The 106,947-nt window shown below is 42.1% G+C and overlaps 2 protein-coding genes across 6 annotated transcripts; both read left to right on the top strand.

Annotated features, from left to right (window-relative positions):
- Window positions 1-4,322: 4,322 nt before the first annotated feature.
- Dse (dermatan sulfate epimerase) lies at window positions 4,323-70,345 on the top strand. 3 transcript variants are annotated; one of them, XM_027402126.2, is made up of 6 exons: window positions 4,323-4,407; window positions 32,246-32,714; window positions 54,238-54,491; window positions 56,969-57,208; window positions 65,643-65,850; window positions 67,784-70,345. In XM_027402126.2, the coding sequence occupies exons 2-6, from the start codon at window positions 32,299-32,301 to the stop codon at window positions 69,543-69,545; spliced, it is 2,880 nt and encodes a 959-aa protein (XP_027257927.1). In that variant the 5' UTR covers window positions 4,323-4,407; window positions 32,246-32,298; the 3' UTR covers window positions 69,546-70,345. The 3 variants fall into 3 exon arrangements, with proteins under 3 accessions (XP_027257927.1, XP_027257928.1, XP_027257930.1); XM_027402127.2 differs by lacking the exon at window positions 4,323-4,407 and adding an exon at window positions 5,307-5,458; XM_027402129.2 differs by lacking the exon at window positions 4,323-4,407 and having other exon boundaries at window positions 32,581-32,710.
- Window positions 70,346-83,704: 13,359 nt separating this feature from the next.
- Window positions 83,705-87,965, top strand: LOC100774768 (calcium homeostasis modulator protein 6-like). Of its 3 annotated transcripts, none has more exons than XM_027402125.2 (3): window positions 83,705-83,880; window positions 85,712-86,287; window positions 86,856-87,965. In XM_027402125.2, the coding sequence occupies exons 2-3, from the start codon at window positions 85,763-85,765 to the stop codon at window positions 87,276-87,278; spliced, it is 948 nt and encodes a 315-aa protein (XP_027257926.1). In that variant the 5' UTR covers window positions 83,705-83,880; window positions 85,712-85,762; the 3' UTR covers window positions 87,279-87,965. The 3 variants fall into 3 exon arrangements, with proteins under 3 accessions (XP_027257926.1, XP_027257925.1, XP_027257924.1); XM_027402124.2 differs by having other exon boundaries at window positions 85,652-86,287; XM_027402123.2 differs by having other exon boundaries at window positions 85,518-86,287.
- The last annotated feature ends 18,982 nt before the right edge of the window (window positions 87,966-106,947 follow it).

Below are 106,947 nucleotides of genomic sequence, written 5' to 3'. Positions count from 1 at the left end.
TCAATCAGCATTCATTTTCTAAATTCCTTACTGATGTCTGTAATTCTTTATAGTTCCCAGAAACCGTGTTCAAGAAAAATATGAAATAGTTCTTTTGGTCCCTATAAACCCAAGGGAAAGGATCCAGCTAATTTCTCACATTTGCTCAACAAATATCAATTGCGATTTTCATCAGAAACCACAGATGGTTTTTTTTCAGCAGAAAACCATCCATTGGAAGTGTTATTTGGGAATGAATGGAGAATTTCTCTTCTCTCAATCCAACATGAAGCCATAGACAGGGTTTTACCTATATGAGAAGTTTAGAGATGCCGAATAGCTGGCTTGGTGGGAAGAAGCTGAATTTGAAGTCAGCAAATTGAATCACTGGTGTTTTAAGCTATTTATAGTTTCAGAAGGTTCACTTCCATTTTCTGAATCTCTGTTTCTTCATTTTGTTTTCTTTGTTCTTGTTTCTGGTCCAACAGACCTCAGCACTGCAGGCTATTACAGATAACATGGGAACTATTTTCCTACTGTGATAAATACAAAGCTCAGTAAACTTGATTGGGCTGAATTAGCAGCTTCAGAACAGGCCAAGAGAAGAGTAACAAGTCAGGGATGGCAAAGTCAGGCCCAAGTGAGAAGGGCTGGAAAAGCCATGGGGGTGTCTGGCCAAGACCAAAAGCTTAGGAACGGAGGGGGTAAGCTTACCAATATTATTCACCTGTAGTATGAATCTATTGCTCAATGTTGCTCTCACTGGTAGTAGGTTTTAATTTGTGTATGTTTACCTTCCCTTTTCCTGGAATATACTTGGTATTTGTCATCATGGTATTTAGTTTTTGCATCAGTCTCAAAACCTTCTTTAGACTAAAAGGGGAATTGTAGAAGCAGCATCTTGCCTGTGAACCTGTAATGGTGGCCACACCCCTTTGGGAGTGATTTCAGGTGCAGATGGAAGTGGAAAGAAGAAAGCATGAGGCGTGCTCTCTCTCTCTCTCTCTCTCTCTCTCTCTCTCTCTCTCTCTCTCTTTCTGGTCATGGATCTAATTGGAAGGGCAAAGAAATGCTGCGGCGGTTATTTATTTTTTTCTGTGTAAGTTGTTCCCCAATAAAACACCCATTTATCATTTATCTTGGGTCTAGTGTAATCATTATATATGCCTTCAATCACCAGGCATATATAACTCCAGGAAAACATGACTCTAACAGCCAAAATCAAGTCTGCTGTGCCAATGCCCAAAGAATGAGGTAACACACAATGCCCAAGGGATGAGATATTGATAATACAATTTTACAAATGGTGTGGTTTTTGGCCGAGAGGGAAACCTGTTGTAAGGGTTAAAGCAGTGGCTTAGACCAAGATTGGCCACTGAAACCTTCAGAGCAGATTTAAATTTCATGGAGTGAATTGAACTCAAGGTAAGAATAGAAACCATGGACTTCAACTCTGTGTAATATTGGCATTTATTAGGTTATGCCAAGAATCAAATAAGGACAACAAGAAATATTTTGTTCAAACACTAATGAGGAAGGAATGCCTTTACTTGAAATAAATGGATGCCATAAGAAAAGCAATTCTTCTGTCTTGTCTACAGGGAATGGATAGAAAACCCAGACACAATGAACAGAGTTAAGTGAAAACTGAGTGTGATGAACAACTTGTAAGAGAATAACTGTTTCTCTAAGACTTAACTTCTCTTGCTAAAGCATTTACACTTCAGCAAGTAGTTTATAGTAAAGACTTCTGACTTGAATCAGAAGAAAGGGCAGTGAACAGGAAAAGACTGAAAATGGACAAGTGGAGGGGAAATGAACAAAAATAAATAAAAGCTTGTTTCTTTTCTTTTAGTTTCTTCAAGACAGGGTTTCTCTGTGTAGCCCTGGCTGTCCTGGGACTCATTCTGTAGACCACACTGGCCTCAACCTCAGAAATCCACCTGCCTCTGCTTCCTGAGTGCTGGGATTAAAGGCATGCACCACCACTATGAGGCTAAAAGCTTGTTTCTAAACCCAAGACAAGAAACCTAATAGAAGCAGACAAAAATTAAAGCACTTCTTACTAAAGTCACATCTGGGCACTTAAAAAAGAAAGAGGCATGTTGTGGAATATTATTTTAACTATGTAAAGATGTGTTGGATTTGTTTCACCTTGCCTGCCTAAGACACCTGATTGGTCTATGAAAAGCTGAATGGCCAATAGAAGAGGGATTGGTGGGGCTGCCAGGCAAAGAGAATAAATAGTAGGAAAAGAAAGAACAGAAGGAAAAGGAGAAAGAACAAGGGAGAAAGAGAAGGATGTGCCTGGGGCCAGAAGCCAGGCAGCTAGCCATGAAGACAGCGGGAAAGTAAGAGATGAAAGGAAGAAAGAGAGAGAGACAGAGAGAGAGAGAGAGAGAGAGAGAGAGAGAGAGAGAGAGAGAAGGAAGGGAGGAAGGGAGGGAGGGAGAGAGGGAGGGAGGAAAAAAGAGAAAGAGGTGAAAATCCCAGAGGCAAAACATAGATGAAGAGGAACAGATTAAGTTATAAGGGCTAGCAAGAAACAAGCCTAAGCCAAGGCCAAACATTCATAACTAATATTAAGTCTCAGTGTCATGATTTGGGAGCTGGTTGGTGACCTAAAAGAAAAAGCTTGATTAATTAGAATTAACAAGAATTCAATAAGGGGCTATTTTCTTTTTTGACAGTGCTGCTATACCAGTAGAGCAGACTTCTTTCTGATGGAGACACCACTTGCTGTCATTTGCAGCTGCATCTGAGAGGACAGGGTCACTTTCTCCTAATATCTCGAATGGGATGTCTTTAGACAAGAGATGAAAATACAAGCAGGTAATGTGGGCTTTCACTGATTAAAATACTCAGCAAGAACATTCACTTCAGTGCCAGTTGGTAAGGGAAATCACTTACAAGGTGATATAGTATACAGATCTTCATTACAATTAGGCAGTGGAATTAACCATTATGTTAGTAGTTACTGAGCAAACAACAAGCTTAAAGAATAGGTCAAATTTTTAACACAGTGGAACTCAATAGAATAATATAGGAGTGTTGGACACAAACTGCAGTGAATGTAGGTTGGAGAAAGTCTGTGGTAGCAGGTAGTTTTGTGGAAAACAAAAACAAAAACAAAAACAAAACCCCCCAAACAAACTCAAACTTCAGTGAATGGTAATACAGAAGTCAGTGCTCCAAGGATATATGTCAGAACAAAGCCATTATACAACTTTCTACTCTGACTTTTAAATGAAAGTTTGGACACAGTTCTAGGGATCAGGTTTTAATGAGGACACTGGACAAGGGAAAGGTAACAGAGATGGGTATGTACTCAGACAAACTGAAGCATTATCCAGTAGAGTCAAGGATAGACAACGTGTGGCTGCAGTGTGGCTAAGAGTGCACGTTGCTCTTGCAGAAGACACAAGTTCAGCTCTTAGCATCCATGTAGGGCAGTTCACAACCACTCTACATTTAGTGCCCTCTTCTGGCCTCTGTGGTCACCTGCAGTCACATGCTGGGAGACATACCCACAGGGAGACAAACATGGACATGTACTTATAAATACAAATAAATTTAAAAAAAAAAAGTGTGGTCTATGGACTCCAGAAAGCAGAAGTGGAAAGACTTGAGAGGTACCATGGGGCTCTTTGCAAATCAATGTCATTCACATGGTCACATCAGTCAAAGGGGGTTGGTAAGCACATGGCAGTGGGTGATGTACTTCCTTTGAAGAATTTTCAGTCTAGTTTCTCCAAGGTTGAATAATCAATGGTCATTGATCTGATCCACCAAGCAGGTATGGGGTTCCATTATCAAAACATTTTTTACAGTTCTTTAATGATATTAAGATATTAGCTGGGAGAATCAGTGGCTACAAGTTAAATGAGATGTTTTCTCTAGTCATTTTCCACTTTGAGAAGACAAGTGGAAATTCACTCAGAATTATATACCACAGCTAGACACTGACACAATTTGTCCTACTAAAATAAATACCTTAGCACAGTGCCTGAAATAGAGCAAACTTTCAATAAAAGGCATTTTATTGTATGTAGGGGGTAGTATAATAACTATTCTACAGATAAGAGACAGACTCTGAAGGTGGCTTAGCTTTCCAAGGCCCCCAGTAAACCACCGAGTAAGGATTTGAATATTAATTCACAGCTAATACTGAACTAGGCTCTGTCTCCTTCCCTCAGGCCACCGCTAAAATATCAGGAAGTTTATGCAAATCGGTGATTTATCTGAGTTAGCATTTCAAACCCTAACAGTAGTGTTGTTTTCCTTTTTAAATCTGTGGTGAGGAAGCTCTTGATTGCAAAATCCTTAACCTTTCCTAGCAGTGGGGTTGTCTCTCAGCACTCAAAGCACGTCCTAGCAAAGATGGAGAAAGCCTAGGGGCTGAGTGAAACTGGGCATTCTGATGAAAGGGTAAGTGACTCACACACCTGCCATGCCATTTCATAGAATCTAGCTCTACTAGGTTAACTACCTTAACCCTGAGGGAGGAGGTCCCGCCCTGGCCTGGTTAGAAAGTTAGTTTTCATTGAAAGAATAAACAGAACTTGAATGCATCAGCCCTCCCTCTCCTCTGTCTCTCTCTCTCTTACACACACACACACACACACACACACACACACACACACACACACACACACACACACACACACACACACGAGATAAGATAGTTTCGCTTGTGAGCTGTGAACTCCAAGTGGTGTGTCCCCAACCCTTTATCTTTGCTGATTAAAATCAGTTCAGCTTGCTGAATTCGGAGCGGTAGGACTCCCCGGATTTTGTTGCTCTACTCTAGGCGACAACTGCTTCGGATTAGGTGATTTCCCCCCTTCTCTTTCAGAGTAAAACTCAATTCAGGAAAAGGGGAGGGGGAGGGAGGCAGGCAACTGGAGTGTAACTATTTTGGAGCCTGGAGAGGGGATTGGGCACCAGCGTCGGGAGTGGGATTCTTTACATTCTCAGCTTTCCTCTTCCAGCGCTTTGCAGACGCATCGGCCCCTCCCCCTGGGCCTCCAGAAGTTATCTTTTCTTTGGGTGCGATTCTAGAGTGGAACCTGAAGCTCACAGGTCACCAGAAACCAGAGCAGCAGGAGCCAAAGCGGCAGGGCAGGACAGGGTGCGTGGGGTCTCGGTCGCGGGGCTGGAAGGCTGGGGACCACGGAGGAGAGCACGGGCCGAGGTCGAGATTGGGCCGCCCGGGGGTCCTGTTCTCCCCCTCCCCGTCGTCGCCTCCCGGGCTCTGCTGACGTTGCGGCTTCCTCCGCCCCAGGCCGAGCCCTGCCGCGGCCCGCCCTTCGCCGGCGGTCCCCGCCCCGTCAGTCCTCACGGTCGCTGGAGGCTGCAGCGTCGCATCCCGGGCGCGGCGCCCTGGGCTCGGCGTGCGCGCTGAGGGCCGGACTCCAGGGGTCCGGAGTCTGGGCGCCCCGCGGGGACGCGGCGAGAAGACGCCCCGGAGGACGGAGCGGTGAGCGGGGGTGGAGTGGGGGTCGGGGCGCGGGGTGGGTGCCGTGGGCCACGCACCGAGAAGCTTTCCTCCTGTGAGGGACGGGTCCCCCTGCCAGGCAGCTAGAGCCACGTCCCCCGCCGTGCGCCGATCCCCATGAGCTGTGCATCCCGGCTGGCTCGGCGGGCTCCACGGGTCTCCCATCCGAGTGCCCAGCACGGAGCCCGGCTCCACAGCTGCACGGAGTAGTGAATAACGGGGACTGGACGGGCCCGGGACTCCGGTGCTCCGGCAGGATTGGGTGGCACAGCCTCGTGTCTCCTTCCTTCTTTACACCAATCATCTAAGGATGGTGGAGATCGTGTGCGTCCTTGATGGCTCTGCCTGTGCTGCCTCCGGACCAGCAAAGCCGGTACTGAGCCATCCCCAGCCGCAGGATTCCAGAGCCCCTGCACTCCATCAACACATCAACACCCCGGGGTGGCTGGGTAACCTCGCCCGGAGGCCGCCTGGGCCCACCCCGTGTGTGTGTGTGTGTGTGTGTGTGTGTGTGTGTGTGTGTGTGTGTGTGTGTGTGTGTGTGTGTGTGTGTGTGTGTGTGTGTGTGTGTGTGTGTGTGTGTGTGTGTGTGTGTGTGTGTTGTGTTGTGTTGTGTGTGTGTCTTGGGCTGGGGAGCACTGTAAGCGATGCCACATGGACTCAGAACTCAGAATCTGTCCCGTCTGAATCTGAGCTAAGTTGTGACCTGAGAAGTTTTTCATCGTTCCTTTGAGGCAGCAGCGTCGGCTTAGGCCAGCTGGCGTTCATATTGAAACCCAACCCCTGGCTTCCAATGTGAGAAGCCAGCCTCATTTACCTGGAATGCTTTAGGTCAGGAATTGACACGTTGGTTTCTAGAGACTTTCTAGTAGATTCTTGAAAACATTTGGTGTTTATTGTTGCTTAGTCAACGATATATTAAGGAATATATTAACTCCTCCGTAGAAATACTTTCATTATCTTTAACGTTACAGAGTTTTCACTTTTAGTAATTCTGTTTTCTTAAGTTTTTACATTTTCTTAATAAACGATAGTATTCATGAGGTGAAATTTTAAAATATTTATTATTATTATTTTAAAATGATGGGTCTGTCTGGAAGTATGTGCTTGTGAGTATGGGTGCCGACAGAGGTCAGAGCAGGACATCAGATCTGCTGGAACTGAAGTTACAGGCTGTTTGGAGCTTTCTGATATGGGTGCTGGGAACTGAACTCTGGTCCTATACAAGAGTAATGCCAGTTCTCGTACTAATGAGCCATCGCTCCACCCCTTATGAGATGAAAATATTGGGTTAGGTGTTTTGTGGAAGATTTCATACTATACTTCTAAAGAAAACTACAAAATGTAACGTGCCTGGAAAAAATAAAACATCATCACTGGAGTCACCCGAGTGTTTGCTCATGCACTATTTTCCTTTCAAGTCCCCGTAGGGACGTGGACGTGGTACCCGGTACCCCCTCCGCCCCACTCTTTTTGTTTGTTTTTAGTGTAGTAAAATCTATTTTAGTGAAAAGGGAGAAAAAGTTGGATTTAATATGTGATTTTAGTGATGCCTCGGGATGGGCTTAACCAAAAGTACCAGTGCTGGTAAGTAGGGGCCAGGCAGTGGTACTCAAGAGAAATAGCTCCAGCTTTCTTGGAGTTTCTTTGTCTGTAGAAGGGGAAAATATGACTGAGCAACCTGGAGAACTTGAGTGTTGGAAGGTTCATGTTATGCATTGGGATATGTTATCAGTTTCAGTCTCACTAATTAAGCGAACACACTGGCCTACGGAGTAAATTTTAATATTCAGACTAAAAAGAGATAGTGAAATCACCCAGTAAAAGACATTTTTCCCCCCAAACAAAGTACCTTGACAGGGAGGGAAATTGGAAGAAGGATACAGTCTATGCCTTTGCATGGTGGGGTTTTAGGTTCTGTTCCTGGTCCTGCTGGGTGGAGATGGTTCCACATTTCTCCCTCGACCTTGGGGTCTCATGGAGAGAGAGGAAACACGGTAAGAGGTCAGCTGGGTTTGCCCGGTGAAGTCAGTTTTGTCTTAGGGAGCAACACTTGTCTGTGTGTCTACTTAAGTACTTAGCAGTAGTTCACAAATAGGCTAGTGTGGTCCACTTCAATGAGATAAGTGGTGTATCTGATGCAGAAGGTTGAAGTGCTGTCCTGCAGGGACCTGGGGTTATCCCTGAGAAGAAGTTCTTCACTTCACAGAAGTTTCCTCCTGCCTCATTATAGAAAATTATTTCACTCTATGAGACAGTTTTAAGATCTGTGAAAATGCATTCTGGGATGAAACAAACCTTTTTTTTAAATTCCCCCTCATTTCTTTATATTATTTGTGATAGAATATTTTGCTATTTATTTCTTCTTGTCTTGGTTCATCTGTGTCACATGAGAGAAATCCCATAATTCTTAATATTATGATTTTAACAAGTGGAGGAAAAGAAGGGGGATAAACAAAGTGATAATCTTTGTTTTCAAGACAGTCCAAGAAATCAGAGAGTGACTGATTACAGCCTAATTCAAACATCTTTTCGGCCATTAAAATGTCTCAGTCCTAAATATAGTAAATATTTTAAGATGCTAACTTACCATTTCATTGCCCTTAGTTGTGTTTGGGGCAGGCATTTGGGGGAGAACCAGGGCCTATTATGGTGGAAACTGCATCAATGGAAGCTCCATTCCATTCCTGAGAGGGGCTGGGGGTTAGCCATTCTGAAGGAGGGAAAGGCTCCTGAAGAGTTGCTATGACCAATGATCCTACTGAAAGAATGTCTGACACAGGGCAGGACTGTTCCATTTACTATGTTTAGTGCCTTGAGACTTTCTCATATTGGAATTACATTATCTCTTCCTATTGTGATTTGTAGACTAAACTCTCTGGAGGTAGCTAAATTACTAGCAGATGTTTGGACTGCACAACCCAAATCTGTGTACCTGTAGTCAGGGGTGGACATGGGAATGAAGCTGGTGTCTAAACCCGGATATTCACTGGGGAAATTATCTTCCCATAAAATCCATATGATGAATAGTGTCAGTGGGAAGTGGAGGTCAGAATCCCGGACTCCTGAGACATTGTCCGCATCTGTTTGCTGGTAGCAAGAACTGGAAATGTATGTTTCCGAAATCCTTCTCTACTGTCCCATTCTAAATGCAAAGTCTCTTTTAAAAGTTAGACTTGTTTTTCAAAGAAAATATTTCTGCGTGTACGATAAACAAATGTAGCACACAAGCCATTTCTTGGTCTTTGGAGTTTCAGAGTTCAGTGTGATGTAGGAGGGTGATTTGCTTAGCTGATGGCAAAATCTTCCAGAAATAGAAGAAAACCAGAAAGTGTTGGGCACAGGGATAAAACTGGGCCATTACTTTAACTAACTCTCATCTACAAATTCATAAGCTGTTAGTCAGCTGGAGGATGGACAATGACCTTGATAGATCAGACAGATACCTGCGTGCTTAATGATTTTAAGTGGCCCAGTAGTCTAGCATTTTGCTCAGAGTATACCATGTCACATTTTAGCCTAGTAGAGATGGAGCGGGAGGTAGGGATGTGCCTTGTCTTCATGGTAGACCAGTGGAGATGCTGAAGGTAGGAGACTCCAACGATCATTTTATAGGTCATCTGTGACATACCTTAAACTGAAAGGGACAACATAAATTGCACACATAATGCTACTTTGTCCAATGTACCTCCAAGTTCACGTTACTGAAGGCTCACATTTCAGGTGTCTACAAATATGCTTTCTTATATTTTGTAGTCACTGTCCATGAACTGTCAGCTCCCAGAATGCTCATGTACTTCTCAGGCTTCTGCAACTGTTTACAGATAGCTCCCCTTTTGTCCTTAAGCTCTCCTCTTCCATCCCCACCCCACCTCACCCAAACCCCATCTCAGCTTGGTAAGGACCTCACTATAAGGCCTCCTCTCAAGCCTGCAGACCCCCAGGCTGCATTCTCATCAGTTCTTGTGAATCAGCTTTGGTCTCTAACTGGCCTGGATGAACTATCCGCAGTGCTGCTAATTGCCTTATGGCGACAGGCTGCAGCCTGTTGGAGGGTTGAACTCTGGATTCTTTTGCCAATGCCCACAGAAGTATAAACCTGCCGGAGAAGACAGATTCTCAGAGTCTGTTCCTTTGGGTCAGAGAAGAAAGAGGGTGATTTTAGTTTGGAAAGAGAAGAAAAGATGCTGAGGCCATCTGTTTGTTTCTTGAATGGAGTCATTTGTTCAGTTCTTAACTCAAGAATAACACTGAATTTTAATGTGTGTTAAGATTCTCCTTGGGTTCCCTTCTGTGTGTTTCGGTTCTTTTGGAATCGTTTGGAAACATGATCTTTGTAGATATGTGAAGCTGTTCTCAAAGGAGAAGAATGTCTATGTTCAGTAATATGTACAGGCTCTGAGAATGAACACGATATGCTTCGGTGTTCTGTGCTTGAATATTTGTTAGGTGAGTCATTATTGGGCTAGTGAAAATCTTGTTATAAAAAATAATTGTAATAAATATGTAACTAGCTGTTCACATTGGTGCTGGGAAGTCTGAACTCAGGTCCTTTTGCTTGTGTGGACATTGTACTGACTGAGCTCTCTCTCCAGCCCTTACACATAGGACATGTCTGCTGTGGGCTGTTTGTATCAACTTTGTCCTAAACAGGGTCAGAAGGAGTTTGTCACTGAATGTATATATCTTCATGCCAAAACAAAACTTTTTGGGGGACTTACTTGTAGAATTCATAGTTACTATCTTCCTCAATTATTGTGTAATAGCTAGTCATATTAAAATCCCCAGTATTCACACTCTTTTAGGAAAAATGGAAGACTTTTGGCATGGTAGTGATGCTGAGGCAGGAGAACTTCCTTAAGTTCCAAGCCTGAGCATATAGTGAGCTACAGGGCTACATAATAAGACCCCATCTCAAAGGTCAAAACTAAACACAAAGATAAAAGACATAAAAAAAAATGAATAGGCCCCAGTCAATTTAAACAGCTATCACTTAAATCTTTCTGCTTGAGATTGCCAGGTCATACTCACATGCCATAGGGTTGTAAAGTTTTATTTGTTGATCAAATCAGGTGTTTATTTTCATGTGCATGAACAATAGGTGTTTAATGCAGAAGATACTAAGTAATAGGCTTGTAGCACAATAGCACACATGGAAGACCCTCTAGGAAAACTCAACCAGCATTTTATAAATCCTGAAAAGAGTTTGTGAAGGAGTTGTGCTCCCCAATTTGTATGTCTATAATATTTCTTTGAAGTCACAGGGGATGGTACTGGCTTTCCGGTTGCTGTGGCTGCTAGAAGAGGAGGGTGTTTGCTGACAACTCCTGTGTTGGTAACCACAGCAATTTTCAGGTGATGTCTTTAATCCAGTATAGATTGCTCCCTTTCTGAATAACTGAGTGACTTGGCAGCACTTTCTTCCAGATTGGGGTATAGAAGGGGATGCTATGTTTCTAAAGCTACTTAGATGCAGAGGTTGCCGGTGACAAGAAACCCAAGAGCACAAGTCACTGAAGTAGATCAAAAATAGTCTGTGCCAAGCTTCACTCCAACCCAACACACACAGATAGGAGTGAACTCCAACACACACAGATAGGAGTGAACTCCCGATGCCAGGGGAGGTGCTGACCCTCGACACAGTGCTGACTGTAAGCTGTTCTTGAAGCACCGTTGTTTTTATTGTCTGAATATATCTATCAGTGCATTTCTAGAATTCCACACTTTCTTGGGAGAACCTTTCTTTTAGCAGGTCAGTGATGTCATTGCAGGAGGTACAAAAGGTCTCCTTTCTCTAGCCCCAGGGACAATCGGACAGGAGCCAGCTGGCCTTCGGAATCACCTGCTGTGTTTCTGCTTCTCTTATGGGAGGGGATGGGCCAGGCAGGGAGGAAAAAGGAATCTGAAAGGGAAAACTGAACAGCTGTTTTCCATCTTCCCCTAGGAAAGTGGGGTTTCTGCTGACCACAGCCAGGCTTTCCTGATGTTTTTGTCCTTTAGGGTGATTTCTGGAGGCCTTTGAGCCCTCTGGAAAAGTTTACAACCCGCAAAGATGTGTGCTGTGGTGCTCTGTGACTTCTCTCTCACCTGAACTTGAAAATCATAGAAAATAAAAATGATTTATTTAAGGAATGTAAAAGAAATGGTCAGTTTTACTTCTTTAAGTGACAGTTGCCGCTACAAGTTTTTTTTTTTTTTAGCTTTTTTACTAGAGCTTGGTATTAATTGGCTGGTTAAATTAATTCTGATTGTGTAGGGTTTTTTGAAGCTTCATTCAGGCAGTTATTATAGAGCCCTATGCTTTATTATCTTCATACTTAAAAGAAGTTAAAGTAAAATTTTATTAACAAACATTAACTTGGTAGACACATTGCATAATTACTGTCATAGTCAAACTGTCTAATTTATCCATCATTATCATATTGTACCTCAGCTCTCTTAATTTTTTTTTTTTTTTTTTTTGTCATTTAAAAAAGTCTTAGCACCGGGTGGTGCTTTTAATCCCAGCACTCAGGAGGCAGAGGCAGGTGGATCTCTGTGAGTTCCAGGCCAGCCCTGTCTACAAAGCTACACAGAGAAACCCTGTCTTGAAAAACAAACAAACAAAATCTTGGGATCAGGCTCCACTGTTCCACTGGACTTTTGCCTATGTCTTGTACTTTTCTCTACTCCAGTTCTAAGTGGGGGCTTTTGTTTTTCTTTTGTCTTTGGTGGTTGTTGTGTTTTAATAGGTAGGATCTTATGTAGCCCAAGCTGGCCTGGAACTTGCTGTGTAACAGAGAGTAACCTTGAACTTCTGAGCCTCTTGCTCTAGCTCCTAAGTGCTAGGGTTATAGGCACGTGCTGCCACATCAGGTTTATCCTCATCTTTGCTGTGGTAGCCTCAGATGGACAGAGGGGTGGAATCTCAGTGGTCACATGAACACGTGGGGCCTTCACCATTCTTGTGGTCACAAGAGGGATGTTGCCAGTGCCAGAAAGAGCTCTGGAAATTTCACATAGGAACGTTCTTTTACAGCCAGAAAAGGGATCAGATCCTCCAGGACTGTAGTTACAAGTCCAGATGGTTGTGAGCTGTTCTTGTGCTTTTGGGAATCGAACCCAGGTCCTCTGGAAAAGCAGCCAGTGGTCTTAACACAGAGCCATCTTTCCAGCCCCCAGAGAAAGGTTCTTACTGCAGTGTTTATGGTTAACAAACAAACAAAAACCCAATAATAATAGTTTTTAGAAACAGTGTGAACTTTTTCATTTTGTTTAAGAAGATAATTTCAAAAATAATGATTCTATGGCTTCCAGGTAGCACATGTGATTAAGATGTGATTTTTATGTGTATGTGTGTTTTTTTCCTACAAAAAGTGGAAATTAGGCAGTCAGCTGAGATGAACCCAGTTTGGGGATGCCATGGGCATCCTCATCTTAGACAGTTGCTGTAAGTGCTTACACAGTGGTAGAGCCTGTGTTTGCCACAGTTTCCCTTCCCAAGGGAAATTGATTCATTGGACTTGCCGAAGATCCTCCGTTATCTTACCTCAGAGTGTCTTCTTTTGTTTTCTCTAGTTTTGTTTCTTTTAGTCTTTCTTTGTTTACCTAGTGTCTTCCAAAACCTAAAGTGTGTTCCCGACCTGTTAATTTTAGTCAACCGTCCAGTTACTCTTTCTTGTACACTAGTTTGAAATGTCAAGATCTGCCTCCCCCACTCGAAGAAATTAGGATTATTGGAGCCACATTCTGTTGCATTTGTTCTATTTAGATTCTAAGGCTTTTCCTTATAGAATGTGTGGATTTAATGTGATTTACATAGAGTTACTATGTAGATCTTAATGAAAAGTAGCTGACTGCCTGTTCAGGGAGTTTTAAAAGTGCAGTTTCATTTCAACCTGTTAAATTTCATTTTTGAAGTTTGAGGTTGTTGACCTGTCCAATATCTCTTTGGTGGGGAAAGTGTGTATGGCAGTGACTATTTACCTTACAGAATTGCCCTGGAGTGACAAGCCCCTGGCCTGCAGTGCAGCTAGGCAGGCAATGTGCAAAGGAGGTTACGAAGCAGATCCTTCATTGTGTGCCTACACTTTTTTTCTTCTGTAATTGCTAAAGCCACTCACTGTTGGTTCAGTGACTGCAAATTTTAGAAGAGATGGGTCTGTGTTGTTTGGGAAAGAACACTTTGATGTTTAACTTTGCCCAGTGCACTTTTGAACTGGAGATTCAATGAAAGAACATTAGACCTGTGCCATAGGAACATTGGAAGGGCTTAGTCCTTAAGCAAGTATTTGCCAGGTTCTTTTGTGTTTGAAGGCATATCTGGATAGCAGGAATGGGGGTGGGGCATGCAAAACAGATATGATGTGGCTTTTGGCCATGAGGAATTTAAAATCTGCTGGGCAGAGAGTGACTCTGACGCTTAATGAGATGAAATAAACACTGAGCTGAACTCCAGGACCACAGAAAGGAAGAGAGCAGAGATGATGGGACAGAGGGAAACCAGCTGTGAAAGGATAGGCACTTGGGCCTGGAAGGGTCTTATGCAATAAAGGGAGGAGGGAGGACACCAACGCAAGTGGATAGGCTAAGGAGCAAAGGTACAGGAAAAGGAGGGAGTGGAAATGGGGTGGCTGAGTTGCAACTTGTATTATCTCTCTGTATGTCATCCTGCCTTTCCCCTTCCCTTCAGAGGCTTTTCAATGTTTTCATGCATGTGGTGTGTGTGTGTGTGTGTGTGTGTGTGTGTGTGTGTGTGTGTGTGTGTTTACAGGTAGGAGTGAGGCTCCAGACGTGGTCCTTTCCTTACCCTTTGTTTGAGACCACGTCTCTGCTTTGCTGTTTGCTACTGCACATGCCTGGACTTCTCCTGGCTCCTCCCATAGGAGCACTGGGGATGTAGATGATGCCACATGCTTGGCTTAGGCTCAGACTCAGGACATCAAACTGGTGCAGCAAGACAAGACCGTTGAGCCGTTTCCTAGACCTGCCACACATACTTTTTTGAAAGGCCTGTACTTGACTCTGTAGGAGTGACAGATGACTAAGCCTCAGTCCCAGTAGCTTGTCCCTGAGTAAGTGAGATCTGTCTCACATTCCTTTGGGATCCACAGAGGATCAAGGTACAATGTGAGGAGGAGAGATATTTATAGATGTTTAAATACTCAATATGCATTATAATTAGTCGTAAATGTATAGTAGAGACAATTAAATCTGTATTCATTCTTACCTACCCTGTTTTAAGGCCCAGTCAGATACCACATCCTCAGTGTGTCTGTTTCCTCACCCATGAAGAGTGCTAGTGTCTATCTCCTGCTTGCCTGGACTGGCACCATTCTCCACATAGCCACAGTCAGCCGAAGGTCTTAGGGTATAGGGATGCCCCCCCCCCATATCCCAAAAGGATCTTGTGCCTTCTTCTTTTTAGTGTGTCTTCTGTGACTTCTTTCTGTTTGAAGTTGGAGATGACGATAGGGTCTCAGGTAGGGTTTCTATTGATGTGACAAAACACCATAACCAAAAAGCAACTTGGGGGAGGAAAGGGTTTATTTTCTCTTGCAGCTTGTAGTCTGTCATTCAAGAAAGTCAGGGCAGGAACATGGAGGCAGGAGCTGATGCAGAGGCAGTGGAAGAGTACTGGTAACTGGCTTGTTCCTCATGGTTTGCTCAGCCTGCTTTCTTAAAGCACCCAGGACCACCAAGGCGGGTGAACTGGGGCCTCCCCATCAATTGTCAATCAAGAAAATGAACTACGGGGCTTGCCCACGGGTCAACCTGGTGGAACAATTTTCCAATTGAGGTTCCTTTTCTAAAAAAAAAAAAAAAAAAAAATCAAAACAAACAAACAAAAAAACTCTAACCTGTGTCAAGTTGACAAAGAACTAGCCAGCATGGATAGCAAGATAATTTTTTTGGTATTACACCTGCACTGGATACTCTGATACATCACTGTCCACCTTATAAGTGACAATGGGAGAGCTGAATGCTTTTGGAAAGGGGTAAAATGTTAAGTGTAGGTGGTGAGGATTTACTAAGGAGCCAGGAGGAGTCGAGTGAGCAGGTCGGTCTGCACTGTTTAGTAAGAGAAATTGCTGCTTCCTCACCTATGGTTGAGGATCGAGGCTCCATAAGCCATCGAGGAAGCTGGAAATACCCCTCAGACAATCTGAGTTACTAGTCAAGATTAATGAGAACATGTAGACAAATAGCAATTTCAAATGACGAAAGTGCTAGGGACACTCTCAGAGTCACGTAGAAAACCAAAGTGTCCTCATGGATTGAAGTGGCTGCTTCCAGCTTGCTTGAGGAATGGGGCACTGGGACATTTGTTTTTTATGGAGAGAAGGACAGGGAATAGGTGTCCCTGAATGAGTCAGATACTTCAAAAACCTGTCAACTTGAAAGGATCCGAATGGTCATTTGTCCACTTCCCTCTTCTCATGTAACCCAGGCAGTTACCTAGAGACAAGGCATGAATGTTTGAAAAGGGAGTCTTCTCCAATACAGGCAAAGAGAATTCCATCAGGTTTGATCAAAAGAAGTAGCTGGGGGAAGCTAGCTGCGAGTTGAGGCGGGGATTTAAATGGTAAGGAGAACATGAAAGTTTGGATAGAAAAGTTTACAGAAGAGATTAGGGTCAGGAGGGACAAATAATGGTGCTAACATTGTCAGCATAGGATGCTAAAGACACCACAAAGGACAGTTGACTCATCAAGATGAGGACACAGACACCAAGTCCAACATTCCTGACCCTCTACACAACCACAGACACAAATATTCAGCATTTGGCTGTTCCCAGCTCTGAGCTGCACTATTTCTCCCCCTCTTTCCCATCCTCCCTCCTCCTCTTCCTCTTCCCTTGCTTCTCCCTTTACTTCCTTCTTCTAGTCAGAACTTTTTCGTAACGACCTGCCATATGCAGTCGTAGCTCTGGGAACCTTGCTCACATTATCACACATCTTTCTTACAGCCCTGTGGCATGTTCATGTTTATCCCTGCCTTACAGACAGGGAACTGAGTTGGAATGTCTGTGAGAGCACATTTTTTATCCTATACATCTAGGTCATTCATTCATCCCTTCTTCTCCATTTCTTTGTTGCCTCAAAATGGGTTTCCCGATAGTAGCTTAGCTATAAATGTCACAGTAGCATTCTTAGCACAATCGAATGGCAAGGCACAACAAATGGTAGAGTATGAATTCTCTAGATGAAATGCCAGCCCTTCCTTAATTTAAACCTTGAAAATAGTAATACTAATAAAGCCTCTATACCAAATAATTAAAAAATGGTAATTATCACTGGAAATAGGGTTAAATGGACTGACTTTAAATTTCAAAATAGAATGATGTATATCAAAGCAATTTTGCCAAAATCATCCAGCAGAGCGCCCAGTGAGAAGGAATGGGCCGCTTTAACCTACAGAATGGGGCAGGTGCTTCAGTGTATTTTAAAAGACCCAAGAAGTCTCATGAAAACCCTCTGTAGGATGTGGGGAAACAAGGGCATTCTGGAAGTGCTCTGTGATCATGAGCACACCAGGCTTGGTGGTGGTGGTATGGACAGACTTATGGGTAAAGTTAGTCACAAGGTGGCCTGGGATGAGACTTAGCAGTGTTATTGGGAAGACATTGCATGGATGTTTCTCTTGTGAAGTCTTGTGGTGATGCTGCATAGCCCTGGAGACTCCAGCACTGTGCTATGTTTTACCCCCAAATGGTTTGTTTTGGTAGTCAAAGAAAGATTTTTATTGCTTCTTCCTCTAGAGTTCTATTTAGGTAGCTGTAGAGTTATATAAATAGTTATCTCTGAGTATTTAAAGGCTTACATCTTGACACATCAATTAAATCCATCCATTCAGTAAATCCTTGCTGAATGTTTCCTCTAATTCCAGACATGCTGGCCTCCTGTCTGTCTCTGTACCCCATGATACTCTAAGAACACCTGAAGATGCCCTGGGAGGGTTTCCAGTAGTGCAGTGCTGGATCTGAATTGTGATTGGCAAGGATTACTCCAGCGTCTATGTTGAGAACAGCCATGGGAGGGGAAAATTAAAGCCTGGGTGGCTGTTTTTGAAGCTGTTTCCGGTATGGGCTGGGCTGTTACAGCAGGGTTCAAAGTGGGTAGACTTGAATACAGAGCCAAGTTTTGCCGACAGTTTAGTTACAAAAAGAAAGTTATGAACAGAGAGGAGGGGAGTTTGGCCTGAATTCCCAACAGGATTGGTTGGAATAGGAGATGGGGGTGGGTGAGGTGCAGTGTGTGTGAGAAGGCAGTTCTGTATCTTTGGGTTAATTACAAGGATGCACCATTGTTTTAGAAACTGACTCTGTGGTATTTGGAGTTTGAGTATGATTCACAGGAGGATGTTTGCAAAGTGTCCAGGGATTTTTGAGATCAAAGAACTATAATCTGGGAGAAAAAAAAAAAACCTTGAAAAATAAAAAGTACATGTAAAGATATTTAAGAGTAAAAAAAAGGCAGGAGAAGAGGCAAATTTATTATTAATAACTATTTGAGGACTGGGGGAAAAAAGAGGATTTCTTGAGATGGCTGAGAGGATAAAGGAACTTGCCTCCATGCCTGACCATCTGGGACCCACATGAGGAAGGACAGAACTGATCCTCCCCCCCAGAGTATTCTCTGACTTCCACACTCACATTGTGGTATGTGCATGCTCCCCCAATAAGTAAATATCAATAAACAAACTTTAAGTTTTCTAATGACAAAGTACTGGGGCAAGATGCTCATAACTGTAATGTGAATGTAAATGATTCCACCAAAGTGGTAAAAAAAAACAGGATGTGATTTTCAAAATCCCTATAGCACCATTCATCTCAGGGACTCTTTAGATGAACAGTGACATTTATTATAATCATAGTTTTGTTGAACACAAACCATAGGTAGAGGTAATGGGACAGAGGGAAAGGCATACAAAGCGAATTCCTAGAGAAGCCAGGGACAAGCTTCCAGGTGTCCACTCCACTGTGGGACCATGTGCAATATTGCTGGCACCTGAGCCTTGTTGCCCAGGGTTCTTACTGGAGTCAAGCCCATCTGTGCATGTAAGTCACCTATGTGCTGATGCTAACTACTCAAACTCCGCCCCCACCCCACCCACCCTTGCAGTGCAGACCAACTGATTATAGTAGTGTCAGTTGACCACTGAACCGATACAAAACCAGTAAGAACCCTGGTTTGCAAATTCTCGTGTAAAAGAAGAGAAAACTGACCTGCAAATATGTGTGACATTGAGTGGGTTCAGAGATGAGGCCAGAAGATGGAAATATAGTCTGGCAGTTGGTGGTTAGACCTAGAACAGGTCTGGAATTCCATCAGAAATCTGTTTGACAAAGTAGAACAGTGTTTCATGCGAAACTGGGTATAGAAGACCCAAGAAAGGAATGAATTAAGAGCGATTCCCAATAACCAGAATGAGAAAGTGTGCTAAATGAGTTTGTTTTGAATGGAAGATGAACTTAGTTTTAGTTAAAATATGTTCTCATTGACAGGAAGTTGAAATGTAATTTCATTAAATGTCGTATCTCTTAAAAACCAAAATCACACACACACACACACACCCTCTCTTTGAGACAGAGACTCTCTCTATATAGCCCAGGCTGGTGTCGAACTCACAGAGGTCCTTCTGCCTCATCATCTGACTGGGACTGCTGTTTCCTCATTTAGGGTCTTGTTCTGTGTAGGCACATACATTTCAGCAATCTTTTTCTATGAGCTATGATTGATGACATAGCATTAGATTTGAAAACTTCTGTTTCCCTTAGATATATTTAGTTATTAGAATATGTAGCCCCACAGTTGTCAACCTGCAGTTGATCAGGAAGCATTGTCTTGGAATCAAATGCTTTATATTTGTCAAAATATTTGGTTGCCAGGGCCTTGAAGAAACTGAAGATTTTTAATAAACAATGCACTATGCCTATTTTGGGAGTGAAGTTCTCTGGGGTTTGTGAATACTCGTTTCCTCATGGGGTCACAGTGCACTTCCTCCAGTTGGGCTGACTCTGACATTCTCCTCGAGAAGATAACGGTGGCTGCTAGCGTTCACTGAACACTTTGTGAATCCTGCACATCCTCTTAATGCTTCAGATATATCAGCTTCACAGAAACCCTGTGGGTGAGATGCTTTTACTTTAAACAGGAATATATCTAAGGATATGGTGATGTTGGAATTCAAACCCAGACATCTGCTCTAACATGGATCCTCCACCACTCTGGCTTAGGACCTGCTTATGTTTAAAACACCATAGAACAAGCATTTTTTAAAAAAGATATTAGTCCATTTAATTTCATATCACAAGTTGGGGAGTCAAGATAGCATTTTTAGCACATTTTAAATGGAGTAGGTCTAGATAGTTTATCTGAAACAAACCATGTTGGCCCCCACGAGGGCTCTCTTAGCCAATTCCCTGCCTTTGTACATCTGTGGGAGAGAGGAAGTTTTTACTGTAGTTTCCTTGAGCATTTCATGGTTTTATTAAACTTGCATTTGAAACTGTAAGATTAAATTCAGCCCTTGGTTCATTATTGCTGTCTTTTCTGATCTTTACTTTCAGTCCACAATGATTGTGCATGGATGCAGCCATTGCTGAGAAGTCCAGAGTTGGCCCTTTGAACTCTTCTACAAAATCTTCAGTTGTCATTTACAGAACTTTGAGGAAATAGATTGTGAATTTTCTTCTGTGGCTAGGAACAATAGGATAAACAAGTTGCTTTGGATTGAGGGAGAACTCGTATTCATCTTGATTGCCAGGTAGTAATGCAAGTATTGCAACTTACAAACCCCCACAGATGCATATTTCTTTGCTTTCCATCCTAGAGGTGTTTAGGATATGGTGTACTAATTAGTTTTCAGTACCTGACAAAGACTACTTAACAAAGGGAGAGTTCATTTTGGCTCACGTTCTGAAGGTGAAGTCAGTCTGTCATGCCCTGGGGGACATGGTGACCAGAGAATAGCTCTGGCTGCAGTAGCAGGAGTGTGAGTGAGCTCATTTAATTACTAATAATTAGTTAATTAATGGGTGTGTATGTATACATGGAAGAACATAGATATGAGTGTGCTTATCTGCATGTGCACATATAGAAGCTAGAGTTTCCCTTGGGGGTCTTTCTCTCCATTTTATTTAGTCATTTGTTTGCTTGTTTATTTGTTGAGACAGTCTCTCACTTTTCCTGAAGCACCCCATTTTGGTTAGAGCATCTGGTCAGTGAGCCCTGGAATCCCCCTGTCTACATTGTGTTAGTACTGGGGTTACAGGCACATGTCACCACGGGTACTGGGGCTTCAAGCTTACTTCATGTGTGCGGAGCAAACACTTTTATCGACTGAACCATCTTCCCAGCTCCCAGATCTGGATCTTAAGGGTCCTCAGCTTTACAGTCATATGTATCAGACCTCTACAACTAAACCTTACATTCGGGTTGCTGACTACTGAATCACCTACTCCATTGGCCTCTAGTAAATGAATGGGTGATGGAGGCTTCAGATTTATAGTAGGAAATCATCTTTGGACAGAATTTAGGATTACTAGTGTCATGTAGGATAGTTGATAGAGGAAAGTGGACTTCAAGTTATATTATGAAAGTCTGTGGTATCTGCCCGGGAACCTGCGAGGAGGCAGGGATACGAATGCTTTCTGATGGCAAACACTTAAAACCCAAACTCAAGCATCTCTGCTATGTGATGATGCCGAACACCATCATTACCTCCAGTGTGGTTTTGCTGTGTGTGTTCAGGGTTATAATTACTCCTTCAGGAACATGTGCAAACTCTAGAGGGTTCCATATGCTGTCATTTCATATTGTGGACTTTTGTGTGAAAATGGCTTTGAGGGGTGGGACATTTCACTTTACCCTTAAATCAGGAAATAGTAAGTCTGCTCAGTCAAAGGAACTTTCAGCTTGACTAAGAGCTCATGTTTTTTCTTTCTCTATTTGACTCCAGGGCCTTCACACACTGGGGAGTATAATTGCAGAGATGATTATATAGTACCCAAACCATGTTTTCTTAGGATTTGACATAGTTAAGAGGAAGGGTAGATTTATTTCACTACAAAAATTTATAAGACAGTTAAAGTTTTATTTGATGTTGAGGATTTGTTTTTCGGAAATTATTTTAATTATCCATTTACTGAAGCTGAGACTTAAAAAAAGTAATGAGACCCTTAAAAGTACATGCCTCTGTCAATTCTAGAGTTTACTACATATTATCCTTCTGTGGTCTTCGATGGAGCTGAAGATAGATAGTTATGGTTTCATTAGTTATGATAAAACATAAGTCGTCATGTAGAGCCTGGGAAGAGAGGACACACAGGGCATTCTCTGGTAAACCAAGACCATGTGGAACTACTTAGATGAATAGAAATGGGTTAATAATTAAGACAGAGCTAGCCAATAAGAAGCTCAAGCCACCAGCCAACAGTTTTATAATTAATATAAGTCTGGTGTGTTTATTTGGGACTGAGAAGGGTGGTGGGACCAGCTGGGACAAGAAAAACCACTGAAACAAGTATGTATGTTCCCTTAGTTAAAATAAGTGTAAAGAAGTACATAAGGGATGATAGTAAGATGGCCCCCAGGCTCCTGGACGGAGGTTTCTCTGAGGGCCGTGTCCAAAATGGAAGGCAGAAGAATGTGCATCTCTGCTTGGCATGTGTTAGGGCTCTCGGTCTGGTCTATCATAGCTGGCCTAGACGCTCATTGGAGACGTATCGAGGTAGGGAACTTTAGTAGATGGAAGTGTGCTGGAGGCAGGGCCTCAGAGCTGAACTCCTTCCTCAGTGCTCACAGTTTCTAGGGGAAGGGGTGTTAATAGTCAAGATGGTCTGCTGATGGTCTGGCTAATGTTTGCCTCCTATAGAAATGGACAGACCAGCTCAGGACATGTTCCAATCATGAACTAATTTCTGGCACATCCATTTGTTGGGGCAAACCAGAGCAGCTGCTATGGGCAGAGAGTGGTGTATATGTATGGGTAGCAGGAGCTATGAGGGAATGGACATGTTGCTCATTTTATTTTAAGAATTGTTCTTGATGACCTGGAAGGTGTCTGTGACAGATGCTGGCAGCGTAGCCTCCTTCCAAGTGCAGTAAAGATAGGCATCTTGACTGGTCAAGGTGGCCCAGACCCTAGGCCCTTCCTGTTGTTTTTGTTCTGTCCATTTCCTGTGAAGCCAGAGCATTTCCTAATCTACTAGATAAAGTCTAGAAGGTCAGCACATTCATTTGCTTAAATACATATGTGAGGGTTGATAAAACATTTAGGTGATAGCTCATTTCCCAGAATTACCAGCTGAGATGCATGTAATATTGACTGAGGGTTGTCATTGGCTGTGGCAGTGACGGCAGATGTCGCCCCAGCATCCATTCACCCCTTTCATAATATAAATATGTTACTGGAAAATAGCTCCCCAGTCATGCGGTGTTTCCCAGCCACCGTGGCATCACTGAGCCTTTCTCCTGAAAGAATAGAGTAAAATACATTTACCATACTTACACCAAGATTTGCTTGACTTAGAAAGTAAGCAAACTCAGGTTATGGTCTAGTTATCCATTGTTCTCTTTCTGAAGGCAAAAGTGCTTTCCTTCCCACTGGGTAATGGGCTGAAGATGAAGGAACATTGTGCTACTTTAGTTAAAAAGGCTGACGAGCCTGAGGATCTTATCCCAGCCAGTTGACAACTTTGATTCTCAATTTTTGCCTGTGAAATATGAAGATATAGTTTCTCTCCTGTAGTTCGTTTGATAGGTTAACATAATCTTCAATGAGTGAAACTTTTTTATCTTTTACTAAAAATGAATACTTAGTGAGCTCTCCCTCCGTGTCAGGTTCTAGGCCAAGTATATCTATCACTTGCATTCAATCACCCCATGAAAAAGGTACTATCCTTTTTAAAGGACAGCACGGAGGCTTTGGGAATGAAAGTCAGTTGATCAAAACCAGCAGATAGCACAGCTAGGATTTGCAGTGGTGTCTACTCAAGTCCACACTCCGAACAGTTAATCACTGTGTTGTGCCCCTATGAAGGTTTTAATCCATCCTCATCTGGGGCCATTTTTCTATTCTGACTGCATTACTCTCGTTTTCCAAAGCACGAGGAGCTGAAAGGGCTTTTGGGGTTCCTTGCGCTTCATTCTGTACATAGTCCCCGTTGCACACTGCTTTGTTCTTAGTTCTTCAAGACATTCCTTCTGAGCTTTATGTAAAGTCAGCAAAAGTGAAACTTGCAGTTTAAAATGCTTTAAAAAAATCTGTTTGGTTAAAGAAAAAAAAAATCTTTGGTTTAAGATTTAAATTCTAGTTCCCCTTCTGGGATGCATCCAATTTTCGGCCAAACAATGCCTCTTTGCCACATTGTTATTGTAAAGTTAAAGATCCGATATGGGGAAGGCATTTAGATCCCAGCACCACAGTTTCTGTATTAGCAGTCATAGCAGCTGTGGTGGATTATTGGAACCAGAATTAAGCAGAATAATTTGGGGCTGTGTGGCATTGTGAAGATCTACTTAAGATAATATTAACCCGCTTGGCTTGAGTACGATGCTGAACTGGGCTGCAGCTGGTGGCTGGCATCCCAGTGCTATCTGAACTATTTTGTAGCAAGTGTGCTTCTTAAATTTCCACACTGTATCTACTGACTAACAAAAACATAGGCACTATTTAGTGAAGGAAAGCTGAATTCTGCAAGCAAGTGTACTACATGGAGAAGAGGGAAGGAGATAAAGAAATGAGACTCATACGAACCTTCAGAAACACCCTGGAGATTGAATTCCGGGGAAGCCATGTACTCACAGACTGAGTCGCCAAGTGTGTCTAGTCATTTTGCCAAATTAAAATACCTTGTTCTTGAACTGCCAGAGATTCCAGTGACCTGGCAGCTCTGTTGTCCCTGCAACAGTGAGTTAGGGTGTAGATCTCTTGAGAGATGTCTCCAAGTCCAGACTTGTTTCTCCAAGGCTCTATGCATTGGAGGACAGGGGTGGGGCAGAATTCCCGTAAGCTGGCAGCTCTGCTGTCTCGGCAACAGTGAGCTAGGGTAGGAATCTCTCGAGAGATGATCTCTAGATGTCTGCAAGTCCAGACTTGTTTCTCCAGGGCTCAGTGCACTGGAGGATTGGGGCGGGGGGTGTAGGGTTCTAAATGTATTAGCCTTTCGTAAGCCCTCTTCTCACTGAGCATTCTCAGTGTCTCCCTAACTGTTCATTAAGGTACTACTGAAAGACCCCCGCCCTTAGCTTTCTCTTTTAAGTTTTCCCGCATGCAGCTGGCGAATACATCCTCTCCTGCACCCCCTGACCCTTGATACCCACAGCTGCCGGCACTTCCCCGCCGCCGCGCAAGGCCGGCCCCGGCCCCCGCCGGACCGCTCCGTCCCAAGGTCTCCGCCCCCAAGGTCAGCCACCTGGGCGCGGAGGGAGGAATCAAGTCTGTTGTACCAGACACCAGACCTTGAGAATATGCTGATCTGGAATGGCTCTGTGCCTCATTTGAACCATCAAATAGAATCCCTGCTCCTAGCTTGCGCCTTTTTCCCTATATAAGGACGCCTTTCCCTTGGGGCGGGCGCGCTTAGCCACACAGAAGCTAAGTCGCCCCAGGTACCTGCGTCTCCAATAAAGCCTCTTGTTTTTTACATCCAGTTCGTGGCCTCGCTGGTTCCTGGGTGTGTGGGTCTCCCTCTACGAAAGTGCCTCTTCGGGGTCTTTCATTTGGGGGCTCGGTCCGGGATTGAGACCCGCCCAGGGACCACCGACCCACGTCTGGGAGGTAAGTGTTGTGCGGATCCGCTGTTTTGTCTTGTCTGGTCTGAGTCTGTCTTGTGAATTGTGCTTGCGTTTGTAGTATACAGCTGTGTACATTTGTAGGCGGATCCGAGGAGGGACTGACGGGTCCGAACTCCCGACCGCGGCTCCAGGAGACGTCCTGGTAGCGTTTGAAGCCCTCTGTGTGAGAGATTTGTATTTTGGACTTGGGAAGCCCTCAATGTGAGGGATTTGTACTTTGAAAACTGCGCTGCGAAAACCTGTTCTGTGTTCTGTGTTGTTTGGCCTTTGTTTTATAATTGATGTGCATAAACGCAAATGAATTACTCTTTGTTCCTCAGCTCGAGCGTATAAACTTATCTGGCCTGATCCGGACATCTAAACGGCCTTAAAGTTATTAAGAACTGTAAAAAGGACTTTGATAAAATTTTGATGTTAACTGAAAAAAAAAAAAAAAATGTAGGAGACTTAAATAATAAAGAGGGAAAGAAAAAAAAAGAAAACTTGTCTAAGAATGTCTAAGAGAGTCAGAGAAATGAACTAAAAGGTTATAGAAAATTAAAGCAAGCAAGTCATAGCAGAGAAGATTGTTACAGAAAGTTATGGAGGGTCAAAGCAAGTTATAAAAGGTCAGAGGAAAGTTGTTAAAAATCAGAAAAAAGGTTATTATAAGTCAGAGAAAAATGTAAACTGTGCTATGGTTTCTCATGTCTAAAATTTTAACCATATTAAGCTAATTCTGTTTTATATATACTTGTTTTAAAATGTTCATATGACTTGACTGGTCGCCATTTTGCTAAAATTAAAAAAGGAATACTTAAACCGCCATCTTGACTAAAGATGACCGCATGGAAATTAGAGGTACCATCTTAGAAACAAGTTTTTCAATTGAGATTTACAATGTTAATGCTTCTATATATTACAGAAAGACCTTAAGGGAATTTAAATTTCTTTTTAAAACCAGTTTTTTTTATGTTTGTTTTTATTAATGTTTGTACTTAAAGAGCTTCAATTTAAAATTATTTTTGAGCAAAGCCTGACAATGTAAAGTTTTTGTTTTATGAAAGATGCTGATCTATTATAAGGTATTACAGTTTATATTTTAGAAATAAATTTAGGATGTTGATAACACACACCTTTAAGCTCAGGATGTTGGTAACACACGCCTTAAGTTTAGAACATTGGTGACACATGCCTTTAATCCCACCACTCGGGAATAAGAGGCAGATAGATCTTTATGAGTTCAAGGTCTGCCAGGTCCGGCAGATCGAATTCCAGGACAGGCTCCAAAGTCACAGAAAAACCCTGCCTAAGAAAGAAGTTAAGCTACTGTTTAAGGAATATAAGGTAGCTCTATGCAGTTTTAAGTTCAGCTGTGCTGTTTCAAACATCTTACTAAGTTAAAACCAGTTACAGTCAGACTAAAAATTATTTACAGAAATAAGACCTTACCTAGCCACCTGTATACTTAATGTGTGCTTAAGGCAAGTAATTAAAACAGACAAACAGACCTCTAATGCTTCAGAGATCTTCAGAATATGGCATTTAAATTGTTATCTTTAAAGTTTATAATGTCAGACAGACTGCCAGATCCTGACAATGACCCGAAGATTACAGGCACCTCAGTTCCTGCACCTGGACCAATGAGCAGATGCTCAGATATGAAACCTGCCTGCCAGAACCTGGCCGAGACTGTGGACAAAGCTGCTGGACGCTGGAAAATTGATTGTACCCCTTTGCCTAGACAAAACAAGGTCAGTCTTTTCCATGTCCCTCTTCCACAGAGAGAAAATAAAACCTCTCACAGATAGGCCTGGCGAAGATTGTTGTTCTTTGAGACAGCTGCCTCCAACGGTAATGGAGAAACTTGGGTTTGGCTAACTGTATATGGACCTACTTCTAACTGGCTTCTGTCAATTTTTAATAGATTCGGATAAAATATACCCTTCTCAGATCTCTGAAATATTACTGGTTGTCAGCTTGACAGCATCAGACAGTCAGATCCACTATAGACTAGTCAGTATGTTAGCTGATAAAATAATGACTATCTACTGTTCAGGCACAAGCTCAAGGTTTTTAAGTTTATTTTGGTTGTCATCTAAGTACAAACTTAAAGGGCTTTTCATCAGGCCAAAGGCACCTCTGTCCAATCCATACCTAGCTCTCTGGACAGAAGAAAAATGTACATGCTTATAGCCCAAATCTGTAGTTTTTGCTAGGACTCAAAGTTATAAATGTGTTCTTGCTGTTTGAACAGATATCCAGATATCTGCTTTTTCTGCACTGTGGGCTTCTATAAATAAGTTTTAACCTCTGTTCCTAGTTTAAATATGTCTTAAACAGGTTTCTGCTTCTGACAGACATCTGAGTACCAGTTGCTGACTTCAGACTGTTCTAAGTAGACTGCGAACCCTAGACTTGCTATGGATGTGAACTAGTCTGCTGATATGGACACCCCCTATCTCTGCAACAGTGTCTGCTAACCAGAAGCCCCTGATGGATTCCCCGTTGCCTAAATTCCTTTTTGCTTTTGACTAGCATTTCAACCTTCTGGGGTCCCTAACTTCGTCCCAAAGTCAGCAGGAAGCAGTTTGGAAAAGAATTTCGCCGTCCATTCTCCCTGGTTGAAATGCTAAGTCAAAGGGAACTTCCTTGCGAGGGGATGCCAGTACCTATCACTCCCTGATGGGGACACTAGAGACTGGGTCCTCCTACTCCCCCTAGCATACCCCTAGGCCATATGGGCTCACACCTTTAAAAAAAAAAAAAAAAAACTTATAAAGACCAGAGGGACCATCCTACCATTCCCCATTCCTACCAGATCGGGGACACTGTCTGGGTCCGGCGTCACTAGACCTCAGCGCCTACCAGTTGTGAAACTGCCATGCAGCACAAGCTCACATTGTCTGAGGTCTCAGGAAAGGGGCTATGCATAGGCAGTACTGGTTTGACCCCCTGCGTCTCTACTACCGTTCTCAATGCCACTATTGACTTTTGTATATTGACAGAACTTTGGCCCAGGGTCACATATCACCAACCTGAATATATTTATAGGGTACTAGAGAAGTCAACCCGACATAAGAGGGAGCCAATATCCTTTACCGTGGCCCTATTATTAGGAGGGATAACAGTGGGGGGCCATAGCAGCCGGCATAGGGACCGGAACCATTGCCTTACAGGGAATTAATCATTTTAAGCTTCTACAACAAGCCATGCACACGGATATCCAGGTCCTAGAAGAGTCAGTCAGTGCACTCGAAAAATCCTTAACATCACTCTCTGAGGTAGTCCTGCAGAACAGACGAGGGTTAGATTTATTATTTTTAATAGTTAGAGACAGCATGGCCAAGCTTAGAGAAAGACTTAACCAGAGACCTCTGAATGAAAGATTCCATTCAGTTACAAGAGAAATGGGGGAATGAAAGACCCCCGCCCTTAGCTTTCTCTTTTAAGTTTTCCCGCATGCAGCTGGCGAATACATCCTCTCCTGCACCCCCTGACCCTTGATACCCACAGCTGCCGGCACTTCCCCGCCGCCGCGCAAGGCCGGCCCCGGCCCCCGCCGGACCGCTCCGTCCCAAGGTCTCCGCCCCCAAGGTCAGCCACCTGGGCGCGGAGGGAGGAATCAAGTCTGTTGTACCAGACACCAGACCTTGAGAATATGCTGATCTGGAATGGCTCTGTGCCTCATTTGAACCATCAAATAGAATCCCTGCTCCTAGCTTGCGCCTTTTTCCCTATATAAGGACGCCTTTCCCTTGGGGCGGGCGCGCTTAGCCACACAGAAGCTAAGTCGCCCCAGGTACCTGCGTCTCCAATAAAGCCTCTTGTTTTTTACATCCAGTTCGTGGCCTCGCTGGTTCCTGGGTGTGTGGGTCTCCCTCTACGAAAGTGCCTCTTCGGGGTCTTTCACTACAATGAAAGATGCCACAATCAACATCTTCTCTGTGCTCATCTACTTGGTTTCTGTTGTTTTTGCTTTTTTCTTTTTTCTTAGAGACTTGAATATACATCCCAAATGTGCTATGGTAGTTACAGCTTTTCCCAATGTATATATGAAATTGGTCTATAACATACCTGCTTTGGACACACTTTAAATTATTTTTTTTAAAAAATGCACCTTCCTTTTAATTTTAAAGTGTTCACACAGGGTGGCTAGGGTGGACCTGCTGATGGAAAAACACATCGACTGGAAATGGGATTTTGTCTGCTAGAATTTGCTAGACATTTACAATTGATGAACAGGAACCAGGTGTCACTGTAGTTTAAAGCAAGCTTGAGGCAGACTTCTGTTTTATTTATTTTAGAACATCACATTTAGTTTACTGAAGTTTCTAGACCTTCTGGGTATTTTCTCCTATTACTTTCCTGGAAAAGATTTTTTTTTCTGGTACGTTTTCAACTTGCCTTGGTTTCATATCAGGAAGAGCAGTATTTCTTTTTGCTCATTTTAGTGGTGAGACTTTACCAACTCCCAAGCTAGAATTTAGTTCCAAGGTGGCATCTGTGAAGGTTCAGGTACCAGACTCAGTGCTGAGCTCCCCATGTGCAAGGATGTTCCAGCTTCTGGGAGACTTGATGTGTAGATAGTGGAACCTGGCTAGTGTGTTCATTTGTGCCTGCTCAGGAATAACTGTGGGTAGGTAAAGGAAGGATCTGCTAGCTGGGAATCTGGTGGGAACCCAGCACATTGAGTGAGACATTAGGAAGGCAACCTGTAATTTGTGGCTGGTAAATGCCAGGCCCTTGCTGCTTAGGCCATCTCTGCTGATGCATTTTCTGCAGAATATCTGTGGGTTCTGCACTGGCCTGAGCAATTTTTCCAGCAGGTTTTAAAGTGTGGCAAATCCCAGCCTTTCTGCTCTTATACTCTCATGAAGGAGAAAACCTACCAGGCTTTGTCATTTTGGGGGGTGTTTGTACAGAAGCTCGAGATTGGAAAATCCTGGTCTCCACATAATCTTCTTAAGCTCTACCAGGCAGCCTGAGTCACCCCATTCCTGCTGTACCACCACCCGAAAAACCCAGCCTTTGAGAGACCTGCAACTGTGTGTGTGCCTGTGGGGCCAATTAAAAAAGAACCTGTTTTCACCGGGTGCCTGACTTCCCCACCATGCTAATTGCACCGATGACAGCATGGTCTCTTAGATTTTGAAGGTTCCTACACATGCGCTTTTAAAAAGAAATGCTAGCGGTATTGTTCTCTTGAGAGAAGCAAAAAGCAATCCCCTGGGGGTACTGAGCATTCTTTCACACCAGCCGCTTCAGTGTTGCCAGAGACCACACCCTCCCCCGTGTAACCACAGAAGACTATTTCTTTTGGCTGGGTCTCTGACCTTGAAGGATGTTGCCAGCCGCCTTGAAGCAGTGGGTGCTAGACATAATACTGGCAGGGTCCAGGGGTTATATCTCTTTTATGTATCTGATTTAGTATGACTGTAGTCACATTTTTATATTCATCAGAAATTCTGTTCTTGAGTCTAAAATGCATCACAAACTGACACCATTATGTTTTCTCATGTATGTATTTACAGTCTAAGCACATTGAAGAATAAAAACTACCAGGATAGGAGTAGCTACAAGCGATACCACGCTCTGCTCCTTGGGAGATGGAGCAACTTGAGAATGTGGATTGAATTTGGCATCAAATTTTTATTTTTCTCTCATCTGTCTGGGATGAGGCCATTTTTTCCTCGGAAAAATCGCTTGGGTTCTCCATCAGCTTTTCCCTTTAATAATTGAAAACCACTGTTCCTTATTTACATAAAACTTCTTTTTTCTCCTGGCTTGCTTTCTATAACCTTTCCCCTTATAAGAATTTTAAGAATTCCCTGACTTTTCTCTGCAGGATTTTATGCCTGCTTTATCCCAGATGTGGGACATAGACAATGCTGAGGGTAGTGTGTGTATGTGTGTCTTTCTTCCTTTGTGTTTGTGTGTGCTTCTGTTTGAAGGTTGTTCTTTGAGCTAGTGTACAAATGTGCCACTGGGGGTGGGGGAGAGCTATAAATAAAAACAACTAGATGAGATAATATGTAAGCCTGCTTTAACTTACTGAATGACGCCAAAATCCTATATGCAAAATGAAAAAGCATGCAGAGGTTGGAAGCAATAAGGGTGAAGCACATCTACTAGTCATCCAGTCTTTCCATACTGGGGTTTTCTTTTCTGAATGACGGCATGCCAACTTCCCAGACCGGGAGCCCCCAGTCTGGACTTCCTGGAGAGCTGACGTCAGCCCAGGGAGCTGTTGGCAGATTCTTCTGTCTTCTCTAGCCCACCTTCTGCTCCCACAAAGAGACAGTTAACCTTACTCACACTGTTTGTCCGAATAGGCCCCCACAGATAATGCTGATCCCAGTGCCTGGTTCAGAGTGTAAAATGGAAGGAAGGGGGACACCATTGTGGTGAAGACAGCTGGATTAAGAAATGCAGGATTCTCTCCATTTCTCAGAATGCCTTCTCAGATTTCCAGAAGACAGTCAGCTTACCACAGGCTTTTGGTTATGGTGGTTTATGTATTAATGTCTAAAATATCACAAAAATCTCTACTTTCCTGCATGATAATTTCTGAGAAAAACATCATGTTTTTTTCCCTTCCCCCTAAGTCCAAAGTTGTGTTTTTTTGTGATGAATCCTATCTGCTAGATCTTGTTTCGGTCCGTCTATAAAATCACACCTTGCAGGGGTCTAGCGGGTTTCTCCCTAATTCAACTTTCTGCTGTATGTTAAGAAATTCACAAGTGAATGGGCAGTAGTGGCACATGCCATTAGTCCCAGCACTCGATAGGCAGAGGCAGGCAGATCTCTGTGAGTTCAAGGCCAGCCTGGTCTATAGAATGAGTTGAGGAATAGGCTCCAAAGCTACAGAGAGAACCTGTCTTGAAAAAAACCAAAAGAAAAACAAGAAAAAGAAACTCACAAGCTTGCTTTTTCTGTGTTTAGTCTCTATACGAAGTGTGCTTCTACCAGGTATGACTGACCACATTCTGTTCTGTGTTCCCTGTAGGATCCTTCGAAGATGGTTTGGCTGCCTTGGAGATTTGGAGATCTGATGCCACAATGAAGACTCACACACGGGGTGCTCCCAGTGTGTTCTTCATATATTTGCTTTGCTTTGTGTCAGCCTACATTACCGACGAGAACCCAGAAGTCATGATTCCCTTCACTAATGCCAACTATGACAGCCACCCGATGTTGTACTTCTCCAGGACAGAAGTGGCAGACCTCCAGCTAAAGGCCGCCAGCTCCCATGAGCACATCGCTGCCCGGCTCACTGAGGCTGTGCATGCCATGCTGTCTAACCCCTTGGAGTACCTCCCTCCCTGGGATCACAAGGACTACAGTGCCCGCTGGAATGAGATCTATGGGAATAACCTGGGTGCCTTGGCAATGTTCTGCGTGCTGTATCCTGAGAACCTTGAAGCCCGAGACATGGCCAAAGACTACATGGAAAGGATGGCAGCGCAGCCTAGTTGGTAGATTTTTGTCTTTTCCTTCTTACTGTTTTAACCTTGTCACTTAAAGGAATGATCCAAGTGCTAGAGGTCTGGCTCAGTTGGTAGAATCATTGCCTAGCATGCATGTGTACAAATCCCTGGGGTTGGTCCTGCCACCAAATAAGCCAGAGGTGGTGTCACATGCTCTTAATCTTAAACACAAGAGATGGAGATAGAGGGGTAGGGAGTTCAAGGTCACCTTTAGCTGCATAGTGAGTGTGAGGCTAGCCTCTTGATACTTGACTCCTGTCTTGATTTTAAAGAGAGAGAGAGAGAGAGAGAGAGAGAGAGAGAGAGAGAGAGAGAGAGAGAGAGAGAGAGAAGACAGAAAGAACAAAGAGAATATCTAACAGTTTCAAAAGAACTAATATGTTTCCACTTAGAATGAGCATGTTGAGAGGCAGCTTAACTAAGGGGTGGGGGTGGGAGGGAATTGCAGAATTGAGCAAGCAGCATCATGTTAATAGGTGAGAGTTCTTTCTGCATTATTTAACATATATTTACAATTGTGGATAGAGACATTGGGGGAATGCATCAGTAAGTGATTTTTGCCCTTGTGTGATTATCATGGAATGTATTTCTATAAACCTAGGTGTCATTTATATAGAATGTAGCCTATTGCTCCTAGGGCCAGGAACAAACAGTGTAAAATGAAATCAAGCACACCACGTGTGTTAAACAGGGCATCTAGGAGGCTGCTGCCTGCACAGCACAGTATGCATATCCATGGTCAATTTTGTATAGGTGGAAGGAGTACCCTCTAAAATAACAATGAAGTGTATTGAATAAGCCTATAAATCAACAACATAGGTGCTTAGCAGATGTTATGCCCTGTAGACAGTTATTTATGCTAACCTTTATATGATTGTCAGTGCAATAGGCTTCAATACAGCAGTGCCCCTAAGAACATGTGAACAAAAAGCACCTTGTGCTAGTGTTAGGGTGGCTACTGTGTCACTAGGCACTAGGACTTTTCAACTAGGTTGGAATCCTGCATATGCGCTTTCTTGGAGCAGAACACCATTACACTATACATTACTGTTACCTACCATTTGGTGTTAGGCTTTGATTGACACCCTTTTGCCAAACTGATTGAAATGTTTTTGCCTACAAGGCATTTCAGCCAGTGAGCTGAATTTATGTGCACTTTGTGATAATAGGGAGATAAAAGTCATTGTGATGGGACTGACTGGCAATTTATAAACAAGATTCTATTTAAAGGCAGCTGAGGGCCCAGCCCTGTGGGAAAACCAGTGCTGGAGCGCACGTGTATGAAGAATTCTGATTATCTCATAGTTTACTTTTCAGGAGTTTAAGGTTCAAGAACAAACTTCCCGTCTCCTTTTGGTTAGCTTAACTTGTTTATAATTCATGTTTCTCTCTGTCTGCTTTTTAAAAGATAAGGTTTGAACTGACTAAACTTGAGACTCAGTAGGTACTTTTTCCTAAACTTTAGCTCAATACACATTCACAGCTGGTTTGCTGAAAATGCTTACAAATTGTATGAAACATGGTCCTAAAACTATGTAAGTTGCCACTTGTCATAGGCCTGGAGAGGACTGGTTTTAAGTGCTTAGGGATATCTGTAGCAGTTGAGTGGGTGAGTGTGTCTTGCATGAGATACATCTTAGTGTGTCAAAGGTGAAAAGTAGAAATTTGAAGTCCTGTGATAACTGTCTGACGTCTCTTAAGGGACAAAGTTATGGAAGAACTGGCATTGAAACATTATCAGAGCCAAATTTGTAAAATTATAGTTAAATGCATGTAGTTAGTTATTCTGAAGCTTATGATATCTTAGGCTGAAAAGGGCCTTCTGGATGTGACCAACAGGTCCCCAACATAAAGATTAGCTCTGTGTGTTATGTTTTCTGACCTAGACTCACATTTATCAAATCACATTCTAGTTCTGACACCTAGAAAGAAAATGAAATGTGTGCAAACATGTCTGATATTCGAGGAGTAAGATGACATTATCAAATGTTATAGTAACTTGATATTATACTAGGTAGAAAAAGCAATCCCTTTTTCTCCTTGCTAGTTCTTTTATAGTGGTTTTGTTTCTCACAGGTAAATGGATTTTAGTAGATGGTGGTGCCCATGAAGTGGCCCAGAGAAACAGTCACTGCAAAAAGCCTGTTTCGTCACACAAAAGACTGAGAAATTAAAAAGTGCCTTTGTGTTGGAATTTTTAAAATAACAATATTAGTAAAATTGTTCAAGACCAGTATAATGCACAACTGGGTGTGTATTTTTAATGAGTGAACACTGTCACTAAGATTAATACCTTCTCTGATAAAAGGAGGAAAATGAATAATTTCAAGTACAAATTTTAATATTCACATAGTCTCTACAAGTACACATTTACCAATTGGTAGAGGTGGGAAGAAGTTTCCTAACTAACTGTGCTGTTACCCGTGGCCAAAAGCCAGTCTGTCACTTAGCAGGACTGCTTTCTCTTGATCAGGCTAAGCTGGGGTTAGAAACTGAAAGTGAGCTGGGCATTGGTGGCTCACACCTTTAATCCCAGTACTCGGGAGGCAGAGGCAGGTGGATCTCTGTGAGTTTGAGACCAGCCTGGTCTACAGAGTGAGTGCCAGGATAGGCTCCAAAGCCACAGAGAAACCCTGTCTTGAAAAAGAAGAAGAAGAAGAAGAAGAAGAAGAAGAAGAAGAAGAAGAAGAAGAAGAAGAAGAAGAAGAAGAAGAAGAAGAAACTAAAAGTGACCTTTGATGTCTGGGTTTTAGTTTTAGATAACTGAACCTATTCTGTTCAGTCTTATAGAAAAGTTAGCTACTTATAAATAGCCACATGCAAACCTAAGTTCCTAAACATTCATTTAGGTGTGTAGTTGAACATAATCATTTTATGCAACTTGAAACATTGCTAAATATTTTTATATTTCAGTTACCTTTGCTTAACTTGCTCGGATTCATTCTATTCTTCATTATGTACAAAAAGTATACTGTGAGTGTTGTCATTGTTTTAGGATATAGTGTGAACCTATCCATTTCAGAAAAAAAAGACTCGCTGTATTTACAAATTAATAATAGATATTATAGACTTTTTTAAAAAAAACTCCCTACAGTGGCTTCTTATGGAATATAGTTGCCATTTTCCTTGAAGAACATTTCTACTCTTTTAAAAATTGAACTAATTGTTCTTTTTCACCTAATCAACTAACATTTTGAGCATCCACTGCACCAGTGATGTGGACTCAGGGTTGAAGGAATGGTCCAGCAGTTTTATAATCTGTCCCTGGGATGAGGAGTCTTACAGTGGGTGCCTCTGTTCAGAACTGAGTTTGGTGATAATGCAGTAAGAGTTCCACTTGTGACTACCTGAACAGCAGTGAGAAGGGGCCAACTCAGGAGTGTTTGCCTGCATCCTGAACTCTGTATCCCCACAGATGCTTTTCTCAGTTTGAGCCTTAGCATCCCAGTGTGTAACATCACAGCAGTGGCATATCTACCTCACAGGGTCATTACTAGGATTAAATAAGATAACCAGTACATAGTACTTTGAAAGTTCTTGTCATGTCATAAGGCTTCAATAAAGAGTAGTGGCAGTTGGTGCTAATTATTGTCTCTGCTATTTTTACCTAGGACATAGGTCCTGACTGGTTTATAATCGCTATTTATAGGTTTTTAGGAAGGATTTTTTATCAGATATTTTTATCACCTTATTCAAATTGTTCTCAGAGCTAGACCATTATAGAATAGACTCATAGAATTTGCCTTTGACAATGCTCTCGACATTCATCCTCCAGGATCCTTTATGTGTGCAAGAACCTAGTGGTAAGGCCATGAAGGAAGGCTTGGGGGAAAGTAATAATGGCATGTCTTTTGTTTGCTACTTTTGTAGTACTTTTCTCATTGTGTGATGCAATGCCTGACAAGAAGCAGTGTGAAGGAAGGGTTTACTTTGACTCAGAGTTTGAGGGTACAATTCATTGTGATGATGAAGTCAAGAAAACAGTGGCTGGTCATGGTACTTCCAAAAGTGATAGGTGCCCAGGATCAACTAGCTTTTTCCCTTGTATGTAGTCTAGGGCCTATGTCCAGAATGGTGCCACTATTTTTAAGGGTATTTCTTCCCATGTCAGTTGACCTAATCAAGGGAATCCCTCACAACAGGTCCAGAGGCTCATCTTGTAGATCCTGTTAAGTTGACAAAATGAACCATCACATTTATTGAACGGTAGTAAAAAAAGAGATTTAAAGGTTCACATCCATAGAGTAACTTGAGAATTTCAGCCATGGAGACACACACCTTTAGTCCTAACACTCGGGAGCAGATTCTGGCAGATCTCTGAGTTCGAGGCCAGCCTGGTCTACAGAATATGTTCCAGGGCTACATAGAGAAACCCTGTCTTGAAAAACAAAGCAAGACAACAACCAAGAAGAATTTTAGCCACTGTGAAAGAAAAGTTAAGTTGAAAATGTTATGTAACTGTGCTGTTTTTACCAAATATACTATGTAGTAGAAAGGGAACCGGAAAGGTTGTCGATGGTGGGGTGGTTGAGAAATGTTTATAATCTCATGGTCTGTAAACAACTAGGCACCCCGGGAAGAGGCACTTGCTTATGTGCTCTGTCTGCCTGTGGGGAGGCAACCACATCCTTTCTAGGAAGTCTTTCATGTCTTCTTGTTTTTGTTAATGCTAAGGTTGTGTTTAGCTTACTTTGTAAACTCAATTAATTAAAATACGTTATGCCAAGCCTTTGAGATCACTCAGGGGTAGATAGATGCACGTCCACCAAGCCTGATGACCTGAGCTCTGAAACCCACATGGTGGAATGAGAGAACTGATCCTCACAAGTTGTCCTTTGACTTCTACATGTATGCCATGGCATGAACATACATGCACACACACACAAATAAACAAAATATAATTTAAAAATCACAGAAGTACTGTACATAAACAAAATATTTTTATCACGATTTTAAAATTCAAGCCAGGAAAATAATAGTTTTTAAAGTGTTTCATAGAGATTTTAAATGGATTTCCATAAAGATCAATTCAAGGTCAGCACATACTATTCTATTTTTCTTAAAAATATCTTAATGTGTATGCATTTTTATTTGCTTACTTGTGCTTGCCTGTGTGTGCCTTCACCTCCACAACCCCTTGCCCGAATTAAAGAAACATAATACAACATTCAAGTCGAAAGGAGCTGAGGAGGAGGCAAGTGACAGTCGGGAAGTGGACCTGGAGAGGAGTAAGAGTCACTAAAGTGCAACACACCATGACCATGAGTCCTCACAAGGGGACCCTGAGATTGATGTCTTCGCTTTATTTAGCAACAAGATGATAGGCATCCTTAGTTTTGAAGTCTACAGTGTCCATGAGAATAAAAAGCAGACCAGCGCTTTGTAAAGGAACAATCACTCTTGACCCAGAGATCACAAAGAACCTTCTAGATTTTCCCAAAGACTCGGTACTCTCGTAAATGTTCTTCAGTGTGTGTGATGAACTGTGTTCATGCTTTTCACGCAGCTCTGGGCCGAGAACAGGAACTATGTTGTTTGGTGCATGTATAGGTTCTCTTAATGGAGGTTGCCCTGAGCAAATTTCACTAAAACCTGCAGGGAGGAAGGAGTAGGAATGGAGTAGAGGCATGGTTTAGCCAGCCATGTTTTCCCCTAGGCTAGTTAAATTCTTCAGTAGACATTTGCTTATGTTAGAAGACGAAATGACAGCATGCTTGGTCTGTCAGGCGGCATCCCTGCATATCATGTCTCATCACATTTTGGGGAGATGGATTGTTCTGAGCTTGATCTACTCAGTTATATGTATTTGGTGGTCTAGCACTAAATGCAAATCAGACAAAAGGTTCATTCAGTTATTGGAACCCACCATTGTCTAGTTACCTCAGGAAGGTGTAAGTTTACCATGTCCCACTTAATCATGCATGGAGATGAATGCATTGAAAAGAGATTTAAGATACAATTGTAACAGAGGGCATTTACCCAAGCTGAAGCCAGTAGCCGGGAAGCATCCAGTGTGCATTTCCCTGTAGCTGGCTTTGGGGGTTTTCCTCTTAAATTGTGAACCCAGAGAAAACAGGCGTGACACATTTATCTTGGAAGAGATCTGTGTCTTGTGTCCTGGCTCTGCCATTTGTAATTAGCCACATGCCCTCTGGCCAGTTTCATAGATGCTGTAAACATGTTTTTTTCCATCTGTAAAATGTGGATGATTCTTGGAATCCTTGATGGTTCCAAAGAGGAAGCAAGGCAATGCGAAGGAAGCTCTTAAGATTCTGTCCTCTTAAGACTATGCACACGGTTTTACTAAAAATTTATTATTTTTCTTATACAAAAAGAGATGTGAAGATGCAAACTGTCAATCCTGGGACCCAGTTCTCAATTTTAACTACGCTGGCGCCCTGGAGTTGTTTTTGAGAAGCATTTGTTGTGAAACCCTCTCCCTTGCCTTATAGTATTTTTCTTCCTTATCATGAGGCAGAAAATAAATCACAGAGGAAAGAAATGACTTCACTCTTGTGTTGGAGCCAGTTGGCTACAGGGGATCGGGAGAATTGGTGAGGGAAAGAACAAAAGTTGAACTTTTGGACAGAGAAGCAATTGTACTTTTTTTTTTTCTCTACTATAGATTATTAAATCCTTGCTTATGGATGGCAAACTTCTGACATCTTAGGGTGTATTTGTAAAATAATGTAAAACAGCAAAATAAAGAGATGCAAAAAAAAAAAAAAAAAGAAGAAAAGAAAGAAAACTCGCTGTCGCACGGAAATGAACCAGTCGGTTTCATTGCTCTAAGTTCCAATACCAAGATGAACTGTGGGGTCTGTCTCAGCCCTTGCCTTCGAGGTTCCAAATGCAATTCCTTGCAGCTGCTTCTCAGGCTTTTTGCTTTTCTAAACTGCAGACTAAGGCTGACAATCAAAAGGCGGAGGAAGTAACTGGGCCCCAACACATGGAACCACAGCCCTGTGAGTGAAAAGATCAGGTTTTCCTCTCTTGACCTTCCAATGAGAACGGCAGGGAGGTTTGCCCAGCAGACACCTGGAATCCATTACATTGGGCTGGTGGAAACAAGTGCTGGGCTGTCAGAAACCCAGCCTCCAGTCTGGCTTTTTCTCATTCATGCTTTTCTTCTCTCTTGCCCTTCCCCCTCATTCTTTCTATCACTCTTTCTTCCCTATTTCTTACATTCTGTGACCATTTTCTCATTTTGTGGAGGCTTAGATCTTTGAAAATAGGGGAAAATAACAGATGGCTCTGAGTTTTTGTTTTTGTTTTTTGTTTTTTAAAAGCCATTGGTCAGTTTCTTTAAAATTTACAGGATCTGAAGCAGTAGGACCCTGACCATTGGGAAATCCCTTCTTGATTGCCATTTAACAAGCAGGTTGCTGCCAACCAGACCAACATGGATTTGTGGGCAAGAGGGGACCCACAGGCTGCAGAGGAAGCCCAGTCAGGTTGACAGGTGAAGGCGAATTGAGCATCTTTGGAGTATAGCTGGACTTGTGTGACGTCACCCTCTCCATAGGATGCTCAGCTTCCTTAAGTTCTTGCTGCTCAGCTACCTTGAACTCCCAACTTTCCTCCTTCTATTTTAAATGTAGGTGGGGATAAAACTGTTTCAGTAATGCCTCTTTCCGCATACCCTTAAGATGTTTGGTGATAGCTGCAATCACACTCACTTGGAACAGAATGCAAAGTTAATTTTCTTGGTAGGATCTGTTTGTTGTCTAATGTTAAGTTCTTTACTACCTCCTACCTTCAGTGTCCTTTGTTGCCTGTTTAAATGCTTTCTGAATTGCCACAGGGAGTTGTACTTCAGGCCAGAAGAAGGCACCTTTCTTTTGTAGTGGAGTCTCACTTTGTATATACAGTGCAGGTAACATGTGTATACAATTCTGCACTGTCTTTACATATAAACATTTAAAGTGTATCTTTAAATGTTTCTAACAAAAACTTGGCAGTCCCGATGTTTGCATTTTATGTATCCCTTATTTCCTGTCTTGAGGGGAAAGTGTTAATTGGTGGGTATTGAGTGTATCTGTAATGACACTAAACAGTGATCTTTAAAACACGATTACAAATGTCACTTAAAATTAAACAATAGGTTTGCCTATTGGATGAAATAAAGACTCTGTTTTGGCATTGTGGTCTTGCTCTCAGTGCAGTCTTAGTAATGCTAAATGGATATTTGTAATAACTTGTGAGGCTGGTGATGGTGCAGGTGTGCTCTCTGGATCTCTTGATAATGGTACAGGTGTGCTCACTGGAGCTCTTGATAATGGTACAGGTATGCTCATTGGATCTCTTGATAAAGGTACAGGTGTGTCTACTGACTCTTGATAGTGGGTCTCTTGGAAAGCCAGGTGGTTCATTTTCTCTTAGATATCTTCAAAATGATCTTTAACTTTTCAAGCACTAAGGCTTTATCGATAAAGGGATCACATTTTAATTATGCTTAATGAGCTCTCTCATTCATCTTTCCTTTTTCTTTCCACATGCTGGCTTTGAACAGAAGGAAGGGGCACAGTCTCCCAAATATGCCTGTGATTTAGAAAACGTGTGTGTATGATGGCCCGTTGTGAGTGAATTGGGAAAAGAGAAGCTTGTTAGTGGCTGTAACATTAGTCAAGGAGGGAAATGATTAAGATTCCAAGAGTGGGGAAATGATGAAGCAAAGTATGAGTTCTTTTAGCATTTGGGCCATCCTTCAGAAGACCTGTCCCAGCTATCCTCCCCACTGCTGACTTCCCGATTTGTGTACTGGCCTCAAGAACCTATACATCTAACAAGTCGCCCATGTGATTCTGAGGTCCACAGAGACTTACATGGTAAAGGAAAAGCTTGTGAAGGATGGGCCTGAGTAGCTGGTGACAGACTGTACCTAGGTGAGATAGGGAAGGTAGGCAGGAGAGTCAGCTGATGGGAGAGAGATGATATTTCACTTTTTTTACATGTCTTTTTTTTATGACATTGTCTGTTCTTCTGTCCACTTGATCTGTCTCACTTGCATGTATCACCATGTAAGCAGATGACTGTTTGCCTCTGCCCCTGCCCATGGATACAAGGGCTCATGGATGCTGTAGATTAGATCTGAACTAACCATTACAGTTCACATGGTGGAGGCACTCAACCCTTGGCACAATTGGGAGTGGTGAGAACTTTAGGAAGTAGAGCCTATCTGGTTTGAGGAAATCACATGAGGCATGCCCTGGAAGGCTATCCTGGAACTCCAGCCCCTTCCTCACTGTCTGTTTGCAGCTGCCATGATATGAACCATATAGTTTCTATCATAATGTTCTTCCTCACCACAGGTCAAAACAATGGGGCTAGTGACAGACTGCAAACTGAAACTGTGAGCTAATTATTTCCTTTTCATGAGTTGATTTTGTCAGGTATTTTGTCAGACTATGGAAAGCTGACAGACAGTTTTAATGCTTGGTGAATATCTTGGTGTTTATCTTTTTTTAGGGCTTCCTCACTATGGCTTCCACTGCTTACAAATTCCTGCTCGTCTCCTGCTGTGCTCTGCCCACACGTGTTTGCCCTCTACCTCCCACTATTCTTTTTTTTTCCTCTAAAGATTTTATTTATTTATTATGTATGTAACCTTCTGCTTCCATGTATATCTGCACACCAGAAGAGGGCACCAGATCACATTACAGATGGTTGTGAGCCACCATGTGGTTGCTGGGAATTGAACTCAGAACCTCTGGAAGAACAGTCAGTGCTCTTAACCCCTGAGCCATCTCTCCATTTTCTTGAGTCTCTTGAACACAGTTTGTTGAGCAGCTTTTCTGTCTTTTGACTTGTAAGTGTTTTGTGATTTTATTGTTTCGGTGACTGACATGTTGTCTCCCCTGAGACAGCTTGCACTGGCATCTTCAAGGATGTCCTGGGCCTGAGCAATAATAAGTTGTCTGCTCCTGGGGAGCCAGACTCATCCATATCTTTCTTTCCAAGTCTATCAGACTCCCGTGTCTAGAATTAACTGCTTCCTCCACGATGTGTCTCCAGCCCTGTATCTCCTGCGGTTCTCATTGATGTTTTTGTTTTGTTTTTAAATTCGACATATTGGTTTGTGCTAGGAACTAGAGTACACATTTGGTTGTTTGATCATGAGTGCATGTCCCAAGGAAACTTCTTTCCAGGGACCTCTAGGCTCTGCCTCTCCCCTGACAGTGCCTTCCCATTCTCCATAGGATGTCTCACCTGCAGTGTCATTTTTGGTTTATATGTCAGTCTTCCTCATTCGCCAATGCTCTTGCTGAGGGCCCAGAGGACCTAACATAGTTATACCTGTCACAGACACCACAGGAACACTGCAGGAGGAGGTGACTTTACTGTGAATGACTGCCTGGGTTTGCCAAGAGCAAATCCCAGTCTCCATGCAGCTGTGAATGTAATTTGGTGACTTGCACGCTATGGCTGCTCATGTGCCTTTGACCCCACTATGTTGATGGATTTCTTCCCAGCAACAGCACTGTCACTCTGAAGACCCACCTGTCACCAGTCTTTGGTTTAGTCTGTCAGCCTGTAGTCACAGAGACAGAGTGAGTAGAACCATCAGGATTTGCACCTCTCGTCTCCCCAGGGTCTTCTTCCCAGGGTCTCGGGTTACCTGCCCTTTGCAGTGCTGTTCCCCCAGAATTCTTTCTTCCCAGAACCCTTGGACTTTGAATTCCATCATCTTATATATGTGTTCCCATTGCAAAGCTTTGGTGTGTTCACGTTAAAACCACCTTTTCCTGTCTTTGAAGAGACTGGTTAGCGGTATTCGACAGTAGGAGGTTGGTTGTATGTCATTGCAGGAAGGCTTAGGACTGCAGAACCAGACTGCCTGTATTCTAACATTGTGTCCCAGCTCTGGGACCTTGAGCATATTACTTGGATCCCTGTTCTATAAGTTGGAGATAAATATTATGTTTGTCTCATATGTAGTTTAGAGGATTTAGTGAGTTAATGAAACACTACTATTACGAGTATATTCTTCCCAAAAAACTGAAAGGTTTTCCATAGAAGACTCCAAGGCTGTGGGGTGGGAGTGGGGTTAAAAAAAAATAAAGTTCAGTTGGAAGAGTTTTGAGGTCCCTACTCAGCATCATAAAGGAGTCAGCAGTTGCTGTGGGCAGAAGCTGACCAGCCAAGCTGTGGAAAGAGATGTTCACACTGAAGCTACATAGAGAACTTCAGGGTCTGTGGATCTGTGTAGAGAGCTATGGGTCTGTGTTGAGAGCTCAGGGACTATGGGTCTGTGTGGAAAGCTCTAGGGACTATGGATGTGTGTGAGGATCACTCCAAGGTCTGAGGGTGTGCGTGGAGAGCTCTAGAGATTGTGGGTATGTGTGTTGAGAGCTCAGGGCCTGTGGGCCTGTGTGGAGAGCTCTAGGGACTATGGTGTGTGTGGAGAGATCTGTGAGAACTCTCTCTCTCTCTCTCTCTCTCTCTCTCTGTGTGTGTGTGTGTGTGTGTGTGTTTGTGTGTGTGTGTGTTTGTGTGTGTGTGTGTGTGTGTGTGTGTGTGTGTGTGTGTGTGTAGAGCTCCAGGGACTGTGGTGTGTGTGGAGAGAGCTTCTAGAACTGTGGGTATGGGTGTGGAGAGCTCCAGGGACTGTGGAGCTGCCAATGGAGCTCCAGGGAGTCATCACATCACCCATGTTAGGGTGAGCTTTCTGGTGTTGCAGCAGCAGCTTTTGAGTTATTGTTGCTCCTCATCCATGCTCCTGCTGCTAACTCACTGCTTCACCAATTTGGAAATAGGGGCAGTCACCCCTTGGGAGTGAATAGACATGTATTGGTTCTCTTCAGGAAAGTCACATAACAACTGTGTGACATGAAGCTGTATGTTACTGAGCTCCGTTACCCTGCTTTTATGTTTACCCTTTACAAATTAATGCCAACAAAGACAATTTCATTTGTAATAAATACAGCTAATTATCTCATGAAAGTTAATCATCAACATACTCAGTTTTAAGCATTTTGCTAAGTATCAAAACATAAAGAAATATAAGCATGAGTTATACATCTGTGTTGCCTAGGGTTCCTTGGTTTAATATAAGGAATGGACATTATTAATGCAGGTGACAATATCATTAGCCAAGTTCAAGCATGTAGGGAAGACCTCGGAGATATTTGGCTGAGGCCTGAAGCAAGGAGGAAGACTTTCTAACTGGTACAAGAACAAAAAATGTCAATCAAGTGCTGGAAGGAGAGACCCATGTTTGACTGTCCCTGGCAAAAGCAGCTGATGCCCAGCGGCCTGGCAATCCGAGAAAGTGGTGTGCTTTTAAGGAACTGAAAATTTACGATAGGAAGTAGAGTTGGTTGTGAGGTTTTGAGTCGGAGGCAGCTGCTGTAAGACCCACTGCACCATGTGAAGGAGCTGGGACTTTTCTTAAGAGCACTGTGAAGCCATTGGAGGATTTAGCAGAACAGTGACATGATCCGATGTGTGCATGTGACCTTTCTACTGTAAAAATAAAATCCCCAAAGAACAATGTGTGTGGCAGCTACAAGTAAAGAACTGAGGATCCCAGTCACAACCCCTCTACCAGAGAGAGAGAGAGAGAGAGAGAGAGAGAGAGAGAGAGAGAGAGAGAGAGGAAAGCTTTCTATAGTCATCTTAGCCTGCCTCCATCTAGTTCAGCAAGGTGAACGTGAAGTCTTACACATGCTTTGCTTTGCTTTGCTTTGCTTTGCTTTGCATGGGGGTGCGGTGGGGTGGAGTGAGCTGTCTCTCTATTTTCTAGTCTTGAACTGCTGGAGGGATTCCTCTGCCATAGCACTAAGTGCTGCCACTGCAGATACACGCCACCACATCCTGGATCAGTCTTTTTTCTGGGGTGTGAGTGTGTGTTGGGGGTAGGTGATGGGGACATACGTGGGCTTTGCAGACAAGCATTCTACCTCTGAGTTGTACTCAGCCCCATCTTTGCTCATTTTTACCTAAGTCTCTGTCTGCAGTTTCCTCTGCATCCCTTTATTTTCTTTCCACTTTGTTCTGATCTTGCAGACCCATGGCTGATCTTTCGTTCTGAGACACAGTTAGCTGATGTTTTCTTGTGTAGCAGTCTGTGTTTTAAGGGGAGTCTCTGCTCACGAATAGGAGTAGGTGACAGGTCAAGCTGGAAAGCGTATTCAGGTAAGATCCTGGTATAGGAAAGAAACGGCCGTTCCCATTATAAGGAGGTAACATCAATGAGGATGGATGATTGTATCTGTGACCCACAAGCAGCAAAGACTTTATTTTTTAGATTTTTTTTTTAAATTTACTTTTCAGATGTTGGAGGAATGATAGGGTTCATCACTGAGCTTGTAATGCTTGGAGCTGGTGGAGAATTCTGAGAACAGGATTTGGATATTCTGAGCTTGAAAGTGCCTGTCCAGTTCACCTCTCTCAGGCTTTGCTTCTGCTACTTCTGTTTGCCAGTCTCTCTCTCTCTCTCTCTCTCTCTCTCTCTCTCTCTCTCTCTCTCTCTCTCTCTCTGTGTGTGTGTGTGTGTGTGTGTGTGTGTGTGTGTGTGTGTGGAGGGGTGTTGTGTGGGTGGGTGCGTATATAGGTGTTTCTTTATACCTACATATAGTTGTCACGAAAAATTAAGAAATAGGAACTATGCCTTTAAATATAATGTGCATGATTTTTGAGGATGGAGAAAAATGTTTAGAAGGGAAGTTCAAAGGTCAAATTTAATGAAAGTGGTTCTACTGCAGTAAGTCACTAGTGAGGAAGACCGAGAAGTCAGGCAGGCACTGTAGTCATGTGGGTGCCCTCAGATCCTTTGCTGGAACTAAAGGCAGAAGGAAACAGCGTGCTGTCTCCACCTAGAGGGACCGTGGAGGGGGGGGGGTGGAATCTATCAGATGGAGAAGGAAGAGATCCTTCGTGAGCCGCAGGTAGTGATTTGAGCGGGGGGGGGGGGGGGGGGGTAGGAGCAGTGTAGTGAGCATTTGTTAGTTCACTCAGGACTCACTGGCAGTGCATACAGTACCATAAGAAAAATATCCAGAGAAAGTGAAAGAGGAGAATAAATAAAACCCACACTCAGTAACTATGATCATATATTAACTCCAGTCTCTTCTAAAGCATTTTGTTTTGGTTTTTGTCTTCTTGGTTTTTTTGCTTGTTTTTCATGGCTAGAGGCTGAGCCCAGAGCCTTGTATTTGTCAAATCTTTAAAAACTATGTGAAGTACTTTACCTTAGCTGACTGTTGATGTGGAGGTATACAGTATGGCTAACTCTGGTTTAACAGCCTCATTTGATGTCATTCCACCTGATCAGAGAAGATGGGAGAATGATTTCATTCAACAAAGAGGTCAACTTCTGTTTTCATATGACAAGACCTACATCTTAGGTATCTTTAGATTTAAAACTGGGGAAAGTTTCTTTTTCCTGGGTTTTGAAGATAGCTCACGAATTTGGCTCGTAATTTCTCATGATTTTTAAGTTTATTCTGTTTTATCACAACATAAAATAGCATAATCTAACACACACACACACACACACACACACATATATATATATATAATATATCAGTGTTCTACCTGTATAACACACACACACACACACACACACACACACACACACATATATATATATATATATATATATATATAATATATATCAGTGTTCTACCTGTATATATCCCTACCTAACAGAAGATGGTGCCAGATCTCATTATAAATGATTATGAGCCACCATGTGGTTGTGAGGACTTGAACTCATGACCTCTGGAAAAGCAGCCAGTGCACTTAGCCTCTGAGCCGTCTCTCCAGTCCCCAAAACATTTTTAAATGATTCACAAAGGAAAGTTCTAGCTAGCTAAAGTGATGATAGATAGATAGATAGATAGATAGATAGATAGATAGATAGATAGATAGATAGGGATAGATGTACTTTTTGAGATTGTGTCCCAGGCCATAAAACAAATTAACATTATTGGAATACAGGCTGCTATAAAATTTTCATTATTTATTTTGAATGTAAAATGCTTCTAAGCAAAAAACAATTGTTTGGAGGCAGAGGGATGTCCTCCTTGTTTTTGGCACAGGTGATAAGTTACATCTTTCTTAAGTTGACTGCTGAGCACAGGCAGTGTGTTTGCATCTGTGCCACCGCTCAGCAACCTATGCTCTCTGCTAGGGACATTTTGAACTTGAAGGTGTGTGTTTGTGTGTATAGATAAAATGCCCCTTCCATTTAAATAATTGTGGTGGTTTGAGTGAGAGTAGCCCCATGTGCTCATTTAGTTGGCTATAGAGACTTTGAGAGTTGGGCTAAATGAGTTTGTGTTCTGATATGGCTACAAGCCTATGGGGGGGACAGGGAGTGGCATGTGGTTTGAGTGAAAATGGCCCCACAGGTTCATGTGTTTGAATACTGGGTGCCTAGTTGGTGGAACTGTTTTAGGAAGGGTTAGCTGTGGCCTGACTGGAGGAGGGATGGCTTTGAGGCTTAAAAAAGCCCATACCAGGCCCAGTCTTTCTATGTCTCATGCTTGTGGATCAGGTATAAGCTCTCAGCTACTGTTCCAGTGCCATGTCTGCCTGCTGCCATGCTCCCCGCCATGATGACCATGGACTCACCCTGAGACTATAAGCAAGCCCCAGTTAAAGTTTTTCTTTCATAAATTGCTTTGGTCATGATGTCTTTTCACAGCAATAGAACACTGACTAAGACAAGTATGCTTTATAATCTTACTTTTTTCCATTTTATGCCATTCTATTTGTCAGGTTGCATTAAAACATGTTGGTCATAACTTAAATACTCACTTAAAAATCTGTAGTTTGAAAACTGTGCTTAACATTTTGACAAGCACAGGATTGCTCTTCAGAGAGACCTATTTCACTATCCCTTCCCCCTGGACATCTCCAGTGAGGGTCTATACCCTTCTCTGAGTGGTCTTTTTATTCTGTAATTCTGTATTTAGAATGCTTCTTCCAAAAATACATTGAAAAGTATTTTTTCCCCATTAAGAAGCAGTATGAGTCAGGCGGTAGTGGTGTACACCTTTAATCCTACCACTTCAGATGTGGAGGCAGGGGGATTTCTGTGAATTCTAGGCCAGCCTGGTCTACAAGCTAGTTCCAGGACAGCCTCTAAAGCTACAGAGAAACCTTGTCTTGAAAACAACAACAAAAGAAGCAGTATAAGTCTGTGATTAATAAGCACATTTTAGGTTTCCAGAACTGAATGGAATATATTTCTGCATATTTATTTTCTACTGATTCTCAGAATAAAATAAGGTACAGTCCATTCACTGTTTTCAAAAGGTGCCTGGATTTTATGAAGTTTTGTATACTACTTTAGCAAAACCATCAAAAATCATAAAGTAAGGAAAGAATTTTGATAAATCCTTCTAAAGTAGAAGAATGAGACAACTATGACATTTCTGAGATGGTGTCCCCGAGGAAGTAAGATTCTACTCCCTACATCCTTGTACCATAAGGAATACTTGACTTTGGTTAGTTTTAATTGTCAATGTGACATAATCTGGGAAGAGAATCTCAGTAAGAGATTGTCTAGATTGGTTTGGTCGGTGGGCATATCCTTGGAATTGTCTTGATTAATTGAGCTGAGAAAACCCAACCTTTGTGGGCGGCACCATTCACTAGGTTTAGGTCCTGGTATAAGTGTGGAAATGAAGCTAAGTACAAAGGAGTATGTATGCATTGATTTGTCTCTGCTGTTAACTGTGGATGCTGTGACTAGCTGCTTCAAGATCCTGCCTTGACTTTCCCACATTGCTAGACCATAACATGACATTGTATGTTTAAATATTCCCTTTTTACCCTAGGTTGCTTTTTTAAAAGATTTATTTCTTTTTTGTATGAGTGCTCTGTCTGCATGTACACCTTTACACCAGAAGAGGGCATCAGATCCTTCTATAGATGGTTGGAAGCCACCACATGGTGTCTGGAAATTGAACTCAAGACCTCTGGAAGAGCAGCCAGTGCTCTTAACCTCTGAGCCATCTCTCCATCCCCCTAAGTTGCTTTTTCTTGAGTATTTAATCACAGCAATTCAAATATAACCAATATAAAAGTTTTGCCCTAAGAAGAAAACGATGTATCAATTTGATTACAGTGTTTTGCTGTAATCAAAATCGAGCTTTGTTGCCTCATATTGCTCTGTGGCTTTTTTTTCTCCATGTTTGTGGATCACATGCTAAGGTAAACAGGATGATAACCAAATGTTAGGCAGCAGCAGGAAGAAAGAATGGAACTGGCGCTAGAGAGCTGCAAGACTGGACTCTAAGTCGTGTTTGTTGCCGCTGTAACTAAGAGTAGATAAATTGGTTAAAACAACAGAAATGTATTCTCTCACAGTTTGGGAGGTGGAACTCGGAGGACAAGGCGTGTCGCATGATTGCTTCTTCCTTCAGTAGGTTCTGAGGGGGAAAGCATCTCTTGTCGTTCTTTCTGTGTCAGGTGGTTACAGAAAATCACAAGACAATAAATACATATTCTCCCACATTCTTACACAGGTATGTTGTCTTAAAAACAATTCTTATATCTTTTCTATTGCATTATAGCTCATACTTTGTAGGTGTATTACAGTTTAATTTTGTGTTTGCATATTTGTTTTGTTTTTTGTTTTTTTACTGTTCATGGTTTACTTGGTGTTTTCATTGGCATGACATTTGGGTAGTTGGTTGTATTATCCACACATAGATCTTAGGTTTTATATAATATTTCAGTGTACACTACAGACACACAGATATTAAGCACATCTGTAAAATAATTTTTGCCTTGAAGGTATAGTGTAGTGATAGATTCTCTGGTACTTTTTGATGCTAAGTCAGCTCTTCAGCTCAAATAAATCTTAAACAAGAAAAGAAAAAAGAATGCTAATGACAGCAAATGCTGGCATAAATGTGAGGACAGGGAAACCCATATTTATCTCTTATTTATAGTTGACTAGCAAATATTATTACCTGTGTTGACCAAATCATAACTGAAATACCCAAGTTCCTTTACTTTAAGCATTTGTGTTAATAGTAGTTATAGAAATGAAATAAACAGTTGCTATGACTTGGATTATGTTCCCTCCCAAAATATTTTCATGCTGAAGATCATTCCCTAACATGGATAGTTTTGAAGATGTGGCTTTTTCAGAGGTAGTTAGGTATGGATGAGGTTATGGATGTGGGCTCCTCATAGTAGGATTCGTGCCTTTATGAGAACAGACACTTGAGCATTCTCTCTTGACCTGATGCATTTGTTCAGAAGCCCAGAAAAAGCCTTGTGAGAACACAGAGAGACAGAGAGGGGCCCAGTATTCACCCAGCAGGGAGAGAGCTTCCAGAAACACCTTATCATGCTGACTTGCTGACCTCAGACTTTGTGTTACAGAACTGTGTGAAGTGACGTTTATGCTGTTTGAGCCATTTTGTTACAGCAGCTCAAGCTAAGAGCACACCAGGAAAATCTTAGTAATATATGTCTGTGAGTCTTCAAATACTAAATACTGGTATTTTCCAGATAACTGTATTTTATCTACTATCTACATCAATTAATAGTATATGAAAAATTAAAACTGTAATAGTTTTGACATTTTAAAATCAGATCTAAAAACGTTGCACAACAACATTACTGTCAGACTTCTTTATATTCGTATTTAATCAAGTAATTTGTTAAATTTGAAGCAGTGCAAACTTCATAGGTGATCTGCCACTGTCTTCAGTGCATGATAAGTAATTCAGAAAGCATTCATGAGAGTGGGAGTGGCCTATGCATGTAAAATTGTTATAATAAAAATTTGGCCTTATTAGACTGTTAAATTTTGTAAAGATACTTATGCCATTTTTCTCCTTTCTTTTCCTTGAACCCAGGGCACACACATGCCAGGCCAGCATTCTACCATTGAGCTGAAGTGATAGTAAGAAAGATTTTTAGAAAAAAATGTAAAAGTCATAAGTACCTTGTAGAAAGGGAGGTGCTGGCTTTACATTCTTACAAACCTGGCATGTCTGCTGTCTAAGCTGATGTGCCTGAAGAAACAAAGTTTCACAGATGTGTGCTTGAAAAGTATTGGAGTAATCTCTTCAGATATTTATGGATATTCATCTTTGTCTCTGCAATAAACCTACTCTAGTTCCATAAAAATTAGTGGTGGTGTAAAATACATAGACTTTTAATTCTTTTATACTCAAGTCTGTTTCTACATATTACCCTTAGAAGGGCCTTTTTGCCCTTGAGAGGCTGTGTAGTATCATGCTGTTGTTATTTTGAGTATTTGTTGGTGTTTGTTTGCAGTCTGACACATTTAGCTGTACAATATAAAAATGAATCCACTGTGTTCTTCCCAGTTTCATCAGGAGAATGTTAAGTTCACCGAGCCAGCACCAACTGGCTCTTTTGTAGCTGGCTACTGAAGGGTCACCGATACCCCTGATGTTTTGATAATATTAAACACTTGACAGTAGCTGAAATGTGAGTCCAGAAAGAGTTAATGTCTCTAAAGCCAACTGGGAAAACGTATTCTAAAAGCATTGCTATCATATTTAGTGTGGCTGAGAGTTGTAAGTGATATGGGAAAACTTGGAAATCGGGAAGGTGTCTGCATTCCTTCGCAAGATCCTTAGTTTCTCCCTGTTTTATAAAGACAGCAAAGCTGGAAATTGTGACGTGGCCTATGAGTGCTTTACAGGGAGGAGCAATCAACTCCATCCAGACATCAGTATTCAAGTAATAGGTTTGAACTCACCTCAGAAGATTGGTGAATATATATACATATATAGTCTAAGGCAGTGGTTCTCAACCTGTGGGTTACAACCCCTTTGGGTGGGGGTTGTATGTCAGATATCCTGCATATCAGATATAAACAATGTATAAAAGTAGCAAAGTTACAGTTATTAAGTAGCGACAAAAATAACTTTCTGGTTGGGGGTCACCAGCCACAACACGAGGAACTGTGTTAAAGAGTCATAGCATTAGGAAGGTTGAGAAGAACCACGCTGTAAGGTGAAAGAAAATTAATAAATGTCTGCTTATTTTCTGAATGACTCCCCACTTAATTAGATTTTTCAATAAATTGATTAGCAACTTCTCATATCACATCGAATAAGACTTTTTTTTTTTCCTTGCTTCATCCGTGGGTTGAGAGCAAATTTCTTTTATTTTCTATGACCATAAAAATACAATTTTATTACTATTCTCTGTAGCCGAGACTGGATAAGGCTGTTGGGGGAAGGATTTAGATAAACTTCTAGATATGCAGCTATGAAAATGATGCTGGAATGAACCAGAAGGTGCCATAAACTCTTTATCTACCAGAATGCTTTGTTGAGTTGGAAACGGCTTGAAAGGAGCAAACTGAACATCCAGGACCTAGAAAATAAAGCATTGTAATATTTTACAAAGGTTAGGGATTATATCCCACATTCTGTTTGTATCAATAAAATCAGTTTACACAGGTGTGTAAGGGCTTGAGTGGTGACAGCAAGCTACTTACATTAGCGCTGTTGTGGCTAGGTGTGCACACTGCTATTTATAGGTACATCATTACGTGGTACAATGACACAGAGCTGGGTGCTAACAATGTGGCCTGACAGCCTCCCCAGTCACTCGTTCCCAACTCTCTGACAATGGCATAGTCTTGGGGTTTGTTTTCTTTCTAGAAGCAGGAAGCTGTTTGCAAGCATCACAGTGCTGGCAAGCTGAATTGCCACAGAAGGGCATCGTTGTTTAATATGAGCAAATGAGTAAGAAACTCGTTGACCTTTGTCTTTTCAGTACCAGGCTGTGGTACCAGGGCAGCTAATCAGAATGGTGAGGTTATTATAAATGCAGAGAGATCCTGCCAAATGCCTGGTTTCACAAAGACCACATAATAGTTGTGAGCAGTGTGGCCTGGTTTCATACATCAGTTCATTTTTCCTTCATTTCCAAAATTATTTATTGAGAGTCGTCTGTGTGCCATATGCATTCCTGTGGTTGGGGATCCAATTGTGATTGGAACAGAGAAAAGACCCCTTTTAAGACCTAAATTCTAGTATGGTACTCGCCTCATCTCCGAGTCAGTCTCATCAGTGTTTTAGCCACTCTTCCCCTCACAGCGCTGACCTGGTAGTTCTGTCCAGACTGCAATGTTGTAGGCCACCACACTCTGTGATGACCAGCTGAGGGAAATGATGTATCAGTACACTTGTTTAACTGTTTCCAGAAGGCATCCTTAAAACCACTCATGGAAAGCAGGGGTGAGTCCTGAGCTGGCTTGTCATTACATGTTCTGTTCTTTATATGCCTCAGTGTTTTCTTCCACCTCTCAAGAATGGAAAATCTAAAAAATTTAAAAAATTTAAAAAAAAATCTTAAAAGTCTCGGTGTAACCAGAAGCCTGGGAGGAGGGAGATGTGTTTTAAGTCTGTCATCAGCACACAAGCCCGCCTTTGTGCTGGAGTCTAAAGTCCGTTCTTGTCCTTAGACCTCGGCTTATCTTTTCACTTGTACACTTTGTGAAGAATGATGGAAGTGGTGAGGCCTACACTCAGTCTGGGATTATCTTTCTTTACAGGTTGGTAAAAGATGCTCCTTGGGATGAAGTCCCACTTGCCCACTCCCTGGTGGGGTTTGCCACTGCGTATGACTTCTTATACAACTACCTGAGCAAGACACAACAGGAGACATTTCTGGAAGTGATTGCCAACGCCTCGAGCTATATGTATGAAACGTCATACAGGAGAGGATGGGGCTTCCAATACCTTCACAACCATCAGCCCACCAACTGCATGGCCTTGCTGACTGGGAGCCTCGTTCTGATGAACCAAGGTGTGTGTGTGAACCTAACACAGCCATAGCATTGCCCAAGCCAGTGTCAGGCAGAGCCACCATGTTGGAAGCACAAACATTTTCCTAACTATCCTTGGATCCCAATTAAGCCCACAGATGAAGCAGTATCCATGGCAAATCTAGGGCAACTGACAACACATAACTTTTTAAATTTCAGTGATATTAGCCTACAGGTTTTCTAATACTGGTCAATAACTGTCCCAGACCACACCCCTGTGACATAGGATTAGTGATAACCAGACAGTAGAAGATTGTCAACCTAGAATAAATGGAAGCTTTTAAAGCCTAGCTGGTTTTAAATTTGAAATGCAAATTCCTAGCATACACAAGCATGAACCAGATACAGCTGTCACCTCCCACCCCTGCACACACATAAAGAACCTGTTGGAACACCCAATCTAGATCATTCGAGTCAGAGTCGGAAGCAGTTTTCATGGTCTTTGAGTTACTTTGCATTAGTACAACACATGTTTGTCCACACTGTTCTTGTAACTTTAGTTATGACCCCTATGGAAATCTGTGACTAAGACTTTAAGGAAAGCAACTCTAAGATCACAGTGAATTACTAGAATATTAAAAATATCATTGGAGGGGCTGAAGAGATGGCTCAGAGATTGAGAGCACTGGCTGCTCTTCTAGAGGTCCTGAGTTCAATTCACAGCAACCACATGGTGGCGCACAACCATCTGTAATGATATCTGGTGCCCTCTTCTAGCATGTTGGCAGAACACTGTATACATAGTAAATAAAATCTTTTATAAAAGATATCATTGGAGCTTGGAAATCTAGAATAACTTAAGGCCTATTTATATTGCCTGTAGTATCATTTTATATGGCTTGGAACGTAGCTTAGTGGTAAGGTCTTCCTAGCACGCAAGCCTCTAGGTTCAGTCCCAAAAAGAAAAGAAGAAAGGAGAGAAAGGAGGAAATATAATGAGAGAAAAAGAATTAATTAATTAATTAATTAATTAACATTATTTAGATTATCCATCAATAATTTGCCATACCCAGCCAACCATGGCTTTCCTTAAGTCTTGGGAAAAGCTTCCACTGACAACTTGAGTCTTGTACTGAATGACTTGTTTTCCAGTCCATAGAGTATTTTCATAGACACTGTCTGGAGAGACAGTGATTGTAAGAACAATTAGGGAAAGCCAGGTAGTGTGACATCTACAAAAGGGTAGCCAGGCTTTAATTGTTTGCCAGCCATGTTGCTATCTGGCTAGAGATGGAAGACAAGGACACAGGGAAGAAAAGTGACTGGAGTTTTATGTAGGATATAGGAGGACTGCTGGAAAGTGTGGCGCTGGATGGTAGCAAGAGCCAGAATACAATTGTCACCTCTATAACGAAGTGTGAGAGCAGGATGGTCCTCATGGCCTGAGAACATGGCTAGGCTTGGGACCTGAGTTAGGATCAGGGATTCTGGAGCCTGGGTCACTGTTGACCCTACGAGGTAGCCCATTGCCTAGAAGCCTGTGGTAGTTTGGTCAAACAGACATGACACACATACTTATGGATTAACTCACAGACTCCACCCATATTAGAAGCTAACCCTTACCTGGCATTGTGTTTTTAAAATGAGCCACCAAAACAAGGAAGGCTTCAAGTTCTAGGTTCAGACCAGAGTTTGTTCATTCTGAGTCATGTACCCAGGGTCTCAAATAAGCCAACTTTTCTGTGGCTTGGGGACAATAAGGGATAACTGGATTGTTGAAAGGATTAAGTAAGGTTCTTGTTCAATGCTGGGCAGATTGTAACATGAGGAGTTACTGTTACCTAAGTGAAAGAATTCTATCTAGAAAGCCAGTGTTTCTCCATCCAAAGATTGTGCAAACACAATCATCAGTGGATAAATCGGACAATGTGGTCATGTGAGGGAGTACTCGAACACAGTTGTACGGCTTGCCCAGTAAGAATCCCCAGCTGATTGGTCACACTATTAGATTTCAACCTGATTATTCTGTGGAATCTAAAAGTCCAGGAGGATGAGAGTTGTATTCCGTGATGAGACAAATTGAGAGAAGTATCTCTAGCATTTATAGTATTTTTCAGGTTATTATGTACATTAAAAGTTTTACAAAGTGATGAACTTCCAAAAGAATATTTTCAAGAAGTTTTTAGGAAAACTTATACTTTTAGGAAAACTTTTTTAGGAAAAAGTTAAATGCAAGTTGTGATGCAAATGTTTGGGTTACTTTAGTTCAATAAAAATTGGAAAATTACCCGATCCTCACTTAAAAGTTTTTGTTTATTTAGTTGGTAAGTGACCTGTATTCAGAAACATCTTAGCTGTATTATGGACTTAGTATAAACTAGAACAGGATGCAGTTTATCATGTGGACAAATTAAGATATATAATAATATAAACTGCTTGGATGACTTGCAGAGTTTTGTTTGGCCATGTTTTTATCCATGTTCTGTTCCATCCCCTTGTTATTATTTTCATCCTTCAGGGTACCTTCAAGAGGCCTATTTGTGGACCAAGCAAGTTCTGACCATCATGGAGAAGTCTCTGGTCTTGCTGAGAGAGGTGACAGATGGCTCTCTCTATGAAGGAGTTGCGTATGGCAGCTACACCACTAGGTCACTGTTCCAGTACATGTTTCTTGTTCAGAGGCACTTTGACATCAACCACTTCGGCCATCCATGGCTTAAGCAACACTTTGCCTTTATGTATAGGACCATCCTGCCAGGTATGGAGAAGAGGGAAACATTACATCAATTTTACTGTGACAATGAGCTAGAATAGCAAGGGGAAGGGGTTGTCTACTGAGAGGAAAGTTTCTGTTTTCTTTTTTGGATTTTTTTTATTAGTTCAAATTAGGAACAAGCTTGTTTCACATGTCAATCTCTTCCCCCCCTCCTCCCTCCTCCCCCCAATCCTCGACCTACCCCCCCATCCACTATCCACCCCCCAGGCAGGGTAGGGCCATTGATGGGTGCTCCCCAAAGTCCACCACATCATCCTGGGCGGGTCTAGGCCCTCCCCCATGTGTCCAGGCCAAGAGAGCATCCCTTCTCATGGGATGGGCTCTCAAAGTCCCTTCTTACACCAGGGAAAAATACTAATCCACTACCAGGGGCCCCCTAGAGTTCAGAGGCCTCCTAATTGACATCCATGTTCAGGGGTCTGGATCAATCCTGTACTGGCCTCCCAGACGGCATCTGGGATCCATGTGCTCCCCCTTGTACAGGGCAACTGATTCTGTCTCACCAGCCTGGTACCGACCCCTTTGATCTTCATTCCTCAGTGCATATCTGTGGGTGTCTGCCTCTGCTTCCATCAGCCACTGGATGAGGGCTCTAGGATGGCATGAAAAGTCTCATCAGTCTCATCATAGGGGAAGGGCATTTAGGTTATCCTCTCCACCATTACCTAGATTGTCAGTTCGTGTCATCCTTGTAGGTCTATGGAAATCTCCTTAGTGCCAGATCTCTCCTCAGACCTATAATGACTCCCTCTTAATATGGTATCTCTCATCCTGCTCTCCTCTATTCTTCCCCTAACTCAGTATTTCTTCTCTATTTCCTCCTCTCGTCTCCTCTTCTCCTCTCATTCTGGCAGCTCCCTCTCCCTTACCGTCATGCTCCCAATTACCTCAGGAGTTACTGCCCCTTCCCATTCCTGGGGTCCATGCATTTTTTTCCTTAGAGTCCTTCTTGTTTCCTAGTTTCTTTGTTGAAGAGGATTGTAGGCTGGTAATCCTTTGCTCCATGTCTAAAATTCATATATGAGTGAATACATACCATGTTTGTCTTTTTGTGACTGGGTTACCTCACCCAGGATGGTTTCTTCTAGTTCCATCCATTTGCTTGCAAATTTCAAGATTCCATTGCTTTTTTCTGCTGAGTAGTAAGTACTCCATTGTATAAACGTACCACATTTTCTCTATCCATTCTTCATCTGAGGGACATCTAGGTTGCTTCCTAGTTCTGGCTATTACAAACAATGCTGCTGTGAACATGGTTGAACATATGTCCTTGTTGTATGGACATGCATTATTTGGGTATATGCCCAAGAGAGGAATTGCTGGATCTTGAGGTAGACTGATTCACATTTTTCTTAGCAACCGTCATACTGATTTCCAAAGTGGCTGTACAAGTTTGCACTCCCACCAGCAGTGGAGGAGTGTTCTTTTTTCTCCACATCCTCTCCAGCATAAACTGTCATTGGTGTTTTTTATTTTAGCCATTCAGACAGGTGTGAGGTGGTATCTCAGAGTTGATGGGGACTGTGTTTTGGCAAGATTGCCATTTTTACTATGGTGATTCTACCTATCCAAGAGCATGGGAGATCTTTCCATTTTCTGGTATCTTCTTTAATTTCTTTCTTTAAAGACTCAAAGTTCTTACTGTACAGGCCTTTCACTTTTTTGGTTAGTGTTACACCAAGATATTTTATGTTGCTTGTGGATATTGTGAAGGGTGAAGTTTCTCTGATTTCTTTCTCATTGGATTTATAATCTGTATATAGTAGGGCTACTGTTTTTTTTAGTTAATTTTGTATCCTGCTACTTTGCTGAAGGTGTTTATCAGCTGTAGGAGTTACCTGGTAGAGTTTTTCAGGTCACTTATGTAGACTATCATATCATCTGCAAATAGTGAAAGTTTGACTTCTTCCTTTCCAATTTGTATCCCTTTGATCTCCTTTTGTTGTCTTATTGCTCTAGTTAGAACTTCAAGTACAATATTGAAGAGATATGGAGACAGTGGACAGCCTTGTCTTATTCCTGATTTTAGAGGAATAGCCTTGAGTTTCTTTCCATTTAGTTTGATGTTGGCTGTTGATTTGCGTATATTGCTTTTATCATGTTTAGGATGTTCTTGTTATTCCTGATCTCTCCAAGACCTTTATCATGAAGGGATGTTGGATTTTGTCAAAGGCTTTTTCAGCATCTATCGAGATGATCATGCGGTTTTTCTTTTTCAGTTTGTTTATATGGTGGATTACATTGATGGATTTTCATATGTTGAACCATCCTTGCATCCCTGGGATGAAGCCTACTTGATCATAGTGGATGATTTTTCTGATATGTTCTTGGATTCGATTCACCAATATTTTGTTGACTATTTTTGCATCGATGTTCATGAGGGTGTTGGTCTGTAGTTCTCTTTTTTACTTGTATCTTTGTATGGCTTGGGTATGAAAGTGATTGTTGCCTCATAGAAAGAGTTTGGCAATGTCCTTTCTGCTTCTGTTGTGTGGAACAACTTGTGCAGTACTTCTATTATCTGGCCCTGAGCTTTTTTTGGTTGGAAGGCTTTTGATGACTGCTTCTATTTCATTAGGGGTTCTAGGTCGATTTAAACTGCTTATCTGTTCTTGGTTTAATTTTGGTAAGTGATATCTATCCAAAAAAATGTCCATTTCCTTTAGATTTTCGAATTTTGTGGAGTACAGGTTTTCAAAGTATGACCTGACGATTCTATGGATTTCCTCAGTGTCTGTTGTTATATCGCCCTTTTCATTTCTGATTTTGTTAATTAGCATGCTCTCTGCCTTTTGGTTAGTTTGGCTAGAGATTTATCTATCTTGTTGATCTTCTCAAAGAACCAACTCTGTTTCATTGATTCTTTGTAATGTTTTCCTAGTTTCTGCAATAGATTTCAGCCCTCAGTTTAATTATTTCCTGGTGTCTACTCCTACATGGTGAGTTTGCTTCTTTTTGCTCTAAAGCTTTCAGTTGTTCTGTCAGTTCTCTAGTGTGACTTTTCTCCAGTTTTTTCATGTGGGCACTTAGTGCTATGAACTTCCCTCTTAGCACTGCTTTCAGGGTGTCCCATAAGTTCGGGTATGTTGTGTCTACATTCTCATTAAATTCTAGGAAGTCTTTAATTTCTTTTTGTATTTCTTCCTCAACCCAGGAATGGTGCAATTGGGTGTTATTCATTTTCTACTCGAATGTAGGTTTTCTGCAATTCGTATTGCTGTTGAATGCATGGTGTTGAATGCTGTTGAATGCATTGCTTTAATGCATGGTGGTCTGATAAGATACAGGGGGTTATTTCAATTCTTTTGTAACTGTGGAGGTTTGCTTTGCTGCCAACTATGTGGTCAGTTTTTGAGAAGGTTCCATGTGGCGCTGAGAAGAAGGTATATTCTTTTGTGTTTGGATGGAATGTTCTATAGATATCTGTTAAACCCAGTTGGGTCATAACTTCTGTTAGATCCTTTGTTTCTTTGTTAAGTTTCTGTCTGGTGGTCCTGTCTAGTGGTGAAAGTGGGCTGCTGAAGTCTCCTACTATAAGTGTGTGTGGTTTTATGTGTGGTTTGAGCTTTTGTAATGTTTCTTTTACAAATGTGGGTGCCTTAGTATTTGGGGATAGATGTTCAGAATTGAGATTTCATCTTGATGGACTTTTCCTGTGACGAGTATGAAATGCCCTTCTTCATCTCTTTTGATTGATTTTAGTTTGAAGTCTAATTTGATAGATATTAGGATTGCTACACCAGCTTCTTTCTTGGGCCCCTTTGATTGGAAAATCTTTTCCCAACCCTTTACTCTGAGGTAATGCCTGTCTTTGAAGTTGAGGTGTGTTTCTTGTATACAACAGAAGGATGGATTCTGTCTTCGTATCCATTCTCTTAGCCTGTATCTTTTTATGGGCAGGTTAAGACCATTGACATTAAGGGATATTAATATCCATTGATTGTTGGTTCTTGTTTGTTATGGATTTATTGTTGGTGGTGTCATTGTGTGTGTATTTTGCACTCTTCTTTCTTTTGTGTTTGGTAAAATTGGATTATTTATTGTCTATGCTTTTGTGAGTGTAGTTATCTTTGTTGGGTTGGGTTTTTCCTTCCAGAACTTTCTGTAGTGTTGCATTTGTGTATATGTATTGTTTAAGTCTGGTTTTGTCATGGAATATCTTGTTTTCTCCATCTATAGTGATTGAAAGTTTTGCTGGGTACAGTAGTCTGGGTTGGCATCCATGCTCCCTTAGTGTTTGTAGGATATCTATCTAGGACCTTCTAGCTTTCAAAATTTCCTTTGAGAAGTTTGGTGTGATTATGATAGGTCTGCCTTTATATGTTACTTGGCCTTTTTCCTTTGCTGCTCTTAATATTTTCTCCATTCTGTAGGTTTGGTGTTTTGATTATTATGTGTTGAGGGGACTTCTTTTTGTGACCCAGCCTGTTTGGTGTTCTGTAATCTTCTTGTATTTTCATAGGCATATCCTTCTGTAGGTTGGGGAAGTTTTCTTCTATGATTTTGTTGAATATGTTTTCTGTACCTTTGAACAGTATTTCTTCACCTTCTTCTATACATATTATTCTTAGGTTTGGCCTTTTTTACAGTGTACCATATTTCCTGGTTATTTTGTGTTAGGGATTTGTTGGACCTGAGATTTTCTTTGTTCGATGACTGTATATCCTCTAGCGAGTCTTCAACAACTGAGATTCTCTCTTCCATCTCTTGAATTCTATTGGTTATACTCACATCTTTAGTTCCTGATCATTTGTCCAGCCTTTCTATTTCCAGCATCCCCTCATTCTGTGTTTTCTTTACTGTGTCTATTTCAGCTTTCATGCTTTGAACTGTTTTGATTGCTTCCTTCACTTGTTTGGTTGTTTTTTCTTGGCTTTCTTTAGATTCTTTAAGAGATTTGTTTACTTCTTAAATTTTTTGGTTTGTCTTTTCCTCCATTTCATGTAATTTTTGCTTGTTTTTTCTTCTATTTCTTTAAGGGATTTTCTTGTTTCCTCTTTAAAGGTCTCTATCATCTTCCTAATATAATTTTTGAGGTCCATCTCTTCTTCATCCTTTGTGTTGGGCTTTTCAGATCTTGCTGGTGTGGAGTCCCTAGATTGTGGTGGTGTCATATTGGTCTTTCTGTTGTTGAGTGTGTTCTTACTCTGTCTTCTTCCCATCCCTTCTTCCAGTGAATGCAGATGGTGTCTCTCCCTCTCTTTGGTGGCAGGCGGAGGGCTCAGTCTCTGGAGGCAGCTGGATGGCAGAGGGTGGTGGGTGCACAAAGGTGGGGTGTGTCTGGACTCAGGGTGGGCCTTCCTGGTCTGGGCAGGTCCACTCTTGCCCAGGTGGGCTCAGGCAGAAACGAGCAGGGGTTGATGGGGGTGTTTGTGGGGGGGGAGGGGGCAGAGCCACGCCCAGACTTACCTGAGGCTTCGGCGCCCACCGTAGGACCAAGTTTTTGTTTTCACCCAAGAAAAATATAAGAACTATATACAAATCAAATATTTCTGATCTAGCTCAAAGATTGGCAGTTTCAGTATTATAAAGGTTGGAACATGGTGGATCAAATATAGTTTGATCCACAGTCCTTTCATTTTATATTTAAACTTCATAGACATAAACTCATTTTCATGAACCTAAACAAGATACAATCATTAATGACTATACTTCAGTTCTCTTTCTGAGATCTATGCTAAGCCTATTGTAGATTTGGATTTTAAGTTTTTCCATTCCAACTCTACAGAATTGAAGTGAATAGTAGATTATATACACATTTTGTATTGGAAGCTTATCATTTTCTTTGAGTGTGTTTTGTTGAGACAAGATGTAGTTCAGTAGTAGAATATTAGCTAAACACATAAGACCCTGGTTACAATTGATTCCTGGTTACAAAAGAAAAAAGTGGTAAAACTACAGTGAAATACCATGATGTACATATCTGATTAAATATTTTGTTGGAATAAAAATCATAGACTATAAAGAACAAAACAAAAAATGATATAAAACTTTTTAGTTACATACTGCTATGCCATTGTGTATCTATTTATATGATTTGATAACTTACTCATTTATAAGACATCTTTATAATCCTCCCCTTTTCTAAAACAGGACTAAGATCAGAAAATTTAGAAGATAAATTTTCATCAGGGTGGATTTTTTTTCCCTTGGAAAATACAATTTTTGATGATTCTGATGGCTAATTTCCTAGTTACTTTTCTGTATGACAGAAACAAACAAACAAACAAACAAAAACCCAAACAAACAAACAAACAAAAACAAAAACCCCAACAAAAAGCAACTTCCGAAGATGAGTTTGTCTTATAATTAATAATTATAGATAATAATTATTTTGGCTTATGGTAAATCCCAGAGGGATCGATAGCAGAAAAGACATGGCAACAGGATGGGAAGGTATGAGAGCAGGAGGGGGAAGCTCCCTGATCGAATTGCATCTGCATACAGGAACGAGGGAACGAGAGAGAGAGAGAGAGAGAGAGAGAGAGAGAGAGAGAGAGAGAGAGAGAGTGAGTGAATGCAGGAAACTGAGGCAGGCTATAAAGCCTCAAAACCTGTCCCCAGTGTCATACTTATTCCAGCAAGACCTCACCTCCTAAAGGTTCCATAACTGTTCTAAACACTGACACCAGCTCGGGACTGAGTGTTCAAACATGTGAACCTACAGTGGACATTTCATATTGAAACCATAACAATTGCTGATTGTCAGCTTGATACAGTGGTAAGGGTGTTTCAATGAACAATTATCTAAATTGGATGGTGTGTGTGCATGTCTATGAGAGTTTGTCTTGATTATATTATTTGTTCCCTGTGAGTGACACCATCCCCTAGGAAGGGGGTTCTGACCCATGTGAGTGGAGAAAGCTAGCTGAGTGCTATATACATGCATCTATCCACTGCTGTCTGCTCCTGACTGTGAATGCAATAGTGAAAACTAACACCTGAGACCTCCTCTGACCTCCATGCAAACACCGTGTGGAGTGAATATTTTCATTCACACTGATATGCACACACACAAAGATTTAAAAAAACAATGCATAGCAAATAACTATTTAAAGATTCGGTTTAGATGCACCCTAAGAACTCTATGGCTTATTGTTAGACTTAGAAATGAAGTATATTTTGTGGTTTTTCTTGATAATTGAGGATTGTCTACTAGTGTAGGAGAACTTGAGGAGTCCCCAGTGCTGAAATCTAACAGCAAAGCCCCCTCAGGGCTTGGGACTGCAGAAAGCATATGTGTGGTCATATCCTAAGGTGTACAAGGCAGTAAGAATGCATTTAAGAGGGGACTTAGGCCAATCGGTGGTGGCACATGCTTTTAATCCCAGCACTCATGAAGCAGAGGCAGGGGGAGCTCTATGAGCTGAGTTTGAGGCCAGCCTGGTCTACAGAGTGAGTTCCAGGACAGACTCCAAAGCTACACAGAGACACCCTGTCTTGAAAAAAACAAAAGAGGGGACTTAGCTATATGTGCTGATTAATGCAACAAACTTATCTCTAAGCCAGGCATTGCAATGGACGATTTAAGATTTAAAGATGTCCTCTGATTTTAAGGAACTTGTAGTATAAGTTTTGAAATACCATATTTTATAATTATGTTAGAAGATTGCTTATAAAGCTATTGGAAATCAAATTATTAGCTAGAAATACATTCATGGTAGCATTTTAGAAGAGATTCTGCTTTTTTTATCCTTTCAATATGTTCTCAACCTCTCTCTCTCTCTCTCTCTCTCTCTCTCTCTCTCTCTCTCTCTGTTGTGTTTGATGTTATAGTAATGATTATTCTGGCACAGGGTTTTCTTCCTTTCTCCTCAGTGATATCTGAATTTGCTTTTGATTTTCTTCTGTAACTCCAATAATGATACCTGTCCTCATGGTCCTTGTAGTTTTTGTTTTTCTCCTTTAAATTCCAGAAATTTGCATTAGTAGAGCTTTATTGGGAATTCAGCTTTTGTCTTCACCCTTATAGGCAAAGTAAGTTTTACCTTATTGGAAGCCTATGAAATCAAAGCACCCACTTTCTGGCCTTGGCCTAGAATGCAAGTTGAGATGCAAAAAAAGCCTAGTGCCATTCCAGCTTCAGGACCATACCTGCAGAAGATGGTATTTGTTGTAGATGCAAGCCTCATCATTCATTACATGAACATTGGAGAGTGAGGAAGAGGGCAATGTGTACATGCTAAGAGGTGTGCCACATCTGTTACCAACAACAGGTTGTTATATGACAGATCCAAGCTTGTGCACAGTAGAAGGCTTTCAGGGTAATTATGGTAAATTGGTATAGCATAGGATACAAACATCACAGTTTTATTTACTGTTGGCTGTGATTTTAAAACAGGCTTGATGATCTTTGTTTGGACCTCTATAGGAATATACAGTTTTAAACTCAGTCTTTTCAAACTTCTTTCTGCAGGGTTTCAAAGAACTGTGGCCATTGCAGACTCAAATTACAACTGGTTTTATGGTCCAGAAAGCCAATTAGTGTTCCTGGATAAATTTGTCATGCGTAATGGCAGTGGAAACTGGCTAGCTGACCAAATCAGAAAGAACCGTGTGGTAGAAGGTCCAGGCACACCATCCAAAGGGCAGCGCTGGTGCACTCTACACACAGAATTTCTCTGGTAAGACATGTTAAGCTGCAATGAAATGCTACCCGGATTCGTGCTATGCACTATGTTTTTCTATAAAACAAACGAAAAACCCCTTCACCTAAGAAAATATACCTTTAATTCAAGCCTTAGCAATGTCAAAACCTCTATTAGAAACAGTTCTTAACGTTGATGATCTAATTACCATTTGCATTCTTGGTTTTCTTAGAGATGTCTTAAGCTTGGGCTGTTTTATAGATGAACCTGCTTTGCTTAGATTTTATGTCATTCATTTTTTTAAAAATTGTAGGAGAGAACTCACAATTTTGACCAGATTAATCTGATGATCACACCCCTCAAAAATGTAGTAGAATAGTTTATTTTGTCATGGTAAATCGAGTATTATAATCCTCTAATAATGGCATGGCTATTCCCAGTGTTTTACAGTTTCACTTTGATAATAAAAAGACCATGTAATTCTTTTTGTTGTAATCTTTTAAGCCTAGAAGAAGCTTGGGCCTCATTTTTTTTTTTTTAAGTGTTGCCAAGTATGTGGGCCTCAAATAAGTTAAAATCAAGGTGACTGCTAATGGTTGGGTTTTTCAAAGCTATTGAAATTTGCATTTAGCTCCCAAATCAGCTTTCTGTAGAATTTTCTTGCCTTTATTCTTTCCCCCCCTAAAATTTAAATAAGGATAAAAAAAATATTAAAGCAGTAGCTACCTGTCATTTAACCAGCATTGTGAAACTCCTTTCACAGATGAATTGCAGATATGATTGCAATGATTCCTTTGCTCCTCTCAGGGGTATGCAGTAATTACATGATTGTATTTTCACTTACCCATAAAAAGGCACCCAAGAGAGTTCTAGGAAGCAGGCTGTAGGAGTTAGATTAATGCTACATCTAAAGTTTAAATCTGCCTTTTTAAGAATAAACCTACCAAGAGCTGGAAAAAAAATGGTCATTTAGCTTCATGTGTATTTGTTATCTTCCTTATGCAAATGTTGTGCTAGACCTCAGTACAGAGAGGATTTCTGATGTTCTGACACTGAGACTCTAGAAATGGAGAAAAACAAACATCAGTAAGACCAACTCGAGCACAGGTGACTGTTAACTGGGCAAAAGAACGTATGAGCTAGAAATGAATCACTGCCTCTTCCTGAAGCAGCAGATACGTGATCTTAGCAAGGCAGTTATCCTAGCTCATCAAAAATAAGCATCTGTGTGCTGAACCACTGTAGCATTTTGTGTTATCATATTCCATTAATGAACATTAAACATAAATAAAACTAAGGCATTTCTTATCTCAGAAGTATGGCTTATCTTCAGATTAAACAAAGCAACATCTTTGGTTCTGGGCTCAGCAGTAGCCACACTTTTAAATGTTCCCAGTATTAGTTTCTTGTAATTTAACCAATTTATACTTTTTGGTATGCTATTTACAGTAAGGTGTGTCTCCACTGTGAAGTTCTATCCTGCTTTACAGTTTTAGAGGGAAAGAGTCTGCCAGCAGCACAGACTGCAGACTGAATGTAAGCTCCTGTAGAGTAGCTCTTTGGTGCAGGTCCAGCTGGATGTTAGGATCCACAGCCCGATGTGGAAGGAGTTCCCTAGAGTAGGAGCCTGTTGGCCAGAAGTTTGATGAGATTTTTAAATCTATGGGCCCCAGCAATTTGGGAGGCAACTCTGAAATTGCCAAGTGAAGAAGATCCAAGTAGAGGTTAATGGCAGAAATTGTTTCTGACTCCAGCCCAGGATCACTTGTCCCTTGAAGTCCCCAGTACTTGCTCTTGTGCATGCTGATCTGTGTGTGTTTGTGACATGTCCCTTATATGTTCCCCTGCTCTGGGTGGCATCTGTAGATTACCTTTTGCAGCCACATTACCATGTGACATCATAATTCTAGTGAGTTCTTTTTACTTCCATCAGAAAACCATTTAATTTTTAAAAACTTAATCCCTTCAGGTATGATGCCAGCTTGAAATCAGTTCCACCTCCAGATTTTGGCACCCCAACATTGCATTATTTTGAAGACTGGGGTGTTGTGACTTACGGAAGTGCCCTGCCTGCAGAAATTAATAGATCGTTCCTCTCCTTCAAGTCAGGAAAACTTGGGGGGCGTGCGATTTATGACATAGTCCACAGAAACAAATATAAAGATTGGATCAAAGGGTGGAGAAATTTTAATGCAGGACATGAACATCCTGACCAAAACTCTTTCACTTTCGCCCCCAATGGCGTGCCTTTCATTACTGAGGCCCTCTATGGGCCGAAGTACACCTTCTTCAACAACGTCCTGATGTTTTCTCCAGCTGTGTCTAAGAGTTGCTTTTCTCCCTGGGAGGGTCAGGTCACAGAAGATTGTTCATCAAAATGGTCAAAATACAAGCATGACCTGGCAGCCAGCTGTCAGGGGAGAGTAGTTGCAGCAGAGGAGAAAGATGGGGTTGTTTTCATCCGGGGAGAAGGCGTAGGAGCTTACAACCCCCTGCTCAACCTGAAGAACATTCAGCGCAATCTGGTCCTCCTGCACCCGCAGCTTCTCCTGCTTGTTGACCAGATACACCTGGGAGAGGAGAGCCCCCTGGAGACAGCTGCAAGTTTCTTCCACAATGTGGATGTGCCTTTTGAGGAGACCGTGGTGGATGGGGTCCATGGAGCTTTCATCCGGCAGCGAGATGGTCTCTATAAAATGTACTGGATGGATGATACTGGTTATAGTGAAAAAGCAACCTTTGCCTCAGTGACATATCCTCGGGGCTATCCCTACAATGGGACAAATTATGTGAATGTCACCATGCACCTGCGAAGCCCCATCACCAGGGCAGCTTACCTCTTCATCGGGCCATCTGTGGATGTCCAGAGCTTTAGCATCCATGGAGACCCTCAGCGGTTAGATGTTTTCGTAGCTACCAGTGAACATGCCTATGCAACTTACCTGTGGACAGGTGAGAGCCCAGGGCAATCTGCCTTTGCACAGGTGATTGCAGATCATCAGAAAATTCTGTTTGACCGGAGTTCAGCCATCAAGAGCACCACCGTCCCCGAAGTGAAAGATTATGCTGCTATCGTGGAGCACAGTCTGCAGCATTTTAAGCCAGTGTTCCAGCTGCTGGAGAAGCAGATCCTATCTCGAGTCCAGAACACAGCTAGCTTTAGGAAGACTGCTGAGCGCCTGCTGAGGTTTTCTGATAAGAGACAGACGGAGGAAGCCATTGACAGGATTTTTGCCATATCCCAACAACAGCGGCAGCAACAAGGCAAGTCGAAGAAAAGCCGAAGGGCAGGTAAGCGTTACAAGTTTGTGGATGCCGTCCCAGATATTTTTGCACAGATTGAGGTCAATGAGAAGAAGGTTCGACAGAAAGCTCAGATTTTGGCACAGAAAGAACTGCCCATAGATGAAGATGAAGAAATGAAAGACCTTTTGGATTTTGCTGATGTTACATACGAAAAACATAAAAACGGGGGTTCCGTGAAAGGTGGCTTCGGACAGATGCGGATGGTGACAACAAGTCGCAACAGAGCCCCTTCACTGTCAGCCTCATACACCAGACTCTTCTTGATTCTGAACATTGCCATCTTCCTTGTCATGCTGGCAATGCAACTGACTTATTTCCAGAGGGCTCAGAGCCTCCATGGCCAAAGGTGTCTTTATGCAGTCCTCCTAGTAGATAGCTGTGTCTTACTGTGGTTGTATTCCTCCTGTTCTCAATCACAATGCTAACACCAAAGCCATGAGCCATTTTATGAGAGTGCATACAAAAAAAAAAAGTATTTTCCCCAATTTGTTATAATTTCTCCCTCAGATTTATTTTGACAAATTTAAGGGTCAACGTTTTCACACAGAAAAGCAGGGGTGTGGACCCACAAAGGATGTATGTAAGGTGTAAGAATGGCCTTGTCTGTCCCCTAGGATTTCTGTGAGTGTTTGGCTTTGCTGAATGACCAGTTCCTATTGTCAGAGACAAAACACCTGTTCTTTATGTCATATTTCTCTTAATATAAACAAAATGATTTATACAGAATTGGGTTGTGTTACATTAATTTAATGATAGTAGAAACTTCCATGTACTGTATTATGGAACATACTGAGACACATAATTCCATGCAATACAGGCTTTTAAAATATTAATGATGGGAACTGTAACTGTAGGACCTGGAAGCTGTTAAAATAACATGATAAAATGATGGCATAACATTGTAAAGAAACTGAAAGTTTTTTTATGGAAAACATCTACAGATGAACATTTCTTTGATGATATTGGTCAATTCAGGCATGGGATTTGTGACTTTATACATTCATTGTCTTTTTGAGAAATAACATAATTACAGATAATTATCTTTCCCTTCTATATAAAATGTTTGCAGACCCAATAGTAAAGTTTTCAAAATAAACTATTTTGTATCTTGAATCTCAATACCAAAGAATATGGGACTAAAGTTTTGGTGTGATCCTTATGTTTTTTATTAGGAAGCTTTCTTTGAATTTATTTTGCTAAATAAACCAATCATAATTATGATTTCCCCTCTGGTGTGCTTCTTCCGTGTTCCATTAAATTCAAAGTATATTTACATTTTCCAAAATCTTTCAAGAGAGGTCTTCGTTTAGATATGCATTCATTAAACTTACTTGATTTTTGGAAAACATAATTTCACTGTTTATATTATTCCTGTTTAAGCATGTTTTAAACGTTTAACACAGAATCTAAGTTCTGGTTCCCTAAGTAAGTAAGGTTTCTGTAATTATGTGCAGTCAAGTCCTTAGGAACTAACAGCAGCATAGGATGATGGGTATGTAGTCCACGACTTCTGCTTGAGCAGAAGAAAATGTTACACTTGTACCAAAAGCATAAATCATCTTGCATATAGTATATTTGAGTTGATATATTTCTCCCCTGAAAATGGGGAATGTACTAGGCAAACATTTTAGAGTAAGGACATGCTCACTGATGTATGAAGCTAAGTGTAATAACAGTCCCATCTCTTGCGAGGCCTTTATGTTCATAGAAACATCAGGAGGCATCAAAGAGAAGCCCAGGGGAACTCCTCTGAACACCTTTTCATGGTTCTAATTTGAATGTTTCAGACAAGGAAAACTTCAACTTGGCTTTTAGCTTCACTACTCTTCTTATACTCAAAGGCTGGAAACTAACTTCTGAGGAAGTAGTTTGTCCCTCTCCGGGCATCTCTAGAGAGGATGTCATTACACACTGTTTAAAGAATAGTGTTTTCAGAAGAACAAAGCTTCCGTTTGTCCCATCGTGATTGCTCTTACTGGAATTTATACTTCCTTTGTGTGACAGATTCTCCGTTTACTTAACTCTCACTCAACATTCCTCTCTTACTCTTTCTCATTCAGTAAGATGAATTGTCTGAAATGATAAAAAGGGAATTTAATGACGGAGGGTTGGGGGGAAGGATTACTCTTTGAGATTACCAAGAAAAGCTGACCTCAGCTCCAAAGCATAGGCAAGGTTTGTAAGTTTGAAAGTGGTCTAGACAATGCATTAGTCCCCATTGCATGATCCTGTTTAACCAGAACATGCCCTCACTTTTGATGTAACTTTTAAAAATATGTTAATATTGCATCTTTTGAGTTTTCCTTCTTATGAATGGTGACATTCTTTGGTATTTCATTTTAAAAAAGAATTTCTTGGATGTTTTCTTAAGTGACCAAGTAAAAAATCATGCTAAAATGAATCAGATCTCTTCATAATGGACATGTTTTTATATCAGGGACACTGTATAGTTGGGTCAAACTAAGGAACTCTTTGTATCTTCAATTAAACCAGCAATGCTAGAGCCCCTTGAAACTGAGCATTCACTGTGGACTTGGTCTCAGTGCTGCTCACAGTGAAAGGAAGAGTTTGTGGCTAATCTATGAGCTGTTGTTCAGGACAGAGCAGGACTCTGGGTCCCAGCCTCCAAGGAATTATGAGTTAGCACAGAGTTAGACTGTGTGGTGAATGTAACATAGCACTGCGTTTAGAGATGATTAGCTTTTAAGCGTCTATGGCAATGCTGTGAAAACATTCTTTGGATATAATTGAGGAATAGGTGAATCCTCAGAGTTTGCCAGCCACCCCTAGTCTAGCCAAAAGGGTGAGCTCTAGGTTAGGTAAAGAGACCTTGTCTCATAACTCAAGTGGAAGGGAATAGACCAGGATGCCTGATGTCACCTGGAGGCCTTGGAACATGAGCACACCCTATTAATAATTTTTAAAGTAAGTCTTCGTGTTTACTTAGAATTATAAAATGAGATTGACATGGCTATAGTTACAGATACAAGGTCTGACTGGTGCAGAACGGATAAAGGGAGATGGAGGAGAACATAGAGTAAAGTGGAAACTTGGGTTAGGAGATATACCGGTGAGTTTGACCTCAAGGGTGGTAAATATGTAGATTATGAAATTTAAATCAGAAGACTCTTGCTAGTAGCCCCAGCTGCTGCAATGCAGATGACAGCTGTTAGGATCAGAGATCGGCATTCTACAACAGAGCAGAGGGTGGATTGGTCTTCAAAGCATTGCTAGGACTTTGGACTTTATTCTGTATCGAGGGCTCCTTAACCTTTTTTGATGACTCAGCATAACTAAGGGATATGATATAAACCCATTACTGAGAGAACATTGGAGAATTTTTATGGTATGGGAATTGTGTATGGAGGATGATTTCACATATCCTTCTGTTTTAAAAACTTGAAGTTGCTTTGATATGCCCCCACATCTTAGTCTGGTTTTGTCTGAATTTAATGTAATTCTATAGATTGAGAAAATTATAAACAATATATGTCCTTTGACTCACAGTCTGCCTGCTGGGAAATCAGAGATCCCGATGCCAAATACCATGAGGACTTTCTTTTTGCAACAGGACACAGCCAAAGCTAGTACATGGAGAAAAGAGATGGACCAAACTTAGGAAAAGGGCCACACTGTGTCTTTGATAACTAACCTACTTGTGGAGGCTCCTTCTTCTCAAGGCCATCATGATGGCAGTAACATTTCAACAAGTGGTTTGGAGGGGACATTCAAACCATACGACTCCATATTCCATACTCACACTCTAGGGGAGGGTACCTCTCTAGCTGGAATTCACTGTAAGCAATGGGGAGACACTATGGAATTTTCTCTATATGAGGCCACTGGCAGTAGGACCAACATCTAACACTAATGCACAAACTGACTTGGTGGGGCCCATTATATATGGAGAGAGACCTTGCCCAGCCTAGACACGGGTGTGTGAGGTAGAGAGGTTCCTTGGTCCTGCCTCAATGAGAGGATGGGACACACTTAGTAGACTTCCTAGGGGAGGCCTTACCCTCTCTGAGGAGCAGATGGGAAAAGGGGCAGTGGGAGGAGTGGGAGAAGAGGAGGGAGGGGGAACTGGGATTGGAATGTAAAAAATATATATTAATAAAAAATTGAAAAACAAGAATTTTCTCTTTAAATGACAAGACTTGCATTATAGAAAGACAATTACGGCTTCAAGGTAGATAGACCAGTGGTAGGATTAGAGGTTATTTCCATAGTCTACAGAGAAGACAATTAGCTCCTTGACAGCTCACAGACAAAATGTGTGACTGAAAGTATGGTACTTTGTGGGAGTGTTGACCAGACAAAGGAGGAGTCAAGATTAGTCATGATGTGTGTGTGTCTTAGTCCTGCCTGTCATACAAGAATTTCCCTTCCTTTGTGATTATGCCTCACTTGCCTGGCTATCCCTTAACCCCAGGAAACTGCCCAGATTGTCCTGTCATTCTCCTTTCAGGCTGCCTTCTCCAGGGATTGGCATGGCTGGAGTATGGAGTGGGTAGTGGAGAGTGAAGGAGGAAGGATGCTACACAGTGTGTAGATGGGAGGACAACTAGAAGGTATTGAATTTCCTCTTCCACCTTGAGCCCCCATCCCAGGCATCCGACTCAGGTTGAGCCATCTCATCAGCGACAAAGAGATCTTATTATTCCTCTGTCTCTCTTCCACAAGAGACTGCAATCCCTCAGAGAAGGGTGGGAGGTTCTTACACAGTGCCTGGCCTGTATTATACTTTTCATTCAAACAGCGACAATGACTTGGTAGACTTAAGGGCATGGGCTATCAAAGAGCACAGTCCAAGAAGACTTTAGCATCGATCTTGCTATAAACTTAATGTGCTCCCACCAAATTGCAGCTGGACCCTCAGTGGGATGTTTAGGGAATGGGGCTTTGGGAATATGATAAAGTCATGTGGGTGAATCTGTCCTCTTATGTAGAAGCTAGTCTTATACAAGAGACTCTAGACAGGTCCCTTGTTTCTTCTACAATGAGGGTTGACAGTGGAAAACAGCCACTTATGAACCATAACACTGTTCCCAAGTTTCCAGTTCCTCTGGCTTCAGCTTTGCAGCCTCCAGAATTCAAAAATACATAGTTCTTGTTTATAGAGTTTATATCGTTGTTACACTGGATGGATCAACTCAGAGCTGAATTTCTTGTAATAAATGTTGTTAACTAGTCACAGAGAGGCCCTATGAAATGTCCAAATAGATCCTGGAGCTGACTCAACATGATCAGACTCTAAGCTACATTGCAAGCCCTGAAGACCCAAAACTCCATCTCCATGACAACATGCTCATGAAAGACAGACATTAACTTGAGCACAAGTGGATGCTGCTGAGTGGACAAGAGCTCAAATGCCAAAGCACAACCTAAAATAACATTCAATCTGTGTGGGGTGTTGGAAACCACAGGCAATCCACCCACACTCCCAAGTGTCAGGAGCTGCCTGGGCAAGAACTTCTGGGGTGCCAGACTTGTGCAACCCTGAAAGCATGGCCATCTGGCACTCCAGACTCCTGGAGAACACAGGCCAATGCACTGTGGGTGTGGAGAAGTGGGCAGCCATGTGGCAGGTAGGGTTACACAGCTGGACTTCTAGCCACACCTTCGTGAGTTCACAAATTTCCTGAAAAGGCCTGTGGCAAGAAGGGTGTCACGCATCTGTGACCATGTGTTTGCTCTGCTGTTAAGTAGTATTTCTGTCTTGCCCTGGGGCTTAAGGGCCCTTATAGTCTACCTGGTGAGAGGATCTTTGTAAACTCACTATTAAGAAGTCATTTCTTATTTTTTAAAAAAATTAGATTTAGATTTAGATGCCAGAGGAAGAAGTAAGGAATAAAGGATTATTTGATAATTCTGAAAAATAAGTTTGCTTTTTAAAATAGTTTATGAAGAGTCCATTTGCTAGGCTTATTTCTATAAAAATAGGTTAAAATAGGAAAGATATGCTCGGTCCAGATTTGTATCATCATTAAGCACTCTTGGTGACAATGGTAATAACACCAACTTACTAAGGGCTAGCAGGTTTCAAAGACTGTAACCTACAGCCCACTGTCACAAATGGGAAGCTAGGCTCAGAGAAACAGCCAGCAATGACTGCAGGCTATGGTATGAATCTCAAAATAAGTTCCAATACATGAATTTTAATTATTTGGAGTTCACAAAATACCACATACTAACTATTTAAAATATTGAGCTATATATAGTTATATGGAAAACATGAAATCATCACTACCACATTTTAAACTATTAATGGTGTGATCCCTAATATTCAACTTTGGGGCAAAGTAGATTGTTTGTTTACTAAAGATACTCTAGGGGGATTTCCACAATGAGATGTTACTGCTACTATGTGCCAGAGTTTAGAATGCCACAGCACAGCCTGTGGGAAGTATAAATGAAAAACATCAGCATAAATTAGACTTCTGTTTTTCCCCTCTAGCTGTATCTTACATTCAAACTGGGATTCATAAACTCAGACTCAGAAAAAAAAGACTTTTACCTTCATAAACATAAAATGATGTCCTAACAGGTCTCCTTATCTTAATTTAATACTTATTATTCTTCAGCTATTGCCCTTAAGTCATAAATGTTTGTGGTTTTCAAGTGATTGACAAGAACGGCAGAGTCATTGTAAGAGTGTAATGCTTTTAATTGGCTAATACTATATATGAAACTCATCCACTTAGCTCCTAAGAAAGCAAGATTTGTTGGGGTTCTTAATGGAAGGTGTGGAGACACAGACAGGCCAGCCATTTTTCACACTCAGCACACTATGGCAGACAGCCAAACAGCTGCCACTCACTTTGTTTTGTTAAAATAGGATTACACGGGAGGAAAAATGAAGCCACAACTTGTTTTGATTTGCTATTTAAAAAAACTTTTCATTGAATTTTTTTTCACTTCTTGTAAATTTGGGTCTTTTGTTTTGTTTTGTTTAATTCCCCTATGGTCTTTCCTGGTTCCTTGCTCTTTTTTTTTTTTTTTTTTAATTTTCTTTGTATTTATCCTTTGTGTCTTTCACATCATGTATCTTTTTATTTAAATTTAGTTTTCATTTTACATACCAACCCCAGTTCCCCCTCCCTCCCCTTTCTCCCCCCACCTCACCCCCATCCTTCCCACCCCCATCCACTCCTCAGAGGGGATTAGGTCTTCCTTGGGGAGTCAACAGTCTGGCATACCAAGTTGAGGCAGGACCAAGTCCCTCCCCCTGTATCAAGGCTGAGCAAGGTATCCCACCATAGGGAGTGGGCTCCAAAAAGCCAGTTCATGCCCCTGGGATAGGTCCTGCTGCCACTGTTACCCACACTGTGCTGTTGCTGGGCATGTATACACTGTGTGGTTATGCTATCTAACCAATCAGCATTTCCAGCATCTTGGGCATTTGTTATTTCTTTGTGTTGGGAGCACTCGGTCCTCTCGTCTAGCATTTAGAAATAATCAGAGCTGCCCGCTGTGGTGTAGACTTCCAGAGTTCACTTCATCTAGCTGCAGTTTGGCATGCATTATGCCCCCCCCTCCTCCATCAACTTCATCATGCCTTTTATATCATGACAGCACTTTTTAAAGAATTGAATAATATTCCATTGTCTGAATGTACCACAATTATTTTTCTCTTTGCTGAAAAACAGCTTGGTTATCCTAGGTGCTATTGGTTGTTTATCATGTTGGGATATCATGACTAAAGCTACCATAAACATCTGTGTGTAAGTTTTCTGCTAGACATGCACTCTTGCCTACTTCGGGTAGATACCAAAGAGTCACAAATGAATACTGAATAATAAGGTAAGAATTCCAGCTTGCAGGGTAGGGGAGGAAGGGAGGGAGAAGGGATCTGGGATTGTCATGTAATTCAATCTTTTTTCTAATTCAAATAAAAAAATGATAAAAAAAAAAGAATTCCAGCTTGTAAGAAACTGCCAGAGAGTCTCCCAAAACAACTGTACCATTTTTCCAACTCTACCAGCAGTGACTCATCATCGTTTCTCAACAAGTTACTGTTGATAGATAGAACTAGGTATTGTGAGCTGCAGTAGGGTGAGGTAATGAGAGTCTGCTCCATACATGAGGAGGAGATAGCCAATCTGAAGCGTAGTCCTGAGACAGAATTAAACTGCACAGAAGACTGAGTGGTACCCACCAGCAACTAAGTTTTCTAGACCGAAAACCTAATAAACTTAATTGGCATGAAAATTCTGAAAAAGAAATAAGTTTGGAGGTAATATGATACTATTGAAGGTGTGAGGTAACTGATGGATATGTAAGTGGAAATATCTACTAAGCAACTGGAAACAACAGTGTAGAACTTTGGAAGAGGTGGGGGTGGGGAGGAAGATTTGGGCATGTTAACACATAGTTTAAGTCATGGTAAAGAATATTGATGAGACGAAGTACGCTTGAACATTTACTATGTGCTGGAACTATTACAAGTTTGCTCCATATATCAGCTCATCTAGTCTCCATGACCCAGTGGACCAGATAAATGCATTTTCATTTTATAGATGAGAAAACATGACACAGGAAGATTCATTTGCTTGCCCAAGTTGACACAGCTAGTGATGGAGCCAAGAAGATATCAGTCAGGTGAGGACTGAACTTTGTTGGTTAGCAATATTAATAGTAGGAGGAGGCAGAGAGCCTGGGAAGGAGACTTGGCTCAACAGTCAGGGAACCTGGAAGAAAGACAGAAGAATGGCATCGTAGTCCTATTTGGATTAGTTTAATAAGGAAAGTACTACCAAAGTAGAGTCCCATAGCGTCTGGCTCAGCCAGGAGTAAAACCTCTCCCGTCTCGGTTCATTGCTTCCAGGAAAGGAAATAAAACCATTTTTTTCAAATCTAAAAATAAAGTACAACAAAATAATTATTGTTCCTCAGTCACTTTCTACAGCTCCAGGAAAAATGAGCATCCGTCTCTGGGTGATTGAGTTATGTGTAGTTAGGGAAGGCAGTAGAAAAACAATGGGGCAGACACTTGTGCTGAGCAAACAAAACAGAACCTCATGGGAGGTTCCTGGCTCTGTCCATGCCTCAAGCTTCACCACCCCCTACCAGTGACTGGTGAAGGCAAGTGGGAGTGGGTATTCAGGTAGCTAGCTATTCACCTGCACCTGGAACCTTCCCAGGGCTCTGTCTTCTGAATGTTGCACTGTCTCTCTGTGGCTAGATAAGCTGTCACTGTTTGTCACCACATTAACATTTGAAGGTATCTTCAGCTCTGAGATAAGTAGCATGCTCACACAGGCATGACCTCTACAAAAGAGCTTGAGCTGTGAGCTGAAGAAAACAGGAAATAGTTCTGACTGCAAAAGCGAAGAGAAAGCCTATGTCAGTCCATTTGTCCTTCATCTCCTAACTAGTCCCACAAACATTTATTGGCCATCGACAGTCTTCCAGGTGCTATTGCAGTTGGTGCCCGTGTAGTGAACAAATCAAGTCAAGCTTCATCTTCAGCCTCACGGAATTTATAATCTAGTTGGCGAGGTAAACAAAAAAATAGTAAACATCAAATCAACCACTATAAAACTGTCACCTATAATAAGGAAACTAGATGTAGCTAAAAACAAAAACATGCATGTAAGAGACACAGAAAAGGTCATGGAAGGTGCTGAGAAACGCCCTGTTTCTCACTCATGCCCTGAAGTCACAAACATGGACCACACGTCCCCCTTCCCTTGTGGTTAACTGAAGCCTGTGGCTGCTTCTAACCAGTGTTGGTGTCTGAGCAGGGCACTCCCCTAATAAAAACCTGACAATATTTGGCATGATTTTGGCAGCCAATGATAGACAGCCTAGAAATTGTTAAAATCGTCTAGAAAGTTGGCAATCGTGCTATGTGGTGATTGGTGAAACTGACTTTTGTTATAAAGTGGGACCAGAGATTATATAACTGAAGAGAACACGGCTTTAGGGCTCGGGAGAGAAAACAGCATTCCTAGTGTGTATTTGCTGTTATCAGCTAGGTTCTGGCAAGGCGACATAAGCTCAAAGGGAGTTGCATAATTTGTAAACAAACCAGAAAGGAACAGAGCTATTTCACAAATTGGAGCTTTGCAAAATTACAAATCCTTACAGGTTTTATAGATTCCAAACACAAAGACAGAGATTAACACATCACCAAAAGGCAAAGCCCATTAAATGTAGATAAGGTCAAATTAAAAGCGTGGCCTCTAGACCTATTGGTAACATCTCTCAATAAACAAGGCACTTCAGGACTGACAGTATTAATGTATTCTACTGGACAAACACTCAGGACAAAGACAAAATTAGGTGTGGCTTTTCCACAGAGAATCATAGACCCGTGTAGGCTCATGCAATGGCAGTAAGGGTGAATGGGAGTAATATGCGTCCAAAAAGCGAAAGAATATGGTAGGTCTAAGAAGCAACTTTCCAAAAACAAATGCACATATTGGCAAGCATACTTGACTGTAATCAAAGAGATGAGGTGCTTATTAATCATAGGAGGGGTTTAAAGTTGAGAAATCATAAGCTCAAATGAACATATGTTTACTTACATTTAATATTACACAAGTAACACAAGAACAAAGAAAATTGCTTAGTGGCCCAGAAGTGCAGTAAGTAGCCAAGGAGAAGATCTCAAGAAACTGGAAGACATAGAATCATGAAATGTTCATAGGCTTACAAATCAGTTCAGAGTTACATAGATCCCTGTACTCAAACCCAGCTTCCATTTTCTCCTTTTAGGATGGAATACTTCCTGTGGATGTCATGGCTCCACTCACTGTATACTTTGGGCAGAGAACAGATTAATCTATTATTATCAGCTTACAGATTCTGCCAACCAAGAGGGACCACATGAAAATGTGCTATAATGTCTATCTGAAGACTCTGGGCTATGAGCACCACACTGTGACCAGTTTGGATATTGTTGTTTCCTAACCTTTCCAACACAGAAGGACTCCTCTCTAGGATGCGACACTTGAAAATTAAGGATGATAAAGAAGCAACGGAGGGAAAATTCCAAGCAGAGGAAGATTTGTTTCCAAAGCCATTGAGGCAGAAAAGGGTTCACTGTGTTGCTGTGGATGTCTTGGAAGAAGAAAGAGTTATCACCAGAGGTATGGGTGATAGAGAGATGCCGGACAAACCGTATACTACTAAAGCTAGAAAGATGGAAAAATATCCAGAATAGGCAATGAAGAAAGAAAATAGTAGTTGTTGAGAGGCCTTGGGAATGAAATTGGAGGTTAAGTTGGGAGAGGCGAGAAATGGGAATGACTGTGAAGTGCCATTGAACTTCTCCTTTATGTAGTGAAAATGCTATTAATCAATGGTGGTGATGGAATGTTCAATTTGGGGAACATAGTGAAATGTGGGAGTATATACCTTAAACAGATGAATTATATAATGTAGGAATTATTTCTCCATCCCAATAATCTTCAGATGTGCTCCGTATTTTTATATATACTAAATGAACACATGTTCTTTAATATGCATAAGGACATTCTCTTTAACATTGGGGGTTTCTCAGCAAACACATTCTAAGTCATCCACGAGAATGTCCTGAGCTCTCTCCTGAGGTTTGTGAACTGCAATGAGAAGTAGGTTCATGCAAGACAGCTGCAAACAGCTTTCAGAGTCATAGTGCTGTGGTTTCCTTCAAGTTTCTCTTGCTTTCTTTTCCCGAAAGTTGTGGTGACTTGACCATTCCTGACATTGCTCATGATAGTTGAGAATCAACATAGACAAAAAAAGTGAAACACACACCCATTGGCTTTGTGGTGTGTGAACACGAGAATCTTTGCTTGTTTCTGAGAAGACTGTGTTCAAATCATAGATTTTTCCGAAGTCCTTTTAAATGCTGCTGTTTTATGTGAGTCTACATCCACTGAGGGTTTATTTTCTGAGAAATATTCTCTAGAATACTACTGGGTATGTAGGGCTGGATTATATCAAAAGACTGGTACTAAAACCACTCATGGAGCCAGAGGTGTTCTAGGAGAAACTTCAGGCAGGACCAGAACCCTCCATGGCTGTAGAAACTTGTGCATCTAGCATGATCATCATCCCCAGGAGATTGATTTGTGAGCACAGAGGAAACAAACCCAGGGATGGAAGTGGCGACAGGGGGTGGGGATGGTTGTTATAGACACAAGCTGACCCAACACTAACCTGTTATAACTCAGACTGTTTCTGGGCAGAATTTCAAGTGAATGTTCTGGACTATAAATCCCTAAACCTGCAACTGTCCTTATAATGTGCCACCTTGGTTCTCACCTCTCATAACCCATTGCCCTGGTCTTCTTTACAGCCAGGCTTCCAGGATCATTGCTTGTATATTAATTGCCATTTCTTCCCAGGATTTGGAGGACACTCCTGGTCATTCCATCTTCTCCCTCTGTATAATCTTTAGAACTACCTCATTTTCTATGTTCTTTCTGCTTTACTATTAGGGATGGCATGAGATCTTTCTGTCTTGATCTTCTTGTATCTAACAGTATCAGCCACTTCCTATAGGAGCCAAGCATAGCCTGTGTGCTTATTAACCATTTTCACGAATGACTGACTGAAGAGATAAACTAATGAACTGGCTAATAAATTAATTTAGAGAAGGAAGAAGATGGTTTATGTGGGAAAAAAATTTGAAGTCAGATCTTTGATTGACGAGAGCCAGAGAATAGAAAGTTGCCTGCCAACTTCATTCAATTTGAATAAACAGAAGAGTGAAAACAGATGATAGAGGGTATGGTTGAGGTAGGAAGGGAGATATTCTGAGTGGCTTTGAGCTTTGGTGGAGGATAAACTATTACACAGAGGTGAGAAATCTCAGGTTTGGCCATTATGGAAAGTAACTAGGAAAAGGCTAGCCCTTCTTGACATGAGAAATATGGTTGGGTGGGGGAATCTTGTCTGATTACAGAAGATATTTCGGGTTTGCCTTGGTTAGTACTTGGATGGCAGAAATATAAGAATAAGGATTAGTCAGGCTGGAAAATGGCATTTTTGTTAGGTTTCAGTTAAGGAAAACTGGAATAAAGCCATCTGCATGAAGGTTGTGAATACAGCCAGGTTCTTTCTTGATGGAATATGGAAATGGTGGATGAAGAACAAAACATAAGCAATAGAAGAAAATTAGCCAAGACTCATGGGAAGGAAGATGTTCTAGAAGATGAGGACTAGCGAGACGAGAGTCACAGCTGACTAGATTACCCTCAAACATGCAGAGTCTCGGTAGCTCTAATGAGGCTGCAGGACAGTAAAAATCGTGGTCTGGGGTTGGAGAGATGGCTCAGAGGTTAAGAGCACCGACTGCTCTTCCAGAGGTCCTGAGTTCAATTCCCAGTAACCACATGGTGGCTCACAGCCATCCATTATGAGATCTGGTGCCCTCTTCTGGTGTGCAGATATACATGGAAGCAGAATGTTGTATACATGATAAATAAATAAAATATTTAAAAAAAATAATCCTGGTCTGACTTTCTTCTAAGCATACATGGAAAGAAGGACACCTTGTCACACCACTCTTGAGTTTTTGTGCTAGATTAGAGTCACTGGTGGTCATGGTATGTGTAACTAAGAAGGCAAGTGGACTAAGAAAACAACGTTTCTTGACCCATTTCAAAAATTCGCTTTGCAGTACAAGCTATTAATATTTATCAAATAAAACAAAGCTGGCCTAGTGTGGGCATTGAGAGCAGCCAATTACTATGACTATCCACCAAGACTCTATGTGGATGCCCTCCTTGTGGTCAGCTAAAAGCCACATGAATTATTTAGGGTAGTGAATGGTCATCAAGTACCAGCATGCATCCTTTGGTCTAAAACTGAGCCTGATATAATACACAAGGAAGTTAATTGTATATTCTTGGATTGTAAGACATAACTTGTCAGACTGATCGCTCTTTCAACTGCATGCCCCAAATGTACTTTTTCTCATATGTTGCTCAACTCATCACAATAATCATAACTACTCCTCTGTTTGTTTGTTTTTTTTTTTCCCCCGAGACAGTTTGTGTAGCTTTGGAGCCTATCCTGGCACTCGCTCTGGAGACCAGGCTGGCCTCGAACTCACAGAGATCAGCCTGCCTCTGCCTCCTGAGTGCTGGGATTAAAGGAGTGCGTCACCAACGCCCGGCCAACTACTCCTCTTTGACAAATGAAGATGCTAAGTTTTAGAGAGTAGTAACACAGAGACAGAAGACCCAGGTGCAAAGCTGTGTTCTTTCTTGTAGCCTTCACTTCATTTGGGAGCCACGAAATAATAGGGTTCAGTGTCACAGCCTTGATTGCAGTTTGTATCAGAAGAACTGTCTTGTGAAGAGTGAAGACTGGGGACATGTTAGATGTGGTTTCACCTTGAAAGTCTTTGGTTCAACTAGAGTTCTGTTTTGGTTTTTGTTGAAGGCCAGGATGTAATTACTTCACTCGACCCAAGATAAATGATAAATGGGTGTTTATTGGGGAACAATTACACAGAAAAATACAAAGAACCGTGGGAGCATTTCTCTGCACTTCCTATCAGGTCGGATGACTCACCAGAAAGGAAGCGCCGGGAAAGCCACGCCTCAAAACTTCCCTCTGCCCGCCTGCCTGAGGCCACGCCCAAGGGGTGTGGCTACCGTTACAAGTTCACTACATTTTGTTGTTGCTGTTGTTTCTTTTGTTTTGAAACAGAGTCACACGTAGAAGCCCTGGCTGCCCTAGAACTCCGGATATAAACCAGCCTGGTTTTGAACTCACAGAGATCCACCTGCCTCTGCCTCCTCAGTGCTTCGATTAAAGGTTAGCACCACCAAGCCCAGCCTCTCTTGAGTAGCTATACACACCCTCTGTGCTGATGGTCTGTAGTCATGAAGTAATAATTTGACATCCCTGGAAGTACAGAAAGTGTTGTGGTATACCTGTGAAAAAATATCCATTATACTAAGATAAATTAACAGTACATTCAGCCTTTGGGGATATCAGAGACAGGAAGTGTGTGTGTGTGTGAGAAAGAGAGAGGGGGGAGGGAGGGAGGGAGGGAGGGAGAGAGAGAGAGAGAGAGAGAGAGAGAGAGAGAGAGAGAGAGAGAGGAGTTAGCATGAAATAACCTGGCACTCCTGTACATCATATAGAAGAACTCAATTTGACTTCATTCACAGTTTTTCTGTGGTTTAGCATATGAAGGAAAATGGGAAAGTGTGTCTGTGCTTCCTGTAATTGCTGTGCTTTTTTGTAATTGGGTGCTGGCTTAGGAATTAGGATTGATGCAAAAGAGGGAAATTCGGCAGCTTTCTTGTTTTGATTAACTGGCTACCTTGTAAGAGGTCATGTTGCCTTGGAGGAAAGCAAAACAACAGAACAAGAGTTTCCTTGTGGTAGCGGTCCAAAACTGAACAATCAGTGTAATCAGGATCTCCACCTTCTGCTCTGACTTCTGCAGCTTGGATCCTGGTGTTAGACCCCCGGAAAACTCAGGTATCTGGGGTCCCAGGCCACGACCTCGGTCACCCCAATCACCAGGCAGACTCGAGAGCTTGATGCAAACTGCATCAAGTTTGTGAATGAAGTCAAATTGAGTTCTTCTATATGATGTACAGGAGTGCCAGGTTATTTCATGCAAACTGCATGAGGCTTTATTGTTTTTTTAATAAGCTAACCCCATGTTAGCTCGGGTCTTTCACCCACCCGCAATGGCGGATGGCTTGCAAAAGACAGCTTGGACCTGCTGCAGAGAGAGATCTTGTAGGGCAGCATAAGGGGAGTATCTAGGGGTACGCAGAGGCTCATGATTGGTGTGCCTCCAGGCTTGCCCTGTGTTGATTGGCCAACTGGTTGTTATGGCCCATAGGCCCTCCCAGGGTGGTTGCTATGCTCTGCTTGTTATTGCTGTGTGCTTGTCTGTAAAGCACACCCAGAGTTGTAAACCATAGCGCTACCAGCTAACTTCTGATTGGTTCCTTGTCACAAGGCAGGCACCTAACCTAACCTCTAGTGACTAAGACAAGGTCATAGTGAGCACGTGTTACTGTCATGGCTGCCTAAATGGGGGGCTGGTCCCTTCACTAGAAGGCCGGCTAGAGGCTGAGAGGGAATGAAGAAGCAACAGGCATACAGACACATAGGCAATGAAGGTGGGATCAGGTGGTGTTCTCTCCAAAATCTAGCTTGTATATTAGGTACAGCATGGGGAGGGGTTAGACTGGAAAGCCACCTCTGTAGGCCAGCATTCACAGCCTGTAAACTTCAGGAGAAAGCTGCTGTTGCTAGTCTTTGTGCGCACTGATCTACTGTTTGTAAGCATGAATACTCCTAAGGAAAGCTTTGCCAATACTCTTGTTCTTGGCCCATATGGCTTTGCCAGTTTACCATGGAGTCCTGCCCATGTCAAAATACAGTCACTCACACCTCTCACTCAGGTATTCTCTTGCTCCCTATAGCCCTTGGATGTGGAGTGGGTCCGGGAGGTCAAGGATCTAGGGGCCTACTTGTGGGCCTCTGCCAGAGCTGGTTTGGTTGAAAAAGAAAAGTGAAACCCGGAAAGGGCTGAGAAGCACTCTTCCCTTTTCTAAAGTTACTTCAAAGCAGGGTGCAAAGTCCCAGACCCGGCTCATTCAACCCTCTCGACACATAGAGCATAGCTGAAGCTTCTGGACCCGCGGGGTGCCCAGGGTGAGCGGAATCCATGGAGAAGTTCAAGGCAGTGCTGGACCTGCAGAGCAAGCACCGCAGCGCCCTGGGCTACGGCTTGGTGACACTGCTGACTGCAGGTGGGGAGAAGATCTTCTCCGAGGTGGTGTTCCAGTGTCCCTGCAGCGCCACCTGGAACCTGCCCTATGGACTGGTGTTCCTGCTGGTGCCAGCGCTAGCACTCTTCCTCCTGGGCTATGCTCTCAGAACGCGCACCTGGCGCCTGCTCACAGGCTGCTGTTCCTGGAGTGCGAGCGCGCAATCCAGCTCGGGGTTGCAGCGCGTGTTCGTGTGCGCACAGATCAGCGCGGCCGCCGCGCTCCCGCCCCTCACTTGGGTGGCGGTAGCGCTGCTCGGAGGCTCCTTCTACCAGTGTGCTGTCAGCGGGAGCGAGGCCATGGCCAGACACCTGTGCAAGGGCCGCGACCCTAGCTGCGCCGCCAAGCTACCGCAGGTTCCCTGCAAGAAGCAGGAGGCGGAGATGCAGGACATCCTGAGTCAGCTCAAGGCTCAGTCTCAGGTCAGACTCTGGGCGCCATGGGGACGCACAGAGAGGCGGGGAAGAAGTGTGTAGGTTTTCTCTAGACCAGCGACAGTCAATATTTAAATAGCAGAGAAAGAGGGGAGGCATTCGTCCAATCGCTGGCGATGGAGGAGCCAGAATAAGCTCACCTGGACTGGTACCTTCTGCCTCATGCTTTAGTGTTCCCTTCCACTATGCAGCAAATACTCAGGCCAGACGAAGTTGCACGTCCGAGGGAAACTAGAAGCATTTTTACAACAGAACCCGTTTTACCAGGCCCAAACCCACCACCCACACTATCTACGAACTTAGGAAGCCCTGGGGGCTCTTCAGAACGGACGCTCCTTTCTCTGGATCCACCGAACTCCCAAGTTTTCAGTTCTAGGGGTGTGACGAGTGTGAGCTCCTTCTTGGGCGCTTGACATGACTTGGACTCTGGTTGACTTTTCAAGACAATAGTTGTGTTGATGTACTGGGGGTGGGGGTATTGTTATTAACACTCCTTATTCTAATTTTTTCTAATGTCAAAGGTCACTAAGTTGACATCCTGTTGTGTTTTCTGTAGGTGCTGGGCTGGATCCTGATAGCAGCTATCATCATTCTACTTCTGGTTGTGAAGTCTGTCACTCGATGTCTCTCTCCGGTTAGTTATCTGCAGCTAAAATTCTGGGAAATATATTTGGAAAAGGAGAGGCAGATCCTTCAAGGAGAAGCTATGGAACATGCGACCCAGCTGGCAAAAGAGAATGTTAGGTGTTTCTTTGACTGCACAAATCCGAAGGATTGCAGCACCCCAAGCAGTAAAGCCTGGCAGCAAATCTCTGCACTTTACACGTTCAATCCCAAGAACCATTTCTACAGCATGTTGCACAAGTACGTTAACAGAAAGGACATGAGTGGCAGCCTCCGCTCTGTGGAAGGAGATGCAGTGGTCCCTGTCCTTGGCTTTGTAGATGCCTCAGGGATGGCCACCACTCATGGGGTATGATCTTACAATGAACAGGAAAAAAATCATTTTGAATTGTTGCTTCATATAAAAAATATAACAGTATGTTTTATGGCTGCTTGCTTCTCCAAATTGTGAGACTTTTAGATCTGAAACTGGAACATATGTTTGACCATTTTTTTCTTGTGTTAATTGTTAAACAAAGCTGAGGGAAAATAATTTACCCAAAGTGGCAATCTAGATTAAAAGTTTTATACCTTTATTCTAGGTTTATGTCAAATAAGAGCCATCAATGTAGAGATAATTGAACTTCAGATCTTTCTGTTACATTATCTGATGCTAATTTCAAGGTTGGGGTTTTGTTGTAGTTTGCCAAAGACAGAGTATTAGGAACCTAACACTTATGTCATTATAGCTTGCTTTGTGCTATGATGGAGAGAATACTGTATTTCTAGTCAAAGTTACTGCTATTGTTCAAGTATTATGACATTTATGATTCTAGCATGGTTTTTGTATGAAAGTTAATCATGAAAAAGAAAAACTGTAGACAATGTATTTTTTTTTCGGTTTTTAAGATCAAAGGCTGGGTGTGGTAGCATACACCTTTAACCCTACCACTCAGGAGGCAGAGGTAAGCAGGTCTCTGAATTTGAGGCCACCCCAAATTCCAGGGCAGACAGGATGCCATCCTGTCTCAAACAAAACAAAATAAAACAAACAAGAAAGATTTGCCTGTCTGTGCTGCTTTCATTTTTAAGGTTAGAGGAAACTTTCAAAAACTATCCACTATGGTAAATATAAAGCACACGTAGCAAAAAGAGGCTGAGGGCTAAAGGGATGACTCGGTGCTTATGAGCTTTTGCAGCTCTTGTAGGGGACCCAGCTTGGGTCCCCAGCACCCATGTATTGGCCCCTAACTTTAGTTCCAGGATGTCTGATGCCACCTTCTGACCTCTTTGTGCATTGTACCGCTATGTACATACATGCATGTGGGCAAAGACCTATACAGATAAGAATGTAGCTTTTTACAGAGATAGGATAGTATTATGACGCCCACATACACATGCATCTAGTCATCACACATTTTCAAAAGAACATGGAAGTAAGATAAAAACCCCATGTCATCCAAATAATTAAAAAATACAGTTGTGATCTGGTTTAGAGTTGGGGAGTTAGGGGTTTGGGAGAAGCTGTGAGAAGCTGGAGTTTAAATTAGCAGGTGAGCAGAGCCTGTCAGTCAGATGGCACAGTGTGTGGAAGCCTGTGGGGGTGTATCACTGCTGAGGCTATAAAGCAAGCTGCACAAATTGTGCAGCATTTTAGAACTAAGATTTGCTTCTCAGCCTATTAGTGCACGCACGCGCGCGCGCGCGCGCGCGCGCACACACACACACACACACACACACACACACACACACACACACACTCACATTTTTACAGGTTATTGGCCAAAGTGAAGGCGGTAGAGGAAAATCAGGTTGTCTCCCAAGTGGAAACAAGAGGAATGAACTTGGTTGTATTATTGGTGATCAAAACAGGGCAAGTGTCCTTTGTACATAGACACAGCTGGATTGTTGATGGAAGGAAGTGAAAACGGTGAAAGCCGCTACAGAGTCCTGCTCAGTGAGACTGTAAGATCTTTCAAGAACGCTTACCTTTCCTTGACTTGTCATTTCTGCCCATCCCTCAGTTTACTTCCTGTATTTTTAAAAACATGAAATCTCTAAACTGTAAAACAATTAAGCATTCATCAGATTTAGTCCTCTTTCCTCCCCTGGAAAGTTCTGTGTCAGCTTCTGTTGGCCCTTTTTTCCATTAAGCTAGTCATGGGGATGGATGTCCTGTTGTGGAGGTAACGTTCAACAAGAAACTTGGCAAGACAAACTACACAATCAGGCCTTTTCCCTCCCCCAAAAGATGTATTTTTGAAATCATACCATGTCTAGTTTTGTTTCTCTTTCTTTGTTTCATTTCCAGTTTCGTTTTGTGTGTTCAACCCTTTCAGATATATTGCATTTTCTGCATTGTTCTGGCTTGTACTCCACATTTTCTTCTGGGATTTAGAGAGTTTTGAAAAACGTATTTAAGATAAAAAAAAAAAAAAACCAGTATAATGGGACTGGGCGTTGGTGGCACACGCCTTTAATCCCAGCATTCGGGAGGCAGAGGCAGGCGGATCTCTGTGAGTTCAAAGCCAGCCTGGTCTCCAGAGCGAGTACCAGGATAGGCTCCAAAGCTACACAGAGAAACCCTGTCTCGAAAAAACCAGACAACAACAAAAAGCATTATAATGGAAGAAAACTGTGAGATAAAACATCTCATTCCTTTGTAGCATGTGTTTCTCAGAGAGAGTCTCTTGCCAGTATCACTTCTTAAATGCTTCTGTAACTCTTAGTACACAATATAATCTTGCCATATCAGTATAATAAAATTCACCTCAATAAAAAGTTACTGCACAATTCTTAGGCTTAGTAGTATAGGCTCTCTTATGTACACATTTGCAAACACATACATGCTCATAAAATGGAAAGATAAACACTAAATTATCAAAAGTACTTCCTTCTGTAAGTTAAGATTGATGTAGAAAATTGAAAAAAAAAATGTCTTAGCTGTGTGGTGGTGGTGCATGCCTTGAATCTCAGAACTGGGGAGGCAGAGGCAGGTGGATGCTTGAGTTTGAGGTCAGCTTGGTCTACAGAGTGAGTTTCAGGACAGCCAGGGCTACATGGAAAAGCCCTGTCTCAAGAAACAAAACAAACAAGAAAGAAAGGAAGGGAGGAAAGAAGGAAAGAAGAAGAAAAACCCTTATATACTTTTGATCTTTGGATTTGGTGACAACTGTGTAATTAGAAAAGTTTTGGAGTTATTGAGATGTGCAGTCAAAAAAGCAGTTTTATATCTGTAACCTGGGTTCATTTTTGACAAGTTTGTGGGCTACCCACAAAACACGTTATTCACATTCAAGACTGAGGACTTGAAAGTTAGACAGGATGAGCATGTAAGGTCACATGGGCAGTGGAGGTAAAACAGTAGGTGGGGTCTGACCTAGTGCTGGCTGTTTTCATGACTAATTTTCTCAGTTCCCTTCTTAGCCATGTGTGCCTGTGAGCAGAGACCAAGGTGTTCTCAGTTAAGCCCAATACTTCACATTTCATTTTGAAACACCAGCTAAGGTAGCTAAGATGACTTTGAATAAACATTACCTGACCAAGACACAATAGGATTATTTTCTGATGAGGACATGGTCATTGTCATTGGGCAAGACACACCAGTCCTCTAGCCTTGCCCTCAAACAGACTACACCATGGACTCAAGATGAATGTCCTGATTTGCTGTGTGTTTGCTATTTAACAGATGAACTTTCACAATCACCAACTTTATTCTGTTCTGAAACTTTATTCTTAGGAGAGATACAGGGGAGAGATAGTGTGGTTAAAGTTTGCTGAAAGGCAAATATATGTTATTACAAAAGATGACTCTCCATTGTGATGAGCGCTAGGCAAGACAATGCAGTTCAGAAACCATAGACGGTCTCCATGCAAAGCCATGGCTAAAACTATCAACTGATAAACACTGCAAGTCTCCAGGGAACACCTGATGCTACAACTGAGTCCCAAGTGCTTCCAACTGAACAACAACTGGGTGAGCCCCTTTCGCAATATCCTACATCTTATCTACCAGGTGGCTTGTGGTAAATAATTCTCTAGACGACAAAAGACAGAAATCCTCTTCAGGCCAGCCACTTCAGCAACAGCTGATGCTTATTTTGTCAGCTGCCAACTGTAGCAATCTTCCTAAAACAGGTGTCTGCTTCTGTAGCTTTGACTTAGAAGATCCAAACTGCTGACACCAGCAAATCTAGAGGCTGAGCTCCTGACGTTGAGGAAGAGACTGCTACTCAGTTTCCAAAACAGGAAGCCCAGTTTGTCACTTGTGGGCAAAAGAGGGACTTGTGGGACGTGGTTCTCACTAACAAAGAATCTGCGAACTTCGTTCATCATTTTGTGGAAGTAGTAGATTTCCGGACATTGGGCTGCAGAATTGGAGGTTGCAAATTGATAGAATTTAAAGCATGGAAGTGCAGCTACTGGCTGGTTAGTCATCATTCACAATTGGGAGGCTCCGTAGTGGGTTCTTTGGTGACCCATTAGCATTCAGAACCAGCCACTTAAGCAAAGGCGTTGGTGCAACTGGGATAGGTTTCCATTTAGTTCATTTGGTTTCTGTTGCTGGATAGGACACTGGCCAGCAGCAGTTTAGGGGAGGAAAGGAATTATTTGGTGTTCACTTCTACATCCCAATCCATGATAAAGAGATGCCAGGGCAGAAGCTGGAGGCAAGAACTGAAGCACAGACCATGGGAGAGTGCTGTACTGGGTTGCTTCCTAAGACTTGCTCAACCTGTTTTACTGAACATCCCAAGTCTACTAGCCTAGGGATGGCACCTCCCACAGTGGGCGCCCAATTATGTTAATTAAGGAAGTCAGGCAAGTTCAAAAGTGAGGCTCTCTACTCAGGTGATTCTAATTTGTGGCAAATTACCATTGAAACCCACCATTATAGGCGGCTTCTTGATAGAGCTTGATTATAATAGCACTCTGTGTAGCCCTGGTTGTCCTAGAACTCCCTCTGTAGATCAGGCTGACCTCAAACTCAAACTCAGAGACCCACCTGCCTCTGCCTGCCTAGAGCTGGTATTAAAGACTTGCAACCACCATGCCTGGCCTCATAGCACTTTCTACCATGCTATGTTTCTTCCTCGAATTAGAAACTAGAAATCTTTATTACCCAAGTGCAGAGATTGTATCTGCATATGCACAGGGCTGATGCAATTCTGGGTTTTGTAAACAGAGCTAGAGCCATTTGCCTTGCCATTGAAGTATTTTAACACCCCTGTCCCCTTTCCTGACTATCCCTTTCTTTCTGGTTGTCTCTGGTTTAATCAGACAATCTGGCTACTCTTCCACATCCGTTATCACCAGAATGTGAGACTGTGTGGCTTGGTCACACTTCTCTACTCAACTGATTCTGTTTTCTCTGGTTACTTTGATACCAAGTCTGGAATTGGATGTTTACCTACTATGCTTAAAGCTGTAACATTACTGGACTTAGAATCATCATGGAAACAAGTCTCATGCTACGTTAAAGAGTTTCTAGAACTGGGTTAACAGAGATGGGAACCTCAACTGTGGGTGTCAACTTTGCATGAGCTGAGGCTCCAGACTGAATAAAAGGGAGCAAGAGAATGCAGCACCAGAATTCACTGTGTCTGCTCCTGCTTGTGAATATAGTGTACTCAGCTTCTACAAGTTCCTGATGCCCAACTTCCCTGCCATGCTGGACTGAGAGACAAGCCAACCTTTTCCGTCCTTAACTTGCTTCTTCGGGCATTTTGTCACAGTAACAACCAATATGCCTATATATAAGCCTCTTGCAGAATAGTGGAAGCTTGCAGAAGAGCTGAAATTTCTTAACCATTGATGGGGCTGTTATCAACTCTGGTGGAGCAAACAGCACCAGGATAGCATTGGCAAGGGGTCTCCTAACCCTTGAGTCCCTTGGAGATAATTTACAAGGCTAAGAAGACACTTGGGCACACTGTAGGTTGAGGTGCCTAAGAGAACACTGACCTTGAAGTACCATCATTTTATAGAAAGTGGAAAGGAGCCTGCATCTCACCTGAGGAGACAGCTCTATCAACCAAGGCTACTAGCCATAAATGCAATCCTGAAAAATGGATGGATAAAAATTAAGGACCAGGAATGCCTGACTTACTTGGTAATTTTAGACAGCACTAAAATACATAAAAACCTGATTATTGTAAGAATTAATGAGCTTTATGATGTCCATCAGACTCTAGAGAAGCTCACAAAAATATTTTGAGCCCATGACCCCTAACAAGATGGAATTCAGAAGTTCTTTGAATTTCTTTGTCTAGCTGCCAACTTCATTCTAATAAAGCTTCTTGAAAGGTTTCTGTACCCCAGTATTAAGTGTACCCGCTGCTGTAATAAATCAGATCAGGCTGAATTAGTAAGTCCAGGTTTATTCTGAGCAAAGCATTCCCCGGTGTTACCAAGAAAAAAGGAGAAACCACCAGGGAGAACCATAAGGAGGGGGCTTTGAATGCCCTCTGGGAGTAGAGCCACAGATGGAAGGCTTTCTCAGAGGTGGAGTCCGGAATGGGGGGTTGGGTGGAGCTTCCCAAAACTTCTTTTCTCCCATGACTGACTCTTCTTCTCCCTTCCCTTACTCTCCTCTCTTGTCCTCTCCTCTCCAGTCCCCTCCTCTGCCTGTCCTCTTTCTTTCTCTCTCTCTCTGTTGCTAAAATTCCTTTCCAGAATGAAGCTCTAAGTCACATCTTCTCCTTTTCCTAAGGTCACAGTGGCAAACTGAGGCACAATTCCACTGCAATTCACTCCAGGGAACCAATGAATGTATTCAGCTTCCTCAGAGAGCATAAGAGAGGGGCTATTTACAGGGGTGTGGGTACTCCACCCCAAACCAGTCACACCTGGAAAGCCTTAGCCAGCAGGGAAGAGGGCTTCTCCACAGCTGCATAGATGGGGGCACTAGTCTCCCCTGGCATGCAGATGTGTATCCTATGTCTGTGTTCTAGCCCCCACCTCAGGCCACAGCAGAGCTGCCGGTTAATGGGGAGCAGTTGAATTCTCAGAGGTGAGGTGAGGGGTGGGTAGCATGGAGTGGGGAGGGAGACTCATCTCATGGCCCCTGTGTCACCATGTGTCCAGGCTTCTTCGGAGATACTTAAATGCACTCAGAAAGAGGGCAGAGCATGAAATCAATCCGCATGTGTTTCCTCTTAAAAGTCAAACAAAACTAACTTCTTGCTGGGTTTCCAGCTCCGCTCAGGACTTCTTGATGGGACAACTGTTATTCAATTAATGTGCCAGCTCAGAGGACAGACTTTCTTGAGGTCACATTTCTTTTTAACTTTTCAGTCTGCTTGCCATCCATCTTACTAGCAGGATTTCACAGATTCAGTGGCACACCCATCCCAGATAGTGGTTGCCTATTTCTGCTCGCAGATGGTGAAGCTGTTCAGACAATGTTATTTTCTTCATTTCAGGAGCCTCGGTATTCCTGTCCCTATTTGAGGTCTCACACCGACATTCTCCCCCTCCCTCTGTCCTTGCCCTCTTGGAGCCAGGCCACAAGTGAAGTCTCTATGTTTTCCGGTAACTCTGCCTTAATAAATGATCACCTTCCTGTGAAAAAAGAATCAAAATAAAATAAATGATTGCTACCAATGACAGACCATCAAAAGAGGAGCTTCCAAATAAAATTGTGACTTGAAAGGATATGTTCAGCCATGACAAAATAAAAGCAAAAGGTGCTTTTTGGTGGCATGAAATGCCAGCAACAAGGAGAGAAGAAAAGGAAGCATCGCCTGGAAGACACCGTGTAGCACATAGTAGGTACTTATTGTCCCAGCAGACCTGAAGAGTCAGAAACCCAAGCCAGAGTGGGCCATCAGCTACAGGTTTGCACCACAGAGTCTGTAAATCTGCTCAGGAGTGAACAGCACCTGGCCTCTAGCAATGCAGCTGGACTGCCGTTTCAGTGGAAAAGGAATCTTCGTCAGAAACTGTCACCTGTCACCACTCCATTCAGTTGAGCAACAGCTTCTTCACTTCCTAACAGAGGATGGGAATTTCAGTCTCTGGATATTTAGAAAAGATTTCTAACCAAGGAAAGCAGCAGGAATAGTTGGAAGTAGGGGTGTGATGGTGAGTATACGGGAAGTAAGTTGAAATGCATCTACTCAGGTGTTTTGTTTCTCCCCCTTCCCCATGCTTCTAAAATGCTAGCCTTTTCCTTATATTATCATATTCTCTAGGTGGTTTGTCATAAGAATCACTTCTGACTTGACTGACCAAATGAAAAAAATTAATAAAAATGACACAATGTGAGATTCATATTTATCTGTGTTGAAATACATAATATATAGCATCCACCACCTTCTTAGTTTACTCAGTATAAGTAGAGAGCTGAACCAGTCAGGTAGCTCAGCCAGAGACCTATTTGTTGCCAGTTCTGGCGACCTGAGTTTGATCTCTGGGTTCCCATAGGGTGGAAAGACAAATTAACTACTAAAAGTTGTCTTCCGACCTCCACACGAGTTCGGGGACACCTGCACATGTGCACGGGTATATACACATATGAGCACTCGCAATAAATTACTGTAACTTTACATTTTAAAATAAGTGGAAAACCAAGAAATTCCAGAGATTTGAGAAAAAACATGCTAAAACAAAAAAAAAAAGTTGCTGGAAGTAACTGAAACGACCCATTTTAAATACAACTTTAAAAAACTCTATTAATAACAAAAGACAAACATGGTATGATGCATTCAGAAATAACATAAATAGCAGAAGAATTGCTCTGATACAGGAGGCGAGAGGTACTGGTACCCCACAAGGAATCATGATTGGGTAATAGTCATGGAGGCCAGGGAGGCAGAGGAATTAGGCACATGGTCTTATCTTGGTCCTTAAACGATTTTCATAAATTCATTTTAAATAGTAAAAGAAAGGAAGGGAGGAAGGAAGGAAGGGAGGGAGGGAGGGAGGGAGGGAGGGAGGGAGGGAGGGAAGGAAGGAAGAAAAGAAAGAAAAAAAGAAAGAAAGAAAGAAAGAAAGAAAGAAAGAAAGAAAGAAAGAGAAAAAAGAGGGTTATTGGTAAAATACCCACCAAAAGATATGGAAGAATCTGGAAGGATATCGATGCTCCCATCAGTGCTTGACAACTTCTGCAATGCCCAATACTCTTCAAGAGACCTCCCGGTGTGGTCATTGTATCTATAGAGCAGACATGAAGATTCCCCATGTGTTCCTGGATGAGAAACTGGTGGTGTCCTGAGTTTCAGGGACTCTGTCACCAACTCGAAGGTTTTGTGGTGGTGGTTTCCCCAACCAATTTAAGGTATGAAAACCTATTCTGTTGTTTTCTAGAGTCCCCCTTGTTTAGGATCTTCTTTTTTTTTTTTAAACAATCTTATTTTACATATCAATCCCCCCATTCCCTCGACCACCCATGCCCCCCCCCATTACCCACCAAGGATAGTGAGTCCCTCCACAGGGATCATCAAAGTCTGTCACATCATTGGGGGGGGGGGGGCAGGTCCTCTTTCATGTATCTGAGCTGCAATAGTATCCCTTCATAGGGAATAGGCTCCCAAAGTCCATTTGTGCACTAGTGATAACCACTGGCTCCACTGTTAGAGGTCCCATAGACTGTTTTGGCCTCTTAGCTGGCACCTGCATTCAGAGGGCTTGGTTGGGTCCAATGGTCATTCCCCAGCTTTATGACTGGGTTCCCTGTGCTCTCACTAGGTCAGGTCAACTGTTTCTGTGGGTTTCTCCCGCACAGTCTTGGCTCCTTTGCTCATCCCTCCTCTCTCTTTATAACTGGATTCCGGGAGTATGGCTCAGTGCTTAGCTGTGGGTGCCTGTTTCTGCTTTGATCAGCTACTGGATGAAGGCCCTAGGATGGTAATTTAAGGCAGTCATCAATCTCATTATAAGGGGAGGGCATCAAATGCAGCCTCACCACTACTGCCTAGATTCTTAGCTCGGGTCCTCCTTTTGGATCTCTGAACGTTTCCCTAGTGCCAGATTTCTCTTTAAACCTATACTGGCTCCCTCTGTTAAGGTGTCTTTTTTCTTGCTCTCCTCTATTCCTCCCCTGTCTCAGTCTTCCTGATTCCTCTTGTTCTCCTCCCCCCTTCTCCCCTTCTCTCTCTCTTTTTTTTTTACCTCCCTCTCCTCTCCCCTTGTGCTCCCAATTTACTCAGTGGTTCTTGTCCCTTTCTCCTTCTTTGGGGGACCATGTGTTTCTCTCTTAGGGTTCTCATTGTTTCCTAGTTTCTCTGGTGGTGTGGATTGTAGGCTAGTAGTTCTTTGCCCTATGTCTAACATCCATATATGAATGAGTACACACCCTGCTTGTCTTTCTGTGATTGGGTTACTTCACTCAGGAAGGTTTCTTCTAGTTCCATCCATTTGCCTGTGAATTTCAAGATTCCATTGTCTTTTTTTTTTCCTCTGAGTAATACTCCATTATGTAAATGTATCACATTTTCTCCATTCATTCTTCAGCTGAGGGGCATCTAGGTTGCTTCCAGGTTCTGGCTATTATAAACAATGGTGATATGAACATAGTTGAACATATGTGCTTGTGTATGAATGTGCATCCTTTGGGTATATGCCCAAGAATGGAATTGTTGGATTTTGAAGTAGACTGATTCCCATTTTCCTGAGGAAACTGCCATACTGATTTCCAAAGTGGTTGTACAAGTTTGCACTCCCACCAACAATGGAGGAGTGTTCCTCTTTCTCCACATCCTCTCCATCATAGACTGTCATTGGTGTTTCTGATTTTAGCCATTCTGTCCGATGTAAGATGATATCTCAAAGCTGTTTTGATTTGCATTTCCCTGATGGCTAAGGATGTTGAACACTTTCTTATGTGTCTTTCAGCCATTTTAGATTCCTCTCTTGAAAATTCTCTATTTAGTTCTGTACCCCACTTTTTAATTGGATTAGTTGGTGTTTTGGTGACTAGCTTCTTGAGTTCTTTGTACATTTTGGAAATCAGCCCTCTGTCAGATGTAGGGTTGGTGAATATCTTTCTGTGAGCTGCCATTTTGTCTTGCTGACTGTGTCCTTTGCCTTACAGAAGCTTCTCAGTTTCAGGAGGTCCCATTTATTAGAGCAGAAGCTAGTGTGTTTACCGTATACTCATTATATGACCACAGTGTTAAGGGGCAGGAAAGACCAATGATTCCATCTATGCGCAACAAGCCAATTCATGCACATGTCAGAGAAATAGACTGTTCATTTTCAAGGAGCAGCAACACATGGCATGGATGAAGCAAGGCAAGACATACACTGGCTAAGAATTAGGGGTAGAGAGAAGGCATGAGACCTGAGCACGGAATACACTTTGCAAGCTTGCTTGTTTACCTCTGTCCAGAAGAAGGAGCATTTCACAGCTTGTGAAGTCAAGGAGGTAGGGCCAGCACTATGCATTCAGGAATCAACCTCTCTTGGCCTGGCATGCCACTGGGTACAGAACTAGAGAGAAAGGCAGGGAGCAGGCTGCTTCATTTGTCACACAAGGGACCGATACTTCCCTGTGGACAATGGAGGAGCAGCTGATACTATCAGATAAGTAATATATAGAGGGATCATTCATGAAGGATTCTTTTAAAAAGCTCTGTCACTATTGTGTCAACATAGAAAAACATAGAACAATATAGTTAACTTACCATAAGCATATACTTAATGATTGTTAAATAGTCTAGACACTATCCAGTATTTTTAAAGAAGGACTTTTAAAGGGAAAATTTAAGAATCAAATAAAAGCAAAATAATAATAGTAACAATAAACCCAAACCCCTGTTTATAATCATGGCCCATGTCTACAAGTCAGCTTCAACAATCATCAGTATATTGTCTTCTTATCTGCTGGGCCACTGTTTCCTCTGCTGCTAGATAATCTCCAGCATGTCTTCAAAATCATTTTATCTGTGTGTGTCCATGCATGCGCGCGTGTGCTCAGAGGAAAAGACACGAGAGCTCACACCACCATCATTGCATTTGAGAAGCAGTAATTCTCTATCATCCGAGAACACGGACAGCATTTTACTCTCTGTGTGTCATAAAGTATTCATATAAAACTAACTATTAAACACGTGGAATATTCCTTAAATATCTTTTGTTTGTTTAATTGATCCTTTATGATGGATACTTAACACATTATTTTTAATTTTTTGCATCATGGTAAAATTTCTGTAACATGAGATTTATAATCTTGGCCATCTTTTAGTACATATTTCAATTGCACCAAGTTTTCACCATGAACATATTCTAGTGCATCTTCTTCTAATGTCCTCGGGGTTCATCTATGTGGTAGCATGTGTCAGAATGTCTTCCTTTCATGCTGACTGAAGTTCCTTGTACATAAATCCATACATATTAAAACATACAGCTTTAACCTCCGTCCACTGATTGACCCTTGGACTGATTCCACATTTAGCTGTAACAAACAAGGTAGCTATGAACATGGCCACACAAAGATTATTTCAAGGGTGCTTTCCCGTGTTTTGTATTTCACCCACAGTGAAGTGATGGATGACAGGTAATCCTATCATTAACTTGCTAAGGAGCCAGCACAGTGTGAACCACAGCAGACCTCCATTTCTGTTCTTACAAAAGGCTCACAAGATCTGCTCTTTACTGTCTCATTATTGACTGTTTCTTTTGTGTGTATATGTGTGATGTCTGCATGCATGAGGAAATGTATGTGCCCGAATTCCATGCATGTGAGTGTGGAGGCCAGAGGTTGACATCTGGTGTCACTTCCAAACTTATGAGGGTCATTACACTCAGGTTTTTATGTGGGTGTTAGTGTTCCAAACTCATGCTTTTGTGACAAGGACAAGAAGTTTACTGCCTGAACCGTCTCCCTATCCCCTCAAAGAGTAACCATTTAAAAAGTGTTGCTCATTTAATCTGCCATGTTCATGACATATATCTTATCTACATTATTTTGTTACCTAATGTATTATAAAATTATCACAACAATAGTAGTATAATACTCCATTTTGTACTTATGTTATAGTTTTCTCAATCAGTAATGCATTGATAAACATACATCTACTTTTATTTTTAATTAACACAAATGGATAGTTGTGTGCATACATTTTTGCCCTTTCTTTACATTTATTCACTCTGCTGTGAATGTGAAGAAAAGTGCAAATGTCTTAGTTCTCCAAAACTATTTAATACTTTTCTGTGGAATATAGTATCTTAACAAATCACAAGTTAGGCATAGGCATAATGGCACACACCTTTAGTCCTAGCACTCAGGAGGTAGAAGTAGGAGGATCTCTGTGAGTTCAAGGCCAGCTTGGTCTACAGAGTGAACTCTGAGACACACAAGACTACATAGTGAGACCTTGTCTTGAAAAACCAAACAAGTAAACAAACAAAACCCACAAGACTCCTATCACACATAACATAATTAACAAGATGATGGGCAGTTTTCAAAAAGGTTGGGAATAGACAGCCATTGCCCTAGAGATAGTGACCAAGGCAAACAGTAACTGCATGCAGGGAGGATTTTCATGTGACACAAAGACCTTATCAATTGAAAAGAAAGATGATTTATGTAATCCCAAGATTATTTTTCATTGGAAATCTTTATCTTCGCAAATTTTTCTAAATTAAGTCTTCTATCAAAAAATTGGAAAGAATTTTCTAGGTACGTGGTCCATCCATGTGTCTCCAAGCCAAATTTGTGACAAATGTTTTTGCCTTTCAAAGTTAGCTAACAGAAATATCATCAAGACTTGGGCCAACTATGACAAATGCATTTAACTTTAGACTGTAGAGGACAAGTCTTTGCTAGGAGATAGCTGGATGAGGCATGCAGAAAAATACCCTGGGTTTGGAGACTTTGCATTCCTAGTAAAGAATAGCCCTGTGGCTGTCTATACCACAGTAACACATTTGGGAAATTTGCCCCCAATTCTTCTGACAGGCTGTACACACCAGGTGTTACCAACAACTTATAAGACAGTTTTCAGTCTGTTGGTTAGATTAGAAAGAATTTTTTTTTTGAACTGGAGTTCTTTCTAATTGAAATTCAGAATATCTTAGACAGCCATAGATAGTCAAGGCTGCAGCTTGGGAGGTATCTACCAGCAGTTTAGGATCAGGATCTTTTCTCTTTCAGTTTTAAGCATCTTGAAGCAATAACATTTGTCACTGCATTAGCCGTGGATGTAGCGCAGTAATAGAATGCTAGCCCAGCAAGTACAAGGCCTTAGACTCAACCCTTAGCATGGCTACCTCAATCAGTCAATAAAATTGTCTTTGAGCTATTTTACTTCTTGGCTCCAGGTTTTTGAACAGATTTCTCTGGAGGGATTTTTTTCCTTTCTTCTCCTCCCTCCCTCCCTTCCTTTCTCCCTCTCTCCTTTCTTTCTTTCTTTCCTTCTTTCTTACTATAATTACATTTACAACTGTACGACAATACCATTGTATAGTTTGGAAAGGAAATGTCCTCTTAAAAGCTAATATGTTGGTTTGATTCCCATCTAGTGGTGCTATTGAGAGGTGATTGGCTTATGATGGTGCTAACTTAACTGATACATTAACATGTTGCTGAGTCCATAGCTCAATTGACTTTTAGATGAGTCTAGTTGGAGAAAGCAGGTCATCGTAACTTTGGGAATTGTATCTTATCCTTGGTCTCCCAATACATATTCATCATTACATTGTCTGTCTGTCTGCCTGCCTGCCTGTCTATTGATAATTACAAAGTGGAGTGAGAAATAGGTTGATAACCGGTAGTTTATTGGGGAAAAGTACTCATGCAAGGGAGCCAGTGACCAGGTTTGCACCTGAGCAGGATGGACCCAGAAATGCTTCCCAGTCAGCTCAGCCAGGCGAAAGAGGAGGGAGGCGTGTGCACTCCCTCCTTCTTAAACCTTTAAACCCTTGTTAATGGTAACTCTGACCATGCCCAAGTGGTACCTCTAATCTGGCTTTCTCCCTACATCTGTCTGTCTGTCTGTCTCTCACACACATTCTCTCTCTCTCTCTCTCTCTCTCTCTCTCTCTCTCTCTCTCTCTCCACCTTCCTAACTGTTATCAGTGAGCCACTTTACTCCATCATGCCCTTCATGCCCTTCTTTCATGGTGTGCTTGCTCACCAAGACCCAGAAACAGAACCAGCAACCACACAGTGAACTCTGATGTGGTCTTGAACAAATAAAGCCCGTCTGAGGGTCAGAGAATGGAACTCACCACTGGCTAACCATAGAGGTCTGGGAGGTCTGGACAGGCAGACAGGAATTGAGGTAGCTGGGCAGAAACAGGATATAGGTAGGGAGAAACAGGAACTCATTCTCTGCTGAGAAGCTAAGGCGGTAAGGTGCGGCTGTGGCTTGTTCCCTCTTCTTTCTGATCTCTCAGCATTTTCCTCTCTATATGACTCCAGGATTTTATTACTTACACAAATGAAGAACTCCATTTAGACTGTGAAACTGTGAGCCCTGTTACCCTTTCCTACTGTAAGTTGTTTGTCAGAGTGACAAAAGCTAAAGCCACCATCTTCATTGTCTCAGTTGCATTGCTTTTTGTAGCTTTCTCCAGCGATCTTCACTGTCTATAATTGCTTCCAGAACGCAGCAAACTCTGAGAAAAATTCATAGCTACAATCTGACGTGTGCTAAGAAGAGCTCCTTCAGACAGCACACCAGCACACTGCTGCACCCATCTGTAGTGAGACATCCACCCCACCTGCACCTGTAACGCTAACCATCCCCATTTGGGCGTGGTCACAGGTGAGGATGTGACCGGAGTGAGTTTAGGTCTAGGGTCTGGGCAGGTGGCTCTCTCTTGCATCCGGTCGAGAGTCGCAAAGAGCAGCCTGTGTGAATTTTTAGAGCAGGAACCAGCGGTGGCCATCTGCTTCTTATGTAAGTGACTTCTCCCTGAAATAAATTCTATTTAAGCTGTATTTGAACCTAGTCCTGTGTATCATTATCCATGCTTCTGAATCCATCTCCTTCAGATGGGAAACGGTGTCCATGATCAGCTAGGCGTGTCCAGTGAAGATACCAGCCCAGTTGTGTGGGTACTGATGTGGAGAATCACTTGGTGGAACATGCGGGATAGTAGAGGCAAGGCCACGCACGAGCCTTTTTTCACAGCAGCGTGCTTTCATTCAGCCTCCACTCGTCTCCATCTCCATCAGCACCTTGAATCTTATCTGTTGGAGCCCCTTGTGGCCAATGCTCATGAGCTGAGCTGAGCTTTTCCTCTGAAGCTCAGATGTCATCCACAACCACCCCGTGTCATGGAGCCTTTTCCAGAAGGGTACTCTTTCTGAAGCTCTGAGTTAGGCTTCCCTCCCGTGATCGGGATCCTCCCCTTATCCTTCTCCTCATAATTGCTTCAGCCTGCATTCTCCCTCATGTATATTTTCAGATGCCCACATTCTTATGACAATAAAAGGATTAACAGCAGAGCTTTAGGCAGAATACACTGTCTCTTCCCATTTGCAGCCATTTTCCTTAAAAAACAAGCAAACAAACAAACAAAAAACAACAACAGCAACAACAAAAAGCTCATCTCCCACTGATGCCTCGGGCTGCCATAAAGAGCATCCTGAATCTGTCAATGTCCTGAAGCTGCTCTGAGTGAGGCAAAGACCTCATTACCAATTCCAACATCATTTTTCCTGGTCAAATTCTTTTGAGTCTTCTGTGGTGACTGATGTTAGGGTTTTTGAGGCAGAAGAGTACCTTGGCATATCAGGGTCAAGGAAAGCCACAGGGTTCATACCACCCAACAGATCTCGCTCAAGAGATTTATTGGCAGGGGGTGGGGCTGAGTGAAAGCCACCTCTGATTTTCGACAGGAGAGATGAAGAAAGAGAAAGAGAGACAAAGACAAAGACAGACAGAGGGGGGCTGTTAGATAGTTAGATAGACTAGCATCCTCCTGCTCTGGGTTCAGTTGAGACTTCCTGCTTTGCTTTGATGAATACAATGGGAAGTGATTAGGGAAGACTCCGTTGTCAACCTCAGGCTCCCATATGCATACACACATGCAAACTGCATACACACACATGCATACCACACACAGAGACACACAAGAAAAGAAACATGCAAGTGAAGTAAGTCAATTTATCTCCTTCTTAGGTGCTTTTAGATGGTCTCTTGCTGTACCATGCTCCTTGGCAGGGAAAAATTACCACTGGCTCCTTCAGTATTATTGAGAAGATGTTAATTAGCTTCCACAGCTGGGTGATGAAACTGTGAAATATCATGACTACCCAGATTCTATAATCCCAGCTGAATTCTCACCCTTAGCAGTGAATAATAGTGACACTCAGCTTTAGTATGTCAGTAAATATTTAACAGATCTTTTAAAAAATAGCTGATCATTGTCGAGCCAGTCTCTTTGGTTGCAACATCTTCACTCTTCTCTCATATTATGAACTTGTTTTTCCATATTTCTACTTGGTCCTTCATGACCAAGTCAGTAGGGAACTTTCCATTCATTTCCCAACAACCCAACTGCTGGCCGTGTCTGGGCTTCCAATAGCTAATGAGGAAAGCAGGAAACTCAAGAAGACAAGAAATAAGAGCCCAAAATGCCGGAGAAGATTCTGACACCCATTTGTGACCCCCCACCCATCCCCTGTCCCGCCTATCCCCCTGCCCCGCCCCCAACTGCGCACAGTAGACAGACCCTATAACAAAGAACACAGACAGCACCTGGGGGCCATCTGAACAACTCCCATCTGAATCTCTTCTTTGCCTTTGGCTTTGCAAAGATGGTAAGTGTTAGGTCTTAAACCTGGGAATAATGGCCAGGGTGCCTATTTTTTTTAAATCTTTTATTTTAAAACCAATCTTTTTTCTCATTTTACATACCAATCCCAGTTCCCACTCCTTCCCCTCCTCCTTCTACCCCCTTCCTCCCCCATCCACTCTTCAGAGAGGGTAAGGCTTCCCAAGGGAAGTAAATGAATGCTAGTACCTTACTCTGAGACAGGACCAGGCCCTTCCCCTATATCTAGGCTGAGCAAGGTATCTCTCCAAAGAGAATGGGCTCCAAAAAGCCAGTTCAAACACTAGGGATAAATCTTGGTGCTACTGCCACAGAGTGCCCAAGCCACACTACTGTCACCCACATCCTGAGGGCCTAGTTTGGTCCTATGCAGGTTCCCTAGCTGTTATTCTGGAGTCAGTGAGCTCCCACTAGCTCAGGTCTGCTGATCCTGTGGCTATCCCCCAAATGATCTTGACCCCTTTGCTCATATTATCACTCCCCTCTCTCTTGACTGGACTCTGGGAGCTTGGCCCAGGGCTTAGCTGTGGATCTCTGCATCTGCTTCCATCAGTTACTGGATGAAGATTCTGTGATGATAATACAGGTAGTCATCAATCTGATTACAGGGGACGGCCAGTTTAGGCACCCTCTTCACTGATGCTTAGGGTCTTCTTAGCTGGGGATATGAAGTGCCTATTGAATATATCAAAGAGAACCTGGCACCAGGTTCTCCCAACATCCCTCAGTCCCTACCTGTTACAGGGCCCTTGAGACTGGCAGACCCTGCCCCCTACTCTGAACTTCTTCAACCCAGGGGCTTGGCTGCCCTTCCCACAGCTGCTCTTCCCTAGTAATCCAGAGAGTTTGGTTACCTGGGATCTTTTGGGCCTCCTGGCTGCTGCACCAGGCTCTCCTCTCTCCCCTTTTCCTTCCCCCTCTCCCCCTCTCCTCAAATGGCTCATGGTCATGTCCATTCTGAACTCTCCCCGATGTCCCTGCCTCTGGCCATGCTCTCCCTCATATTTATAATAAACTTTCTCTTTCACCACACCTAGGAGCAGTCATGTCTTTTCCTTTTTATTTTGTTTATTTTATTCAATAAGAATCTGTTTTGATTGGAGTTTGAGTCTCAAGGATTTGGGTTAAAGAGTTTTGTGAAATGGAAGCATAATAAAACCCTGTAGCCCTTCACCAAAATGATAGAACTTCCCACAGCAGTGCAAACACTCTGAGAACAGGGACACTCATGCCACTCTCATTTATTGATTCTCTGGGTCACCTCTCTGATGTGGAGGACAACTTGGCATGAACTGCTGTGTCATTTTTTGCTGGCTTTCCAGATTAGTGGAAGGAGACTCACAGAACCTTCAACTTTGAATTTGTGCTACCCATGGCAGCAACTGCAAGACACATGCTATTACTAAACATTTAGTGGGTGACTATTATGGCTTCTGTTTCAATTTGTTATAACGAGAACTGATCCATAGTCCATATGGTTAAGATATCTTTATTCAGATAAACACCAGCCAAACACAAGCTAGAGTGTGCCAGGGGCAGCGAGGCAGCTAGTCTAGAGAGAGCTCCCATGTGCTTTGTGGTCCCTTAAGAACCCCTCCAGAGTCATCCTGACCTCACCTTGACCACACCCTGACAGGCATGGTCAGGCACACCTGTAGCCAGCCTCTAACAGGCATGGCTTACTGTCCTCTACAATTTGGTTTAATGGATTCAAATTTTAAAAACCAAAACTGTTAAACACCACTAATTATAAATTTATTATTTTAGAAGGACTACATTATATTTTAAACTCTATTGAACTATTTAAATTCATTTATCTTAAACTAATTGAATTGATATGTGCTAAATAAAGTAGATTTTTAAAGACTAAATCAGAAAGGAATATAAAATATCCATGCTAAACCTTATAATCTGGGATAATAAATATAAATGAATTTTTTATTAAAATGAATGTCACTGATTTCTTTATACTAGTTTAATGTGGGTACTGGAAAATTTTAAATTAGCTGGAGCATGCTTAAAATCCCAGCACTTGGAAAGTTGAGATGGGAGGGCCAGGACTGCAGTGCCAGACTGGGTAACACGACATCTCATTAAAGAGGAAGGATGAGGAAGAGGAAGAGGAGAAAGAGGGCATTTGAAACTATAGATGTGGCTTTCAGGAGTCTCATAGTCTTCAGGATGAAGTAGTGAATACAAGAAAACCATTCTACAGGTGTATGAGTCACCTTTGATAGCACAAATTCAATGCCCAGATACTCCTCTCTCTCAAGGATGATGAAGTAAAAGTCAAAACAATGATACTTATTTTGGTG

This window comes from Cricetulus griseus, chromosome 2, assembly GCF_003668045.3.
Source record: "Cricetulus griseus strain 17A/GY chromosome 2, alternate assembly CriGri-PICRH-1.0, whole genome shotgun sequence".
NCBI classification, from domain to species: domain Eukaryota; kingdom Metazoa; phylum Chordata; class Mammalia; order Rodentia; family Cricetidae; genus Cricetulus; species Cricetulus griseus.
The sequence above is the reverse complement of the archived record's forward strand: the minus strand, read 5'-3'. Positions and strand labels throughout refer to the sequence as shown.

What these genes read in the sequence shown, in the direction of transcription:
- Dse (XM_027402126.2), top strand. Translation starts at nt 32,299, where the DNA reads ATGAAGACTCACACACGGGGTGCTCCCAGTGTGTTCTTCATATATTTG. An exon ending in ATGGCAGCGCAGCCTAGTTG is followed by an intron (nt 32,715 to 54,237) that starts GTAGATTTTTGT and finishes CTTTCTTTACAG; the next exon opens with GTTGGTAAAAGATGCTCCTT. An exon ending in CTACACACAGAATTTCTCTG is followed by an intron (nt 65,851 to 67,783) that starts GTAAGACATGTT and finishes TAATCCCTTCAG; the next exon opens with GTATGATGCCAGCTTGAAAT.
- LOC100774768 (XM_027402125.2), top strand. Translation starts at nt 85,763, where the DNA reads ATGGAGAAGTTCAAGGCAGTGCTGGACCTGCAGAGCAAGCACCGCAGC. An exon ending in AGCTCAAGGCTCAGTCTCAG is followed by an intron (nt 86,288 to 86,855) that starts GTCAGACTCTGG and finishes TGTTTTCTGTAG; the next exon opens with GTGCTGGGCTGGATCCTGAT.